This window comes from Crocodylus siamensis, chromosome 1 (assembly GCF_052110815.1).
Source record: "Crocodylus siamensis isolate JL-2025a chromosome 1, ASM5211081v1, whole genome shotgun sequence".
NCBI lineage: Eukaryota > Metazoa > Chordata > Crocodylia > Crocodylidae > Crocodylus > Crocodylus siamensis.
In genome coordinates, this window is record NC_143395.1 from 338,446,907 (window position 1) to 338,591,085 (window position 144,179).

The following is a 144,179-nucleotide window of genomic DNA, read 5'->3' on the forward strand; positions in this document are numbered from 1 at the left end:
ACTACAGAGAAACATAAAATGAAAGAGGATTTAACCTACCGGGCTCACGGCAGGGAACAGGTGTGGACAAAGGTCATCTAGCATGTCATATGCATTGTGCTCCAAGGTATCCAAAGCATTTTATCATGGGCTTACTACTTACTCCAAATATGGGGCCAGTAAGGGGGATAAAAATGTCACAAGCGGTGAGAAATACATGTTTAGCATTGCCTAGGAAAGTATACTACAGCCCTCCCTAACTTATCTCTGAGCGAGACATATAAAAAAAAGACACCTGTAACTGGAATGGAGTCAGGATTTCACCATTAAATCCAAGTGAGGGAAACAGATAAAGGTTTTCAGCACCTATCCACATGACAGACCTCTGCTCTGATGCATGCTAAGTAGGAGCCACCTGTATCTGTGTTAGAGCAGACTCGATTAATCAAGTCTCCTGTGAGTCTGCTGGAACATGCAAATTAGCGCATTCCAGCAGCCTCCATGTCATGTGTATTCAGCATCCCTGCATTTCAAAATGGCAGTGGGGGCACTTTAAAGCTCATCAAATGAGCTTTAGTTAAAGCACCTCTGCCACCATTTTGAAGTGCAGGACACTGAATACACATGACGCTGCAGGTGCTTTAATTAGAGTGGCTCTCTCATTAAAGTGCCGCCCTCCCTCCCACCCCAGAGCATGTGTATAGGCGCCCTTTGTTACCATGATCAGGGTTTTCTGTATGCATGATAATGTGGAGGTAGTAAGCCTCAGCATTTTTTAACTCTGAAGAATTACAGGCTAACTATTTATTGAGTAAGATTACCACATTTATTTAAATCCAAGATGACTTTCATAGTAGGTAGGGTCGGAAGGGACCTGAGCAGATTATCAAGTCCAACCCCCTGCCATGGGCAGGAAAGAAAGCTGGGGTCAAACGACCCTGGATTAGTGATTATCTAGCCTCCTTCTGAAGACCCTGAGGGTAGGAACGAGCACCACTTCACTTGGAAGTTGGTTCTAGATCCTAGCCGCCCTGACTATGAAGTAGTGCCTCCTGATATCTAGCTGAATCTACTCTCAGTCAACTTATGGCCATTATTCCTCATTACTCCCAGTACTGCTTGGGGACTCTCCCATAGCCTGCTGGTCCCCCTTGGCCAGTTTGTAGACAGCCACCAGATCCCCCCTCAGTCTTCTGTTGTGGATGCTGAACAGTTTCAGGTCCCATAGCCTTCGCTTGTAAAGCCTGACTTGCTGACCCCGATCATGTGAGTGGCCTTCCTCTGGACCCTCTCGATGCTGTCCACATCCCTCCTGAAGTACAGGACCCAAAACTGGATGCAATACTCCAACTGTGGCCTGACCAGTGTTGCATAGAGGGGGAGGATCACCTCCTTGGACCTGCTCGTGATGCATCCGCAAATGCATGACGAGGTGCAGTTAGCCTTCCACATTGGCAGCCCATGTTCATTTTTGAATCAATAATGACACCAAGATCCCTTTCTGCCTCTGTGCTAATGTGAAGGGAGCTCCCCAGCCTGTAGGTATGCTGTTGGTTCTTCCTCCCTAAGTGCAGTACCTTGCACTTGTTAGTATTGAATCCCATCCTGTTCTCATCTGCTCACCCCTGTAACCTGTCTAGATCTAGTTGCAGTCTGTTCCTCTCCTTCAGCCTGCCCACTTCTCCCCACATCTTAGTGTCATCCACAAATGTGAACAGATTCTTTTCACCCCCTTGCACAAGACACTGATGAAGATGTTGAACAGTGCGGGCCCGAGGACTGAGCCCTGGGGGAACCCACTGCCCACATCCCTCCAGGTCAAAAAAGACCCATCCACCACCGCTCTCTGGGTGTGGCCCTCCAGCCAATTTGTGACACATCTGACTGTGTAGGCATTGATGCCACAGTCGCCTAATTTCTTAATGAGAATGGGGTGAGAGACAGTGTCAAAGGCCTTCCTAAAGTCCAGAAAGACTGCATCTACCGCAACACCTACATCCAAGGATTTTGTGACCTGGTCGTAGAAGGCCACCAGGTTGGTCTGACAGGACCTGCCTCGAATGAACCCATGTTGGTTGCCCCTAAGCATGATTTCCCCTGCTGGTCCCTCACAGATGTGCGCCTGGATAATTTTCGCAAAGACCTTCCCCAGGACCGAGGTAAGACTAATGGGCCTGTAGTTTCCTCAGTTCTCCTTCCTCCCTTTTTTGAAAATGGAGACACATTGGCCCTTTTCCAGTCCTCCAGCACCTCACCAGAGCACCATGAGTGCTTGTAAAGCTGGGTTCTGCAATGACCTCTGCTAATTCCCTCAGCACTTTGGGGTGGAGATCGTCAGGACCTGCTGACTTGGACATGTTTAGTCCCACCAGAAGTTCCCTAAGTCCTCACTGACCCTGGGCCTGGCAGCACCTCCCCTGGGTACATCGGGGATCCCAGTGGGGGGGATGCCCTGGTTCCTGCTCAAAAGGATGGAGGCAAAGAAATTGTTAAAGAGATTAACTTTGTCATCTGGTGTGACCACCAGATTACCTAGCATATCCTGCAGTTACCCCATACCTTCTTTTTACCCACTATATATTTTAAAAAGGACTTCTTGTTATCCTTGATCCAGGACACTAGTCCCAGTTCCTTCTCTGCCTTAGCCTTCCTAATAGCCCCCCTACAGTCCTGAGCAATGGAGGTATAATTCTCCTTGGTGATGGCCCCTCCTTTCTATTGGGTATATGCCTCCTTTTTGGCTTTGAGACATATCTGGATGCTTCTGATGAACCATGGGGGCTTTTGAGCACTCTTGCCCCCTTTGATCCATGTTGGGATTGTCACCCTTTGAGCTTGGAGGATCGTCTCCTTAAGGAACGACCACTCTTTCTAGACTCCCAACTCCCCTCTGGGACCTCAGTGCCTCCTGACTATTCCCCATACTGCATTGAAATCCACCCTCCTGAAGCCTAGGGATGGTGAATTCCAGTAGGCAATGATCTCTATTGCCCAGGTGGTCGAGAACCCGCAGTCCACTCACCAGGTCATCACCCGTGGCCAGGAACGGGTCCAACAAGGCATTTCCCCTAGTGGGACTGTGCAGCTCCTGAGTTAGATGGAGGTCCTGTAACTCAGCTAGGAACCTCCATGAGCAGTCAGACCTGGCTGACTGCTCTTCCCAGCAGATGTCCAGATAGTTTAGGTTACCCGTGATGACCATGTCCCTTGACTTAACTGCCTCCACAAGCTGACCTCAGAATTTCCAGTCCAGCTCTTCCCCCTGGTTGGGTGGCCTGTAGTAAACCCCTACCATTAAGTCCCTTTCCCCCCTACCACCTTGTATACGGACCCAGAGCACCTTAATCTGCCCTTCCTCTGCCCCAGTGCTGTTTGTTGAGGATGTGTATTGCTCTTTGACATAGAGCGCCACACCTCCACCTTTCATACCTGTTCTATCCCTCCTGTACAGCCTATAGCCCCTGATGTTTACTGTTTCTATTTAAGACAACCCCCTAGAAATTAGATTCTATATTTGGGAAATGTATGAATTTGTTATAATTTTCCATGTACAGAATCAAATTATTGGAGGGATGTCTTAAATCCATCCCCCTCCAATAATTAGCTGCATCAAGGAAAGCAACAGCAGAAGGCATGCTGAGCAGTGTGGGAGTGGTGGCAGCTGGAAGGGTAGGCAGTCCCTCTGCCCCCAACCATTTGTCCCCCTGCAACCTGTCCCTGCTTCAGTGCCTGCCCCCAGCCTGTGTCTACAGCCTTTTGCCCTCTGTAGCCTCCCTCTAGCCTCTGCTGCCCCACAGTCTCTGCCTCCTTTCCCCATGCCGTTTACTGTCAGGCATAGCTCTGGCCCCATCTCCAGCTCCATTCCCTCCTGAGCATGGAGCACATGGAAGCTCTGGTCCCTGCCCAGCCATGCAGCAATGTCCTGGGGCTGGAGTTACCATAGCTGCTGCTGTATAGTAGGGCAGGGACCAGAGCTTCCATGTGCACCAAGGAGAATGGAGACACAGCCACACTTGAAAGTAAGCAGCAGGGAGGGAGCAAGGTGATGTTGGGGGAAGGCAAGCAGCAGAGGCTGCAGGGGGAGATGGGTGTGGGTCAGGCAGCTACTGAAGCTTGGACTCTGGTCCTGACCCAGGCTTAGGGCTGGAGTCAGATCCACAGCAGCTGCATGCCCTCCACTTCCATATTGTATTCAAATTCTAGATGAGGGGCTTTCTCCCCACCCCATGTTGAATGGATTTGATTAAATACAGTAAGTACTGGGGATTGATAGAACTTGCAGAATGAATTAGTTCAAAAGATTTTTCCTTCATTCCTGTTACTGCTTTAGTTCTACTCTTTCCTTGGAGACATGTTCCCATTGGACTTTTGATGAACAACCCCATGGCAATTTAGTAGAAAAGGACCCACTATTGTCACAAATGAATGTGCTTGACAGATAATGCTTTGTAATATGAACAAAGAAGTGCTTTCTGATTTTGTGTAATACATATCACAAAAGTAGATATAAGCAATTCATGTAAAGGGTCTTTGAGAGGGTATTTTTTGTGCAATAAACAGGAAAGATAAATCAAGTAACAGTTCTACCATTGGGAAACCAAAACACAGCACCATAAAAAAGGGAGAAGAATGCAATCAGGCTCAAATCAATTTCTTTTCATATGCCTTCAGCAACTGTTAATTCAACAGACAAGCTCTTCTAGATTAAAAGAAACATGCAGATCACCACAAAGAGTTTTTTCTTAAAAGCTCTGGTGATCTGTGATTTATTTGCTGTTCTCATGATGGTAGATGCCCCACCTTTTTACTTCTTTGAGGCTAGAGACCTGTATCGACTAGTTTTAAGAATAAAAAATCATAGAAACTGCCATTTGTGGCAGCCTCATAAGAAGGAAGAAGTAACTGTAGCCATCCTAGTAGAAGCCACTTATGTATAAGATCTAGCAGTCACCAGAAGTCCAAAGTTACCAGCTCTGGTAAAGTACAAAAACCTTTCTCTCTCATTACGGACATAGCTCTATATAAATTCACAAAATTCTTTTGACCCTCAGCTGTCAAACATCTAGATGTTTAAAACTCAGCTTCCCAGTGAAAGAGATACTAAAACTGCAGAGTTTCAGTATATTCTTTTTTGAAAATTGCTTTTTTTACACATTTACATGACTCTGATATGACAGAATTAAGCAACATGCAGGCAACCCTCCTCTTGGAAATATCAACACAATATCACAGACCAAGTTGCAGGTAGCAACTACCTTAAGGTGTTACTCTAAGCAGAGCTTATAAACCAGCAAACAGACTAATGCTGCATGTAGAGCTCCCATTCTTCCAAAGCTGCCTCTGTAAAAACATCCTTGTGTAATCAACCATTACACCACCACAGTATATCTTCTCAAGACTCAGAATTTACTCATGCAATAAATCCTGCACATTGTTTCATAGTGGCTGCATCTACACATGCTCTTTAATGTGCAGTTGACTGTTTTAATGTGCATTAAAGTGGTGCATAAAAACACATGCTATTATGCTAATGCGCAGTAAAATAGGTTACTGTGCATTGAGCAACACCTAAAAAGCATGCACTTGTGCTACTGTGCATTAGCACAGCCTAATGAACATTAATTTAGTACCTCAGGGCACCTATATATGAGCACCGAGGATGCTTCAATGCACTGGAATTCCAGCCCATCAGAGCAGATTCAATTAATCAATTAATTGTGGCAATTGCCATGCTCCAACAGCCTCCTGAATCTTATGTATCAAGGTCCCCATGCTTAAAAATGGCAGAGGGGGCTCTTGATCTAAAGCTTGTTGAACAAGGGTTCTTGGCTCGAGTCTTCTCAGGAGTCTTGGCTGCAGGTTTTTCTGGAGTCTTATCTGCTTTCTTAAAGGCACTGTCCAAGGAAGTTTGGACAGATGTTTTCCAGAGATGGGCAACACAGCAAACTTGTTCTCTGGCATGGCATGGTGTCAGATCAAGCGTTGTAAAGTCAAAACTGACATCAGAAAGTCGAAACAGAGTGTCATTTATAAACATTGTAAGTGTGAAATGTTGTAACTCAAAACATTGTAAGTGAAGGACTGCCTGTAGCTAGAAATATTTTGATTTTTTTAATGGACCATAGGGTCAGCACCCCAAAATTGTGCTCTGGACAATAAAATGAATTCTACTATAGATCTACAGAATCATAATGCTGCCAAAACTGTTTTTCTGTCTGTCTTACTGTAAAAAGGTAAAACTCAACCTGTAAACAACTGGGGCATAGGCAATCTGACCTAATGGTTAGACCACTGATGGAAAGCAAGGGCCTAGGGCTGGGGCAGAAGCCATATTACTGAAACTAGAGGGAAATCCAAGGATTAACTCTGCAACACAGTCCATGGTCAGGATCCAGGGATCAGATTCTGAGTACCAATCCAAGGGATAATCCATAGGGAGAAGTCAAGAGCAGAGCCAAACTGGGGTCAGGAGCCAGGGAGCAGATTATTGAGAAAATCCAAAGCTGAAGCCCAGAAACAAGCCAAAACCAGAGTGCAGGAACCAGGCCTGCAGACCCAGGGCTCCAGATGGTGTTAAATGGATGGGGAGCACTCCCAGCAGCAATTGGCTGACCTGCTCCACCAGGCTTTAAACTAAGCCCTCTGGGGGATGGGGGGACTACCACCACTGCTGGCCTGCTGAGCAATCCTTGCAAAGCAAGCAGGCCAAGGCACTTAAGAGAACCGACCTCTGTCCCAGCCCTGGAGCAACCTGTGGGCAAGGCAAGGGGCCCCAAGGGGACACTTACATGCCTGTACACCAACCAGGAGCTTGGGGAATAGACAGGAGGAACGTGTCCTCCTGCTCAACACAAATAGTTATGGTGTCATAGGGATAACAAAGACCTGGTGGGACTCTATCCATGACTGGACCATGGGTATAAATGGCTATACCCTGTACAGGAGGGATCGAGTGGACAGAAGGGGCGGAGGTGTCAATCTCTATGTCAAGGAGAATTATGCATCCCTACAAGCTGACATCGGCACCCAGGGTGGACAACTAGAGACCCTCTGGGTTAAAATCCGTGGGGAACATGGCACAGGAGATACAATGATGGGAGTCTACTACAGACCTCCCACCCAGAATCAAGAGATTGACCAGGAGTTTGCCAGGGAATTGGCTGAGGCTGCACGCTCCCGGGCCATGGTTGTCATGGGGCACTTCAGCTACCCAAACATCTCATGGGAAGAGCGCTCAGCCAAATCTGAATGGTTGCAAAGCTTCTTCACATGCGTGGATGAGCTCTATCTGACTCAAGAAGTCTATGGGCCAACAAGAAGCAAAGCGCTGCTTGACCTGGTGCTGGCAACTGGGGAGGACTTAATCAGTGACTTAATGATTGAAGGGAAGCTGGGTGACAGCGACTATGAGCTGATCACCTTCACTGAAAAGCTGTCAAGTCAGTCAGCAATACAGAGGTCCTCGACTTCAGGAGGGCTGACTTTGACAAGCTCAGAAGACTTGTCAGTGAGGCCCTAAGGGACCATGACCCCAAAGGGAGGGGAGTCCAGTAAAAGTGGTCACTCCTCAAGGGAGCGATCCTAAGTGCACAAGCTAAGGCTATTCCATCTTGAAGGAAAGGCAGCAAGAGGGCACAGCAGCCTCCTTGGCTCTCCAAGGAATTGGCAGTCCTCCTGCACCTAAAAAGACAGACCTACAAAGGATGGAGGACAGGATCCACCTCTAAGGAGGAGTACTCTGCACTGGTTCAGACCTGCTGGGAGCAAACCTGGAAAGCCAAGGCTGCCATGGAACTCCAATGGGCCACAAGTATCAAGGACAATAAAAAGTCCTTTTTTAGATATGTGGGGAGCTGGAGAAAAAGAAGGGCAACATTGGACCCCTGCTAAACCAAAAGGGAGAACTGACGACCAATGTCCAGAAAAAAGCCAACTTGCTAAATGGGTACTTTATGTCAGTCTTTCACAAGTCCCATGGGACACCCCTACGCATTATGGGACAGGGGCACCTAAATGAGGGTGGTTTCTTGCCCTCCATCAATGCTGACCTTATGAAGAAACAGCTTGAGAGGCTGGACACCTTCAAATCAGCCAGCCCTGACAATTTACACCCCAGAGTACTCAAGAAGCTGGCTAGCATTGTACCTCAGCCCCTGGCATGGATCTTCAAGAGATCCTGGCACTCTGGTGAAGTGCCCAATGATTGGAAGAAGGCCAATATGGTGCCTATCTTCAAGAAAGGGAGAAAAGTGGATCCAGCAAACTATAGGCCCATCAGCCTGACCTCTATTCTGTGGAAGGTCTTAGAAAAAATCATCAAGGAGGCCATCCTTAATGGACTGGCCGATGGCAACACCCTGAGGGACAGCCAGCACGTGTTTGTTGTAGATAGGTCATGCTTGACCAATCTCATTTCCTTTTATGACCAGGTGACCTATCACCTGGACAAGGGAGAAGAGATTGATGTCATATATCTCAAATTTAAAAAAGCCTTCGATCTGGTATTCCATGATCACCTTTTGGCAAAACTGGCCAACTGTGGCCTCGGGTGTATCATTATCTGGTGGCTGGGGAATTGGCTCTGGGGTCGGACCCAGAGGGTGGTGGTTGACGGAAGTCAATCGTCATGGTGCGCTGTGACCAGTGGGGTCCCTCAAGGCTCTGTCCTTGGACCTATTTTGTTCAACGTCTTTATTAATGATGTGGATATTGGAGTCAGAAGCAGACTGGCCAAGTTCACTGATGATACCAAACTTTGGAGTAAAGCATCCACACCTGAGGACAGGGGGTAATCCAGGCTGACCTTGACAGGCTAAGTAAACTGGCGGATGAGAACCTGATGGTGTTTAACAGCAAAAAATGCAAGGTTCTCCACCTTGGGAGGAAAAACCTGCAACATCTTTATAGGCTCGGCAGTGCTACACTGGCTAGCACTACGGACGAGAGCGACTTAGGGGTCAAGATTGACCACAACATGAACATGAGCCTGCAATGTGATGCTGCAGCCAGTAAAGCGAGCAAAATGCTGGCTTGCATCTATAGATGCTTCTCAAGCAAATCCCAGGATGTCATTCTCCCCTTGTACTCAGCCTTGGTGAGGCCGCAGCTGGAGTACTGAGTCCAGTTCTGGGCTCCAAAATTCAAAAAGGATGTGGAGAAGCTTGAGATAGTCCAGAGGAGAGCCTCGCACATGATCAGAGGTCAGGAAAACAGACCTTATGATGAGAGGCTGAGAGCCATGGGACTTTTCAGCCTGGAAAAGCATGAGCTCGGGGCAACCTAATGGCCACCTATAGGTTTATAAGGGGTGTTCACCAGGACCTTGAGGAACATTTGTTCACAAGAGCGCCCCAAGGGATTACAAGGTGAAATGGTTATAAACTCCTGCAAGACCATTTCAGGCTAGACATAAGGAAGAATTTCTTTACTGTCCAAGCCTCCAAGGTCTGGAATGGCCAGTCGCCAGAGGTGGTTCAAGTACCTACCTTGAACACCTTCAAGAGAAACCTGGATGTTTTTCTTGCTGGGATCCTATGACCCCAGCTGACTTCCTGCCCCTGGGGTAGGGGGCTGGACTGGATAATTTTCCGAGGTCCCTTCCAGTCCTAATGTCTATGAAATCTATGAAATCTATGAACTGGGATGCTTGATACTCATAAAATGGGACAGAGTTCATTATCTGAGGCTTACTGCAGGTGTGGCTGTTGAGGTATTTGGCCCAGGTTTGTCTGCCTGGCCTGATCGTGGTCCTTGACACTACCCAAGTCTCATTGTACCCTACTAGTGTTTACATTTTCAATGTGCTTATTTCAGCTCATATTTTTGCTAATGTGTATTCCAAAGATTTTAACGGAAGACGATACCTCTAGTTTCTTTTCCTGTAAAAAACAAACTTGTTTCCTCCTTCCATTCCCCAAACCACAGTGTCTTGGATTTAGCTATGTTGATTTCCAAGCTATTTGAGGTGCACTGCTGCTGAAAAGCATATAATAACTATTAGAAGCCAATCTGGGATTGTGATATTAACAGTGTGTCATCTGCATAAAGCAAGAAAGGGACAGGCACATTCAATATTATAGGTATATGAAATTGATTCTCTGTTATAACCTGTTTTAGATCATTCAAGAATCAAAAGCTAGTGGAGCAATCAAAGATCTTTGTCATACCCCTATTTCAGTTGGGAAACAACTGGACACTGCATTGTCAATTCTGTAACACTCTGGATACTGTATCTGAATAATAAGTAATGTCTATTTGTAAGAGAACTTTCTCCACTAATGTTATTGCTACTTTCTTCCATAATTTTAATCTGTCTATGGAGTTTAAAGCTCCCTTTAGATCTAAGAAGGATACATACAAATGACTGTCTTTTTGCATATTTAGCTGCTTAATAGCGCAACATTAAGCACTGGTCCATAAAAGAAAAGCATTCTCTGATACCAGTCTGCTCTTCTTCCAAAACATTACCTGCAAACATTCATGTCTCAGGATGAAAAAAAGTAGATGTCTCCCAACTATTTTTACTGGAATACACATGAGACTAATAGAGCTATATGATGCAGGATCTCGCTTACTATTATTTTTATAAATTGGGATTCTTAGAGTTTCATTCCAATGCTTTTGGTAAGTGTTCTGTAAAACAATTCTATTAAAAACTTTGATAAAAATTGAACATTATGGGTCAATAAATTCTTTGAAGATGTCTTGGGGAAGAAAATCAAGGTAAGGATTTATCAGTAAAGATATATACAATCTAAACTGAGATTCAGAGATGAAATAATGATCTGCTTGTAGCAAGTAAGTTGGTACACTTACTTTTTTTAAAAAAAACAAGACCTATGCAGCTCTGGAAGTAATTCACACAGTGAAAGAGTCTGAGAGCTACTGCTCTAAACTGTACAGCCTATATTTTCACATTAATTGCACCGGAAACCTAAGTGAGTTTAAAAGGAAGAAAAAACTTTTGGAAGTTACATCATGAGGAAAAGACACTTAAGAAATTTGCATGGTATTAACTAGGCAATTTTCCAAAATGTTCATTCTGTTCTGATTATGCAATCAGACTGGGCCAAAATAGCAGACAGCAGCCAAGAGAAAAGATGCAGAATTTACTTCATGTGCTGCCTCCCTCACACCATCTGCAAGTAAGAAAAGAAAAGCCTCAGAGCTCAACCAGTGGGAAGCAAACTTGAGGAAGTGTCAAATCTACAGGACCATTAGGGATTCATTAGCTGTTAGTGAGAGAAAAGACTTTATTGAATAATGATGAGGCCATGAGACAAGGATACTTGAGTTAGGTCAGTTGAGCACTGAGGATGTTGGATCTTGGTTTCTTCAGCAATGCTGAGAAGACATTCCCAAAGCTGAGAGGCCTGGAAGATCTTTGTCAACATTAGCCAATATTAGTCCCAGGCTGGAATAAAAGTTTCCATATACTGGAAAATTTTCTAAAAGCTCAGAGAGAACTAACAGGAGGTGCAAAAGGGGAAGCAGTGGAAAGGAATTTTGTTTAGGAAAATGTTCAGATTGGGTATCCCTAGCCCCAGCAAATAGTTAATACACAACTGGAAACGCATTACATGACTGAGTTCTACCAGAAAAAGCTGTAGCTGCAGCCCAGAAGCATGGGCTAATCTACCATCAGTTCTTACCGTCTTGTCAGAGAACATGCATATACCCAGGAGCATGAAATGAAAGCCTACATACTACAACAGGAGTAGCATATCTCTGAACAAAGGGAGATATATGGAATCCTGTACTTCTCATTTTTTTAAGACAGAAGACCTATCATGAAGGGTGGCAATGCACTACTGGCTATATATATATGGGGAAAAAGATGTCCGGCCATGTACTATATCAGTCAGCTCTGAAATATTTCCTTTTTATAAAACTCTACAGAACAGTGGTTAGGCAGAAAAGAGTATGGATCTTTAACCTGCTCCTGTATTTCAACCTTGCATTTCAAGTATCAGCAAAATTCTCAATTATAAAGATTATCACAGTTTCCTGATCATTTCCTTCAGCTAACATTTTATTTACAACAAGACTACCTTATCAGGCGTCTGCTAGAGAAACCCTCTAATGTAAAAAAAAAAAAAATCTGTAACATTAGATAGTTAAATTAGATAGTTGATAAATATATCAGCAGGGCAGTAGAATTATACATGATGAAATCTTTTAAGGAATACAGGGCAAAGGAATAAAGTTATTAAAAATAAATGTACTTTACTACAATGGTGCATGATGGGGTCTCAACTGTATTAAAGCATATAAAAATAATGGAGAACAAAATTGAGTTGTGAGCACTGAGATTTTCTACTTTTGCTTATTTTTAACGTAGAATTCAGCCAGGTGTCCACAGTAGTATACTATGGTTTCATGTATAAATGAAGTAGCAAGATTCAGTAACTTTAAATTCATCTGGATTTAAAGTTTAGGTCCAAATGTAATTGGGTTGTGAAATAGTCTGTCAAAAATGTATGGAGATCTAAAGCTGAGATTATTGTTGGCTAAAGGAAGCACATTGTGTTGCTTAAAGCAGGAAGTCTAAAGCCTACACTTCATAAAATATGTGATCTAAAGCTTTAAAGAGAAATAACTGCTGGGAATTTGTCATCATTTTAACTTGTTAATTTATTAGTAATATTTACTTTGATATTTAGCTTTATATGAGAAAGCATTTAAAAAATAACACAAAAAATTATCTGATTTTTGTATTAATACTTTAAGAAAGAGCACCACAGATAAAATACCTACTTATTACTTGGGAAGGCTTGTAAGCCTTATTTGCGCTGTTTTTATTTTTAAAAAAACTCTCAGTTTCACCAGGATAGCATTCCTTACGTTGCTTGGCCATTGTATTAAAATATATGTTAATAGGAAATATTAAAAATCAGAAGTGACTTTATTCTGTAAGACGTATTGATAATAAAGTAACACAGATTTTCACCCTGTATGAAACAGCTGGACCATTACGGGATCACATTAGCACTAATTAAAATGATATTTTTTGTGCATTTTTTGTTAATCCAGTTTCATTGGACTCAAAAGGATTTTTGAAATCTATAATAAAAGCTATTATGTAATCTTACCCTTCTCTTGCATCAGGTTACTATGCAATTTTCCTATAAACAAACCATATTTTCTTAAAACACTCACTCAATAAAATCAATATTAAGTTTTTTACTATTATAGCTCTTTTTTCAATATATGATCTTCATTTAATTAAAAAAAATTAAAGCTCTAATTTATTTTTTGCTTGATGAACAAGAAAAATATAATATTAAAGGCAACATTTTGCAATGTTTCTCTTTCTCCCTCTCTTTACTGGGTCCCTGTTGTTCCCAATGTATAATTTGCAAAACATATTGCTTCAATACTTACAATGAGAGAGGCGGCCCAGCTGTGGGAGGGAAAGGACAGCAGTCTCCAATATTACCATAATAATCTGCCTAAGGTCCCATGAGCCCTCTGGAGTATACAATTCTCTATACTGCAGGCCCCAGCTGGAGAATGTTCTCTTGACATGTATGCCAACCTTTGCCTGCAGGCAAAATAAAAAAAGGCAGAGAAGTAATCATGAAAATAAAAAATCTTGTCAACTGTGGTAGGATGCAGTTTCCATGTTTTTTTGCTCACGTAGGCAGGCATTGTGCTAACAAAATGATAGGAGACTTAAAAAGACTGCAGCTGGTATGTGTTTAGCTGGAGAGGTGGGGAGAAACTACCATGTGCCATGTTAATTCTACAATTCTAACATTGGAAAAAAATGAGCAGTGATATTGTATTACTGTCAATATGCATGACAGCTTTATTTACCTCCTCTTCTGAGAGCTGCTCATTACAGGAGTTAAGCTGGAAAGTGAAACCTTTACAGTGTTGTGGCTAATTGCAAAGGGCCAGATTGTGAATCATTTATTCACAGCAATGAGCAGCTACTCACACAAGTCGTCACATTGGTTTCAGTGGGACTAATCACAGGAGTTAATGCACGCTTCCACGAAGGGTGCAAAATCCACCTGAAAAACTTTTAAATGAAAGAGCAAAACGCCAAATAAAACACAAAAAGAAGAAAAAAGGCATATCTATAATCTCACATGGCCAAATGATTGCTCTTCAATTTTAAAACTCAGTTCCTGTAAGAGGCCATGGGCCTTGTTCTTCTTTCTTGCCCTAAGTCCAGTGTGTTCATAAAGAAGTAAAGAGAGACTTTTCAAACAAGACTGCATAATTGTTGGTGAGGGCCACATTTTTAAAATCTGAGTGCTGGCGTTCTAAATGTGTAATTTCAATCTTACTTTAATTTTGTTGCCTACCATAAGCAGGGATCCTGGTTTTGGAAAAATGTGGATTTTAGGTTACTTTTTTGAAATTGAAAATTGGGGATTATTTTTTAATCAGAGAAAACCAGAATCCCTGATCAGGACACAGATGTCTGTTCAAATTGTAATGCCCTTACAGTAATTTGTGTTTTGCTTCAGAAGTAGCCTATGGCTTTCAATACACACATTCAAGGTGAAAAGTACTGTATAGTGCAAGTAAGAGCATCATAACCTGGCCCTTATTAGTGACTAAGTTATTCTTTTTTAATCCTGTTAATTCTTCTCTCTTTTTTTTTTTATAGATTTCATAGACATTAGGGCTGGAAGGGACCTTGGAAGATCATCAAGTCCAGCCCCCTGCCCTGTTTCTTGTTTTCACAAACCAAAAACAGGAAAAAAAATGTTCCTCAAGAAAAAAAATCTGATTTGAACTAGATTACAGAGATCTGCTCACTCAAAAGAGTTCAGGTTTTCCTAGACACAGGGCCTTGTTACACATTAATTTCAGGTCATTCCTGGAGCTCTTAACCCCTGGATTCTTCACACATTAACACCTGAAACTAGCTTTAAACACACTTTAGGCAATTTAAAGTTATGCTGTTCCAGGGCAAGTTTATCTCTGATCTGTGTTACCCAGTTACCCAGTTCCATTAATGTGTGGCCACCCCCCACAGCTGAGACACCCAAGCTGCAGTCCTCCAGCATCCCATGATTCAATGTCTCTCCCCCACACTCCTCTTCTGTGTGCACAAGCTTTCCACCCCCTGAACTCTACTGCCCAGGAGGCAGATCTGGCACCAAGCCAATTTCCCTTATTGCCCCTGGGGGTCTGACCTTCTTATCCCTAGGGGTGCAACTTGATGCAAACAGCCTGAAAAGTACATGCCAGCTGTCCAAGTTGCAGGACACAGACGGCTCCAGGAGTGGGGTCTAGGTAATATGTGGAGGGTGAATCCCAATTCATTGATCTTTATTTCTTTTTTAAATTCTTTTTTTAAACTTTTTATTTTATCATTCAGTGGCGGACTTTCTTCATTTCACCCACCATCCTCCACTCCTATTTCCTTTCCACCTCCCATTTCACTACCCATCCCCATGCTATAAACTCTTCACCTCCCAGCTTCATGTTCCACGCCCCCCCCAGCCCATCTCTCACCCCTCCCCAACCCCCACCTAGAGCAAGTAGAAGTCTATCCCAACTCAGAGACCCTGTAGTGGTAACTAACAGCTGTAGCACCTTGTCAGGTCCCTGCTCACCAGCACTCAAGCGGCAATTCATAGCAGTGCAGATGGGGGGCAGTCAGAGAAGTCCTAACTCAAGCTGGCACTAACACCAAGCAACATTTGAGCAAGTCAAAGTGCAGCATATAACAAGGCCCACCAACAACATTTCCTCACTGCTTGCCACTTGTACAGTCTTTTATAGCTGTGTGAATTGTCTGATGAGGGTAAAGAAAAAACTGAGTACATCAGAAAGGAGGCATTCTATGTTTCCTTTGCACTGTTTTGAAAAAGTTGCAGAATTTTGTTCTTTTCATACTACAGGCAATTGCTGGTATCAGTCTGATCTTTTCTGAAAGGGAAAAGCAAGGCCTTTTATGCAAGTGAAAGGAAATCTACTAATCTTGTTAAAGGTAAAGCTTTTCACATATTAGAAATTCCTTCTTTTTCATTTCCTTTATTTTCCATTTCTTTCCCCCATATTCACATTTGCCTTGCCCACCTTCTCTCAGGCTATCCAGAAAGAACAGTAATATATTTGGCTCAGTAATTGCTCTTGAACTAAGCACTCCTTTGTATCAGGGTTCCTGGTTTTCTCTGACAAAAAAATCCCCAATTCGCAGATTCAAAAAAGCAACCTAAAATCCACACTTTTCTGTGACCAAAGTGTAACACCACTACACACACATACACACACACACACGTGTATAAGTGCACGTAGTGGTGTTTCGTTTTGATGGATGTGTGTGTGTGTATGCGTGTATATATATATATATATATATACACGCATACACACACACACACACACATATAAGTACTGTTTCATTTTAATCATGAAAAAAATGTGGATTTTGGTTTACTTTTTAAATATAAAAGCTGGGTATCTTATTATTAGAGAAAACCAGGATCCCTGATCATTAGCAATCTAAATAACTTTTAAAATCTTTTAAAATTCCCAGATGCTTTCATTTATCCTCTCTCTGAAAGTGTTGTTTTAGACTCTCTAGTCTTCAGTGGCTCTGGCCAAAAGATCACATTTTGCATGCTATCCAAGCAGTCCCAGCTACAGAAGCTGCAGATGCCGGCTGAGAAGCTGGATGACCCATTCAGAAGAGAGCTCAGTAAGCCACATAAGGGCAATAGCAAAAGAAACCTGAAACATGCACACAGCCAGGAATTGCACAACAGGGCTGGGATGAAGGGAGTGCATTGCTCTGCAGTTATCTCTATGGCATCTGGTGGGAGATCATGCTGCCCACAGCTGTAGACGTGAAGAAACTCTTATGAGTAGCTGCTAAGTACCATAATGGTCGGCCAAACAAACCAAACAGAAAAGTATCTACCTGAAGAGCTGGCAGTAGAGCGCTGCTCTCCGGTCTCTGCAGTTGTTTTAGGGCATTAGTGCTCTACTCATATTGTAAAGGCCTTATCCAGTCAAAGCAGCCACGGAGTTCAACTGTCACTTAGTCCAACAGATTCAGTTGTTACACTAACCATGGGTGGAGTCTATGATCTTGCCCCTAAAAAGAGAGCAGGCCTGCACAGCTGAATCATAAACCCTTGGAAAAAAAAGCAGCCTCTATAATGACATGATTTAAGGGGCAAATTTGGATATGAAAGAGCGTTTGGCGTCTTGGCAGTTTTAAAAAAGCTACGGAGAGCACAGGATTAAGCCTCAGTTCCCATACTTTTAGCATGTTCCATTCTATTCTTTCTAACTCATGACTGATTTTGAAAACATTATAAGCCAGTGTTCTCATGCTTCACCTAGACCAGTGGTTTTCAACCTTTTTAGACTCAAGGTACCCCCTAGAAAATGCCAATGCTTAGCTTTTGCCTGTTTCTTGACTATAGAAAAATAATAGAGCAATTCTTTGGTTGCAAAGAACTCAAAGGGCACATCCAGGTGAGTGCACATGTGGTTTGCAGTGTCTCAAAGCTGTTTGAGGTGCTGCAAACCTCACGTGGTGCACATGAACCCATTAGCAGTGCCACACCAACATTTGATACTTGGCAATCCCACTGTCAAAAAAGAAAATGCTGCTAAAAAAAGCTGGTGAAGCACATGCAGCAGCAGTGTGTGCTGCCAGAAACAGAGCCAGGCTCAGTGCAAACAGATCAGTGACACTGCTGCCCTGGGAGGCCCCCCGGACCCCAGGTGCTGGCCCCAGCCTTCCTTATCCCACCCAGACCAATTTGCCATGCACTGGAGCACATGTGCAGGGGCATGCCCTGAGGCAAAAAGCAGTGGCACAAATATATGCCACTGCTATTTGTACCACGGGAAACATGCACTCCCTGCATACGTGCACTCATCTGGACACACCCAAAACAACCATAACAAGACTGAATGTTTTTAACATTATGTATATTTATTCAAAAGTGTATTGCACAGCACCCTTGAAAGGATCTCATAACACTAATAGCCATGGCACCCTGATTGAGAATCACTGATCTAGACTCTACAAGCAATGAGCTCATTTTCCATGGGAGTATGGAATATGTACTGAATGATCCAAACAATGATTAGCGAAAGGATTTGAAAATTACCTCAAAGAAATCATTGAAATCAACAATGGGAACAAGAAAAGAAGTGGATGCCATGAGGGAGCGTTTGTGTAGAGGCATTTGAGGCCTCCTGAAGATGTGTGCACTGGCTGTCTAATCTCAATACTGCCCTAGCCCCTGTTGCTTACCTGGGTATTTGTTCTGCTCGTCGTTGGTCTAGGCTGGGCTGTTCTTGTGAGTGCCGCTTGATTTAGTGGTCTAAGGCTTCCTCTGCCCTCATCTTCCCCTTCCCCCGATGAGCCTAGTTTAAAGCTTGCTGGAGGAGATCTGTCAACCTAGAAGAGAACACACGCTTACCTTTGGGGGAAAAGTGAAGCCCATCCCACCCAAACATGTCTCTCATCGTGATGCGTGGGTCGTTGTCTAGGAAGCGGAAGCCTGCCTCGATTCACCATTCCTGAAGTCACCAGTTGGACTCTCCGATGCAGGTCTCATGTCATCTTCCACATCCGCTCACTGGTAGGACAGAAGAGAATACCACCTGTGCCCCCATCTCCCTCAGCACACCCTCCAGAATGTAGTAGTCTGGCATCATTTGATCAGAGCTTCTCCTGGCCGCATCATTAGTAGCCACATGGATTAGGACCATGGGGTAGTAATTGGTGGGCTGGATCACGGCCTGAATCATCCCCGTCACGTCCTGAATCTTTGCTCCGGGCAGGCAGTAGACCTCACATGTCAAGGGGTCCTGGTGACAGATCATAGAATCATAGAAGAAGGGTTGGAAGGGACCTTGTAGATCTTCAAGTCCGACCCTCCCCCGCCCGGGCGGGAGAAAAGACTGGACTCAAATAAGTCCAGCCAGGTAGGCATCAAGCCTCTTCTTAAAGATCCCCAGGGTAGGAGCCAGCACCACTTCCCTAGGAAGTTGGTTCCAGCTCCTAGCCACCCTAAATGTGAAGTAGTTCTTGCGGATGTCCAATCTAAATCTACTCTCTAATAATTTGTGCCCATTGTTCCTTGTCATGCCAGGGGGTGCTAGGGGAAACAGTGTCTCCCCTAAACTCTTCTGGTCCCCCCTAGTGAGTTTATAGATAGTCACCAGGTCCCCCCTCAGCCTTCTCTTGTGAAGGCTGAACAGGTTTAAATCCTGCAGTCTTTCAATGTAGGATCTGCCCTGTAGTCCCCAGATCATGCGGGTGGTTGTCCTCTGGATCCTTTCAATGTTATCCACATCCCTCCTGAAATGGGGCGCACAGAACTGGACACAGTACTCCAGCTGTGGCCTGACCAGCATCACATAGAGGGGGAGGATCACCTCCCTGGCTCTACTTGAGATGCACCTGTGGATGCACGACAAGGTCTGGTTAGCCCTGCCAACTGTGACCTCGCATTGTCGGCCCATGTTCATTTTGGAGTCAATAATGACTCCAAAATCCCTTTCTGCCTCTGTGCTCTCAAGAAGGGAGTTTCCCATTCTGTAAGTGTGCTGCTGGTTTCTACTGCCTAAGTGCAGCACCCTGCACTTGTCAGTATTGAAACGCATCCTGTTTGTGTCAGCCCACTCCTGTAACCTATCCAGGTCTTGTTGCAGTCTTTCCCTCCCTACTAGCGTGCTCACCTCACCCCAGATTTTGGTATCATCAGTGAATTTAAACAGGTTGCATTTCACCCCATCGTCCAAATCGCTGATGAAGAAATTGAACAGTGCAGGCCCCAGGACCGAGCCCTGGGGGACTCCGCTGCCCACTTCTCCCCAGGTCGAATATGACCCATTCACCACGACCCTCTGAGTACAACCCTTCAGCCAATCTGCAATCCATCTGACTGTGTAGGCATCAATGCCACAGTTGCCTAGTTTTTTAATGAGGATGGGGTGGGAGACAGTGTCAAAGGCCTTGCTGAAGTCTAGAAAGACTACGTCCACGACAACACCTGCATCCATTGCCTTTGTGACCTGATCATAAAAGGCAATCAGGTTAGTCTGACATGACCTGCCCCTAATGAAACCATGCTGGTTGCCCTTGAGCATCATCCCTGAAGCCGGCCCATCACAGATGTGCTCAAAGAGTTTCCCAAGGATAGAGGTAAGACTGCCGGACCTATAGTTGCCCAGGTTCCCTCTCTTCCCTTTTTTGCAGATGGGGACCACATTAGCTATCTTCCAGTCATCTGGCACCTGACCCAAGCACCACAAGCGCTCGTAAAGCCATGCCAAGGGCCCTGCAATAACCCCAGCTAGCTGGGGTGGAGAGCATCTGGCCCCACTGACTTGAACACGTCCAGCCCCTCCAGAAGCTCTCTAATCCGGTCCTCCCCAACCTGAGGTCTAGAGGTGTTCCCCTCGAGTCCATCTGGCATCACAGTGGGGAAGTCCCTGTCCCTGCACAAGAAAATGGATCTGAAGAATTGGTTAAAGAGTACCGCTTTCTCCTCTGGCGCAACCACCAGATTGCCCAGTGTACTTTGCAGGGGCCCCACATTACCCGGTGCCTTCTTCATCCTCCCTATGTATTTGGAAAAGGACTTTTTATTATCCTTGATCTTGGACGCTAGTCCTAGCTTTATGTCTGCCTTAGCTTTCCTGAAAACCCCCCTACAGGCCCGAGCAGAGGAGGTATACTCCTCTTCGGAGATAGCACCCCCCCTTCCACTGGGTGTATGCTGCCTTTTTGGTAAGCAGGCATTCCCAGGCTCCCTTGGTGAGCCAGGGGAGCTTTCGGGCACTCTTGCCCCCCTTGCTTCTTGTTGGGATGGACTCCCCTTGGGCCCTGAGTATCGTTTCCTTAAGGAACGACCACTTGTCCTGGACACTGAGTTCCCCTGCCCTCAAGGACCCCAGCACCTCACCCACTAGTCTCCTCAACTTGTTGAAGTTGGCTTTCCTAAAGTCTAGGGCTACCGTCTTGCTGCAGGCCCTTGACACCCTGCGCTGGATGGTGAATTCCAGCAAGCAATGATCGCTATCGCCCAGGTGGTCAAGAACCTGGAGGCCCCTTACCAGGTCATTGCCTGTGGCCAGGACCAGGTCCAACAAGGCGTTTCCTCTGGTGGGACTTCAGGATTAAGTGGAGGTCCTGTATCTCAGCTAGGAACCTCCTGGAACGGTCCGTCCTGGCTGACTGTTCCTCCCAGCAGATGTCCGGGTAATTAAAATCACCCATGACAACTACATACCTTGCCTGAAGTGCCTCTGCAAGCTGGCCCAAAAATTCCCGGTCCAGCTCCTCCCCTTGGTTGGGGGGTCTGTAGTAGACCCCTACCATCAAATCACTCTCCACACGGTCCCCTTGAATCTTAACCCAGAGCACTTCAGCCTGCCCTTCCTCTGACCCCATTCTGCTGGCAGAGGATGTGTAGTGCTCCTTGACATAGAGTGCCACACCCCACCTTTCCTTCCTTCTCTATCCCACCTGTAAAGCCTATAGCCCCTAATGCTAACTGCCCAGTCATGGGACGAATCCCACCACGTTTCTGTTGGCCCTATGACATCTGGGTTTGAACTAGCTATTATGAGGGCAAGTTCCTCCTGTTTATTCCCCATACTGTGAGCATTGGTATATAGGCATTTAAGGCCTTGCAAGACTGTGTGTGCCACCCCTCATTTAGGGGGACTGTCTGGACCTCTGTTTCTTACCTTAGCACTCCTTGCCTTTGTCACCTGTCTTGCTCGGATGGCATCTCCTCGTCTTCCTGAGGCCCCCTCCCCCGTCGAGGCTAGTTTGAAGCTCGCCGTACGAGATCAGCCAACCTGGAAGAGATGGGACCCTCTGTACCTCTCAGGATGGAGTCGCCTATGATGATCACTTGACATTTCCTCCTCCGGGTCTGCTTAGCTCCTTCAGCCTGTTTGGAGCGTGGAGAACATGGAGCTGCCTCCTCTCTGGAGGTTTCCTCCTCTCCTTCCTTCTCCTGCAGTGTCACCAGGGCCTCGTACCTGTTCTCCAGCCGAACTGAAGGAACTGGTACTGCTTTGCTATGAGCAGCCCTGGTTCTGGATGTGACCATTGGCCACTCTGCAGTGGAGGGCACTTCCCAAGCTGCTTCTTCCTTGGGTGCATGGCCCTGCAGGGAAAGGAAATAACCATCCGGGGAGCCGAAGGAAAAGCAAGGGCAATGTTGGACCCCTGCTAAACCAGATGGGGCAACTGACAACTGACGTCCAGGAAAAAGCCAACCTATTAAATAAGTACTTTGCGGCAGGCTTTCATCAGTCCCATGGGATGCCCATGCCTGCTATGGGACAGGAAGATCCGGGTGATGGGGATCCCCTACCCTCCATAAATGCTGACCTCGTGAAAGAACACCTTGAGAAGCTGGATACCTTCAAGTCAGCCGGCACTGACAATCTGCACCCCAGGGTACTCAGGGAGCTGGCGAGCGTCATAGCCCAGCCCCTGGCACGGATCTTTGAAAACTCCTGGCGCACTGGTGTAGTGCCTGAGGACTGGAAGAAGGCCAACGTGGTGCCGATCTTCAAGAAAGGGAGGAGAATGGATCCGACTAACTACAGGCCCATTAGCCTGACTTCTATCCTGGGGAAGAACTTATCCAAAAGTTTATTAAGGAGGCCATCCTTGATGGACTGGCCCAGGCTAACATTCTAAGGGATAGCCAGCACGGGTTTGTTGCAGGTAGGTCTTGTTTGACCAATCTCATTTCCTTCTATGACCAGGTGACCTATCACCTGGACAAGGGAGAAGGGATTGATGTCATATATCTTGACTTCAAAAAAGCCTTTGATCTGGTATCCCATGATCACCTCTTGGCCAAACTGCCCAGTTGTGGCCTTGGCTCCACCACAATCCGCTGGCTGGGAAACTGGCTCCGTGGTTGGACCCAGAGGGTTGTAATAGATGGCAGTCACTCATCGTGGTGCCCTGTGACCAGTGGGATCCCTCAAGGCTCTGTCCTGGGACCCATCCTGTTCAACATCTTCATTAATGATGTGGACATTGGAGTCAGGGGTGGACTGGCCAAGTTCGCCGATGACACCAAACTTTGGGGCAAAGCATCCACGCCAGAAGATAGGCGGGTGATCCAGGCTGACCTGGACAAGCTCAACAAATGGGCAGACGAGAACCTGATGGTGTTTAACACCAAAAAATGCAAGGTTCTCCACCTTGGGAGGAAAAACCTGCAGCTTCCTTATAGGCTCGACAGTGCTACGTTGGATAGCACTACAGAAGAAAGAGACTTGGGAGTCATCATTGACCACAAGATGAACATGAGCCTGCAATGCGATGCTGCGGCTAGTAAAGTGACCAAAACGCTGGCTTGCATCCATAGATGCTTCTCGAGCAAATCCCGGGACGTCATTCTCCCCTTGTACTCGGCCTTGGTGAGGCCGCAGCTGGAGTACTGCGTCCAGTTTTGGGCTCCACAATTCAAAAAGGATGTGGAGAAGCTTGAGAGAGTCCAGAGGAGAGCCACGCGCATGATCAGAGGTCAGGAAAACAGATCTTACGATGACAGGCCATGGGACTCTTTAGCCTGGAAAAGCGCAGGCTCAGGGGTGATCTGATGGCCACCTATAAGTTTATCAGGGGTGACCACCAGGATCTGGGGGAACGTCTGTTCACCAGAGCGCCCCAAGGGATGACGAGGTCAAACGGTCACAAACTCCTGCAAGACTGTTTCAGGCTGGACATAAGGAAGAATTTCTTTACTGTCCGAGCCCCCAAGGTCTGGAACAGTCTGCCAGCGGAGGTGGTTCAAGCACCTACATTGAACACCTTCAAGAGTAAATTGGATGCTTATCTTGCTGGGATCCTATGGCCCCAGCTGACTTCCTGCCCTTTGGGCAGGGGGCTGGACTCGATGATCTCTCGAGGTCCCTTCCAGCCCTAATGTCTATGAAATCTATGAAATCTATGAAATCAATTTCATCTTCCACCTCCCTGATTCCCTTCAGCCTGCTGTCCTCCTCCTGGAGCTCCCTCATCTGCACCTCCAGGGCCCTAAGACGGGTGCCTCAGGACAGGTGTGGGGGCCGCCTGTTTGCGCGCTCTGTTTGCATGGCAGGGCTCAGGAGCACAGCTCCCTACCAGCTTGGCTAAAAGGGATCTGGGGGGCTTCCCCTCCGGATCCGGCTCAGCTGTGCCAGGTCCCTCTACCCCACTTACCTTTGGGGGATCAGCTGTTGCTGCCCCCACTGCTGGTTCTGCTGCTGCTGCATCTGCCTCAGGTCAGGTAAGAACCTTTGAATCAGGTTCTAAGAAAGGAGTCATGTGTAAGCAACAGATTTGGAAGTGAGTGTTACCATTCAAAACAGCCCGATGAAAAATACTGACATATTATGCAGAACTTTAAAAAATTATTTTGAAGATGGATGAATAATCTGACATTTTAAACAGTAAATGCAGTAAAAACAGATAGGGTACTAGAGGTAAATAGATCCTAAAGAACCATTTCACAAACAGAAAAATAAAACTCAAACTACTGGGGCTCCAGGGCGCAGTGAATAAACTCAGAAGACACATAAATGTGTTTCTGGAGGAGGAGACAGAGAATGAGGAGTATTGGGAAAAGCAGGATGGCAAGATTAATAGAAATATTAAAAGAAAGTTATATCAGGCCACAAAGCCTTTTTCTGTTTCTAAATTATCTAATAGCCTTTCATTTTACTCTCTCTCACCCTCAGCTTTCTGAGTGCTGTCACCATGCTGGGCTCAACCCACCTCAGGTTCAGGAAAGAGACCATACTGCTGTGACTGAGCTGGTTGCAAAAGGGTAACTGGCTGCAATCATTCAGATTGATACAGAGGGAGTCCATTCCCTTTGGCAAGCAGTTAACAGATGTGGAGCCATACAGGTTTTCAGCTTTGCTTCCTGCTGCTTAGGCCAATCCCTCAGCTACTTCTCAGTTTCCATGTGGGGTGAGGAGTAAGGGGAACTGTCCCAGGGCAAATCATTGTGCTCATTTGCCCTTTCTGTCTTCTGGAACAGGGGGTCTGTGGCTATGCCACACACACTCATTCTTCTTATATCTGTACTGAACTAGGATCTAAAGAAGTGGTTCTCAACCTTGTTGAACTCAGGGTCCCCTTCACTGGACTCAAAGCACCCCTCATAGGACTCAAGGCACTCTTCCATATTTTTTCTGAATTGAACGGCACCTAATTTAAAAAAACAAACAAACCAATGTATATATTAGATCTCCTTATCTCCTTGTATGGGGGCTGGGCAATAGAAGTGGAAGATCTTTTAGGTAGGAACAAGCCAGAGCCTGGTTTATCAACTTAGCTTATCTGCTTGTCTCCTTATATCTTATTTATCCCCTCACACCTTGCAGAATCCTTCAAAGGATGGCACTGCTTCATTGCATTGATAGTCATATCATCTTGGCTTCAATGGACTGAGTAATGTAACCAGTTGTATAAGATTTAAGAGTCACCATAGCTGCTGAAGTAGTATAAATGTTGGCCTTACACTTCATACTCAGAATTTAGGCTTACTGGTTGTATTTCTGCTACTAAGCAGCTAACAGTGCACAAGCTAAACCTTTAAAATGCAGCCAGTGAAGACTTCAGCATCCCACCTATTTAGCAGTATTCATGCTAACAGCACATGCCACCTATGCTCCTGTGCTCCATGATCTGCACTCCCCTGTGCTGCCAGTTGGTTTCCAGGTGAATTGTCAAGTTGTAGGCTTGACATATGCCATTGTAAATGGTCAGTGTTCTGCATTTCTGAGAAGTGGCCTCACACTGTGATGCACAATGATAGCAATCATCATCCAAGATGGCAAGGCTAATGCTGTATCATCCCACTAACCTTCCCTTTACAATCTGGGTGTAGATAGAAGGCTGTTGGGCCAGACATTCTTAGCAATGGTTGTTTCTTAAAGACGTGGTCACATGGGGCACTTAGCACATGTTTTATTTAGCTCACAGTAAGCATAATCGTGTCACATTAAAAGTTAGAATGTGTTCTGAGCAGTTGCATGGTAATGCTTACTATGATCTCTAACACCATCTCCACCTGGGAGCAACAAGCATTGCATTGGGTCTAGTTGAGACTCCAATGTGTTGAGTTTATGGTCCCTGGGGCTGGAACCATCAACTGACTGTTGATCCCAATCCTGGGACCACAAATTGCTCATATTATCTCTGTGAAACAGCTGGATGATAGCAGAACATGTGCTACTTAATACAATCTGGAGATATACGTCACACAAAAAGTACTAACTTTACTAGAATATGATCACACTTAGCATGTATTTTACTGCTTAAACACATGGATGCACAAGTTTTACATGCAGTTAACACATCCTAAGTGTAAAGTGGGGCAAGGCGCTAACACTCACAATCCTTCTTTTTCACCAGACTTGGCAAAGTTCAGGCCATACTTCCTGTTGCCCACCATGCCCTGTTACAAGTCATGGATGTGGGTACCATCCAGCACCATGCCCTGTTACAAGTCACCATGCTCAATGGGGAAGCAAGCAGTAGATGCCAGAGTAAATGTTAGATAGGATTTTTTTGTAGCTGAGCAAGTTTCCAGAAGATTACTTGCAGAATGCTGTAGGCATATTTATCTCTTTTAGTGAAGAACAAGGTTAAAACTGTTTTGTTTGGGGTTCAGAAGTTCCACTGAGGATAGTCCTTTTAATATCTTCATAATATATTTTGATTTAAGCAGATGTTTTGTAAGTGCCTGGACTTACTGCTAGGTGCAATAAATCTAAAGAAATTAATAAATAAAAATTAAAAGTTTTATTGGTTAGAGACTGATGCAAGCAGCTGTGATACAAGGGTGACTGCACTTCAGTGATCGCACATTAGCTCAGTGTAAAGCAGTTTTGAGACTCCAGGACAAGAAAGCCCTAACATGACCACATTATTTATTCAATATAGTGTATACCACATGCTGCATATGTATATAAAGAATACCTTATAGTAAAACACAGCATCATAGAAGGAAGAGCTAGAAAAGATTTATTAGGTCATAGACTCCATCTCCTAGCCAACACAGTATTGTTCCCAACTGGATATTTTTAGTGCTTAGTCCAGTCTAGTTTTAAATGGCTTACAGGTTTCCATCATTTCCTTTGAGAGAATATTCTATAGACTAAGAGATCTCACAGTCAGGAAGCTCTTCTTAAATGTTCCTCTCTTTATTTCATTTGATTATTTTTAGTTCATATTTAGATTGTCCTATATCTCCCAAAACCATTTTCTCTCCCTCAGTTTTTGCAACCTGCAAACTCTGTAGAATGTCATGCACCCTCTTAATTTTTGCTTTGCTCAGTTTATCCCTTTTTATTTTTATGCAATAAAAATAAGTGGAAGAGAAGGATCATTGTATCAAAGTGTGCAAACTAAAGAAGGAAGGAAGGGGAAAAGAAAAGAAAAGTAAGAAAAGAAGCTGGGCTCAAGAATAAAAAGAGCACAATAAGGGGGGAAGAAGAAAGGAAATAGATGGATAACAATTAGTTTTTCAGAGAAACCTAACAACATGCTATGTACATGCTCAGTTGCTACATAAACATATGCATGTCCACACTGCACACAGAGTAGAACTGCAAACTGTGCTTAAGCACTAAAAATGCTGCTGACTAACTGCTATTTGGGAGCATAAAGTGAAATAGGATTAACCCCAATAAGCTTACTATAGATATGAGCAAGGTTATACAAATCAGCTTCTATAAAAATCTATTAATATATTGGACTGGCCAACATAGTCGCTGCTTGAGGAAATTTGTTTGTGTTTAATCCACCAGGGACAAAAAATAGTTCTAGGCTGCCATTAGGGCTTCACAATTTGTTGATAGTGTGCCCACACTAATCATATCAGGATAAACTTTTTGGTTGCATCATCATGTACTGTTTATCAGGCCTAGGACAATCATCATTGCAACCCTTCTTTTAGCAACAGAAACAACACAGTATCAGCTAATTTAGCTGGAATCAAATCCACATCTTTTTACAGTCCACCAGCAGAAAGTTGTGCTTTTCCTGATCTGCCTAGCATCACCCATAATAGACCATGGGTGCCCATTGTGACTTGAGCTGCCACAGCATTCTGTGGGGGAACAGAAAAACCAATTGTAAGGCGCTTGTACATGTGACACCCAGATGATGACACCCAGACAATGAATTGCCATGTACACATGATGAAAGTTTCCCTTTGTGTGGCTTAATGGCATCACATTTTACATGTATGCAAGTTTTGGGGATTTGAAATGAGTTTGCATCATTACAAACTAAACCACACCCTGATGCAGTTTAGTCTGCAATGTTGCAAGGTTGCAGTCATTAATCTGTCAGGTGTACATGGCAATTTACTCAATGGCATGTAATGAACCCCTTTGACCATCGGGTGTTGCTACAATTTTTGTTTAGTGAGCCCCCTTCTTGCATGTATTTGTGTGTAATGAATGTTTTAGGACACCAGGTGTAGCTGCAGAGCCTGACATGAATCAAATATTCAAAGACACCTATTTATGGTTGTCACCTCCTAGTTCACTTGGTGTGGTGGGTGTCTAAAGGTCCCCAAGGTGTGTTGGGGGGTTGCAGTTTGGGATCAACCTGGGCTATTTTGGAGATCAATCAGTGTCTGCTGTATGTGCTCCCTTCTCAATTATCATCAGGGATCCTGGTTTTCTGTGATAAAAAATCACAAATTCTCTGATAAAAATCCTAAAATCCATGATTAAAATTAAATGTCCCCCACTGCCCCCCACAACCCCCCAGTCCTGCTTGTACCCCCACCCAAAGCCCCTGCCCCATATGGAGGACAAGTTACAGATCAGCAAAAGTCCATATTCAATGACCACCTCAGCAAATGCTATATGACTGTTGAATGCACCTTTGGTTGTCTGAAAGCACAATGGAAGTACAGGCATACCTCGTTTTATTGCGCTTCGCTTTATTGCGCTTCGCAGATATTGCGTTTTTTACAAATTGAAGGTTTATGGCAACCCTGTGTCGAGCAAGTCTATCAGCGCCATTTTTCCAACAGCATTTGCTCACTTCGTGTCTCTGTGTCACATTTTGGTAATGCTCGCAATATTTCAAACTTCAGCAACCACCACCCTGATCAGTCAGCAGCCATCAACATCGAGGCAAGACCCTCCACCCGCAAAAAGATTACAACTCGCTGAAGGCTCAGATGATGGTTAGCATTTTTTAGCAATAAAGTATTTTTTAATTAAGGTATGTACATTGTTTTTTTAGACATAATGCTATTGCACACTTAATAGACTACAGTATAGTGTAAACATAACTTTTACATGCACTGGGAAACCAAAAAATTTGTGCGACTCACTTTATTGAGATGGTCTGGAACCAAACCCGCAATATCTCCGAGGTATGCCTGTAAATGAACTTCAGTCTCAAGGTAGAGCCAGAGCCTGCATGTGCCACTATATTTGTGAGACCAGGAGGGAGGTTTTCAGTGACTCCTGGTCTGAGGAAGTGAAGGAAGTGAGGGATGCAGCAGCCAGACAGAGACTTAGGAAGGCAGGACATGGTGCCCCCTTAGAACAACAAGCAAATGCTGGTCAGGGAGCTATCGTGAAGGATTGCCTGGCCACACATTCTGGCTGCTGCAGATGGAGAGGGTGCTCTGTAGACTATTGATTGATCAGTGCTGAATGCTAAAATGTTCAGCAGTTAGCAGTTACTTTTAAGTGTTTCTATAAATAAAATTTAAAATCTTGTTGCATATAGTCCTGCTTTCTGTCTCATAAGTACATTCTCGCTATTGGGGGGGTCAGTCTGCAGTGACAGTGGTGGGGGGAGCCAGAGAGGGATAAATTCTTTGCTTTGTGGTGGAGGGAGGGAAGGAGCTGGCCCTCAGGTCTGCGGTGATGGGGCAGGAGGGAAGGGAAGCCAGAGAGGGCTAAATTCTAAAGGTTTTCCTTTGCTTTATGGAGCAGGGGTAGAGGAGAAGCCATCCATCTGAGCACTTCTGAGGTTGTCCCCTCTGCTCATAGCCCTGCTCCTTTAGGCCCATGATTGGGTTCACAGAACTCCGCTTGCCGGGTTCATGTAAAAGCAGCAAGCAAATTAATGGCAATGGATTCATAGATTCATAGGGACCTTGCATGATCATTAGGGTCCAGCTCCCCTGCACTAGGCGAGAAAGACAATCGGGGTCAAGTGACCCCAGCGAGGTGACCATTCAGTCTCCTCTTGAAGATTTCCGGAGTAGGTGAGTGCAGTTTATTCCACAGTCTGGACACCCTAACTGTGAAGTTTTTCTTAGTGTTAAGCCTGAAATAGTCTTCCAGGAGTTTGTGCCATTACTCCTGGTTTTCTCCAAGGATGCCCTTGTGAACAGTTGTTCACCGAGCCCTTGATGTATTCCTCTGATATAGTGGTAAGCTGCTACTAAGTCCCCTCTCAGCCTTCCCTTTTTTAACCAGAAGAAACTAAAGTCCCTCAGCCTGTCCTTGTATAACTTGCCTTATAAGTCTCTGATCATACGGATGGCTCTTCTCTGGACCTTCTCGAGCTTTTCCACGTCCTTGTTGAAGTGTGGCATCCAGAACTGGACACAGTACTCCAGCTGTGGTCTCACCAATGCTGAGCACAGCGGAAGAATCACTTCCTTGGTTTTGCTTGAGATGCATCAGTTGATACATGCCAAAGTATTGTTTGCCCGGCTGGCTACACTATTGCACTGATGGTTCACGTTCATACTATGGTCTATTATTACCCCTAGATCCCTTCACTCATGGTGCTAGTCACTGAGCCTGTAAGTACATTGGGGATTGTTTCTCCCCAGATGGGGCACTTTACATGTCTCCATATTAAACTTCATCTTGTTCTGATCCATCCAACTTGCTAGTCTGTCTAGGTCTGCCTGTATCTGCAGCCTATTTTCAAGTGTGACCGCACTCCCTTGTAACTTGGTGGCATCTGCAAACCTGGCCAGTGAGCTCTTCACCCCCACATCCAAATCATTGATAAAGATGTTGAATTGGTTAGGGGGACAATTATGCTGCAGTCAGGCAACAAGGCATGTTTTAGAGGTGCAGAGTGGGGTGGGAGGGGCAAAGGGTTTTCTCACAGTTGGCAGGAAAAGCCTGCGGATTTTTGCTGTGAGAGCAAGACGTAGTCTCTGCATAAGCTGCAGGGTTTTTTGCTCCTTTCTGTGACAGCTCCCCTCCTGCTGGGGGGCCTTCCCACCCTATGTTAAGGTACTGGGCATTTGTTTGCTGTAGACCCCCCACCCAGCTACCACCTTCCTGCACTATGGGCTATCCTGCACCCTCTGCCCCTCTCTCCCGCCAGCCATCCCAAGTGCAGCCTGGCACTGTTGTGTGGCTTTTGCACACAGGAGCTGTCCCAACTTGAACCCCCCTGCACCCTAAAACACAGGATACTTAGAGGATCTCTTACACTCAGCCTAAAATGGGTGCCACTATCTCATTAATGATTGCCTTTTCTAGTTGCACATATAGTGAAATTCTGGAGCACAATGCTAATCTTCCTCCAGCAGTGAATCAAAGATGATGATAATGATAATAAAGACAGGAACATTATATTATAGCAATTCTAACCCATGCATTTTAAACAATCCTTAATTTTCAAAAGGGTTCGCTGTGTCCATGTTTATCAATTGAACATCATTCCTAAGTTGCAGTGTTTAGCTCCTCCTCTCTGACTCTCCCCCTCCCCTGCCCCGCTCCTGCTGGCCATGCTGCATGTAGCCTGACACTGCTGTGTGGCTGCTGCACACAGAGGCTGTGTGGGCTTGGACCCCCCTGCATCCCGCTGCTGAATGTCAACACCCTGAGTAAAATAAAATTTAAAAAAAAGCAGATTTACATACAAAATAAAGTTTACTTGTTACCATAATAAAATGAAAAATAAGGTGACAATAAAAATAAAGATAGGAATGAGAAGGATAAAATAAAAATAAAATAAGCATTTTTTTTTAATTATTGGTAAAAAAAAAAGAAAGAATTTTTTAAAAATAAAAAATGCATACAAATATGTGTAAAAACTTAATGGCATTAATGAAAGTAATGAAATGACACTTAATTAAATTATCTAAATTAATGAAACTGCACCACTTTCAGCCATTTATACGTAAGAGCATTATGTAAGCTACAGATGCCCCTTGTTCTAACTTAGGACAAACAGATCAGCAGGGTGGATTATGTGGCGCCCCCTGCAGCAATTTACTGTGAATAGTGCACTGAGCATTTTATGAGATTTATGAGCTATAAGAGCAGTCATGTGAACACAGTGACGGAAAAAAATAAAACCCACTGTTTCAATTTAGGGGGCATAGAATGAAACCCTGAGGAATAAACCCCTGTCATGTGTATAAGCACCCACAGAAACCAAGTAGAAACCAGGTTAGGTACTCAGTGCCTCAGCCCAATACACGATTCAAAACTACCTACTCTTTTGACAGAGGATGGTGGAAGTGACAATACCTCCCAAACCTCACATTCATGAGCAGCTAATTGGTGGATTCTGTAGCAAAACTATTCTGGAACCAATCCCATACTCTCACCATTGGCCATTTTGCATCCAGATCAAAGCAGCAATAACCCAATAACTGTGCCATTTCACTGCTGTTTCAATGTTAAAAAGACTGAGTGGAGTGGGGGAGGGGGAGAGGGGAGTTTGCAGAGGATCATGATGCTATAATCAAGCAAATGGAAGCTCTGCCTGAAAATTACAACCAGTTCATGAATGCTGTATGAACATCTACATGAAAAACCATCCCTTGAGGCTATAGAACAAACTATATACCAGCCTTGTGTCATATTTGTGCCCTGTGGTGGACGTTTCAAATTTTAAACTTAGAATTTTTCTCTGTTACTTACCAGTTACCTGGAAGAGCTGTAACACATTTCAAGATGTTAGCTCTCTGGAAAAAAAGTAATTGTAATTGTAATTATCAAGCACCTACATATATTGATTTTATAAAAATGCATGCTTAAAAATATAGTGAAAACCAGAGCAATTGATCATTCACAGTAAGTAAGCACTGTATATACATTAGTACTTTTATAAAGTAAATCACATCGCATGTGGCTAGACACAAAGAAAGATATGTCTCTCAACATATTTGGAAGCGGTAGCGATCATTTTTTGCAACCCACTGTAGGTGGTGTAATTTATGTTTTAACTTTTGGAAAGAGCACCTACTGGCTATGGTTATTGGCTCCCCATTAATCATTAAATACTTATATACAACAGCTTTGGTGAATATCCTTACCCTTCTTGTCAATATATATACATCACCTTCATGCAGAAAACATGACAGCTTCCCTGTTTAATTCATATATTTAATTATTTGTCAAAACTCAGGCCAGTAAAGATAAAATGCAACCACGATAGGGGGTATCCATTGTTTCAATAATAGATAAGAGACCTCTGATTAGACAAACAATATTTGGCTATAGTTTGCAAACTATATTCATGACTAAAACACTCAACTCAATCAGTATTGCATTTTGTAAGACTTTATGACTTCAGTGACAGTCCCTTCTCCAAATGTCTACAGTCAAAGAACTTGTTCCTGAAGAAGTTTATGCTCTTATTTCACTTTAAGTCTATGTTTTGTTCTATTGAATACAATGGAATTACCTTTTTGCTTCGGCATCTAAATTAAAGCAGCTACATTAAAATGTCCATGGCTGACTGGTGCCTCCCAAGTCTGGGTGGGCACCTACAGTCACCGCCACTGGCATTGGCAGTGGGGCCAGAGCTGATGGACTCCTCCAGGCACCGCTGGTGGTGGTGGCAGCAGGAGTGGAGCTGGCTAGCTCCTGCAGGCACTGCTGGTGGTGGCAGGGCCAAAGCTGGCAAGCTCCCACAGGCACTACTGTCGGTGTTGGCAGCAGGGGCGGATCTGGTGAGCTCCCGCAGGCACTGCCACCAGTGGTGGTGGTGGCCCTGTTAGAGGAGACACATGCCCCCTCCTTATTCCCTCCCTACACAGCTCCTATGAAAATGGCTATTTTTTTATGTACTGTATCAATTTCAAAATACATAATTTTAAAAAAAAGTATATGTCCATGGTTTTAAACATGGAGTGTCAAACTTGTTTGGCCCCATGGCCTGAATCCAGAGTGCAGGATTTCCCATGGGCCAGATCCAGGCCATAAGGATTCCTGTGGGCTGGATGATCTGTGAGCAGTGGTAGCAATCTTAATCCCCGCAACTGCTGGAGCTGCTGTTCAGAACCAGGGAGTTAACACCACTTCCAATCTTTCCCACTAATTTTAGTTGCTCATGAAGAACCCTATGAGCCAGATGACCCATTTCCATAGGCCAGATTTGGCCTGAGCGCAGTATGTTTACACCCCCAACCAAAACAGTTCACAATATTACTAACAGAATAACAGTATGACATTATTTTTATCCTTTATTCTCAGTAGCATGAGTCAATGAGAGGAAAAGATGATAGTCTATCTATATTTAATTATAAGAAAGGTTTCTCTCTGATTAATTCAACCATTAAACATGCACAGATACATTTCATTTTATTAAATATTAGTTACCTTCTCATATATTAAGAAGTAAAAATCAGAGTGGATTAAATATAAAAAAATCCTTCTTTGCACATTTCCTCCACTGTAGAGAACCACTCACTTGTTCCCCAGGAAACAAAAGAAAGAATTGCAGACAGTCAAGACAGAGCATAGATCTATACATAGTCTGCAAACAACTCACAAGATTTTGATCTATATTAATTTATTTATGGATTAGCTGTTTATTCCTCAATTTACAAAAAAAAACCCTTGTTTTAATTCATCAGCCATTACTATGTTGAAAACTGGTGTTTCTATTAAAAATCAAATCAATAGTGCTTAAGACATTGAGAGCCCCAGATAAAAAATGTCGACCAAAATATCTACAAATTATTTTTATAATTGGGGACAAATTGAGAGGAAAACATCCACACCAACAAATGCTATGTATATGTGCTCAAAATGGAGCATTATTTTTTCCGGCATTGTAAAAACTTTATTAAAAGGAGAAAAAAAAAAGTTGAAAATGAGTCAGATGTCACTCAAGAAATTACAGTTCTATGGAGGATAGTTTAGAAGAGAGGCTTCAAGTTGCCATGCTGTGCCTTTCACAGCTGCCTACAGTTTGTGTCATTAATAATCAGTAAATAAGATCTGCAGGTGGGCATATAAGGCACCCTGAGCCAAAAAGCTGTAGCTAGAGCTTCTGTCTGTAAGATGGGTGGCCAGGCTCATTTGCACAACCCTGTGTATGTTTCCATACAAAAGTGCAACCCTACTTAGCATAGCTTCAGGGAAGCTGACACAATACAGAGAATGCTAATTACTGTAACCAAATGGCAATGATGCATCCAAAATTAAATGGCCTGTGACTGAGCAGATGAACAATTTTTATAGCCTTAAGTTCAAGGAACATGGATATTCTGTCAAATTAACAGACATTTGGTCAAAATCGGTGGGTTGAAGTCTTTTAAAAGGCATTTTATACGTAGTTAAGTTACCAGTGTAGGTATAATTCCCCTTGCTGTTATAAGAAAGAGTCAGGCTGCATTTAATTTCAAAACTAATTCAAAATCCATCCAATTCAAAAACAAAATGTCCATGTTCTATTATGGAAAGATAATTGTGTCCTTTTCTGATTTTCAGGAGAATCCCCAATGCTTCTCAATCCCTAATTCATGGCCCTATTCTACCCTGCATATTTAGGCAAAACTCCCATTGAAACCAGCAGAGGTTTTGAGTGGGCTGGTCTGAGTAAGTCACATGGGGCACTTCCTATGAAGTGAGTGTTCAGTTCCTGCTGAAATATTTAGATTTCTCAGGAGAACCTTTTCTGATCAATGTCCTTAGTTAGCTCCATACAGACAGGATTTAACAACATAATGCAGACACAAACCAAACATAATTGACAAAGACCCTACTTTTGCCAATCACTAAACTGATCTCATTTGCAATGATCAATTATCCATGCATTCGATTGCATAAGGCACCCATTTTCCCGCTTCCTGACACCATTATTACCCACACATATGTTGTTTTTTTATTCTCCATTTTCCTGCTATAGAAATTGCTGTCTTTAATAAAAAAATCCCTCCCAACAGGGGGGGCGGGGGGAAGATCAACTGATTCAAATAATACAACTGAAAAATACTTACTTTTGCAAACTACTTAGTACCTTTAAATAGGTTCATAAACCAACCATGGAAGACAATCATCCTCAACTGCATGGGATTAAAATACCTTTAAGTAGAAAAAAGATTCCACAAAGACAGTTTATCTTCTAATGTTTCTTTCAAAAGGTGTATTGGGTTAAGTGAAGTTTATGGGTGTTAGAAACAAACTATTTTGTCAGTAGATCTTATTTCTGGAATTTGATCTGTGAAGAATCATGTCTAACCATGAATCTGGCCATGTTTAGAAAGATCTGCAATATATTTAACTGTCCTAGTCTCCCCTAAAGGGTAAAGGCCTGATACAGATTCCACTGAAATCACTGGAAAGATTTCTGCTGATCTGACTGAGCTTTTGATTGGGGTATATGTAGATAATCATGATAAGGAAGAATAGTTTAGAAGACAGGATGCTAAAACTGGACTCAAATAGTAAATCAAATACTCCCTTTCTGTGTGGTTTTAGTCACTGTTTCTGGTTCCTAGCTGAAAAACGAGCATACTATTCCACAATACAAAGAGTCACTGAAAGAATAAAATCCATTACTAAGTTTAAGATCTGGAATACAATAGTGTTGAGGGCCGTGTAGGTAATTAGCAGGGATCCTGGTTTTCTCTGATAAAAATAATCCCCAATTTTGGGGGGATTAAAATGAAACACTGCTAATACATAGATTTAAATATAGTGGTGTTTCATTTTAATCATGGAAAAATTTTGGGTTACTCTTTTAAATCTGAAAATTGGGTATCTTCTTTTTAATCAGAGAAAACCAAGATCCTTGGTAATTAGATATACAGAAAAAAAAATCTGTATAATTTAGTTACTTCTGCAAAACCAGTACTTAGGGCCTTGTTACATGCTGAACTTTGAGCTGCTCAAATATTAAGTTCAAGCTTGGAGCAATCGAGCTTGGCTCAGTACAAACAGTCAAAAAGCCCAAGCCTAAACTGATTCAATCTTTGCATGTTAATCTAAACTGTATAGGTTGAACCAATAAGCAAGTGAGCGGACATTCACTTTTGATTCCACAAATGCAGCCACATGCCTGCAGTGGCCCAGGCCAGAAGCCGGAGAGCACTAGAGCATGCCTCCCTGCTTGGCTGGAGCAGATAGTTTTGACTGAAGCTAACTTGCTCATAATGCGAGGGGCAGTTTGCAAGGGAGGTGCAGAGGAGGTGCAAAGCATTTTGGGATGCAGGGAGACTGTGGGTTAACTTGAATCTAAAGGGGACTTGGAACAGACATTCAAGAAAACAATTTAAATGAAATCAGTTATGTTTGATACTACCCAAGTTTATCATAAGTCAGTTTTAGTCATTTTGAAAGTAGTTTATTTTAACTGAGCTTCTGTCATGTTATAGATTTGAACTGGTTTCCAACCACTTATATTGCTTTTTGTGTAATTTCTGTCTCTAAACCCTAAAACCAAACCTTCTCTGGCTGTCCCCTATCTGCACAGCTGTGACTTGCCACTAGAGGGCCAGTGAGCAGGGGCCTGACTAGGAGCTACAGTTGTGAGTTGCCACTACAGGGCTGCTGAACTGGGACAGGCTTCTATTCCTGCCCTAGCTGGGGGGATACGAGAGACAGGCTGTGGGATGTTAGTGGGGGACAGAAACAAAACTAGAAGGTGGAGGGCTAATGGGATGGGGGTGGATAATGAAATGGGAGGTGGAAAGGAAATGAGGGAGGAAGGCTGGTGAAATGAAGGAAGTCAGTCACTGAAGGATAAAATAAAAAGTAAAAACATAATAATAATTTTAAAAGAAATAAAGAGGAAGTAAATTAAAGAAAGTCTCATATTGTAATAAATTGGGATTTTGGATTGGAGTGTGCTGGTGCTGATTGTGCTTCCTGGGGTGAATCAGAGGTGGGAATGGTGAGGGTGGTTTTTTGAGGGAGCTACTGTCCCTGCCCTCAGAAGACTATGTACTGCCAGATTTCCAAAAGAGCTCAATTCCATTTTGGTTTTTAAATAAGGAAGTCAGAATAAGAAAAAACACTCAATGTCTAGTAGCTCCAAGTTAGATCAATTTCCATGTGAACTGGATATCTTATGCTCTTCTGTAACTCTTAGCCATAGTGATGAGTCAACCTCAAAATATTTGAAATCTGAGTTGTTTCAGTCTGCAAAATAATATTGCAGGTCTTGTGTCAGCTGGCTTTCTTGTAAAATGTCCACTTCTTCCTGTAATACTCTAGGAAGTGTAGAGGTCTATAAAATTGAAAATCAATGAGGAGAGCACTTATCTGAACCTCTTTGATTCTTTAAAATGTTTGGCTGAGATTTGTTTCAGGTTTTTAGAGATTTAAAGTCAGAATTTTATCCCAACTGATTCAGCCCTCTACAAAAACAATAGCCATCTTTGCAAGGGGTGATTTAGCACTGTTCCAGGTATATACTCTCAGTATTACATAATTAATAATTATTAGTAGTATAATCAAAATAACACAGCAATAATAATAATGCTGACATCCACATGGAAGGTACAAGAAAAATCTGTAAAGGGTAAGTAAGGAGGAGCTTAAATGAGGTGATATTGAATAGAAAAGCTCCAATTTCCTATAAACCTGAGATCTATAAGGTTACATAGAATCAATGTGTGGTCCAGATCTGACTCATACTTCAATTAACAAGTTGTGGAGAAACCAAATCATTCAACAGCAAGACATCTCCCACAGCCACTTCTACAGATACAAAGCCTTTTTTTTTGGTATTGAGACTTTTTTGGATGCCTTCTATGCTTTAGAAATGACAAAAAAACCCAAGAAAAATGCTCCATTTCAAGCTTGTTCTTCCATGACACGATCCTTGGGCTATATGAGCCCCTAGCTGTTGAATTACTCAACTACTTGGACTTCTTCAAAGCTGACTTTTCATCTCAGCCATTTTTGCTGATATTTCCAAAGGCTTCAGTATAAAGGCCACCATAGTAATGGCCACTGCTGAAGACTTTGTTTTAATCAGTTTTAAGAACAAAGTCAAATTACCAGATTAGACTTGAAAGGCAATCTGTGGACCTTCACACAGCCTTTAAAGAAAATATCATAGTCAACAGGCCCTTGATGCAAAGGGCCCTTGATGCAAAGTAGGTAGGATTCCAGTAGGTAGGAAGTCACCACGATCATTGAAGACACAATTCCAGATACATCTAAAGGCAGTACTGGCAGATTTTATCTGCTGTTGAATATCATCATCTTTGCTTACTTTTTGTAAAAGTAATTTCCCCAGCTAGGGGAAACACTGAACATTCTCCAAGAACTGCTCTCTAATTGTAATGTGCGGGGAGCCGTTGAAGGAAATATATTGGTCTAGAGAGAGCTTTACTCCATAAGTCTCATTCAGAGTTCTCTTGACTGTCAGTCATGTGGGCTTGGGAAAACTATAACTGCAGGGGAGAGCCAGTCAGATGCTGAACATGGCACAGAAACAGGAGTGATGGACACAGATGAGATCGTCAGCCTCCATCCCCAGTTTTCAGTCTGAATATTCTCTCCTTTGTGCTGGTTGACTTCGCCAAAATTTTCCACCTATCTAGCTAGTACTCTCCTAATATAATCCTGCCAAGTCAATTTAATTAACAGACCAAACCAAAATGCAGGAGATTGGCAGGCCACTATTCTTGTCATATATGATATCCATTTTTTTACTATCTTGTCCATTTGGAACAGGCAGATTAAACACATGGCCCATGGGCCAAACCCGGCCCACAGAAATGCTCTGTCTGGCCTACTAGGTTACCAGTGGGCTGGGGAATTTTGAGGCACGGCTAGCACTGAGCATGTTTTGTTGCAGAATCTGAGGGCCTGGGACCCTGGTAGTCACGGACATTAGTGGCAGGGGGAATAAGCGAGGACTGTACAATACAGCCCTTGGTCACCCTGTGACCACCTGGCTGCCATCTCTTACACACTCCACCATTGTGAGCACCCACCTGGCATACAGCCCAAGCCCACTACTGCTCCCACACCATGTCCCAAAATGGATGCATTGATTTCATAAGGAACATGCCTCTAGAAGCCCAGTCCGTTCAATCTGTCATCAACCTGAAACAAGATACATATGCATCTATAAACAGACAGTGAGAGAACCTGCTAATAATATATACTAATCAACATATGAACTGGGTGATATATGTCTGTTTAATTCAGGATATGAATGAAAACAAAATACTATTTTACTACAGAACCCTATGCCAATATTACAAAGGAAGGAGCAAGAACTTGAGAATGGGGGTGCAGTGTTTCACTAAATGGAAAAGAACTGGGATTGGTTTAGATCCACAGCTCCTCAAGGGGTTTCTGGCTTAGAGCCAAGAATGGGGATCCACATATACAATACTAAAAAAAACCCCAATTTTTACAGATTTTTTAATAGCAAGTTAACTTGAAAATCTTTAAAAAATCAGCACAAATCTTTATAATGTGCAGCACAGCATGGTATAACAGACATAGAAACATTTATTTTATAAATTATACAGGTAGAAATTGTAAGTGAATACAGGTTTTGTATTTTAAAATTATTCTAATACAATCTATAGCTTAGCATATAAAGTGAATTAAAATAAATGCAGGCCTTCAAAAGTTTAAGATGTCCTCAAATAAAAAAGATGAATTTCTCTAGACCAGCTCATTATTCAGCTAAAGAATTAATTCTCAAAGCTCCAGAAGGTTGTCGGGCAGCTTCTACAAATGGTTGAGTTATTGACACAATACTTCAGTGGGAAAATTCTAGTTCACAGGTGCCTGCAACAGAAAGCCAAGCAGAGTTGGAGGCATCATTGAATAAGTCTTTCCATTGCTGCACAGCTTTTCTGTTTAATTTTGTCTGCCAAAAAAAGATGTACAGACATCCCAGTTTTACTCAGTTAGGAGTAAACATTAATACACCTCTCATTTTTTGGATTAATGCCCACCAAAGCCCAGGATAGACAGACAGCTGGTTCATTTTACTCAGTCCCACATACTGACCTCTGAATAAACAAACAGAATACAATGCATTTATCTCATTAGAGCTCATTAGTATCCTCATTATTTGAGGATGAAGTTTGCTTTGACTTGATTACTTGGATCCAGAAGCACATTCTGATTACCAGGGATCTCCTGGTTTTCTCTGATAAAAAACAAAACTAATTATAACCAATAAAACCAATTATATATATAGAGAGAGTGGTGTATTTTAATCACAGAAAAATGTGGATTTGGAGTTACTTTTTTTAAAACAAAAATTGTTTTGTTTTTTTAAATCAGAGAAAACCAGGATGCCTGCTGATCACACATATGCAGAATAACATGGTATACTGAGACCCAGTAAGCTTTACTCTCTTTGGACATAATCATTATGGGACAGACATTTTTTTGCAAGGCCATTGGTACAGCTTAATATTTAAGTTCTATTCAAGGTAGGGTTTTAAAAATAGGGATTGGTAGGGATATGATGTTGTTGCTGAGGAAGAGTACCGTGATAATTGAAAGACTTTCCCTAGATCTATACCAACCATACAGTTGGTCCAGTAAAAGACAGCAACCACGAGGGTTCTTGCCTCTCATAAAAATATGAGTTAGAACTCCACTATGAACCCCTCCACCCATCTCCATTTTACAGTTATGCCAAAACGAGAAAGTTCGATAGGGGCATTTCAGAAAAATAAATGGTAAGTGAATTGTATATGTTGTTTGGAGAATAGGATTCTGAAAACTAATTTGGATCCAAGGACCTGGAACAGTGTTTTTTCAGTCTTCAGCACATGAATATTCACAAAAGTGATTCATCCCATATCTTAAATCCCAGCAAAAATATACAATGTAGTTATGGTTAACAGGACTCCACTAAAACAGTCCGCATAGGGCACACAAGAACAAAACGCTGTGGAGGATTTTAGCCTGAATCTCAGTTTTTCTGGACAGAGGTTTGTGTCAGAATAAATGTGTTTTTTTAATGAAAGCTGGATCTTTGATCTTTATTTCAGATAACGTAAGTAAACATAGGAGGGTTTCAGAGATACATAAGAGATGGGTGCTGCATGCTCATGCCAGTCTTCAAAATCAGATTTCATGGAATCGTGATTGGTCTCTATCAAATGCTTTAACTAGAAAGGAAGAAAGAGTAAGGGTCTTAGCTGTATCACCATACTACTCTGGCTGTGACAGAAGATGTGTCTTCAGTGGCTTCACAATCAAGTAAGCAGTCTGCAGTGGAAGGGATGGGATGAGTCTATGCAGGTCAATGAAGAATTCAGATCAGCTTCCGAGTATGTTATCCACGTAATTTCTATCCCACCTCTATACACATTTTTTTTTTATTTTGCAATTAAATGAAAACTTAAAAAACAGCAAAAAAGGTTAAAACAACAGTACAGAAAGTGATTTAAATATAACTATCTACATTGCACAATCACTATGGGCTATCAGTGGGAAGCTTCACATTTAGATACTAAAAATGTACCTTTCTCCTTATCTAACTACAAGACAACCAAGTAGCTCAACCAATAGCTATTAAGTCAGTGCCAAGGCTACAAGTCACTTACTCAAAGGAATACTCCTTACAAATACCTGTAGTGCAGATTCAGGTGATGGAGCCTTCATAAGGACTACAAAATCAGACCCTTAATGTGTTCTCTAACAACTTATTTTGCCTGGGATGAGACTGGCCTGTAGGTTTTCCATGAAACAGGCTCATACAGGTTAGATGTACCAATTAGCAAACCTGATCAATGGGAGCTGTGGGTGGTCAGCATGTCTCAGGATGGGGGCATAAATCTGCCAAAAGGTGGCAGAATGCAGTGACTGCATCACCCGCTAGCTACTCAAATGAATTTTTAATAGAACTTTTAAAAATAATTTCAGTATAAACCACAATGTATGTGAGTGAGCGTAAATTAATAAAAAATACCTTTCAAGAATGAAAAATAAATGTAATCTGAAATCAATATTTATGAAGCTGTGATTAATTGACTGATGACCAAATGATTACAAACCTCTGAGACAGCTATTCAAATGTATTAGCTTTGATGAAAAAAATTAAAAAAATACAAACTGTGTCAATGAAAGAATGCATTCCTAATCAATTTTTAATAGCACTTAAGATTTTATGATTTTTTAAACTTTCCTTTTAATAATTAATCAGAAAAATGAATCTAATTTAAACAAGGTGCTATAAGGTGTTCTGTATCTTTTTGATGGTGTTCTTAATGAAGAAATTCAATTAGGGTTGACTTTTCATTATAAATCTCTTTGGCTGGGAAGAGCATTCTGATTGGCTGATAAACATTTGAGACTGAGAGAATAACTGAGGTGAATTACACAGCTCAGCACAATCTACTTGCTAAGATTTTATAAAAATAATTTCATTTCTATGTAGCTTAGGAAAAATGTACAGGTTCTCCATAACTTTTGTAAAAGTTTTTAGTGTGTTATATTGCTTTCTTTGGTTCCATTAAACCCAGGCATCAGATCCTCAGCTACTATAAATTATCAGATCTCCATATCGTGATGCCAACGAGTCAAACAACACTTTACACCAACTGGGTATTTGCTAGTGTATGATTATTTCATGATAATCTTAAATTTTCTTGGCCAGATGGTGAAAGCCAGAGGGCATGTCTACATGAGATGCTTTACTGCTTTACACGAGACTAATCTACTGTGCAGTAAAGCTTCACCATCTACATGTGCACAGTGTTTATTGTACAGTAAATCAGCTTACTGCATGGTTGGCCACTACTTGTAAATACAGCATTAATATTATCATAAATATGCAATAGTTACTGTGCAGTAGTGCATGTGTAGACATCTGACTGGGAGCAAATTGCTTCTAGTCAACCCAGACAGCAGAGTGTGGACAGGCACCTCCACCCCATGGAGCCTAGGCCTGACCCCAGTGCCCCCTGGCAGCCTGGGGCTGGCACCAGGGGAAGCCCCAGCATGCTGTAGGCAGGAAGAGCAGGATAGGAATAATCTTGTACTGAACTGTTCCTGTTGGAAGCAAATATGCTCCCAACAGGCACACATGTAGGCACACTCCCAGGGAAAAATTACCGTGCAGTATTTTACTGCACCTTAAGTGCATTAATAGCATATGTAGACATGCCCAGAGTGAACCAAATCTTATTCTAAAAACAGTCTAGTGGCTGCTAGAAGTGACTTAAAAACTAAGGCCCCAATCATGAAAGATTTATGTATAAGCTTAATTGTACCATTCAATGGTACCCCAGTGTCTGAAACCACATTGGGACTCAGAAGAATCTCCTCAGTGAGAAAGATGAGTCTATTGATGATAATGCAGGCAAGGCTCTTCCCAGCTATGAACAGTCATGCAATACCATTGATAATTGCTGTAATCTGTTTTATTTCCTTGAATATGGTAACCATTTTGGTATCCTGTCTGGTCACTAGGAATCTGTTCATGTTTTCAGATTTTCAAAGAACTTTCTCCACATTGTTTATAAATTTCAGCTGTTATTCCATCAGGATTCCGTGTTTATCTGCTTACCAGCTTTCAAAGCCTCTAGATAAGTGGATGAATTTGTGATGTAAAACTTAATAGGGTGTTATGGAATATCTTTGACATTACAATCTCAGTTCAGAAGCTCTTGAATTTGCTTGTTTCACTGTGTGCTGATGCAACTGTCTTTAAAGAGTGTTATTCCATCCTTGGACCTCAAAGGGTTGACTCCTTGATGGCTGCAGAAGTGCCACAACTAACACCAATATATTTACATGGTTTTCATTGATTTGACTAAGGCTTTTGATTCAATCAAAAGAGAGGCCCTATGGAAGATTCGGATGAGATATGGATGCTTGTTAAAATGTGTTACCATCATCAGATTCCTTCATGATGACATAACAGCAACCATCTAAACAATGGCTTGGAAACAACACCTTTCATTATTAGAACTGTAGTCAAGCAAGAGCTAGTGACTGCACCAACATCCTTTTCCATCTATATCACAGCTCTTCCTTATCTCACTGCCAATAGGCTTCCTTGCTGAGTCAGCATCTAGTATTGCATGGACAGGAATTTCCTTAACATCAACTGGTTATGTTCTAAATCCAAAATAACCAACAACTCCATTACTGGTCATCAGCAGGGATCCTGGTTTTCGCTGATAAAAAAAATATTTTTTTTAATCTGAAAATTGGGTAACCCAAAATCCACATTTTTCTGTGATCAAAATGAAACACCACTATAGATATAGATATTAGTGGCGTTTCATTTTAATCATGGAAAAAATGGGTTTTAAGTTACTTTTTTTAATCCAAAAATTGGAGATCATTTATCAGGAAAAAACTGGGATCCCTGGTCATCAGTACACTGATGATTGTGTCATTGTGACAGACAGCCTAGGACACTGTCACTTTAACAGAGCAGCAAACCAGAGACAGCACTGCAGAGCAGGATGGGCACAGCAGCAAATGGGTTGCCTTAGCAACCAACTAATGAAATTAATTAGCAGGCACCTGCAAGCAGCCCTGGAGAGTCACCTGGCCAGAACGGGGCAGGACCCCAGGAGAGATATAAGGCAGAGCCAGCGCAGGCAGTCTGGCCATGGAGGATGAGTGGGGAAGAGCTCTGTGGTGGTGCCTATGACTTAGAAGCAGACTGTGAGTGTTTGGCCTTACATTGGCCCAGACAGCTAGGACAATGGACTCACACTGATTAGACCCAGGTTGAGGTAACGATTCTGTTATAGCTAGAAGGGCTTGTGTTTGGTTTCAGTTTGGTCTGGTGACTGGGCAGACTAAGCGGATCCGGTTCCCAGGGGAGACTAGACACTGAAGAAACAGCCAGTGGTTTGGAGGGACTGTGAGGGGTGTTTGGAGTCCTACAACACCTTCAGGGGAGCACAGTAATCCCCAAATGCCCAAAAGGGTGGTCACATAGAGTCTGAGAAGGGCAATCTTCTGAGGGTGAATAGACAAAGGCCTTGGAACAAATAGGTCTAGGGCTTGAGGCCCAGACAGATGGAAAATCCAGAGAGGCTCAGCAGCCTGAGAGGGCAATTGAAGGGTGTAACAAGTGGGCATCCCAGGGCCAGCTGAGTCATTGGCCTGCCCACTTGTCTCTGGGCTAACCACCTGCCTACCTCACCTGCCATGCCTTTGTTACAATTTAAAGTTGATAACAAGGCAGGAGGCTGCCCACTTACTTTCCCTGATGCTAAGGGCCTATACACGGCTCTGAACCTTCTCTTGAGCTGTGTCCCATGCCTTGCAGATGGCATCCATGGCCTAACACTGGGCCTCAACTTACTTGGCCTATAATCCAGTGTCCTCATACCAGGACTCGCACTCCAGTGCCTTACATTGGGACTTACACTCCCTTGCCCTCACAGTGGGGCTTGCAATCTCTGTGTCCTCACACTGGGCTCTCACTCAATCAGTTGGGGCTCCCAGCCCAGCCCAGTACCCTCTTGGCTTAGGGCCCCACCCCACTGAAGCTGCATACCCAGCTCCTTTATACACCTCAGGACTCGCTGTGATCCTGGGCGTTGCCTCAGGTCCCTTCACATGCATAGCCTTGGGCCCCACTGTGAGCCTGGGCCCTTGGTTTGTCTTTGGGGTGTACTCCCCTAGCTTTTCCCCTCCAGAGGGTCACCTGCAAGGCAGCAGGGACTGAGGTTTTCTGGAGCCCTTCACTGGGGAGGCACAGGTGTGGCATTTCCTGAAGACTGCCCCACCACCAGCAGTCCCACCACACCATCCAGCAGGGTGTAGTTTTAGGTGATGCCCCAGGACCAGGAACCTCCAGCCATCCCCATAATTCCTGCCCTATACCTCCAACATATGAGCAGCAGCTCCAGCTAGCAAACTTCCGGCTTCACTGCTCAAGAGCCCTGTTCTTGTAACAGGCAGCTGGACCCTGTTCCCAATCAGGCAGTTATGACTGACTGGGAGTGCAGCCACCTGCAGGCTGCTCTGCTGCCTGCCAATGTTTCTGTAAGTAACAGAGGGCTAGACTGATCTGCCTTTACTCAAGCTGGTAAGCTCTGACACACACAAATAGTCCCATTAATTTTGGGTATGATCCTTCACCTTTTATTGTCTTGTTAAAATAAATCCTATTTATAGCAATACAAATAAAAATGTGTCACGAGGACATATCAAAGAAAAAATTTAAAGGATCATAAAATGGCAATTGCATTAGTTTCTTGTAACGCCTATTATTAGCAGGAGTAGGAGCAGAATGTGGTGAAGTGCATCAGCACTTACACAATATTGCCAAACCCCAACTAATACAAAATCATGAGTCAGACTTCCAAACTCATGAGATTTCCAAATGTGTACTTTTAAAGCAGGGCTAGCCTCAGATGATGATTGCTGGAGATGTGGAAACTAGTTTGGGTCTCTTAGTCGTATGATATTCCTATGTCCTAAAATTACTAGTTTTTGGCTTAGCAGATGTGTACCACATTCTAAGATATTTAAAGTTAACATGGTACCATTGCCAGACTTACAAATATTGGGGATTATGGATTCATAACCATTATCTGTGCCTATGAAAAAATGGCTAGCTATAATATTCTTGGTGGCTAACTGGATAAATTTAAGGAAATGGAAAACTCATAGTGTACCTGCATTCTCCAAATGGTTAAAAGAACTTATGCATGTTACGTAAATGGAAAAGATTACATATGCAAATAGACATAACTGGGCTCAGTATGAAGAAATATGGTGCAATATGAATTTTCTGTTTAAGTTTATAAATGTATTTGTTTGTGGCTTGGTATCCTTTAAATGTATATGAATATTTGTTAATTGGATGTATATAATGTCAAGCTCCCCCTTTCCCCTAATCTTTACTAAATTTATAGTATCTATGTTTAGTGATCTATTTTGTAATACCTTGGTTTTGTATTTTTATTTTATTTTACTTAGTTTATTTTTAATTATTGTTGGTTTTATTTTAGTGTTCTTTTGAGTGGGTTGGGCAATCTCAGGTATGTCTTCTCCCCTGTACTCTCTTGCCACATCTTGCATGAAGAAGAAAAGGAAGGGAATCAGTATTCCTTCGATGTTTGAGATTAATAATTGCCATCCGGATGTTATGTATTCAAAGGGTTTAGTTTATTCTCTTATACATTTACAAGCGTAATAGCACCCATCGCTTCACCAAGTACTTCACTGGTGAAGGGAGCCCTGGTTATAGATACAAAAGTTTCCCCTTTTGTCAATCAGTTACTTTAGCCGCTTGTTGCTGCTAATTACCTCATTAGTGGTATGTGCTCACTGCACCTCTATTCTTTGTAAGTGTCCTGTGCCGGGAGCTGCCCTGGCTGCTCCCTCACCGTCCGTGCCAATCCCTATGGTACTGGAACAGTCCCGGCCATTACAGGGGTTGGTGCTTGCTTCCCCTGTCTGTCTCACCCTGAGACACCTCATTCACTCCCGGGGTTCTCCCGCCCACCGCCAAGCCACGTCGTGGAGCCCTCGTTCTTCTTTGGACTCACCAGTATGACTGAACTCCCCAGGTAAGTGCCTTCTCTCGTGCCTGACCTGCTGCGCTCTAGAGTCCCTCAGTTTCGGTGTCCTCTGGGGTCACAGATTCGGTTACTGGCATCTTCTCTGGCACAATCTCGATCATTCCCCTTCCATCTTTTAGTGCCCGGAGGCAAAGAGTCTTTTCTGCCGCTAGCTTTTATGCTGTTTTTGGCAGGCTAATCGCCTGCTCCCCTTACTGGTGTGTAACTCCCTTCACCTGGCAGGGTTCATCCTCAGGTCAACCCTGCCCAATTTTATCCAAATAACAGGGCTCCTGCCCGAGCCCCTGTTGCAGTTATAATATGATTTAATAAAAATTATAATTACAAAAAAGGTATATGTTAGGGGGGTGCTTTTTATTTGGCTTCTATCGCACACAGATCCTACAGTTTCAAGCTCTTCTGCACAAGCAGAGATTTCCTTCCGTCTTAAAATGAAAGCTGAGATTCATGCATAATAATCTGATACCAAAGCTGAGGCTCTAAAAAAAAGAAACTTGAATAGTAAAAGTTAGTTCCTCTTATAAAAAGAAAGGGCCAGTGAAGACTCAGGGACACAACAGTTAAACACTATATTTTGAATACAGACCCTGATTGAGGTTCTAGGCCATTTTCCAATCATCTGAGACCTCTCCTGATAGCCACAAGTTTTCAAAGATAATGGCCATCAGCTGTGCAATTATATCTGCCAGTTCCCTCAGCACCCTTGGGTGCATCACATCCAGCCCCATGGACTGGTACATGTCCAGCTTTTCTTAATAGTCCCTGACTTGTTCTTTCACTAGTGTAAGCTGCTTACCTCTACTTCAAACTGTTCTGCCACGTGCAGTAGTTTGGGAGCTTACCTTGCCTGTAAAGACTGAGGTAAAAAAGGCATTGAGCACTTCAGCCTTTTCCACATCGTGTGTCACTAAAACATACTGTCTGAATCTGTGCATTGTTTGAGACGTAGTCCTTGGAATTCACACCCTCAGCACAAACCTAATCTATTCTATTTGCTTCTGGAATAACGGCTTCTGCTTTGTTCTTGGTCTTAAGTTTTAATTTTATGCATTGAAAGTACGTAGCTGCTACAGCAACTAGCAATAGAAAAATTATATAATTTTTTTTTTAAATCCCACTAAAAAAGCATGTCTGTTTAAGAGCTATAAGATATCTCCACTGAGCTCTTACAAATTCATTTCATTTCTCTGTTGCCACAGTATGAAGTTATTTAATCATCTAAATCCAGTGTTCTGATTATCTCGCCTTGTGCTACACTGGATTTTTTTTTAAATCTTCATCAAATAACATGTCATATTTTTTGTCATGCATCTAAAGGCTTCTAGGATTTCAGCAGCAATTAATAAATTAAATGCAAAATTAACAACTAAATCCACCAATCTAGCAAACTGATCTTTGCTTTTCCTTTTCTTTTCCCCCCCGTCATATCCCATGATCTCCATTTGTTTTCTGAGGGATTATTAACGCCAATAAATGTTCACAGTTCTGAGGATTTGGTATTTTTTTTATTGAAGTAAAGTCCTCGTGCTTCAGTATTTAAATGGCCATTCCAAACATTCCTAGAATTTTCTTCTTTCTTCCAGCCTGACACAATTCTCATTGAGTAAATGACAGTCCATTGTCCCATTTTACATTGACTCCAGTGTTAATTGGCCTTGTCCCTTTAAATTCTTGTTACCTCCTGCCATAATGCTATTTCTCAACTCCCATTTCCTGAGAAAGATTGCAACCCCTCCAGCTCCCTTCTCTTTCAATGGTCTCTCTGAGCACTACAAAATTAAATATTTTCCATGCCTCAGAAGAATTGGTAACATCATCCCATGCATTTCCACTAAACCTCAGGCACTATTAAATCACAAATAATTTTTGAAGTATTTGTTCTCTGTCTAACCCTCCAAGTTCAGCAGAACTCTGATAAACAAATAAGTTTAACCTCCTTGCACAGAAAGTGTATTCCATTTAGTAGCTATTCAGAAAGAATAACTCACTTTTTATATGCTATTTTTGATTTAAAGAAAATATATATTCATCTTAACCAATCTGTTCTTTTAACAGGTCACTTTCCCCTAACACATTTTTTTGAAGCAAGGAAGTTTTTTCCTTTGAAAGGTTTACTGATTTATCCCGTATTTGTTTAAAGGGGTTTCACATGTCAATTGTAAGACAGATTTCTTTGTATATGATTTCTCTTTCATGTTATTTGGGCCTTTTTACTCTTTGTATTCTCTGTTAACATTTTTTTTCCAATGAAAATCAATATAAAAATAAATATAAGAAAGAAAAAAGGGTTTCACTTCTTTTCTGTGCTTTTTGTTTGGTGCATGGTAAATACGTTCATTTATTTCTTATCATCATCTCTTATTTCAACCGGTACATTCTAAAGGTGGCTTAAATATAACAAAAATCTTCTGGTTTCAATAATCTACATTGTGAAGATTATAACAGTCATTTCCAGTAGCAGGACTGGGGTCTTTATTAGGGTTACCATGCATCCAAGTTTTCCAAGACATGTCCTCTTTTGGGGTCCTCCTGAGTATTTTGGGTTTTTTTTTTTAAATATCAACAAATGTCCAGGATTTTGCTCTGCCTCTGCTCAGCATCCAAGTCTTTCCTGCCACTTCCTGGCTAGCCCAGGGGTGCTTGGGGCTGGGAAGGGGCATCACATGCATCTGCTCACAAGTCCCAGCACCTGCATGCAAGTAAGGCCGAGGCTTGGGGAGAGAAAGTGTCTCTGTGTGTCTGTGTAAAGGGGGCAAGTGTTGGCCAGCACCAGGGCTGCAGCAGGACAGGGAGGCAGGGGAGGTGCCTACCACTCCAGCAGGGAAGGAGGTAGGGGAGTTCTTCAGGGGCAGCAGGGAGCTGCATGGGCAGCAGGGCTGAGGGAAGCAGGGGTCTGCAGGTTGAGAGTGAGGGGCACCAGCAGGGCTGGAGGGGTCTGTGGCTTAGGAGTGAGGGGCACCAGGGGGGCAGAGGACTGTGGGTCAGAAGCAGGGGGCTGCAGGTCAGGAGTGAGAGGTGTCAGTAGGGATGGGGGAGTAGAGGCTGTAGGTTGGGAGTGAGGAGCACCAGCATGGTCTGGGGAATAGGCTGCTGTTGGTCAGGAGTGAGGCCGTGATTAATCAGTCCATCACACCTTAAGTTGTGCCCCAGCTACACATTCAACCAATTAATGGTGTGATAAAATGAGCAATAAGCTACAAAGTTATTCTACAAAAAAAGTGTAATACCTTTGTAGCTTGTTCTAATCACCCCACTAATTGAACATGTGACCAAGTGCTCCCCTGTGGCTGGGAGCCCCATCAACTGAGGGGCTCCCAGCCACAGTAGTGCGCCATCTGTTGCCAGCCCTGCAGCTAACAAAGTTCGCAATGGTGGCAGCATTCCCAGTGCTGCACCTGTTGCGTGCCCTGTACCTGATGAGACTCACAGTGGTGGCAGCATTCTCCCCGCTGTCCTCACTGTGAGCCCCATCAGCTGCAGGGTTCACAGCCGTGGCAGTCAGTGCAGGGATCCCAGGCTTCTCCTGCACTGACAGTTAATGTGCAACCCAACAATTGCACCTCCTGCCAAGCACATGTGGCATGGCAGGAGTGATTGTGTGGATCATGAATTACATCCCACTGCACCCTTACCTGCACGTGTCGGGGCCTTGAACCTCATGGCACAAGCCTATTCCTATTGTAGGCCCAAACCAGAATGCCAAAATCCAATAACACTGCTTCTGGAGGAATTGCTTATTTAGATCCGACCTCTCTGATTTGGAGGCATTTCTCTCTCTCTTAGTTTTTCTTCTTCTCCTATGCACCCTGAGAATCCATACTTTGGAGATCATTAGCCAAATCATTCATTCCAGATAAGGCACATGTGGTACAGAAGATGGCAGAGCAGGAATGTGGCAACTTCATTTATTCTTATTTAGAGGCTGTTTGGGGGCTGATTCAGCCCCCTTTGAGATTTAGAGCAGCCTAAAGATTTGGCTAAATTTAAAGCACGCTAAATCACACTGATTTTTAACAAGCCCATGTTTGTTCTCTGTAGGCCAGATATTACAAAGACTACTTACACTGTTTCATGTCTAGTGGTGGGTGCAGATATTCAAGACAGAAACAGGGTACATTAACCTGAGCAGAATGTGGCATTAACAAAGATTTTTTTTTTCTGGTACCCAAAGCAGCACCTTTAGAGCGAGGTCAAGCATGTACATGTGGCACTGCACTGTGTTCTAGTCATTTTCCTAGCCCACCCCAAAAATATGCCCACTACATTAGAAACTACAAATGCATGTAGAATCACAGAATCATAAAAAAAAAAAAAAAATAGCGTTGGAAGGGACCTCAAGAGGTCATCTAGTCCAACCCCCTGCTCAAAGCCGGATCATCCCCAACTAGATCATCCCAGTCCAGGCTTTGTCTAGCCGAGTCTTAAAAACCTCCAAGGATGGCTATTCCACCACCTCTCTGAGTAACCTGTTCCAGTGTTTTGCTACCTTTCGAGTGAGAATTCTTCCTAATATCTAACCTAAACTTCTCTTGCTGCAACTTGAGACCATAGTTCCTTGTTCTGTCATCTGCCACCACTGAGAGGAGTCTAGCTCCATCCTCTTTCAAACTTCTCCTTCAGGTAGTTGAAGGCTGCTATTAAATCCCCTTTCAGTCTTCTCTTCACTAGACAAAATAAGCCCAGTTCCCTCAGGCTCTCCTCATAAGCATGGAACCTTATCTATATGTAAGTGGTGTTTCATTTTAATCATGGAAAAAATGTGGATTTTGGGTTAGATTTTTTTAATCCAAAAATTAGGGATTTTTTTTTTTTTATGACAGAAAACCAGGATCCTTGCTCTAAGTCATGTGCCCCAGTCCCCTCACTTTTTGTTGCCCTCTGCTAGACTCTCTGCAATTTGTCTACATCCTTCCTGTAGTGAGGGGCCCAGAACTGAACACAGTACCCCAGTTGTGGTCCCACTATAGTGCTGAATAGAGAGGAAGAATCACTCCCCTTGACCTGCTGGCAACACACCTACCAATGCAGCCCAGTATGTCGTTAGCCTTCTTAGCAACAAGGGAACACTGTTAGCTCATGTTCAGCTTATTGTTCATTGTAACCCCCAGGTCATTTTCTGGAGAGCTGCTGCCCAGTCACTCAGCCCCCAGCCTGTACCAGTGCATGGGATTATTTGGTCCTAAGTGCAGAACTTTGCATTTATCCTTGTTAAACCTCATTAGATTTATTTTGGCCCAATTCTCCAATTTGTCTAGGTCACTGAATCCTAGCCCTACTCTCCAGCATATATACTACTCCCCACGGCTTGATATCACTGCAAACTTGCTGAGGGTGCGCTCTGTGCCATTGATGAAGACACTAAACAAAACTGGCCCCAGGTTTGAGCTCTGAGGCACGCCACTTGATACTGGCTGTCAACTAGACATCGAGCCATTGATTACCACCCTCTGAGTCAAATATTCCAGCCAGTTTTCTCTCCACTTTATAGTCCATTCATTCAGCCCATAATTCCTTAGCTTGCCTGCAAGAATGTTGTGGGAGACCATGTCAAAAGCCTTGCTAAAATCAAGGCATACCTCACATTCACTGTTCTTCCTGTAACCACAGAGTCAATCACCTCGCCATAGAATGCAGTAAGGTTGGTCAGGCATGACTTGCCCTTGGTGAATCCATGCTGACTGTTCCTAATCACCTTGTTCTCCTCCAAGTGCTTAAAAATGGATTCCTTGCTTTTTCCAGGGACTGAGGTGAAGCTGACTGGTGTGTAGTTCCCTAGATCCTCCTTTTTCCCTTTCTTAAATGTTTGCCCTTTTCCAGTCATCTGGGACCTTGCCTGATCACCATGAGTCTTCTAAGATGATGGCCAGTGGCTCTACAATCTTATTAGCAGGGATCCTGGTTTTCTCTGATTTCAAAAAAAAACAAAAAACCCAAATTTTCAGATTAAAAATAGTAACCCAAAATCCACATTTTTCTGTGATGAAAAATGACACACCACTATTATATAGATATATATTTATAGTGGAATTTCATTTTAATGACAGAAAAATGTGGATTTTGGGCTACTTTTTTAATCTGAAAATTGGGGATTTTTTTTTTTTTAATCCCTACTTATCAGCCAACTCCCTCAGCACCTTCGAGTGCATCCCAAGCAGCCCCATGGACTTGTAGATGTCCAGCTTTTCTAAGTAGTCCGAAACCATATTCCTTCCCCACTGCGGGCTTCTCACCTCCACCCCAAACTGTGCTGTCTGGTGCAGTAGTCTGGGAGCTGACCCTTGCCTGTGAAGAATGAGGCAAAAAAAGCATTGAGCACTTCAGCCTTTTTCTGCATCCTCTGTCATAAGGTTCCCCCATTCAGTAAGGGACCCACACTTTCCCTGATCCTCCTTTTGCTCCTGACATAGTTATAACCCTTCTTGTTACCCTTCATGTCTCTTGCTATCGGCAACTCCAACTATGCTTTGGTCTTCCTGACTTCATCCCTGCATGCCCAAGCAATGTTCTTGTACTCCTCCCTAGTAAGTTGTCCAAGTTTCCACTTCTTACAAGCTTCCTCTTTTCCCTGAAGAGTTCCCTGCTAAGTCAAGCTGGTCTTCTGCCACACTTGCTAGTCTTCCTATGCATTGGGATGGTTTGTTCCTGCACACAGTAGGTAGGGTTACCATATTTCCAGATCCAAAAAGAGAGGACAGCTGTTGGGGGTAGGGGGTGACGGGGCAGTGACATACCAGTGCCCTGCCCCTGTCCATTCTGTTGCCCCTCACTGACAAGTCCCATCCCCCTCCCCCAGCCCTGCTGCTGCCCCTCACTCCGGACCCTCTGACCCCAACCAGCCAGTGCCCCATATTCCCAAACAGCAGTATCCTGCCCCCCAGTACCCCTAGCTGGTGCCCCTCACTCCTGACCCACAGCCCCCTGGACCTGCCAGTGCCCTGCACACCCGACCCACAGTCGCCCATCCTGTCCCCCATGCCCCTCACTCATTATTCATAGTCCCCTGCCCCACCCCCCAGCCCTGGTGGTGCCTCTCAGTCCCTACCCGCAGCCCCCGCTCCCTGCCCAGCCCTGCCAGTGCCCCTTACTTCCTACCCACAGTCCCTGTCCCCCTGCCATCCCTGCTGGTGCCCCTCACTCCTGACCCACAGCCCCCTGCCCCCCAGCCCTGCTGGTGCCCCTCACTCCTGACTTGCAGCCCCCCACTCTCTCTCTTGCCAGAGCCCACACAGGGAGCACATAACCCCCGACAGCCAATCAACTTGCCTGCTGGTCCCACTGTGGAGCAGCCAGACCCAAAGAACAGAAAACTCTTATTTTAAAAACCCACCTGGATACAGCACAGGGGTCCAAAAAAGAAGATGTTTTGAAGAAGAAGAAGGGTTTTCTCAGACATATGGTAACCCTACAGTAAGACTTCTTTAAAGTGCAGCCAGCTCTCCTCAGACTGGCTTCCCAGGGAATCCTGCCCATGAGTTCCCTGAGTGAGTCTGTCTACTTTTCTGAAGTCCAGGGTCCTTACTCTGCTGCTCTCCATCCGTCCTTTCCTCAGGATCCTGAATTCAGTCACCCCATGGTCACTGCTGCCCAGCTTGCCATCCACAATGACATTGCCCACCAGTTCTTCCCTGTCTGTGAGCAGCAGGTCAAAAAAAGCATAGACCCTAGTTGGCTGCTCCAACACTTGCACCAGGAAGTTGTCCCCAGCACCCTCAGAAAACTTCCTGGATTGCCTGTGCACTGCTGTATTGCCCTCCCAGCAGATTTCAGGGTAACTGAAGTACCCCATGAGAACCAGGGCTTGTGATCGGAAATCATCCACTAGCTGGTTGAAGAAAGCCTCATCTACCACTTCTTCCTGGTCTGGTGGTCTATTAAGTGCAACTCCCCCTCCTCTTCTTCCCTGCCTGTCCTTCCTGAACAGTTTATACCCATCCACAACAGTGCTCCAGTCATGTGACCTCCCACCAAGTCTCTATTATTCCAATCACATCATAGTGCTGTGACTGTGGAAGGACTTCCAAATCTTCCTACTTGTTTCCCAGGCACTGTGAATTTGTGAACGGGCACCTGGGTAACTAGTCTATTGCTCTGATTTCCCAGAAAGTACAAGAACACCTCTCCTGTTACCCCCTCCTGCTTGCTCTTCCTTCAGGTCTTCCACTTTCCGATTTACCTCAGGGCTTTGGTCTCCATCCCTCAGTGAACCTAGTTTAAAGACCTCTTCACTAGGCTAGAGAGTCTTCTTGAGAAGATGCTCTTCCCTCTCTTCATCAGGTGGATCCCATCTCTTCCCAGCAATCCTTTTTCTTGAACAACATCCCATGGTCAAAGAAGCCAAAACCCTGCTGGCAATACCACCTGCACAGCTGGGTATTGCTATGCAGGATGCACCTGTTCCTGCGCAGGCCCTTTCCCATGACTGGAAGGATTGAAGAGAACATGACCTGAGGCCCAAACCCCTTCACCCTTGCACCCAGAGCCCTGTAGTCACTTTTGATCTGCTCAAGGTCTCCCCTGGTAGTATCATTGGTGCATGATTGAGCAGCATGGGGTAGTAGTCAGAGGGCCGGATAAATCTTGGTTATCTCTCTGTGACATCTTGGATCTAGGCTCCAGACAAGCAGCACACTTCCTGAGACAATAAGTCAGCAGATGGCTCCCTCTGTCCCCCACAGAAGGGAGTCTCCAGCCACCACCACCTTTTGCTGCTTCTTGGTGGCAGTTGTCTCAATTTTTCCCTCCTTGGTGAGGCCTGGCCTGTGTTCCTCCACCAATGGAATATGCTCTTCTTTCTCTGCTGATAGGGCTGCATGTCTGTTCTCCAGATGAACCACTGCAGATAGAGGTAAAGATGTTTGCTTGCTGCTAGAGGTCACAAGCTTCCAGCTTCCATCCTCCTGGGAGTACATGTCATCTCCCTTCTCTATCACTGCCTCTGACAGTTCTTCTCCACAGTCCCAGAGGTCTCCTGCAACATTGAAACAATGAACTTCTCACGGCAGAGGATGCTTTGGAGCCTCACCATCTCCTCCTCCTGTAGCTCTCTTTGTGGTATCCCTCAGGAAACAAGCAAGAAGCACTGCTTACACTGCAGGCACCCCCTGTCCTTGTCATTACTGGAAGGAACCTGCAAACCGCAGTCCACACTTCACCAAACCTGGACCTGGGCGGAAGACAGAAACCTCACAGGTGCAAGCAAAGGCACTGGCAGTGACTCTGGAATTGCGATGTCCTCCAGCCATTTCCCTAGTTCTCTTAATCTGACTTCTCTCTCTTACTGTCCTTCTTCCAAGCACACCTTCCCTAGCAAACTTGCCTGGAAGCTGGCCTGTTTACTACTCATTGGCCCCAAAAGGTTCCTTTTTTTCCTGCTTCCTCACACCAAGCTGAAAAGCCCTCCCCCCATCAAAACAGGGCCAGGGGCAAACTGACCTGTGAACTGCCTGCAAACTGCTTACTTTGTTTGCAGACCCTGTTTGCCGGCAAGGACTGATTGGTTTTAGACCTTTGTTGTCAGGAAAATTCCCAGGGTCCCAGTTAGCATAGCTTTCCAGCAGCTTTTGGTTAAGCAGCACAAAGCAATAAAAAATAGGGGATCAAGCATGTGTTCCTGTTCAGTTATGTAGGGTCTGGTCCAGCAGACCAGGATTACTACCCGTTCTTATTTGTTTACTGTGTTTACAGTTTTTGTACCAGTATACCTATTTTGATTTAAAATGCTTTTTTAAAAATGAATTGGTAATATCAGTCCAAATGCTAGTGCGGTTTATTAGGCTGTCCAGTCCCTCATGGTTTGGTGCATTATGGTGTCTTACCATTTGATGCTTCTGTCAGAGCTCCTTTGCTGTGACATAAACCTGGGACCAGCTTGGGAAGTGTCCTTCTTTTGATCTGATATTGTTTGTAACTATGTAACTTCTTTTGATCCAATATTGTTTGAAACTATTATCTTGTGCAGTCAGGTGACTCTTCTCCAGGTGGGACTGATCATTAAGCTCTCCAAAGAGAGCAATCAAGTCCATGACCTAAGAAGAAATCCCCAGGAAGGGTACTCGACAGTCTCTAATGGACAATATTTTCTACTACCTGATATCAAAAAAGGAACATTCCTGGATGCCTCCCAGTATATAAACAGTAGAATATCTGGTAAGAAGACTCCAGAGCATTGTAGGCCACACATACCGCGATCTAGCTATGAAACAGTATAGCGTGAAAGCAGCTGGAAGACTGTTGTAAGTGGAATTATAAGGAATGGGCCTGCAAGAACCTTAAAAAGAAAAATACTTGTTGCAAAATGGAGTTACACCTGTTCCAAGGAGGATTGCTTGCTACAGGCTGAATGACCAAAAATTTCACTTTAAAAATAGGTTGTGTGTGGACACAAGGAACTCTGATGCCCTACATGGACAAGCCCTTAGATAATAAAATATATGTAGTGGTTCGCAGCCTTCTTGCACTAAGAAAGCCCTCCAAACATTTTGTGAATTGAGCCGCACACCATTAAAAAAAAAAAACTAACTTATTTATTACAGTGCTTACTTCCTTAAGGAGAGACTGGGCAGTGGGGGCAGGGAAGTGATGCCTATTTGTTATGGCCAGAGAAATGTGGGCCTGGGCCCACCAAGGGAACCATAAGCCTCCTTAATCAGGGAGGCCTGTAGGGCCATAGTAATCGATTCCTTGGGACCACTAAAAAACAGGGGCTGGAGTGACGGGTCAGAGGTTAATCATGAGTGCATGCTCCAAGCTGGGGGGAAGGGAACAGTCAGGCAGTAACAACCAGAGCCCTTGCTTGTCTGCTCATCTCTTCACACCTGGCTTACCTCTTAACCTCTTGTGGCACCCTTCAAAGGATCTCGCAGCAATCCAGGGTGCCATGGCACCCTGGTTAAGAATCACTGAACTAACATGACCACAGAGTCCTGGGAATGGGTCATGAATTAAGCAATGTGGAAATTGCATAATGTGTTTTAGACCCTGAAACTCAGCTCCTGTTGCTGGGATTTGGAAGAGACCAAGTCTATAGCTGCTGACTAGTTCAACACTTCCAGTACTGTGGTTTTCTAAGCTTTGGCTAAGACTTACTGTCTGCAAAGGTGGGGAGGGGGGCAAAGTGCTGAGGTCCCCATTGTGTGAAACCATTATTTGAAACCATCTCAAGGAAGACTAGGTAGGGGAAACGGAGACAAGAAGGGAGACCGATTTCAGAACTCATGCCAGCCCAACCCCAACTGGACATAGCATGGGCAGTTTAGTGCGGCCACCTTAGTAAGGTGCTGCATGTACCCTGACAGGCTTTCCCTCTCAGCATTACTTCCTGGCATGCTTGCAGCCCCCTGCTAACCTATGCATCTCTGATTTGGTTAGTCTATAAGATGACAATAAGGAGCATAGGTCTCCAGTTGCAGTAAGGGGAATTTAGGTTGGAAAAATGTTCTCACCAGGAGGGAAAGCAAAGCATGGGCAGGGAGCATCCCCATGAGCATACATGTGCGTTCCCCACAGGACAAATAGCGGCACACATTTGTGCCGCTATTTGCCTGTGGCCATGCCCCTACACGTGCACTCTAGCACAGGACAAATGTCCCTGGATAAGCTAGGGGAGGCTGGGGTAGCACCTGTGCTGGCCTCACCAACCTCACTTGGGGGGCTGGAGGTCTCCTGGGGCAGCAGTGGCAGTGATCTGGGTGCTCAGAGCCTGGCCGGCAACCAGAGCATGGTTTTAAATAGCCAGATCTCTTGGAGGTAAGACCCTGCCTTTGCCCTAAACCAGCTACACTCCTGGTTTAGTGGGTAGCATGCCCTGAGTGGACACAGCCTGGCTTGTTACAGTGCTGCTAGCACTGTGGTGAAGGGGGAGCACATTTTCCCCCAAACAGGGATTTTAAAAGGGGGAGAAGGGGTAGATCCTAATCATAGAAAATAAGGGCTGGAAAGGACCGCAGGAGATCTAGTCCAACCTCCTGATCAAAGCAGGACTGTCCCTAACTATATCATCCCAGCCAAGGCTCTATCTAGCCAGGTCTTAAAAACCTCCAAGGATGGAGATTCAACCACCTCTCTAGGTAACCTGTGCGGGCGCATCCCCATGGGTGCGCATATGCCAACTGTGGCATCACAAACTGCATGTGGTGCATGTGCACACGTTCATCATGCTGCTGATTTGCAGTGCAGCAGGTTTTTTTGACACTGGGAGATCCCAGTGTCTAAAAAAACTGCCACTAAAAAATTTGTGGTGGGACGCATGCAGCAGCACTGTAAGTTACCAGAAAGGGATCTGACCATCTAAAACCATGCTCTGGTTGCCGGCCAGGCTCTGAGCACCCAGATCATTGCCACTGCTGCCCCAAGAGGCCCCCAGCCCCCCAAGTGAGGTTGCTGAGGCCAGACCAGGTGCTACCGCAGCCTCCCCTACCCACCCAGGGCAATTTGCCCCTGTGTTGGAGTGCACGTGTAGGGGCATGGCCACAGGCAAATAGCAGCACAAATGTGTGCTGCTATTTGTCCTGTGGGGAACGCACGTGTATGTTCATGGGGATGCTCCCTGCCCATGCTTTGCTTTCCTTCCTGGTGAGAAAATTTTTCCAACCTAAACTGCCCCTACTGCAACTGGAGACCTATGCTCCTCAATGTCATCTATCACATCATGCCAAGTCCATTAGGGCAGTGGTTCTCAACCTTTTTTGCATCAGGATTCACTGGGAAACACCAATGACCAGTCCCAATCCAGTGCCCCTCACTCCTAACCTGCTGCCACTTGCCCCCAGCCCCAAAGCAGCCCCCTTGCAGGCTGGAACTCTACCAGCCTGCAAGGGAAAAGCCACAGTTCCCCACATTTTTCTCCTTTAAAGGCGAATCCATTTTTTAAGTTTGTTCCTGACAGTTACATACGTTCTTTGCAACCCGCTTTTGGGCCGTGGCCCACAGGTTGAGAAAAGTGGCTTGAGGGTGGCATTGTTCCACCCAGAATTTCCTTGGTCAGCCAAGTATTCAGGTTGCAGCCATACTGGTCTAGAGCAGCGGTCCCCAAACTCTGACGGACTGCACACCAATTTAAAACGAAACAACCCTAAGTACCACCAGCAAATTTTTCAGTTCAACCTTAAATACCACCAGCAAATTTCTGCCATATAATTATAATAAATCTGTTAAAGCAAACCACTGACAGGTTGTTTGCGTCCCACTGGTGGTACCCAGACCACAGACTAGGAGCTGCTCATCTAGAGGCAAAAGGAATCAGAAGTTCTGGTATAGGTGATATCTTTTATTAGACCAAATAGATTGTTTTGCAAAATAATAATAATAATAATAGTAATAGTAATACTAATATTTCATATATATATGTATTTGCAAACTTTTCTATGCCTAAAGAAGTGTGATTGTGCCCAAAAGTTTGTAAATATACACACACACACATACACAGAGGTGATCTCTTATTGAACCAACTAGATTTTTTGCAAAATACTAATAATAAATTATATAGATAGATCTATCTATCTATATATAGATGTACATATATACACACACACATACATTTACAAGCTTTCAGGCACAAGCACCCTTTTCCAAGCATAGAAAAGCTTGCAAATAAAGATTTGTTTTTTTCAAAAATCTAGTTGGTCTTATAAAAGAAGTTAGTTAGTTGGTCCAATAAAAGACTCACCTCTACCACGAGTCCTGGTTCCTGGCCACCCAAGGCGTTTGTGTCTAGACAGAGGAGGAAAGAGCTGCATGCACCTTCCGAGCCCAGCAAGGGGGCAGGAGCATGCCAGGGCCCGCGGGAACCGGGCTCCCCTCCTTCCTCCTGGTCCCCTTTGCTCCTCCGGGGGAAACATTTCAAAAACGCGATTTCCGTTCCCTCACCCGTGCAGGGAATTGGCCTCGCTGGCTTGCCGTAGCCGGAGTTTGAGAGCGAGCTGCTTTTGCTGGCGCCGCCGCCCGTGGAACTTCCGTGCTCGCGGGATTCGAAACGCCACAATGGCTCAGAACGTCCAGAACGTCACGCTGGCGCTCACGCTGCCCATCACCTGCCACATCTGCCTGGGGAAGGTACGGATCGCGGGCCAGGGGACCGCCGCGCCGGGCAGGAGGGCAGGGAGAGGCCGGGCAGCCCTGCCCCATGCCTGGGAGGGGGAGATCGCCTCGGGAGGCTGCTGCTGCTTTCAGGAGCCTGGCAAGTGCAGCCATGATTTGGGCTGATGCATGTGCTTCGGGGGAAGCTGGCCCCTTGAAACGGGCTGCTGCTCCCCCAGGAGAAAGGGGGCAAGGAAGAGGAGACACGCGCTGGGTAGTGGTTGTCTCGATGAGTGGGGTTGTCTTTCCCAGCAAGTTGTATTGCCACCTTTCGGAGGGTGGGGAACATGCGCTCTTTAAAAGAAGCCAAGTACACACACACACCCCCACACACTCTCTCAATGTTCTTCCGCCTCCCCTTCACCTGTCTCCTACCTGTTGTCTCCCACGGCCTCTGATCCTCCTTGCCAAACGTTTGCATTTTCACAGCCCTGCATTTTGCATCTTGGCTGCTATTCCATCCAGGACAGCACAAAACACCAGCAGACTCTCCCTAATGCCAGAAGAAGGGTGTTTGTGCCCAAAAGCAATTTTTTCCAAGTATTTAGTTGCTCTAATAAAAGAGATCACATTTATCCAAGGAACCTCTTTAAAAGAGGCATTTCCAGCAGAGCCTGAGAGGAAGTGGCTTTTTGGAGGAGTGGCCTCCAGGCACTACTTAGCCCTTTCCCTGACTGTATAGGGGGTGAGGAGGCTTCAGGATAAGGTGATCCTGTCCCTCCTCCCCAGAGGGTTGTGGGGCTGAGATCCTTTTTCACTAGTAATATTTTTCTGAGGATGGGTAATGTAGGACAAAGGATTGTTGATACAAACCTGTTTCAGGGCATAAGAATGAACCAGGCAGATAAAGCCAAAATCTGTCTTTAGCAGTTAGTGAGGTAAAGGGATGTTTCATTTCTTACTCAAGGTTCTCCTGGGCTAGGCTCTTTTCTCTCTAAACTAGGGAGGGCTAATGCCAAAAGTCAGTATATTTACAGGTTTTGTGTTTGTTTTCAGGAACTTATTTCCATGACTAAATCATTTCTCTTCTATTTCTGTTGTCCTCCACTCCTTCCTTGTCTTTAAAAAAACCCAAGAGAGGCTCTTGGCAGAAAACAGTCTTTGTGCTCAGACTATTAAACTTTTGGCCACTGTAGTTTTCTGCCTCCTCTTCACCTGTTTTCATTTAAAATTGCACGGAGGAGGGATGAAGGTGCCCTGCCTACAAAGTGGGTGCAGTGTAACTGGTGTCATTATTCACAGCTTCTCACTTAAGAGCAGTGTCTCTTCTCTGATAGGCAGATTTTTGGTTTGTGGTTTTCATTTTGTGGCTTTTCTGCTAAGACCAAATAAAATTGCCAAATGAGGGTCTGGCTCCAGATTTTGTTTAAACCTGAACTGCAGAAGACCACCAAGATCCTTGTGGCTTTAATGTGAAAGTACCAGCAACAATTGGCAATCGCATGGATCTAGATAGGAGTTTCCTCCCCCTAGTAGCAGAGGTGTAAATACCTTTTAGTATCCATATACCTCCATGGTTTTCTGTTTAACAGTTAGCATATGTTTAGTGTCATGCTTTTTAAAATGGATAAGAAATTATACTGAATGCTCTTCAAGCTTTGTTTCTGGGCAAGGATTTTTCCACAGTACTCCTTTTCCCGGTACATCTTGTATTGAGATAAAGGTTGGCATTCTAAGGTAGCAAATCTTGCACATTAAGTTGTTAAGACTACTTAAGATGTCTGTCTATAAGATCCCACTTTCAATGTCTTAAACTTTGCCAGACTTCTCGGGCTGAAATTTTCAATGCAAGTATTTGTACTCAGCTGAAAGGTTTTTTGGAAGGTTTTAGGAAAACCAACTCAGCTTTTTCCAACAAACAAGACTGGAGGAGAGCAAGGGGAAAATGTGGCTTTACTAATACTTAGTTCAACACAATTCTTACAGCTTTTTTGGTTAGAGTTGGAATTTCTAATGGCTCTGTTCTTTGAAGTGTGGCCTTGAAATTGGGAAAGGGTTTACCCTGGATTCAGGTTACCTTTGCTGTCCTTGGGGAAAATAATGCAGGGTCTGTATGGTGTATGGTAGATAAGGTGTAGGGTCACTCATTGAATGGTGACCATAAAAAGAAATACTGAATTGCTATATATCCATCATCTGTGCTTAATGGGGACAGGGGGAACCTTGTAGGGGAGAAGAATAATATAACCATATTTATTTGTGTGATGGTAATGCTTATGACCAAAGAGGCTTATTTAAATTTATGCAGACAGCCGTAACTCTTGTATTTGATAAGTTATGAATGCTTGACTGCAATCTGAATGTCCGTTTAACAAACATATATTGCTGGTTCCAGGATGTGCTGCCAGCGTGAATGTAACTTATGAAAACTTTGTGTGGTGTTGTGAATTATCCTTGTTAAATGTTACATTGCATTGTGCCTTCAGTTTTAGTTCCCCCCATATTGATAATACATTTGGAACATGGTTTCAGTTTTTATAATTTGAAGTATTGACAGTTTCTTTGGGTGCAAAATCTTGCACCTGTTTAAGGTTCTTGGAATTTTGTCATTGACATATACCTGTGTTGCTCGTGGTATGCTTGTTAATCAGCTAACACTTACATTTTCAAAAGTGCTGTTGCTTTCAAAGTGCCAACATTGCCACAGGATTTGGAACTTCCATTTAGTTGTGCTGACAACCTTTCCGAAACAGTTATTTCTGCATATCTTCTCCATAGCAAGATCTAAGAGGTCACTTCAGGTCCCCTAGGTCATCTCAAACTACCCAGATAAGTTGCATTCTTTTGTAAGGTAATTTCATATATGTATATAATATATATTAAGGAAGTAGCAGCTTAAATTTTATTCAGAACAGTTCTAAGTGTTGTTTGAATGATCCATTTGAGTACCTAGTATTCTACTAAAATGTTTTGGATGACAGGTCCATCTATTTGAATAGTTCCAATGATGTTGTTGCTTTATGTTGGTACCCAACTACTTTTAAAAAATAAACCTGCAGTGAAATTCATACAGGTGCATAAATCAGGATCACTGTACCCTAGAGAGCATTAAATGTGATTTGCTATTTTGTTGAAGATGGTATGGTGCAATTATTCACTTGCAAGAAATGTGCTCCTGTTTCAGATTTTTGGTAGTTGAAGGCTTCTTGCTGTCTTGGGAAAGGCCTGAAGTTTTGAAATAGCTCTTTCTGTTTTGATTTTAATGGGGTTTTTTAATATATACTTATTATGCTAGACTGTACTTAGGTTTGAGCTGCTGGTGACTGTTAACCATTCTCAAGTTGCTTCTGGGTGAGAAGCAAAGGAAAGCAAAAACCAAAGCTGCTTTAGTGATTTATATAGGGGAGAACAGGTTGCAGCTATTTGCAGAGGGGGGTGCTAAGCTACAAGAATATTTTTAATATGTCTACTTTATTGACTTACTGTAGTATTAATATTGTGTATTAATGGGTCTGGTGTAAGTGAAACCAAAATAAGTGAGTTTAATTAACACCTCTTTTAGTTTAAGGCTGTGCATGGACACTTTTTTCAGCTGAAAAGTGATCTTTTTTGATCTTCAAATAATTTGGGTTTTATTACAAGTGTCTGCACATTTGACTCTCAGTTAAATGAGCAAAGATGTGAATTGGAAGAGATTTAATACTTTCAGTGCCAATTTGCATGTAGACGTAGCCTTAGGTTTTAGGACTGTAGTTTTGAAAGGTCTTAAATAGTGTTAATCCTGCAATGCTGCGGAAGTGAGAGATGAATTGGGGATAGATGACAAAACTAGGCCTTGATTCAGTTTCAGCTGTAGTGTTTTGCAAATGCCTATTGTTTTCAGTTTTGTAGTCTTTATTTTTTTTTAACTTACAATTTCTTCAGAACATATCAAGTCTGGCTTCCCAATTAGTTGTTAGCTGTCCTCTTCCTTTACCTTTTTCACATTTCCTTCTTTCCTTTTTGTTTCCCTTTTTTTTTTTGCTTCCTTAAGAAAGTGAAGGAGACTACCAAGGAATGTTCTTAAGTTACCATCTTTCTGTGTGAATCTTGTTTCTTTTGAACTTTGGTTTTATATATTTTCCAAAAGAGGTGCTTTAGACATTAAAATGATGTTTTTGTTTTTACACACATGGTCATTTCACTGGCTTTCAAAAGTAGATACTTTGAATGGAGATATGAGGAGATGTTGACCTGAGGTAAACATGCATGTGTATGCATTGTACTGTTTTTGTTTGATATAGATAAATACAAAATCTGATTGCAGTTATAAGGTGGCTTGAGATTTTGAGAGGATGAATTGCTCTTAAAAAATTGTGACTGTAGCAAAAGTTTTTAGTAATGTGAAATGCAGCATTATGCATCTTCTCTTTTTGATCCTTGAAAATGAATTTGTTATTAATTAGCAGAAGTTGAGAGAGAGGGAGATAAAATGTGACTAATCGCTTTTTATTTTGTAAACTTATTTCTGTTACCTTGTGTCTTTGGATGAGAAGTATTGAATATTGTAGTTATTCAAGAATGTAGCAGAGTTTAATGTTTTTGTGATGTGTTGGCTTAAATTTTAGCTGCCTTGTGCTTTTCTGGAATGTGTCACTTAAAAGTAGTGCATGTTTAGTGAATGGGTTGGCTCAGGGATTAGTAGAACCACTGGTTAGAGTACCAGCCAGGTAAATTCAGCCTCCTTCCTGCCATGCAGTTTGCTCTTTGCAGATGTGACTTCTCCCAGAAATCCTGTCTGCTCCACTGACACTTTGTGCAAGGAGAGTAGTCTGATCTGTGCCATAAACCTTCCTCCTTGTTCCCTTCTTGTTTTAAATCAGTTTTTGGATGCTTTTTGGTTGCTGTCCACCCAGGGGAGTCTGTGTCCAGGTATAGGCTGTGGAGAGCTCTTGGGAATCACTTGCAATGAAAACAGCTGTATAGTTAATGTATATAAATATGCCTTTTCATCGGGTTTTTGTTTGAGTCCAAAGCTTTGCTAAATACTGTAGAAGGAGAAATAGATGATGATGATAGAATAAAAGCAAGCAAACCAAAACCACTGTGAAGATATTTTTATATCTCTTTTTGGGAAAAGGTACGTCATCCAGTCATCTGTGTCAACCACCACGTATTCTGTTCCATTTGTATTGATGTGTGGCTGAAGAACAACAGTCAGTGTCCAGCTTGTAGGATTCCTATCACCCCTGACAATCCCTGCAAGGAGATTATCGGTAAGGGCCATTTAACCACCAAAATAACTTTCCAATAATTGCAGTAATTCTTCCTAGTGAAACCATTGGGTTGGGGTTTTTTTAGTGGAAATGAATAGTTTTCTTCTCTTATGGGAAATAATAACTTAGATCTTTAAGAGGTCAGATGCCTCCATGGTTGACCTGGTTCACACACCCCTCCCTCCCCAGTGGGCTGCACACCTAATAGGTCCCCCTGGTTTTGGTACCTACCTTTGAAATGTTTTTGTTGGACATTAATTGCTGGAAGTGCACATAAATGTGAAGGAAGGAAAGTTTCTTTGGATAGATGTGATTATCTTTTATTAGACCAACTGAGTATTTGGAAAAATGTACTCGGTCTAATAAAAGATCGCATCCACCCAAATAATCTTGCCTTCCTATGTCCTTAGACCAACACAGCTACAACCAAACCCCCCATAAATCTGAATTTGTTTTTTCTGCCTCTACAGTGCAAACCTGGAACTCAGTGAGACTTCATTTCACTAGAATGCAGAAGTATTCAATACAAAGTCTGAATGAATGCTTTTAGGAAAAGTCTCCTGATAGGGAGATGAACCAGGGTTGCAAAGTTCAAATACTTATTTTAAAAAATATATAATTTTCCCAAACTTTGGGAATGTTGTGATTTTAGGATTTTTGGTGAAGACCAACTTTTGTGACCCGCAAGTCCTATATATGAAGTACATTTGATTTGGCTATATTTCTCAAAAAATAAGCTACTTCCTTCCTGGATGACTGTAGGGAGTAGGGGGAGAGAAGAAGGGGTCAGACAACACAATTAGTCAAACTGAGTTGCCCAGAAAAGAGGCAGTCCATTTTTGAGAAATATAGCTGATCAGGTTTACTCTGTATCGATTTACTAGTTGTAGAAGTTGGCCTTCACCAAAAATCCTAATCGCAGTCATGCCTATTTTGACTTTTAGTTTCTAAAACTGTAGGGCTGGAAAGGACTTGTAAGATGTCTTTTAATATATAACCTGACTCGGAGGCAGGATTAGTACACCGGTACTTAGACCAACCTTGAGACATTTGCCTAATCTGTTGTCAGAAACCACCAATGAAGAGAATTCCAGAGCATCCCTAGGTAACCTGTTCTGATGCTTGATAATCCTTAAAGGTTTTGCCTATAGGTTTTTTCCTAATTGAACTGAAAATAATAGTAGTGCTGTCTATATTGTGTTACTGTAGGAGGAACAAGTGAAAGTGAACCCATATTTAGTCCTACAGTCCGAAAGCATCTTCGCAAAACCAGACTTGAACTGCTCCACAAAGAATATGAGGTAACAGTGATGATGGCTTGTTGGAAGCTGTGTTTATATTCAACAAAATTACTCTTTGGTTTGCTAAATGAATTCACTTTGAAACCTTTCTGAGAAAAGCATTATAATGTGCCTGTGGTAAAATTCAGATTATTTCCTAAAATACAGAACGAGACTTTCAGAGGCAGCTGGAGTTGGCCTAAAAGCCAACTTCCTATGAAGTTGTTATTAGCAAAATACTTTTTCTTTAGTGGAAACAGGCTAGTGCTGAACTTTTTAAATCCCATTTTTCTGCCATATGAAAGGGTGTAGACTTTTTAGTGCATTATTGTTTACTTTGTCTTGTACTACTGCTGCACCAAGACAAGTTGGTATCCATAACTAAGAGCACTAAATTAAAATGAGAGGGCATCGTCCAAAGAAATTCTTCCTCCTGGAAAAACTGTCAACTTGAACATTGTCAGCTTGTCAAAAATTCAAGTCTACATTGTTGATTTGGGCTAATTTAAACAGATACCGAAATCTCTTAAATGACTCGATAATATTAGAATGTAACATTGTTCCCCTGCTGAAGTTAAGGACTCTTCTTATGAAAAGGGAAAAGCATGGAGATCTGTGAGGAACCATTTAAGCTTAAATCTAGGCTTTCTGCTCCCATCTCTGAAAGGAGGCAGCAGGCAATGGTGTCCCCAGACTTCATGTCCCTAATAATGGTAATGTGGAGACATGGTCTAAATTCTCCCTGAGATCCATATTGCCATCCTAGTGAAGGAGTGAGGAAAGGTGGAGGCAGATTCATCTCTTCCCTCATGTCTTTTGAAAGAACCCTGCAAGAGAGACATCTTGCATCCCAGGCGCTCCCATGACCTAGTTCCTTCACAGAGAGAGCAGGGATTCTCGCTGTGTCTGTCAAGTCTTCCCAGTGCTCTTTATGGATGGAAGGGCTTCAACCTCTTCAAAAAAAATCAATAACAAGGTGTTTGGTTTGGTTCTAGGACAGAAAATCAAATTGCATTGGTGCATATATGCAAAACTTAAGCTCTAGATACGAATACAAGTGTGTATCCTCTACAAAATTGCCTTCGATTGTGCTACCTTGCACCTGGTGTGCAGCACTGAGACCTCATTTACCGAATGGACTGTAATGGACAATGTATCAGACTCTGGCATAAACTGATAACAAAAAATTTTAGGGGGGCTGTGGAAATCAATGCTTCTGTGCTCATGTCTCCAAACATAGGGTACTGATGCAGTTTAAAGCCTTCAGTTTTAATCCAGGGTTGTCAGAGAAGCTCTGCCTGGGCTTTACTGCTCTGGCTGGAACAGCTTGGGGTCTGGTGATTTCGTACAGGCAGTGTCCTTTAGGTGATGGAGATGGAGCCTTTGATGGAGATGCTTGTATGAAAATCTGTGCGTTTTCTGCTTCTCTCTCATCAGATAATGTGGCGGGAAACAGACTGCCCGCAAGAGTGCACTGTGTAGGAGAAGCCCTCTCCGCAATGCACACTAAAAATAGATACTACTTCCTTTTTGCTAAATACCCATACAGTGTCTAATCCATAAACTGTCTTGTCCAGATTCCTATTATTCAAGTCAAAGAGAACTCATCTCCTATCTGAAAGTACACAACTGTGTACTACAGCACAGTTTAAAGTTTTACCTGGAAGGCAATATATAGGTACATTCTGCAACTTTCTTTTTAATATGTTCCTTGCAACCAGGACATCCACCCTGGTTTGCAAAGGATCTGCATGTATAACTTCAATTTTTCAGACTGCTTTATATTGAGAAAAGAATGAATGTTTGTTTTGCATTATGTTTGTGTCATTCCTGTTTTAATGGGTTTGCAACCCTTTCAGGATGAAATAGAATCCCTGCAGAAAGAAATGGAAGAGCTGAGAGGTAAATATCTCAGTTTAGAGTCACAGTTGAAAACAGTCCTGGATCCTGAGGCCTCTGGTTTATGTAACAAAAATGAAGAAAGCTCTCAGACCACAGAGGAGGCAAGTGGAGCTGTCCCAGAAACTCTGGAGGAGTTGACCAAAAAGCTTAAAGCTGCTAATGACCTATATGAAAAAATGAAAGATGAAGCAGAAAAGCTAAAGGAGGTAACATTTGCTTCTTTAATTGTGTACCAGTATAAATGTTTAATGTTGGATAAATAGAGGTAAGGGTTAGTATGACCTTTCAGGTTCTTCATGGAGCTGTAAGAAGGGGAGGGGGGGGAATTGAATTCCAGTTACTATTGGAGTATCAAAGTGTTTTCTTATAGACTTAGCAGGTGCCTGATGTTATTGCTTGTTCTAGTCCATCTGAGACTTGTTCAGCTTACCTGTCATTCCATTCCTTTGTAATTGGATTACATTAGCGCTTGTCTTCAGTATTGATGACCAGATTTTTTTTTCAGAGTTGTAATAATCTATATATTATATCTACCTTGTAACTTTTGATAGCCAATTTGACTGTTCTTGGCAGAGAAGGTTTTGCACTATTGCCCTCCTCGCTAGCCAATATTTTTGGTACAATTTGCTGATATGCAGTAACTTGACCCTTTGACCTAAAACAGATAAGCCTCAGCACATTTAGTGCCAAAAGACTTCTACTGGAAATTTCTTGACTTATTCTGCACTCCCTCCAGCACTTGGGAGAGATTTCTTTAGTGCTTCTCATGCTTCCAGACTACAATGCAAAATAAAACTTATTGCAGGTGTGAGACCAAAAACAATGTAAATGCACCTGAATAATGACATGTGTAGAATATACCTACGAATAGACCAGTTGGATGGTTTAAAATACTTTTGAAATGGAAGTGTACTTTCAGACTCAGTTGGAAGGACAGACTGAGAGTACTTAGCGTCTTGAACCAGTTCAAGACGTTTCATTACTACCACTGTTGGTAATTGTGGGTTGCATCCTGAAAGCTGAAGCTTTAGCATGTTTAGGATAAACCAGGTTTTTGGGTTTTTTTAATATTAATAATAATCCTGAATACCTTGAATGCTGCAAGGGACCAGATTCTCTTGGTAGTGTGGTGCATATCTAGGCCTGCTCTGTTGCCATTAAGGAGTTGTTCTGGATTTAGTATAATGTAACTGAAAGCAGTACTTGGTTCTGATTTGATCCTGTGATATGCATGTGAGGTAGAGAAGCGTTATTTCTGTTATAAATGAGGGAAGGATGAGGCAAAAATAAAATGAGCTGCTTTACATGCAAGTTACTGAGTCAGGCCGGTTTGAAACCTTGTGCAAATTGCCTACCCCACTTTAAAAAAAAAAAAAAAAAAGGAAACAGTGGAAAGTGGAAAAACTGACTCCCTTTATGTTAAAGGAGATTCTTGTATCCAGTTGAACCTCAGGAGTTCCTCATTTGCAGTATGTGCTTTGTATGTTAAGTGGTGTAAGTTGTAGCTGTGTTAACCTAAGGACATGGGTAGAAGGGTATTTGTACACAAAAGCTTGCAAAGAAGATTTTTTTTCCCAGCTATTTCAGTTGGTCTAATAAAATATATCAGATTTACCCAAAGAACCTTGTTGCCTCTTATGTTAAACTGTATTTCCTCTCTTGTCACTGCTGGAGTCTTACCCTTGTAAGGAAAATTTGTTGCCATATGAAGTAGAAAAACAAAAAACTGTATAATCAGGTTGGATTTAAAAAAAAAAAAATAGATAAAAAAAATTTTTTTTAAATCATTGCTTTTTAAGGATGTTATTTATTTATTTGCTTTTTTAAAAAAAATTACAACAACCTCTATAACGATGGTTTCAATTTAAGATACATTAAAGCTCAAAGATAACTTCATGGAATAGGGATTATAACTTCTGTTTATACACTATTTGAGACAATATATTCATGTAACCCTTTTAGAAAAGTTTTACAAATAGGTCACAATAGGCCATTGACTGTACTAGGGGTCCAATCTTATGGGGTTCCCAGGAGCTCCCAGTGGGACTCAGTGCTCCTATTAAACATCTCCGTGATGCTTAGTTTCACTTCTCAAACTGTGGATTTATGTCTCCAGAAATAACATCCTTGTTAACAGCAGTATATGGAGATGAGAGATAACAGACTTGTTTACATACCTATCAGCCCTGTTGTTTCTGCAAGTTTGTGTACCCAGAGTTGAGGCCTTGCCTTTCTCTAAAAGTGCAGAGTTTCAAAAAGTTAATTGAATAAAGCATGTCAAATAACGAGAATGCCCTTTTTTTAGAAAACAGTGATTAAATCAAGGCTTCCTGACCAGTGGTTTAAATCAAATCCACCCTGTGTATAATGAATCTGTATAATGCAAAATTTATTCTGCAGCAAAGCACAAGAAAGGAAGACTTGAATGTTGATGGAATATTTTAATTAATTTAGGGGTTAAGGGTTAACTTCAAATAAAAACTTAGGTTGACTTTTGGCCTCTGAATCCAATGCTGTTCTGCTTAGCAGCCCTTGAATCCTGAAGATACCTAAATCCAGCCTTCTTGTCTGACCTTAAAAGTTTTTCAAGCAGTTTAGACTGCTACTTCTGTGCATGCTGAGGACTGCCACAGTCTGTCATAAAAGATGTACCTTATCCCAGTTACAATCCAGAAGTTAGGCATTCCTCTAAGTGCAGGGGTTGTCAACTGAGGGTATGGGTACCCCTGGGGGTACTTGGGAAGACCCTAGGGGGTATGCATGGGCAGGTGGGGATGGAGTGGTGTCACCCACCACTCAGCGCCACCACCTCCCAGGAACAGGGCCTGTGGGGGGCAAGGGCATTGGCACCCTTCTGTAAGTCACACAGATGCCACCCTGCCGGCTGGCTGCTGGGTGGGGGAAGCCACTGCCACCTACCACACCATGCTGCTGCTGCTGCTGCTCTGCATCCAGCCACCAAGGGTACACTTAATAAAAAAAGGTTGAAAACCTCTGCGGTAAGTGTGCTGGAGAACCTAATTGAGTAGGTGTACTTACTATATGCTTCATACATGCTAGCAGAATAGGGTCCCTCACAAAATTCAGCTTTTGTTCTTTTAGGTTTAAATTGGGAGGTGGAGATGCTTGGATTATATGATGACCTAAACATCGAAGAGTTCACCTAGGAAAAGGGGGCCTGGTCCACATCTCCCGCCTCCCAAAAAGGTGCCCTAATCATGACACCTTAGAATAAACTGGAAGAGAGGACATTCTTAAATCTCTCCTGTTAAAAGCTAGGGCACAGGTTGCTAAAGAGTGCAAGATTTCGTGGGGTCAAAAGTTTAGCAAGCAAGAGGAAGTCTGACTGTTTTCTAAAGGTTAAGACAAAGTGGGGGAGGAATGGGAAAACCCAGCAATATTATAGTTCCTTTGTTCTAAACCGTTTTTTTTTCTTTTAAACAGCCATTATTTCTGTACTTTATCCAGTGATGGAAGCAGAGACTGTGCATGTCTACACATTCATTAATGAGCTTATGCTAATGCGCATTACATTTAGTACCTCCATTGTGAGGTACTACAAAAAAGGAGCATTAGCCTATTTGAATGTGCGTTAGTGAAAGCGCAGTTTTTTTTTTCCTGCTGCTTTAAAGTGCACTAAAATAAGCTAATGCACATTAAAAGTGTAGTGTAGACGCAGCCACTGGAACCCAAGTCCCCCTTTCTACCACTGTAGTGCCTTAAACGCTGGGCAACACCTGTTTGCGTTTGTTGCTTAATGAAGGTTCATTTTTTACCAGGAGCGAGGAGTGTTTCTCTTGGGCTAGTCTATGGCCAAATGGTAAGGGCAATCTCCTGGGAAGTGGGAGATATGGGTATGATTTGCGCAGGCTGAAGGGAGGAGCATAAACACGTGTGTTAATGTTAAACATAAGTGTTCCACTTCCTGGATAAGAAATTGAACTACTAGGTTCTTATACAAGACAGTTACCACCTGCTTTTGCTTTTCCAGCTGCCTTTTATAAATGAAAACCAAGACTCCTCTTCAATTTTTTGACTGAACAGTGCTAAGCGCCTACCTCTTAGGAAGTAGGCACTCAAGGTTCTTTGGGTAAATGTGGTGTCTTTTATTAGACCAACTCAGTAGTTGGAAAAACATTTGTTGCAAGTTTTCAAGTACAAACACCCTTCCTTGGGCTTTTAGGAGTGGATTCAAGGTCCTAGGCCATAAGAGGATGGAGGTGCCTGCCTGCAGCTCTGACTTGGGCACTTGAACTCTGCTGAGGGGCAGAGTTTCAGATATGCTTCTGTGCTCAGCATGTCTCACTGGTCATGCCCACAATGTCTCACTGCCTAATTCTAGGCATCTCCCTGATCAGTGTGAGCTTTTTCTAAGGCAACACACTCCATGTGTTGCCTGTGGAACCTAGCCACATAGGCTCCCAAGTGAAATCCAGAACCTTGTTCTAAGTGTCTTAAGCATATGGACAAATATAGACTTCAAGTGGCTTCAGAAGGGGTGGAAGGCAGGGGATCTTGCTCTGGACACGACAGCAACTCACCTGCTGTAACTATGCCCCTGTGCAGGGACCTTTAAAGATATAAATGTAGCAAAACTGCTCCATCTTGACCCTGGCTAACGCGAAGATAAAAGTTGGGATTTTCTTTTTTCTTGGGGGAAGGGGGGAAAACTCAGGAAAACCACAGCAAGTTGGAATCTGTTTTGACACTATGGATTCTAATTTGAAGTCTCTGGGGTTTATCTTGTGTACAAGTTTGCACACTTAACTGTCAATGTTGTACAACATCCTTTAAGGTTATAAATCTTAATGCTGTGTCATTTATGTTCTTTCCATTTATCAAGATTGAATTGTCCTCAGTCCTATTAAATGAAGTATGGAGAGTGCAAATGGAGTGCAAAGAGTATTTTTTTTCTCACTGTTTTGTTCAGGTGCAGCATTAGTTGAGAGTTGAAGGGGAAAAATATTTATAGTTCTAAAACGTCACAGCAGGAAAACTTTTTTCTTGACATGAAGTACCTTGTTAACAAGAGTATCTGCTGAACTGAGAAGACAAAATTGACCCCAGTTCAAAGAGTGAGGCTGTAAATCAAAAGTTTTAATTGTAACATCACTGAACCTATATTTAAGAAAGCCTGCAAATAGTTTGTCATAATGAATTACATCCAGAGGAAACTATGCTTTAAAAAAAAAAAATCAGAGTAATCTTACTCTACTTTGGGGAGGGGGTGGGAAGCTGTTCAACATTAGTTTTGCTGATACCTGCACATTGTAATGATAATGTACTTAAAGTATTTAGTCATGTGGAAAAAAAAAAGACATGGAATTGCCATTACTACATCCCCTTAATGACTCTCTCTCTTAACATAGATCTGTTTATTACCCTAGATAGGAGACTTGCAATGTATTTTGGGAATATAAATAAAAAATATCTGTTCTCTATTCAGTTTTTGCAAGCCATTTCCCATGGTAATTTTTAAGTGAGAGCTCTCCCTGTCTGAGAGCTGTTTCGTAGCTTCAGGTTTCTAATGCTATCCGTTTTATACAGCAAGCTGTTTGTGCTTTTTTAAATAATATAATTCAGTTCTGTTTTACTGCATTTATTTATTTATTTATTTATTTATTTATTTATTAATTACTTCAGACGAATAAGAAACTAAGCCTGGAAAACAGTGGCCTTTTGAGAGAGAACTTGCGACTGAAGGCTGAACTTGATAGTAGATCACCCCAAAAGTATGTAAATATTTTAAGTTACATTGCGTTATTCATAGACTATGTTTAACCATAGTAAGACCTTAGCTTAAAATTGTGGTGGTGTGTTTAGTGCTGTAGATGTCTCTTGAAGATGGATTTTGGATTTTTCATCTTCATAGGCTTGGGTGGAAAATACAGTTTACAAATGACTGGAAACTGTTACTTAAGTTAGTGTACACTTCCACTCTAGTGTTGGCATTGCATTACCTGGTCAATACTGAAGGTTTGCCTCTTGACAGGAGAGCTGTGTGCTTAAATTCATATTTTATTTCTGTTTAAATGTTGCTTGGGCTATTTTCGGTATATTGAGCAGGACTCTTACGAGCTGACCTGCAACAACAGTTATTATTCTAGGCTTTTGTACTATGAGTCTCTGGTCTTAATTCAGTGAAAACTCAACTCAAAATCACTAAAAGTCTTCTGAAAAAGTTCTATAGGATCAGGGCTCAAGTGCCAACAGTACAATACCATATTATATACCAGCTCATATTATCAGAACTAATTTTTATATTGAATTTGTTATCTTAATTAATGATTTGAGAACAGTGACCTGGCAGATGGCAAATTGACCCAGGTGGGGTAGGGGAACTTGGGGGGCACAAAGTCTGGCTGGCAGCTGGAACATGGATCTGGCTGGCCAGGTTCTGGTTTCAGGCAACGTACGCTGCTGCCGCATGTGACGCCACATGTGGCGCAGCATGCTGCACTGCATGTTTTTGTACTTCTTTAGAACCAGGAATTCCCAGTATTTTCTTTTGCCACCGCATTCCAAATGTGCAGTGTGGCAAACCAATTCACTTGCACTATGTGCATTTTTGCAGTGCCTCAAGCCTTCAAGATGCTGCAAAGTGCATGTTCCGGTTCACGAACACGGCTATCTGTGTTTTGGCTTTTTTGTGGGACATATGGTGTCTTCTGATGCAGGCTGTTTGGAGTTAGTATATGTTCAAATATACTAATATTATATGTAATAAATATTGTATACCAAATCCTCAGAAGGCATTAAGGACTATAAAAAAATCAACTTTGCTTTATTTTTTCCTATTTATTCTCCTGCTCCTCATTACTAATGATGATGCTATTGTTTAAATTGGACTGACACACCATTCATAAGCATCTTAACAAATCTATTAGTAATTTCCTGGCTTTAACTTTTTCTCTGTAGAGAGAAATAGAACTTGGTACCATCTTTATAATGATTAGCTTATGCTTTTGAGACCATTATCAATTAAAAATCCTTTTGTGGGTAATTTTGATGTTCACAGTTGCACTTCTCCCAAGTATAAGTCACTGTGCATATTTAAAACATTGTAAAGCACATTGTTCTTTCAGTGGAAAAATTCGGGCTCAACATTTTTAATTTGGGGGCGGGGTTTAGTGGGGAGAGGGCAAATAATCAAAATATCAAATACCTTGGTAGTCAGGGCACACACCTGAAGTGTGAGAAACAAGGAATCAATTCTCAGCTCTGGTTGATTCAGATAAGAGGCTTTTAATCTAGAACTTGTGCATCCCAGGTCAATGTCACAATTAACAGGTTACTGGTTATTCAGTAGATAGTGGTTCTTTCTTTCCCACCCATCTCATCTGATCTTTCACTAAAAAAAAGTCTTCCTGCCCCCCCTCCATCCTCCCTAGTTCAGGAGGTTTTTCTTTTCTGAAATACTAGTTTTGCTTAGTGGGGGAAAAACATTTCCTATCTACTTTAGAGGGCAAACTGTGAGTTCAGTTGCCAAAGCACAGAGGATCTAAAAATATTGTTGAAAGGAAAATATAACTTCTACATCACTGCCTGTGGATAAAAGGTATACTATCAAGTATCCACCAAGGGTATACTATATTTTTATGAATAGTTAACTTCCAATTAGTTTTAATCAGATCTCTTAGCTTACTAAATATCCTCAATCCTAAATATTTAATTTTTCTCCATAGCATCCAAATGGTATCATTAAATCCTGATTCTGCTCTTCCTCTCACCCCAAGTTTGTCTAATGACTATCTTGTCTTTTTATATACTGTATTTACTTGAATATAAGATGACCCCCCAATAAGTAGGATCTATATATGGACAATTTATGAATTTGTTATAATTTCCAGATATAGAATCTAAGTATTGGAGGTTTCCCTTGAATTTTTGTCCCCTTCCCACTGCTATAGCAGGGAAGAAAAAAAAAAGGGTGGGGGGAGGGTCAGGTAGCCCCATTGCCCTCTGCTCTCCCAACTTGTTTCCCCTGTAACTCCTTTTCCCTACACCCTTATTGTCAAACCCTGCCCTCCCTGAGCACACAGAAATGAGGACCAAATTTTAAAAGCACTGACCTTGAAATAGCTCTAGTACTTTGCATATAGTATCCTACATGGGAGAGTAGACTTACTGTGGGGACATGACTGACTTGCAATATCAGCTGCAGTTCACTTTCATTGAAGACTTCTTGACAGCCCTGAGGACAACTTGGTTAGAATAGTTGCCTCCTGACCATCTTTACTGTGGAAAATGTGGTTCTGGATCCCAGCTAAGTGTCTGGTGAAACTTCCAAACCTTGCTACCGATGTTGTGAAATGCTTCATGAAACCTCTTTGAGAGAGAGATTTGTTCGTGGTGGTTTGCTTTCACTTGTGCCTTTTGGCTAAAAGGAAAGTTTATTCTTCAAATGAAATCTAAGTAGTTCTGGGACTCCTTTGTGCTCCTTTCTGGACTCTTTAAATTGTCCTTGCCGATCAGAAATAGTCTAATTTCACTACACCAAAGTGAAGGGTTTCACCTTACCCCAACTGGTGTGAAAGAGATGGAAACATTTTGTGCTTGGGACTGATCGATGGGAAGGGTGGGGAGGGAGATGTCTGCAAACCGGTTGTTCTGCTCTGAGCCACATTTTGTGGTAAGGAAAGGAACTACTTCCTATTCATAGCATCTGGTGAAGTAAGCTGTTGCCTATGAAAGCTTGTACCTCTCTAAACTACCCTACCTTCTACCTGACTTGGACTAAAATGGCTAATCACCTCTCCCTTTCCAATGTCATGAAGTATTTGGCAACATTTATTATCTCTGCACAACTTCAGTGTATGACAACTGTAATTACTTCTGTCCCACAGTGGATGGACCAGAAGTCCTTAACAGGAGCTTTTCCAAACTTTTGCTTTGCCAACCATTAGAATCTGCAGCAGCCTGTTCCCAGCTAGGAAAGTGCTGGATACAAGTTAATTTAACTACTGTTAATTCAATTTTTTTTGTTTGGTCCTTCCTCTGTCCTAGGGTAGTTCACCAGGCTGATCAAAATAACTGTTACCTGTTTTTAGGAGGAGGATGTCTACATGTGTGTGGTGTGATGCAGCTATGCCGAGTGTTTCTGGTACAGCTGGTATTTTGGTATAGGACACTGATACTTTTTGGTATCAGCTGAGAAATATCAACCACTGAATGCAAAGCCTGGCAGCTGCTGAACCAGGAGCCTGAATTACTTGCATGTTAGAATGCCGTATGGTAGAAGTGAAGTCTTTGACTTTGGTAACTGCCATCCATAAGAGCCCTCTTGAAAGGACCTGTACCTAAATAATTGGTGTTTTACTTATTTATTGTCATTTCCCTCTTCCTAGCAGGGAAAGGCTGGAAGGGCTAATACTGTGAGGGACAGAATGTCATTCTAGGAAACTGTATGCGATACTGAGAGAAAAACATTCTCCCATGCAGTACTGGGGATCAGCCTAGCAACAGAATAGCCTGATATGAAGTCCTTGTGCATAACTAAACCAGACCGACTTCCCCCCCCAATATAGGTGTGTTATTACCATTGAATACTGCCAGGTTAAAAAAAAAAAGAAAGTAACCCAACATCCACTTTTTCCCGTGATTTAAAATTAAATGCCACTAATAGCTATAGTGATATAGATAGATATAGTGGTGTTTCATTTTGATCACAGAAAAATGTTATTGTTGGGTTACTTGTTTAAATCTGAAAATTGGGGATATTTTTTATCAGAGAAAACCAGGATCCCCAGTCATCATAACTGCCAGGAAACTATTGTTGCTCGCTTTCATATTCCCCCCAGTTTTATGCCTTTCTCCTGCTTTCTGATTACCAATAAACAATCATGTTGATAGACTGTTAATGGATAAAATGAAACCATATGGTTTATTATCTATAAACTGGCCTTTTGCCAAGCTATCAAATTTTCAGTTTCCCTTCTAAAAACACTCCTTGTTAAGGCAGGATCTTCTGTATATTACTCAGCTTTAAAACCCTGGAGTCACCTCTGGGAAAAGTAAGATCCTTTCTCCTAGTTGCCTAGTTTCCTTAAGGAGTTTGTTTTCGGCTCTAGAAACCGTCAGTCATAGTTAGCCTAGTTGTATCTTAATAGCTCAGGATTTAGTCTGTGACCATCCACTGAGCGAGTAAATAATTGAGCCCTTCAAAGAATAACATGCACATTTATTTTCCATGTTTATCTATCAATAGCCACATGCTGCTCAGACACTATTACTGTCTGGTCAGTGCAGAGCACTGATCTTGTTTTCTGTTGTAACTGCTGGTCCAGCTGGCTAAATCAGTAGCTGCACTCCCTCTCATTCTGTACCTTTTATGTTCAGCCAACTTTGTTCCCTGCATCTTTTGCTTGTTTGCTTGTTGTACCCTCTCATGTTGTATTTTGTTCCTTCTGCCTTTTTCCCTTGCATTTGAGTGTCTCCCTGCCCCTACCAAGCGACTGTTGCTCCTATCTGCCAGAGACTCGAGGGGAGCTGGAGTGCCAAGTAACAGGGATGTGGGGTTTCTTGATTCTTCTGCCATCTTTTATGTCCCAGCCTCAAGAGGAGCTGGTAAGATGAGAACGAAAATGCTCTTGCTCTTTGTGGCCTGAACCCAGGCCGCCTCCTTGCAGCAGAGCAGTTCTTCATTCCCACATGCCTTTTAGCTTCTTTCATTCCTTGGCGTCTTGGAACAGCAGAGACGTTCTGTGCCTGAAGAAGGGTGATTGCACCCCAAAAGCTTGCAAAAAAACTTTTTTCTAATACTTAATGGGTCTAATAAGATAGCACATCTACCCAAAGAACCTTGCCTACCTATGTCCTTAGACCAACACCGCTTCAACCAAAAACCCAGCAAAATTCTCAGCCCCTGGAATTTAGTGGACAGCTTGGAGGTGTTCTACCTGTATGCAGCCCGAGTAGGCTTATTTTGTTCCCCTCCCCCACTCTGTGATTTTTGAGCTCTTTAAACTCTGAAAGTCTTCAGGTCTCTGAATTAATTAGTGTTGTGTAATTGCTGCCATATCCATAATAGCAGCATTTTGCAGACCTCAGAAACCAGACATGAGCTGTGCAGTATATACACCAAATTCCTCATGCCATCATTTTTAGGATCTTCCTTACCTCATGAGATTCTTTTTATACTAGTGCGTTGTGGGGACTGTTTTTTGAACCTTGGGTGGCTCTTTTTGGATTTGAATTGCATAGAAAATCAGACCTGAAAAGAACCTCAGGGGGTCATCTAGCCCAACCCTCTGCTCTGAGCAGGATGATCCTTCTAAACTAGGGATGTGAACAGTTAATTGTTTAACTAATAAGCCCAGTGATAGCCAGCTATAGCTTACTGGTTGTCCTTTAGCATGGGGCAGTGCAGGATGTAGTCTGGCAGTGAAGCGGGAAGAAACGCTGCGCAGTGACCCAGCAGGAACCAGAAGTTGGCAGGGCAGGTGAGAGGGAGGCAGGAACAAGGGGCGGGGGGAGAGAGGACTCCATGGACCCTAGTACAGCCACTTGAAGCCTCCCCCTACCTGCAACGAGCAGCCTGGGCTCCAGGCAGGCACCTGCTGCCCACCGCAGAGCCCAGGCAGCTCACAGGAGACACCAGGGTCCGTAGAGCCTAGCTATTAGCAGGAGTCCTGGTTTTTTTTTTAAAAATCCCCTATTTTTTAATTAAAGTAATCCCAAATCTACATTTTTCCATGATTTTAAAATGAAACACCACTATATATCTGTATCTATATCTATAGTTATACCTATATCTTAGCAGTGTTTCATTTTGATCACAGAAAAATGTGGATTTTGTGTTACATTTTTAAATCTGAAAATTGGGGATTTTTTTTATCGGAGAAAACCAGGATCTCTGGCTATTGAATAATAGTCCCCACTCCCCCTTCTACTCTGCTGTCTACCAGGAAAGCAACTCGACTCCCTCTTTGGAGAGTCAGAGGCCACCTGCATCCCTGTCCCGATCTGACTTCAGAGAGCTGCAGGCCAGAGCCCAGCACCTATCCCCATCCCCATCCCTGCACCTGGCTGGATGCAGTGCCATCTGTTACTGCAGCTGTCACTGCAGCTACCACTGCTGGTGGTGCCCATGCATGCTCCCCAGTCAGACCCACAGTGGCTGCAGGGCCTGGAAGACGCAAGGTGGAGGTAAGTTGGCTCACCTGAACTTGCAGCTCAGCCCCACTGCACACCCAGCCTACCTTCCCAGCTCATCATGAGGTGCAGCCCTGGACAGCCAGTGCTTTGGAGAGCCACTGAATCCCTGCCACACACTGTGAGAGAAGATCCTTGCTGGTGCTGAGCCAAGCAGAGGCACCCTGCAAGGCAAGCCAGAGCAGCCCCAAGTGGGTCAGGCCAGAAGTTGCCATACCAATGAATCATTTAATCATTGTAATTACAACAGGGTAAATGGATATGTTTGTTTTTTAAAAAAAATCAATATTTACATCCCTAGTCTAAACCATGCTAGATGAGAGTTTTGTCTAACCTGCTCTTAAACATCTAAGGATGGAGATCCACAGCCTGTCTAGGTAGTCTGTTCCTATATTTGACCACATAGGCAGGGTGTGCAGTGGGGCTAACCACAACTCTCATAATTAGAAAGTTCTTCCAAATCTTCAACCTGTATTTCTCCTCATGCAATTTAAGACGATTGCTACTCTGTCCTGTCCCATGCAACCCCAGTAAATGTTCTGTCACCGTCCTCTGTCTAACTATCTTTAAGGTGTTTAAGCACTTTTATTAAATCTTTCTTCTATTCTTGAGACTAAATAATCCCAGTTCTTTCACTGTTTTCTCATAAATCATGATTCACAGGCCTCTGAAATGTTTGTTGCCTTCACGGTCTCTTGTTAACTTGTTCATGTCTTTCTTGAAGCATGGTGTCCAAAACTAACACAGTACTTTGAATAATAGACCAAAAGAAATACTTCTCTTGATCACCTCCTAAATCAAAACTTTTATCTTACTGTAGTGCAGTGTAATGCAGGTAAAATACAAAGAGTATGCCATTTAGGTAGAACATAACTCTTTGTAAATATGTACTTCATTTTAAAATTCAACATGTAAAGTTGAGAACGGAATTTATGCTACAGTCCAGCTTTGACTCTTGGGGATGTGTGAGAAGCTAATGATGCTCAAAGTATGACCCAACAAACCCAGCCTGGCCCATAGAGCTGTCATCTGGCCCATGGGCTTTACACAGGTCCAGAAATTTTGGCAGTGTCAATGGCCATAGTTCTGGAAGCCGTATAATAGTTAACGCTGCCACTGCTCCCTGCCACTCCCACAGGCCAGATGACATGGCCCCAGATTCTGGATTGAGCCAGAATGTGGTCCTGGTCCATAGCTGGACCCAGGGCATGGTCCCAGGTCATGGACCTAGCTCCACATGCTAGATTTGATCTAGCCCACCCATCTGGGCCTCACGCTTATGTAGTTGAGCACCAGTGGCCTAAGCCAGAGGTTCCCAACCAGTGGGCTGTGGCAGGTTGGCTGCTGGGTCATGGCACAAGCCCCCCACTCAGACCCCCGTTTCTCTATCTGAGTGAGCAGCTTTCAGGGTCACAGCTGAGTTTCTGGGGTTAAAGCAGGGGAGCCCCGGGAGGGAGGCAGGCAGCTGGCTCCCCACGTCCTGTCCCACTCCTGCCAGGCTGTGGTATAAAAAAGGTTGGGAACCACTAGACTAACCAATTTCCTGCAGGGTTGGTAGTTGGAAAAGAATGTTTTTTTCGCTTTAAAACAAATTTGATCTGGTGGCTCTGAGAGATGACAAGTATGGGACCCCAAAGTGTCGCTAGTTTTAAATTGTCAGTTTTCAGAGTAGAAATTGCCCTTTGATTTAAGTATGACTGGCAACATTGTTCAGTTTGGCATCAAGGGGATGTGTCATTTCTTTATTACTTGATAGAAATGCTTACAATTGGAGTGGTATTTCATTGCCGAGGTAAGAAAGAGCTGGCTGCAAACTTCTAGCTGGCAGGTTCAAATTGAAGTATTGTTTGTGAATAAAACAGTCTGAACTGAGAACCTATGGGATAATGACTATTATGTTTCGGAGATGTAGGTATGAATGTGTACATTAGCCTTCAGGGATTTTGACCTTCTATGCTCACTGGAGTTGAAGGATAAATTTGAACCACCATAATGGTGTGTTTCTACATTTTTTTTTTTTAAATATTATAATGCATTTTTTAAACATTGAAATAAATTTTACTGCCACAGCAAGCAGCATTATAAGAAGCTTGCTCTAAAATTCACATGTTTGCGTATATTCAGATCTCTGATGAACCCAGTATACCCTCAACCTTGAAACCAGTTCTCTTGGAAGCATCTGAGCTATCTTGAGATTTGGCAAGCTGATTTAGCTTTTCAAATGTCAGATTCTCTTTTTAGTTAGTTACTTCAGAACCCAACTTTTTGGTGAACTCTGTCCAATGTAAACTTTTTTTCTTATGGCTCCTTTTAACCAATATGTCAAATGATACATTAGAAAACATTTACATACAGGTCTAATTGCTTAAACAACACCAAGGTTTTCTTGGCCTGGAATAATTGGCGATCATATTACAATTTAAATATTTTAAGCCTAAAATTTGAAAATTGAAAATTGATTTTTTTTAAAGTATGCAAGTCTTGCAAAAGGATGCTTTAATGCTTCATTAGGGCCATAACCATTTCTAGGCTGTATGTAAGACTTTCCTCTAAAAACAAAATTCCCAGGCACATCCATTATGATAATTAACATATTAGTAATGCTGTGTGGTCTTGAATGACATATTTCAGTTTCCTTTTTTACCTGAGGACACTTTTTTTTTTTTTATAGAAGTTGCACTTGAGAATACAATGCTTCTTCTTGGTAAGCAAATCTGAGGCAATCACTAATGCTATTTGCATTAAATAAACATATTACACAGTTCTTCCATTAAAAAATTGCTAGGTATGCATATAAATGTAAAACATGTTTAATTTTTATGTCAAAGTGTCTGTTACAACAAGCTCTAGAAAATTTTGCTTACTTTGCATACACATTTTTCACTTCTCTAAAGCTGATTACACTTGGCTTTTAAGCTACTCAGGCCTCAGATCACTCTTCTCTTTCATTGTCTTTCTCTCTCTCGCGCACTCTTTTTGTTCATTCCCCTCTTAATATCTTATGTGGCAAATCTGACAGTGCTTAGCAAGTTAAGACTTGTCTGGTATAATACCTTTTTAAACAGTGACCTATACCTGATTCTTCAGAGGAAGGCAAAATAAAGCACATCACGGTCTACCTGCCTTAGGAACTGGGGGGAAAGGTTTCCCTGACTTCTGCGGTGTTGATTTAACTTGCTGTGGTTGTGTTTTAATATAACCCAATTTTGATCTTGAAATGATGAGGAAAGCATGCTAAAATGTGTTGGCATATTGTATTTGAAAGGTGTAGTAAATCAGAAATCTAATCAGATTTAAAAAAAAAAGTGGGAAAAGAGCTTCAGGTTCTTGGTCTGAGTGTCCTGGAAACGTGAAGGTTTCATAGTGCTTTTTTTCTTTTCTTTACTTTTCTTCCCCCTCCCTTCTCCCTCTTGCTTACTGCTATATGAAACCCCCATTCCAGTATCCACCAGATAAGCAAATGAAGAGAGGATTCATAAAACTTTCCCTTTTGCTAATCCAGAGTCTATTTGGCACAACAGCCTATTTAAAAATAGGCACTGATTCTGATTTCTAGGTTGTCTGTTTAACGCGAAAGCAAGGGTGTTGGTCCATAATCTCAAGGTAATGCGTAATTCAGTATGGGAAATTTACTAATTTGTTCTTTTGTGCTGAAGTTCGTTAGGTGGGCAAACCATTGCTTCCTGGCTCCTGTACAGCCTCCCATTCAAATGGAAGATTAAGCGAACCCAAGCACCCAACTCCTTCAGGGATGCTGATCGTCTCAGCTCCCATTTGGCCTCAGTTGCAGTTGTGCACATACAGCACCTACAGAAAAAAGATTGCCTAACACTCAGGGCTCAGCCCTCTGCTGAAAAAGCACATTTTGCTCAGTAGCAATCCCTCTGGCTGTTTCAGAAATATTTATTCACAGGCTGTAGGTTCAGCTACATTCAGACCTCATTGGCCTGAGGGTGGTGAAGGGAAGGTCTCAAGGTTGGGGGCTGAAAAGCAAAAAATTTGGGTTGGGGATATTTTTTGTGGCTGTGGAGAGCACCCCAGAAGAGAACCACTTTGATACTGTCTTTGGGCTTTTTAAAGTGACTCGGTGCAGACCTATACTGTCCATAGCATGAGAAAAGCCAGTAAGCCCAAAAAACAACTTGTTTCTCTCTAGGAGGATGACTTCCCATTGATGTCAGAGTGGGTGGAGGACCACCCCTCCCTCCTGCCTTAATACCAGAACTTAATTTTTTTTTTCTGTCTGTAAATTGAAAGTTGCAGATAGAATAGAAAATTCCCTGGTGCCTACCTGTCAGTGTCAAGTTAGAATTAGTTAGGGCATATAGCTGAAACCTTCACTTGCCCTCTGGGGAAGGTCAAGCTTGAAAAACAGTTGGATCGGGGGGAGATAGTGAGGGAGGGGGAAAGACTTTTTGTATTTCCTGTTAACTTTGCAGTTGAGCATTTTTTTTTTTCAAGCGGGGAGTCATGCAAACGTGTTACATGCAATTTTTCCAAACTGCAAGCAGCAATCTAATGTATTGGATTTCAGAAAGTAATTAGATTGTTAGAACAGTAAAACCTAGAAAACAAGTAGCTCTGAAATAAGTTAAAGCACAGCCCATGTGAAGGCCAAAGAAAAGCTGTATATCTAAGGTGAATATAATTGAAATGGTCCAAATAAGTATTTAAAACCACCTCTAAGGACTGTTACAATTTCTGAATTTCATATTGGCATTTTATATTTGACAAGGTGACATTGTATAGGAAATGTATTGTAAAACACTGCTGTACTGTAGGAAAATGATTGAATGTAAATATTTCAAGATGTGGACCACTGTTCAAATGTTATCATAAATCTTTGCCATTGTTTTAGGGGATAATTCTTCATGCATATTTGAGTTGAATTGATAGATCCAGCCCCTTGAAGGGTAATCTTCTACTTGTTATTGCCTCACTATTACTGATAGTTTAATTTTGAAGTCGTACGTGGCTTTTCATGTATTCACCTCCACGTATGTTGTTTTCCATAACTAGCAGATAACTACAATTCTGAAAAGGAATCTGCTTTTAATTTTCAAATTAACAAAGTGTTTGCTCAGTAATTTCCTAATCTAATCCCAGAAAGAAACAAAAGAATTGATGTTTTGTTTTGTTTTTCTCTCCATTTCTTGCAGATTTGGTCGGTTTACAGTAGCTGCACTTCAGTCCAGAGTAGAGCAGTGTGAACGTGAAATGAATCGTTTGAAAAAAGCACTGGAAAGGAGTGATAAATATATAGAAGAACTGGAGTGTCATCTTTCACAACTAAAAGGGCCAAGTGAGACTAACCTAAGTGAGAATATTATTAGTGAGGGAGTACTTTCCACAGATGATAAAGGAAGTGAAAGCAGTGAGGATGATGCTGCCTCATTAAAAAGCCAAGTAGAAAGCCTAGAGGAAAAGACTCTGACTACCAGTCAAAATCAGGACCAGCCTGAGCGACTGAGAGATTGTGGAGCATGCTCAGCCTCTGCTAGTCAAGACAGTTTGGATGAGTCAAACACTCAGTGTCCCACAAATAAAGAACTATTTTCAGGTTGTCAGGAAGTTCTCTTGGCTGTTGCTACTACAAATACAGATGCTGGCTTAGAGCAACAGTGGGAGAAAATTGAGGATCGTGAAGCTTATAAAGATGAAGAACTATATGAGCTTCCAGCACCTTGTACACCTTCTTTGTCTCTTAGTTGTCTCCATTTGAACACGCCTGATGTCAAAGAAAGTCCTGTTATAAAACAAGAGGACACAAGAAAGCCACCTGCCTTTCTAAGGAAATTGGAATTTGAGGATTTGTGTGATGCTCCAGAGGACTGCAACAAAGCTTCTCCAGAGGACAGCGTAAGCAGCTGTAACAATGAAAATAAGCTAACCTGTTTTACTTCGGCAAAACCAGTGTTTTGGGATAGCTGCCCAACAAACTACACTGAGAACTTAGATTTTGATGCCTCCCAGCAAAATATAATCAGTAGTCATTCAGGAAAGCTACCAGTAAAGTCCAGTGAGAAGACAAGTGCGTGCTTATCTAAAAGGTTACATACTATTTGCTCTTCTGAAATGAACCGCACAAGAACATCCAGTGAGGCATCCATGGATGCTGCCTACCTTGATAAAATCTCTGAGTTGGACTCTATGATGTCTGAATCTGACAACAGCAGGAGTCCCTGCTACAATTTTAAATCCTCTGATCTTGATAATCCATCAGAGTCAACAGAGAGTTCTGAACTTATGAATGAAACAGATATGAAGCTGGAAGAAAGGAATGAGCAAAAGAGTTCAAAATGCCTGGAGTCAAATGACCAGCCAGCAGACAGAAATGACTGGAAATCGGCTATGTTTTCTGTCCTTTCTCCATCTGGACTACATCTGAATGAGCGCTTCCGACTGTTTTCGAGCCAAAATTCTGAAACTGCTGAAATGAAATCTCAGAATTGTTTGTTTCAAAGAGAGTTTTCCCCAAGTATTCTGTTCAGTAACTCACAAAGGTTATTTGAAGAACAGAAGTTTGGTTCCTCTTTTTTTAAGGTGTCTCCTGATGTGCATAATCCACTTCAGTCTCCTTGGGCAGCTTCCTTCATTCCTGAAAAGAAAAATAAGAGTGTCAATCAGTCAACCAAAAGAAAAATTCAGAGCAGTCTTTCTAGTGCTAGTCCTTCAAAAACTACTAAAAACTGATGCTTGTAAGTTTTGAAGTTCTTATTCTTGGTGCCAAATTAAGAACAGTTCCCAGTGAACTTGATCTTCTTGTGAGTTCCATTGTGACCCTTTTGACCAAGTGAAAGTGAATATTCCTCCTTCAAATCTATTACCCCACTGTTTAATTTTAGAGAAGAACCCTTCAGTTTTCTTCTTTGATTAAGCATCTTTGTTCTGTACTCCTTGGATTTCTTGTTTAATTGCCAGGTTACATGATTTTTGTATTGGTGAAGAGCAGCTCTATCCTCCATGAATGACGGATTTTAAATTTAAGCCATCCTGTTAAAAGGAACGAACTTGTTTAAAATATTGCATTTCCTGTGCTAAAAGAAAACATTCTTTTATGCATGTAAACCTGTTACTGGTTATAGTATGGTTTCATTCATTTGCTATTAAACATTGGAAATTCTTGTCCTAAAACTTGTGACTTCCATGAATAACTGTTTCTGCTTAGATCTGCCTGCATAGCAGTATAGCAGTTTTCTGTGCTGGACCTGGAAGGCAGGTGAGAGGTGTGTGTGGGTGTGTGTGGGTGTGTGTGTGTGTGTGTGTGTGTGTGGAGTGGGAAGGAGAGGAACCTCTCCTTCTCCCCCTTCTTGTTCCTCTCTAGCATTTCCTTGGGACTGAAAAACTTTGCAAGTTAAGAACAAATTTTTAATTTAGTTTCCAAGAAGCATTGTTATTCAAAATACATTCAGTACGTCTATATAGACTGTATAATGGGTTTATATGCTAATGGCTTATTTACCTAATGTGCCCAGAACATTTTACATTAAAGCTGTACTGTTTTACATTAATACTGCATGCTTTACTATGTGAATTGAATAAAAGATGTCATGAGCACTGTAATTCTTGGTGTTGCCTCAGATGTGGAATTGGCACAGGAGGAATTGGGGAAACCTTCCCTTCTTTTTGATAACTGTATAAAAGTTTTATAAGATTTAAATGTGAATTTATTAAAACAAAGTCTGTCTTCCCCTCCCTGATAGGTTTATTATCATTCTGGTGTCGGCATCGACACAGTTGATGGAAAAGGCTTTCAGCCTCTCTCTGGAGGTGATTCTTCTATTCAGTATTGCATAGGTCAACATAATTTGATGGTCTGCTACAGACAGGAGACATAATTAAGCAACAAAGCAAGCTTGGTTTCTTTGCATTATAATGTCCTTAACTTTTTTAAAATTAAATATGCTGGTTTTATTATACCAGAATGAATGTTGTTGTTCTAAATGGACACCCAGTAGCATTTATTAAAATGGGCAAGTTGCATCTACTGATGGATCAAGAATAAGACATCTATAAAATTCCTTTTCGCTCACTGGATTAGACAGAAATAAAAATTTTATTAATGGAAAAAAAAAGTCAGTAAAAATTGTATTTCTGTGGACAACTTGGGCATCTCAGCATGCTTGTTGTTTTGTGTATATATGTAGTTGGTAATAGAGCTTGGTATACATGTGTGAACAAAAGTAATTGCTATTACCATAAACACAAGACCTCAGATGCTGCTAAAAAGAGTAGAATTAGAAATCTGCCTGTTTGATTGTGCTGTTTTCAAGGGAACAATATGTTATTTAATGCCCCAGGAAAACTTAGAACTGAATGCCAGAAACTTTTTTTTTTCAAAGGTTAAAGGGCCAACTTGTTTTTGGATATGAATTGCTTCTTTCTCTTACCAGTTATGTGTAATCTAAAGGATTAATTTAGTTAACCCATTGGGGGCGAGGGGAGGAAAGGGCAGGGGAGAAAGTTGGGTCAGGAATTGGCGGGGGGAATTGTGTCTCTTGTTTTTTCCGGTCTCTGCTCAGATTTTCAAAATGTTAATAATACAGGTACATATGCAATTGCTATGTCTTGGGACTATATTTTTATTTTTATTCTGCATGGTTGGATGTTGTAGTCCCTGAACCTTAGAAATACAAATTTTGAGATTTATGTTTCACAATAATTTGGGCTTTTTGACGGGGAGTAGATTTTTTACTTATTGTAACACAATGCCTTGTCTAAACCTAGCTGGACACAATCCTGTCTATGTTATATCAGTTTGTTTTTAACAGCACAGATTGTATGTTTTGGTTTTGGTTTTTTGTTTTTTGGGTTCTTTTCATGGATGTAAAAGTGTTTAATTTTAATGACTGAATTCAGCAAATGAACACAGCTTAGAGAGGCAAATGAAATAGGTGGGGCAGAATTCATGACAGAAGTGACATATGCTGTGGGTCCTTTAATCTTGCAGGTTCCCCCATGTGTGCCCCCGCTGCTGATTGGTAGAAGGGCCCCACTTGTAGCTCACTCCTGATTGGCAAGGAGGCGAAAACTGTGGTTTTAAATATGGTGCTGTCTTGGTGCTGATTAGCCGAAGGGCCCCAGCGGCCCTGCTGCTTGCTGCAGACTGGCAGGAAGGCAAGAACAACACCATGCCTAAAACCGTGTTTCTCATTTCCCTGCTTATTTGGGAGTAAGCTGTAAGTGGGGTCCCTCAGATATGGAATTAGCATATCTGAAGGTGGGGCAGGGCATGCAGGGTAACTTGCAAAGTTAAAGGAGCCGCAGCACACTCCACTTGGGCCATCAGTTTGGTAGGGACCTAGAAATAGAGTTTAGGTTGATGTTCCTTTTCATGCCCCTTTATTCCCACCTCACAAACTCATAAACAGGGATCCTGGTATAAGGATTTAAGAAAAAAATCCCAAATGTATATCCAAAAATTTACAATTTTTATTTATTTCATCTTTTAGTTGGAGAAAACCAGAATCCCTGCTCATAAGAACTGCCATTTACTGGGTCACATTGTAGGTCCCTGTTGCCTGATACCCTGTGAGGCACAGGATATGTGCAGCTGTTACACTTCAATTGCCCTGACTTGAGTTATGTTGGTCTAAGTGCCAAACTATGTATGTTCAAGGAGGCTAGATCAGGCAAAAGTGGCCAGCTGCATTTAGCTTAGTGCACCTCCTCATGAGTTAGCCCAGTCTACCAAACATGTACACCCCAGGGCTGGAAAAGTCCAGCTGTTGGTCCCATCCCCAAAGCTGCCCCTCTTCCTACTCCGGAGCTATTTTTAGCCCTCTGACAGCTCCTCCCCCGCCCCCCGCAATCCTGCCAAATCTCCCCTGTAGACACAGTAGCACCATTTCTGCCCCCCCTCCCACCCCAACCCTAACTTAAATTGTATTCCCAATGCAACTCTTGGAACTAGCAAATGGGTACAGGGACCCTATCTGATCGTGCTTAAGGTAAGCTGTGTGACTATAGAGCGGGTCCTGGGACCATCTATACATGCCCACAAAGATGGAATAGATACTAAAAGGGAGAGTGAACACGGTTGTTGGCCTTAAAAATTCTCCCCAGTTGCAGTCCCCAGCATTTAAGGTCTAGGAAGTTCTGATTCAAAGGCTGTACCTGAAACTCCCATTCTAAATAACTACTGAGGCACCTTTTCCTCCAAAGATCTGTCCAATTCCTTCTTGAATCTGGGTACACCAAGGGTGGGTGAGATCTGGCCCGCCAAGCCATTCTATCCGGCGTGTGAGGCCCCTAAAAAATTTAGAAAATTAGTATTAATCTGCCCTGGGCTGCCTGTCATGTGGCCCTTGATGGCTTGCCAAAACTCAGTAAGTGGCCCTTCACCCAAAATAATTGCTCGCCCCTGGGCTAAACCATCAGCTTCCCCAACAACATCTTGTGGCAATGAGTTCCACACTTCAACTATATGACATGTGTGGGGCATCATTTGGGGGCAGGAGGGAAGGGGTTCCAATGATACTCTGCAACTCTTCCACTTTCTGGTCCAAGAGTATCTCATATTTGAATTTGGACACTTCACCATGCAATAAAACAGGAACCAGTTTGTGCCGTACTAAATTATCAAGCCGGACACTCTGCAAGGTGGAAGATGGATAGCTGGTCCTACATATGTAACCTGATGAGGGATATGAAGGGGATGTTTCAATCTCTGTTGACAATGTTTTTTTGTTGCTAACGTTATTTCATGCTCAGCCCCTGGGAGGGCCATGCTGCTTTGAACTCTGAACTTTTGTTTTTAATTGTATAATAAAGTTGCACACACTCAATTTTTTAAGGGCACTGGGTTGCTACCAAAGTTCATCTACCTTATTACCAACTAGTCTCTTCCTCAACTCTATTTTTTTCTGGAGGTGCTGTGCTTGCCAAATAAGATGCTCTTACTAATCAAGTTAACTTTAAATTTTCATTCAAATGCAAAGCATGGGGCAGCTGTTGGAGGGAGTCCTTAAACCATGTCTTCTCAACAGGATTGGCAATGCAGCACACAATATCTTGTAAAAATACTAGTTCTTTTTGCAGTGTATTTAATAAGATCATGCAAGAGGTGGATGCAGAGTTTTGAGGCATACTACGAGTGACCTAAATGCACAGAACTGCAGGGTTTGGAGAGACCCTAAAAATGACATAATCCAACTCCTTGCACAGGGACTGAATCTGCTGTCCAGTTACAAGGTATAGGGCTGTGATTCTAATGCAAACAAGTGGTAAGGTTCCAGCTCTGGCCTACTCAGTAGTTGTGGGCATAGAGTTAACCTCTGTGGCCTGTAAAACGCGTGTACCGCAGTGGCTTAACCTGCCTCGACATTGCTTTACTGTTGTGGCCTTTGCATCAAGCCCTTCAGTTGAATATGATTTACATGCAGCTCTTCAAATAGCTTTATTGACCAAAGGGAAAGGAAAGGGGCAGCTGGTGGAATGGCGAGAGGCTGGAGATGGGGTGGCTGAGAACAGATTGGAAAGTTAATGAAGGTTAGGGTATCTGAAAATTTTCAGTGCTCCATCACAGATGGCTTTGCTCTCATGCTACATAGCTGTTATACTTGAGTATTTGCATGAGACCAGCAGCCTAAGCCACCTTGGCATATAGACACTACATTGCTGTACCCTGTTAAAAGCAGGGTGTGAGAGATACAGATGCCTTATAAATGTCAATTATAATTAACTTAATGCCCTAAGAAAGTCAGGATAGTCTGCTTGCTTTTTACGTGATGAGCAGCATCTATACTAAACTGAGAGGAGTTAATTCAGGTTGGGCTTTGACTATTTGTATAATCCTACCCAAAAAAAGGAAGGAAAGAAAGAAAATACCCTTAGTTTTGTAAGGAGGACAGCCTTGAAAATATTTTCTACTGACATCATTAAACCCTGTCTAATTATAACTTTACCAAGTTCCCTTTTAAAATGTGGATCCAGAATAACAGGAAGGAAGCTTTGGAGTTGGTTCACAGATGTTCAGTTTCTCTTTGCCTGCTGCTGGCTCTGAGGTTTAGCTCTCCCTTTCATTTGAAACTGCAACATTTGGGCTGAATCAAGAAGCAGCTTTTCATTTTGGTATGAGGTTGTACACCCCCCCCCCCACACACACACACACACCCCACTTATCTTAGCCCTGGACTATTCTGGAGTGGATTCTAGCTCTTGTCTGCACATCTGCATGAGAAAGGGTTCCTTTATTCTCTAGGACAAGGTCAGGAAATGAAGTTTAGATCAGAGGGTGGCTAGGTTTAGGTGGGAAGCTGGTACCTTTTCCCTTGTGTTTGCAATACACTCAGCTCTTCCTCCTCTGCTGTGCCTCTAATGACTTCCTCCTTGCCCTCTACCCACCCATTCCCAGCCTCCCGATCAGCAGAGTGTGCGTGTGTGTATGTGTGTAACCGTTCACCAAACCTGGTGATTAAGATACACAACTAACAAAGAGTTTTTCTTCCACCTTAACCTTGCACACAATCCTTTAACAAATTAATTAATCCTAATGAATTAACACTTCATTTATTTAAACGCGCTACAGTTCATGAATTAAATTTTCATGCAGTGATTAAAGGCTGTTAAAATATGCATGATTTCGTTAAAATTTTATAATAAATCAGGGCAATGTGTTACATGACAAGGCAACTATTTCCCAGCCCCTCGGAACGTGCTTTGATTTGTTCGAGGAAGGGGGGGGGGGGGAAGCAGGGCGCTGTGCTCTGGTTTTTTTGGCAACAGAGCAGATCTCAGAGTGAGCTTAGATTGAGCAAGGGATCAACCTCCTCCCCAGCCCCTGCGAGACCCCCCCCCCCTTACACACACACACCTCCTCCCCCCACCTTTACACAAGCTTCCTGTGCCAAAAAGGGGAGTGGGTTGCAGCTCACAGACCCAAGAGAGCAGTCTAAGTGAAGGCAGCTCCTGATCCTTTGCCTGTTTCACGCCCCCATTGGAAACCCTCAATACTTCTATCGATGGGGGTTAAATGGGTATTGAAATGAAACAGGAGCTGGGGGCTGTTGTGTTGGAGGCACCTCCGAATTCGCTTTTTTAGCAACTAGATGTCCCTTTACAGCCCAGAAAAATCAGAAGAAACTTCTTTTGAAAGCAGGAATAGCTAGACCCGCAGTCTGGTGCCCTGGCCCTGGAGCTAGCTGGCTCCTCCAGCCTCCTGGTTTCCCTGAGAGAGGGGACGTCCCAGCTCGCCTTGGGACCTCCACCGCAATCAAGGGCTTCAATTTTTAATATGACAACATTCTACACTTTGGCTGCAAAAGCAATTATTGCAGCGTGTCCATCCGTAATTAGCAGGGCTTTGCTGATGTAAGGAAAGTCCTCATTAGGACATGAAAATACTTTTTGTGCATTTACCCTAGGGCTTTTCTTTCTTTCTTTCTTTCTCTCTCTCTGAAAATACTTCTTGTGCATTCACCCTGGTGTGGGTTGGTTTTCTTTCTTTCTCTCACTCACTCTTTCACTCTTTCTTCCTGTGAAAATACTTTTTGTGCATTCACCCTGGGGCTTTTCTCTCTTTCTCTCAATTTACTTTTTGTGCATTCACGCAGGAGGGTAGTTTGCTTGCTTGCTTTCTTTGAAAATACTTTTTGTACATTCACCCTGGGGTGGGTTGGTTCTCTCTCTCTCTCTCTCTCTCTTCCTTTCTCACTCTCTTTCTTTCACTCTTTCATTCTTTCTTTCTATGAAAATACTTTTTGTGCATTCGCCCTGGGGATTTGTTTACTCTTTCTCGGAGGTAGGCTGGTTTTCTCATCTAAAGGGAGAATCGCTTTTCCACTAAATGGGATATTGACTTTCCCTGAACTTTACCAAAGAACATATAAACCGGAGGTTTTCTTCAAGTGCTACCACCACCACTTGGGGAAATTTTAGGGGAGGGCACAGGCAAGCGAATCAAGCATCCTCCTTGAAATCTAAATATATCTCAGGCTCGCGTGGGTTGTTCTATCAACCCCGGAGTGATTTTGTTGTTGTTGCTGTTGCTGAAAAGTCAGAATATATAGCAAAGTATGATCAGACATTAGTGCTTAATAGCCCGGGCTTGACTATATCCATCTTTTGGGAATGCTAAAGAAGGGAAATCAAATGCAGTGGGTTACAGTCATTAATTTATAAATCGTTTTACTCGGGGGAAAGGGGGGGGTGCTTTATGACTTTCTCCAGGTCCGCGATTCAGTCAGTTAAGGAAGTGTGCCTATTCCTTACATTTGCAAGAGCAGAAAACTGCTGGAGACAAGTACATGCATTTTATGGATGTGCCTCACTCGTTTTATTGAGCGTGTTGGCCCATAAAAGTAGAGCTACAGCATGGGATCGCCGGTGAAGTCGACCCTCCAAGCTTGCAAGTTTATTGCTATCAGTATTCATGACACTAGAAGTACCCACTAGGAAGAGGAATAACAGCAGGTATTAAAATGAAATAAAATGTATTACCAGGCCCGGGAGATATTCAGACTAGGACTGTGGCTAGGTGTGTGTATTCGCAGGCGTAGCCTGAGGCTGCACGGGTGTCTCTATCAGAGCAACTGGGAAAGGAAGGAGAAAAAGAGGCGCACTGTGGACTGATCAACCACTCCACGCCGGGGCTTTTTCTCACCAAAGCCATCGAAAGCGGGGTGATGGTATCTGAAGTGCAATGCTACACAGTCGCCTGGTTGCTGCTCCCATTGAAAGTACTGGTCTCTCCCCGCCCCCTCTACCATTGATTGTAATGGGGGCAGGATCAGAGCCATAATGGGCTTGCTTTGCTTTCCAAGGGGTCTGAGCCTCTTCGAGAGAGAAGAGAGTGCTGCAGACGAGGATCCCTCTGAAATGTCATCTCCTCCTCATCTCAGAAAAGTGTCCAAAGGGCTCCTTGGTTTAGCTTTTTCTATCCCCATTTGTTATATTACCATACCAGACATGGCAGGGAGACCCAAAATAGTTCTCCAGACTAAACCCCGTAGAAAAGAGCCTGTCTATCCTCTTCATTAGCATCTGTCAGAGAGACACTATCTATACTCTTCTCCCTACCCGCTTCTCTATTAGCATCTGTCAAAGAGACACCTGGAAGAGGCACACTTGACTCGAAGTTTTCAACCAAGCCCGGTGTGTCACAGCTCCAAGGCTATAATAACCCAGGAGGCAAGAGCAAGAAGCCGCAGGAAAGTGATCCCAACCCTTGTTTGCAGTGTGGACAGCAGCGGGCAGGGACATCCGTCTCCAGTGCGATGAGCTTTTCCAGTTCTGCATCAGTCAAACCTGAGGGAAGGGAGGAAGCAGGGGCGGCCGAGTGTCAGGAGGAGCTGGGGAACTGTCCAGCCCAACCGGTGCTGAAACACAGGAGAGAGAGCGTCTGCGCCCCGTTCTCATGGCACCCCCCAACCCCAACATGTGTGACCCCCAGCCCTCCCCAGTTGACACAACAAAACGTAATTGAGCTGTCCGCAGCCAGTAGTGCAGGCAGGTACAGCTACAGCTACAGCCAGGTGCGTTATTAGCTCAGCCCCTGGTGCTTCCCGGGCTGAGAAAACTAGCAGGGAGTGAGGCACCCTTTCGCCCCCCTTCTACTAGATTGCTAAGTTTCCAGAAGGAGCTGGTACAGAGGCAACAGACACCCAGCGGCTTAAAACAGATGTTTTGGGAGTGAGGGGGTGGAGGGAAGAGCGGTTGTGAAGGGCTGGGGGACGGCTGATAGTCCCAGGAGTGCTCTGAGTCTAATGGGGAGTGGGGAAGCATTTGGAGGGGGGAAGTGTCACGGGCTTAGAAGGAAGGGAAAGAAGCGAATAAGAAGATGTAGGGATAAAGGAACTAGCCCACGAGGGCACAACCATTTCTAAATCAGCACCTCTTGTCCGCCTTAGCGTGGCAGGCTGGGCTAAGGCTGTCTTCAGAGTGTGCAGGGGTTAAGAGACGTAACTGGTTCGTGCTGAGGCTGGGACACGCTTTGGCCTAAAGGACATGCAGGAACCCTCTGGAAGCGATGTAATTAGGACCGTATGGCTCTGCTCCCCAGGGTGGGCTGATTAATGGCAGCAAAGGCCTAATGTCCAGTGCTCCAAAGGTCAGTAGGGATGAAAAGTTAAAGCTCTCAGTTCAGGAGCCCAGCCGCCCGGGAGGACAAGGGCAGGCTCAGGGATGTGTAGCCAAAAAAGGCACAGTGGTGCCTGGGCTCTCTCTCTCTCTCTCTCACACACACACACACACACACACACCCCCCTCAGCCCCCATCCACTCCTTTCCTCCCTTGCCTCGCTCAGAGATGTCCACTGCAGTTGATCAGCCTCCTCTACCAGTTGTGATGGACGCCTGCGTGACTGATCCGCTTGTCATTAGCTGTCCAGCCCCCTGAGTGGCCTGGTAGGAAGGACCAAATCCAAGCCCGTGACATAACTCATTGTTACTGCGGTTGCTGGTCAGAGCCGAGAAATAAATGTTGCCAGGCTTTCTGCTGGTAGCAAGCCCGATTCCCCAGCGCGGAACCTGTCCCTCCGCAGCCCCGGGGAGGAATGCCCTCGTGTCTCTGATGGGATGACTCTTCGGTGCCTGCCGGGAGTCAGGCAAGTGCGCTGTTTTGCATCGCGCTGGAGCACCCCCTTTCCAGCAGCTGCTGATTTCAGAGCTCATCTTGCCAAACCATCACCTCCAAAGCATGGCACCTCCAAAAACTAGTGTCAAGGGCGCATGTTTAATGCAACTACATCCATCCCTGTGCTGTTGCTCTTAGCCAGCTGTTTCGATAAGCAGTGAGGTGCCCCCGCTTTCAAACCAGCATCTTTCAGACTACAGTTTATCCCTCCCGTGCCCTCCGAGATCAAGTTGCATTCAGCAATCCCAAGGGACACAATAATGGATGAAGACCCGGCTCCCTCTGGCACAAGTAATGAACGTCCTCCCTTCTTTCCTCCCCGGCTGGATGAGAAACTGGGGAAAGGCTTATGATGACAAATGGGGACTTTACCTGGAATTTTAGTATGCGGCTCTGCCTATGCCCGTGCTGATGTGCGTGGATAGAGGGATATGAATGCATCTCAGTTCAGGAGAAAGAGAAATGTCCCGAACCTCTTAAAGATGACCCAAGGCAGAGCGGTTTAACCCCCCTGCTGCTTTTTTCCTGGTGTTTTTCAGTAACACTGCTGCAGCAAATGTAGTAACATCTGGGCAATCACCTAGGGGTAGCAATGGAGTGTCTCCCGCACTGGGATTCACCTGCTCTGGTCCCTGGGAAATTCAGATTAACCACTACCCCCCCCCCCCCCCCCGCGCCTCCAGGCAAATTAGCAGGCTGATTAATTAAAAGGTTTTGCAGTCAGTAGTTTCAGCTACACCAACTGCACAGTGAGACTTGCACTCGAAAAGCGATCGGGCCACAGCCCCAAATTATTATCCAATAGAAGGGGTGTGACTCATTCTGTTTGCGTCTTCACGGCCTTTTCACTGAAATGCAGAAGTTAAAAAAGTCACAGAGGAAACCGTAGACAAGAAGAAAAGCAAAACAAATCTCAGCGACATTATTTTCCAGTCTCCTCTTCCTTGACTTTTCTTCTGAAACTGTACGAAAAGGGCATTCAAGTTAGTTTCATTGAGGTCTTACTACCCAAAAGTACCAAAAATACACACTTTAATACGTACACGTGTGTGTATGCATGTGTATATATATGCATATATACACACACATATAGAAGTATACACACTTATCTATATATATACACACACATACATACACACGCACATACATATAAATGTATACATGCATCTATATGTGTGTATATGTATATATGCACGTGCGTGTGTATATATATACACCAACAGCTAAGTGTGTATATATAGAGACAGATGGATACGTATATGTATATATGTATGTGTGCATATATATGCATACATGCATACATGCATATATACATGCATGTATACATCTATATGTATGTGTGTGTGTGTGTATGCATGTATGTATGCATGTCCGCATATACATACACATCCCTACATGCACACACACTTTCCGTGGCTATTTTGTGTTTCAAATCATGTCGGCGGGAAAAGCAGGATTAAAGAAGAATGTATATAGGAAGCACACCATTTCATTTCGACAGCGTTTTCCATGTAGAAAGCACATGCTCCTTGTAGGCTAAGTGGATGTCGCTCGTGGTGCCTGACACAATAATATCATCACCAAAACTAGACGTGGGGGGTGGCTGGGAATGAAATTATATGGAAATCAATAGACCCTGCCTGCTTTCAAGCAACGTCTGTCACAGTGATTATTCTCAAGGAGCCTATTTATAATTCTTGGAGGTAAGAGGCTCACGCTGAAATGTCACTTTCTGTGTGGAGAGTCCTCAGCACAGACAACCATCTTTCTCTCTGCCGGGATACTTAGAGGGGGTATACACGTTTGTCTCTCTGAGGAGCAGAGTGGGAAAGAAAGCTCCTTCTGCACAAGCCTGCTCTTTTAAATGCTGACGGGTGGATGTGCCCCGTCTTGTCCAAATATAAGACCTCACTTGTCCAGCACACCCCTATAGACACACTGTATACAGTTAATTTTTCACATACGAGGTTTTTTGGGTAAATGCCATCTCTTTCATTAGACCAACTAAAGAGTTGGGAACATTGTTCTTTGCAAGCCTGCGGGCACAAGCACCCTTCTTCAAGCACAGGGAGAGTCTGCGGGTGTTGTGTGTTCTCCTGGATGGAACAGAAGCCAAGATGCAGAATGCAGGGCTGTGGAAATGCAAATGCGTGGCAGTGAGGATCAGAGGCCGTGGGAGACAATAGGTGTGAATTCATTTTTCATTGTATTCTTCAACAATAATCGGGGGGTAGCCAAAAAGATGACCATGAATTTATTGTGCGGACAAATCTAGTGATCTCCAGGGAAAGAGTGAGAGAGAGAGAGAGAGAGAGAGAGACAGACAGACAGACAGATGGATGTATGCATGCATGCATGCATATATGTGTGTGTGTGCGTATTTATGTGTGTGAAATATGTGTGTACATACATATATATGTGTGCGTATGTACATATACACATAGATATACATATACACATATATACATACACACACACACACATATATGCATATATATATATACACACACACATATATATAGCGGTGTTTCATTTTAATCATGGGAAAAAGTGGGGTGTGGGTTCCTTTTTTCAAACAGAAAATGAGGGATTTTTTTTTTGTCAGAGAAATCCAGGATCCCTGGTGATCTCCACCTGCCACCAGCTCTGTGCACACGTGTGTCCACGGGCACACACTCTACACACCTATGGGGTGGGTGCCTGTGGGGGGGCTGGCAAAGCGTGCAGTGCGCATGTGTAGCAGCTACAGGTGTAGCACCTGCCTGGTGGGCATCAGAGAAGCCGCTCTCCAGCTCCCGGCCCCGGCTCGACGGGCGAGTGCTCCGGGAGATGCAACAAGGCGGAGAGGGGAGGGGGGGAGCGGGGGGGAGGAGGAGGAGGAAGGGGGGGGGACAGATGATGTCTATCAAAGCCGGAGCCCCAAGCTCTCGCGAGAGCCTGCCTGCCTGTAAGCCACGAGATGTGGGGCTCAGGTGTAAGCAGAGCGCATCTCAGCCCGGCGCTGGGGTAGAGCAGACAGAGGAGTGAGACCGGGAGGCTGGAGGGAGAGGCTGGTCCGAGGGAGCTCCCAGCCCCGCCGGCCGCATCCGCCGCTGCTCCTGCTCCCGCGGCTTCCCCCAGGCAGGAGGACAGCGCCCGGCCGGCACTTTTGCCCTCACTTTAGGAGTGTTTGTGGATTTACATGCCCAGCCTGCAAGATGATGTCCATGAACAGCAAACAGCCGCATTTTGCCATGCATCCCACCCTACCTGAGCACAAGTACCCCTCGCTGCACTCCAGCTCGGAAGCAATAAGGAGAGCATGCCTGCCAACTCCACCGGTAAGGCAAGGGCGGGTGCTGAGCGCTGCCCCCGGCCCCTCTGTGTGCGTGTGTGTCTGTGTGCGTCTCAGCCCCTCTCTCCCCGGCTCCCCCTCGCCCGGGCGCGGCGTGTCTGTGGAGGTGCCTTCCGGGGAGGAAAAAAAAGAAGCCGCTGCGAGGCACGTCCAGACAAGCGGCGCTTCATGTTTTTTTCATGTCCGCCTCGGTGATCATCTGAGCGCCTCTGATCTTCCCCGAGAGCCGCGCTCGCACGAGGCTCCCCCGCTCCTCTCCCGGCGCCGGCTCGGCCTCCGCCAGCCCGCCCGGGCCGCGGGTCCCGCCGCTCCCGGCCCAGAGTGACGGAGCCCTTTCTTCTTCTCCCTCCCCTTGCCTTCCTCTCTGCCCGATGCCGTCCTCCCGCCCCTTGATCCCCCTCTCTCGCCCCTGATCCCCCTCTCTCGCCTCTTGACCCCCCTCGTCCTCTTATACTCCCCTCTCACCCTTTGATCCCCCCTCTCTCGCCCCTCGACCCCCCTCTCTCAACCCCTGATCCCCCTCTTTCGCCCCCTGATGCCCCCTCTCGCTTCCCGGTGCCCCCTTTCTCTCCCCATGACCCCCCCCTGCCCCTCACCCCCCCCCACCCCCCGCAGTTGCAGAGCAACATCTTCGCCAGCCTGGACGAGACCCTGCTGGCGCGGGCCGAGGCTCTGGCGGCCGTGGACATCGCCGTGTCGCAGGGCAAGAGCCACCCCTTCAAGCCGGACGCCACGTACCACACGATGAACAGCGTGCCCTGCACGTCCAGCGCCACCGTGCCGCTGGCGCACCACCACCACCACCACCACCACCACCCGCAGGCGCTGGAGCCCGGCGACCTGCTGGACCACATCGCGTCGCCGCCGTCGCTGGCGCTGATGCCGGGCGGCGGCGCGGGCGGCGGCGGGGCGCACGACGGGGCGGGCAGCGGCGGGGCAGGCGGCGGCGGGGCAGGCGGCGGCGGCGGCGGGGGGCGGCGGCGGCGGCGGCGGGGGGGGCCTCATCTCCACCTCGGCCCACCCGCACGCGCACATGCACGGCCTGGGCCACCTCCCGCACCCGGGCGCCATGAACATGCCGTCGGGGCTGCCGCACCCCGGCCTGGTGGCCGCGCACCACGGCGCCGCGGGGCAGGTGGGCGCGGCCGCGGGGCTGGCCTCCATTTGCGACTCGGACACGGACCCGCGCGAGCTGGAGGCCTTCGCGGAGCGCTTCAAGCAGCGGCGCATCAAGCTGGGGGTGACCCAGGCCGACGTGGGCTCGGCGCTGGCCAACCTGAAGATCCCGGGCGTGGGCTCGCTGAGCCAGAGCACCATCTGCCGCTTCGAGTCGCTCACGCTGTCCCACAACAACATGATCGCGCTCAAGCCCATCCTGCAGGCCTGGCTGGAGGAGGCCGAGGGCGCCCAGCGGGAGAAAATGAACAAGCCCGAGCTCTTCAACGGCGGCGAGAAGAAGCGCAAGCGGACTTCCATCGCCGCGCCCGAGAAGCGCTCCCTGGAGGCCTACTTCGCCGTCCAGCCGCGGCCCTCCTCCGAGAAGATCGCCGCCATCGCCGAGAAATTGGACCTCAAAAAGAACGTGGTGCGGGTTTGGTTTTGCAACCAGAGACAGAAGCAGAAAAGGATGAAGTTCTCCGCCACCTACTAGCGCCCGGCCGGCGAGGGGAGGACTCCTGGGGGGCAGGGCGGGAGGGGGGCGGGAGGGGCTCCGGGCCCTGGACACAGGGGTGGCGGGGGGAGCAGGACGGGGGGCGGGGGGCGGCGTGCGGGACCAGGCGGAGGAGCTGGGCAGGGGGGTGGCGGGAGCCCAATGGACTTCTTGTTTGACCAGAGACGCTTCTCCCAAATCTCCCGGGGACCAAGGAAGCATGTGCAAGCGGCGGGACCTGGAGGAGCAGCGAGGGGGGAAGAAACGCCGAGGTAAATGCTCTGGAAAGCCATGGTGGTTTGCAGGGGGTGGGGTGGGGGGTGGTGAGGAGGGGGTGCGGGGGTGGGGGGTCGCTGCGCAGCCTGATCCTCCCCTTCCAGGGAAAGAGAGAGAAAGAGAAGGGACGACTGCAGCATAGACACACACACAAAGCTGCCGAGCGAGTCCATGCAAAGAGAACCAAGTCACTCCCAGCTGAACAGGGAACAAAACCAAACCGAGCAACAGCCAGGAGGTGAAACTCTTGGTGGTGATGCTAAAGGTGGTTGGTTGGTCTCTGGGTGTTTTGTTTTTTCTTTCGGATTTAGTTTTTTTGGGTTTTTGCTTTTAAAATATGTTTTTTTCTTGAGGCTTCCTAATGGTTCTTCTCTGGGTGGGGGTGGGGGTGGGCTCCGCCAAGACCTCCGGCCCACTTAGGTGTGGATGCCCCGGGAGAGATGAGACTCTGCTCCTTGTTCCCCTCCATCCCCACTCCCCACCCTCCAGCTAAAGGCAGGGCAGGACTTTCCGTGTCCAGCCACAGGCTTGCTACTCTGGGAAATCTTCCTACGCTTCATCAGCTGGGGAACAACCATTTGGGGAGCGAGCTATCCCTGTCGCAAAGTTACTTCATCGCCCCCTTTGTTTCTGTCCCTTCCTTCCTGCGTGTGGGTTGCGATTGTGTCTCTGCGGCTGGATGGAGAGCTCTTGTCTCTCCCTGTCTCTCTGCAGAGCTCCGGCTAGATAGATAGAGACGCGAGGCGCTGCTCCGCTCCCCTGTTAGCGACGGAAGAAAATAACGCTCTGATTCATGAAGTCTCAGGGTTAAGCGTGCCCTTCCCCTCTGCCATCCCTACCAGATCTGCCGGAGAGGTTCAGAGGATGGCGGTGCTCGAGGGTCCTGTTAGTAGCAGGGTTTGTTTCAGCGAGCAAGCCAACGCAGACCCCAGCGTGCAAGAGGCAGGGTTGGCAAAGGCCATTTCTTTCAGAGGGTCTGCATGCTGAAGAAAACAAAAAGGACCTTTGGGTTTCCAAATCGTTTATTGTAAATAATAAACGTTAGGTAGAGGAATTTTTTTTGGTGGGTTGGTTAAATTTGCACTATCACAGTCTCCCAAATTGGAAAACAAAGATGCTATTCCATCATCATCACCATCACCATCATCATCATTGTCATCAAGGTGCATTATGTCTAGCGGATCGGGGGGCGGGGGGGAGGATAAAACTAAAATAAAGAGTTGGTCTGAGATCGTTAGATAACACACTAGCGGTGTGCAAAAGACATTCACTGGGTCTGGGCTATGGAGTGATGGCAAGTGGTTTTCCTAACAAGGCGTTTGTGGGAAGGACGTACCCTGCTGTTAAAAAACAAAACAAAACAAACAAAAGACTGAAATTATGCCTGGCCTGAGTTGGGGGGGGGGGAAGAAGGCACAGAAAGATCCGTGATAAGGTCTCGATATTATTTATATATTTATTTGAGGATTGATTTATTTTCTGCATCATTGTTTGCAGCGCAAACATTCTATGCATTTGAAACTGAGCACTAAATAGACTAGCTTCTGGTAGAACCTTTTGTGGATGGTGTAATTTCACAGTTTACTGCCTGTTTTCACCGAAAACACACACATTTCTTGTCACGTTCTTGTACTTAGATTTAAAAGGAAAAAAAAAAAGGAAGAGGATTGTAAATATTTTCTTTAATGCACACACACACACACACACACACACAAAATGGTTACAAACTGCAACCACGTGTGGTTCCTGAAATGTCTCACTGAATTATCTACCTGTCCATGTATGTTTGCTGAGCTTTTCTCCTTGGTTGTGTCTTTCCTATATTACTTTTATTTCTATCAGAAATATTTCTGTACGCCAAAATACAACAGGGAGATGCGTCCCAGCACACTTACAAATAAAGCAAACGTGAGAACAGAATAGTTTATTATTATTATTATTATTTATTATTATTAGGTGCATTCTTTTAAAATTTATTTCTGGGGCACGGCTGACAAATTCCAGATATAGCCGTTAGACAAATGAGACTAATTCTACCAAAAAATAGTGAGAGATGTATTTTTCTGCTAAATTCAGAAATCATTACTTTGAGATAGCTCTTATGTGAAAAAATCGGTGCTCCGAATAAAATTAACTATATATTAGCTGCGTGTGTTTCTTGAAGTTTATTCTATAACTGCAGAAAATATAAGTCAAAGTAAAATTAAGGGAAAAAAGGACTTCTGAAGTATTTCTTTTCAGTTTGCTGGAAAGGATTATGCACCTACAAAATATGTATAAAGAAAAAAAAACTTGGGTGGTTTCAGGTTTATATGTTGTTCTGACTGGCCTAATTGCACTTACTTATGTAACGAAATACTTTATTTTTATTTTGGGTTAATAAATATAAAAATCATAAACTGATCTCTCCTTCTGTTGTAAATGCAATTGTTCATTAGGAACGTATAGGATGCCACCTACTGCTTCAAGTGTTCAAAGAACCTCCTTCTATTTTCTGATGACCTGTGATTAGATGGGATGCCAAATGTAAAAAGTTACTTCATAGCTGGGATTCTTTCTTTTGTAGACATATTTTAGCCAAATCTTTTTAATTTCGCCGGTAAATCTGTGAATCAAGACACTTACGTGATGTTCGGAAAAGAATAATACGTTAAAAAAGCTGTGATTTTAAACAACTGTTGATGTTAAAAAAAAGCACTAAAGGTATTTTTAAAAGAATAGATCTCGTCCACCGGAACTTAACTTGTTTCTGTTGTTGTTAACTTGAAATGTCATCAGAATTTTTAATAAATACATTTGTAAAAAATATTATTTTATAGAAAAGTATTACCGGATATCATTTTTGGAGAGCCAGGAATGAGCAAATAAAATAAATTACAAAGGTTGTTTTTCTTTTTAATCTGCCCCCCAAACTGAAAATGTTACAGGCGAGAATACACTTGTATTATACAATAACTGATGACCGATGTATGTACTGAAAAGTGAAGAAGTTTGTTTTGTGTTCAATCCAGCCCTTACCAAGTACAAAGAAAATACTACGTTAATAAAACAGCTCCTGAAAGAAAACTCAACGCTTTGCAGAGTTTCCTATTTTTGATGGTAGGAAACTGTGCAAAACCGGAAGGCTCTGCTTTCTGTTGGATGTATCGGAGCCTTTATAAACGGCTCATTGGCCAAACAAGAAAAAAGAAAAGAAAAGAAAAAGAAAAAAAACTCAGGAAAAGAAATGAGGGTGCAGAAGCAGGTCACACCAGAACGGCATAAACTTTTTCTTCATAAAAAGAGGGACAATTAATTCCTGTATATTGTAATGAAATAAGTAATTGCCTGAGCAAAGGAATATGAGTTCAATGCCAGCCGTTTAGTATGATTCTTCTTGTCCTATTAAAAATAGCCAGTGGTGGGTAAAGTTGCGGGTCCATGGCTGAATCTACGATCTACCGCCTTCTCAGCTTCCCTCCTGTTCGTCAGTTTCTCGTCAATTTCATTTTCGCCCTACATTTGATTCCTGTTTGTCCCTCCATTCCCTCTTCCTTGTCAATTTCTCGTCAATTTCACTTTCTCCCTACTACATTTGATGCATCTTGTCGAGGTTTTATTTATTACTGTATTTATTTTCCTGCCCTGATTTCCGAGCCAGGGTCCTTCAGACCTAGCCTGACTTGCGGAATTTCTGTTTAACACTTGTTCTCCAATTGCTTTCGACTTAGATTAGCCCATCATAAATGAATAATAGACACCCACTGCCACGATCGTATTGATTTTTACTCTCCTGTGATATTAAGACTAATTTGGTCCTGGTTCAACAAGTAAAAGGCTCCCAGGAAAGAGGCTGAAGTGTTCTAGAGCAGAGGTTTTATGGTTCATATTCCTCCCCGCATGGCCCCCCTCCCCCCTCCTCCAAACAGCGACACGTCTGTCCAAAGATCATTATTTTAATTCTGCCGGACTCGATCGCATCTAGGTGCTGCTGCCACTGCGCTGCGTTATCCCGGCTTTTCCCAAACGACTTGAAACCCCTCCAGTTATTTATGTCTTGCTTGTGCAGCCGATGTCTTTTTTATATATATGTAAAAGCTTGATTATATTTACCCGCTGCTTCAAAAAGGGGGGAGGGGGGGTGAAGAATAAGAAGAGAACAGCTTAATTGATTTTAAAATCTCAGCAGCAGAATTCCAATTCGCCTGGGACCCTATTTCCACCTGCGAGACAAGCACATCCTTATCAGTAATGATGTTATTTAACAGTTAATAAAATATTAGACCTCGCTGCTGCCTAGGCCGGTCCTTTTCCTCCTCACTACAAATGGGGCCTATGCCAGGGATCCCTGGTTCTGTAGAGCAGCTCTAGATCACGTGCGCTTCCGAAGGCTTGCTGCAAATACAATTACAGAGCCGGCCGTGAATAATTCATGGGCTGAGATTTGGAAAATTAATAAAATGAATTATAACAAGAGGCTAATTAAAAACTTTAGTAATTGTTGTCAAGACAGCTTGATGGGAGGCGTGCTGCACGGGAAGTTGCGGGGGAGGGGGAAGCCCCTTGCTTTTGGAAAATAGGTGTTTTTTTTCCTTTGGAAAACCCGACAAAGTGAACCGGGCCGGGTGTGCAGAAGGAGAGCGGGTGCGTGTTCGCGTGCGTGTGAGTGTGTGTGTGTGCGCGCGCAGGATGGGAGGGGATCTGCACCCGGGTTTGATCCGCTTTGGGAAGGCCAGCACTGGAGTTTCTGGAAGGCGACAAAAAATTTGGGAAGTCCAAGCGGTAGCGTGAATCCAAGTCCAGAGCTCGCTTTATTCACACTGGACGGAGCAAACCAGCAACGGGGATCCCCCAGTGCTCCTTCCAGGCGAGCGCACAATGCAGGGTGCGGACACAAAGGGCTGGCCGCGTCCGCGATCAGAGGGGGTGTCCCCAGCCAACCCTGTGGGGGCATCAGGCCGGTGTCCGCATAGAGATGTTACACATCCCAAGTCAGTGCCCCGCTCCATCCACCTCCCCTTGCCCTTTGTGCTCGGGCGCCGCGGGGGAGCTCCTGCCTTGCTCGCTCCAGCACCAAGGCAAAGAGGAGCGAAAGCCGATTGCGGGGTAACCCCGGCCAAGTGGGTGGAATTGCACCGGGGACGCATTTGGTCCTCGCAGGCCACTAAGTATGGCTGTCTTCCTGCCTTTAATTCAATCGCGTTGCTCGTGACGGTTTAAGTAAGTCTTTAGCCTTGCTTTACCACGACTTGGAGTTTTAGTTTCCTGCTTTCTTGCTTGCGGAAAGGCAGAAGAGAGAGACAAGGAACAACCCCTTTTCTCCCCCAACCCTGCACCCCTTAGAAGTGGACGGGAGTCACTCTTAGAGCGCTCAGCAGCTTGCCGGCAGGCTCAGGGGCCTGCCGCACCCTCTCCCGTCTATTGAGGCCAGGCAGTCTTTGGGAGAATCTTAATCCGTGGATTACTGACGCGCTGGACCTTCATGGTTTCCTGCAGCCTATTGTGTCCACGCGAACTTCTCGACATTTCAACTGCAGATCCCTGCAGAAGAGTTTGTAATGCCCGAGTCCTGTCAAGGGGTACTTGCCTATGCAAAAATAAAATGCTACGCTACGCCTATTGTCCAGTTCTCGGCATCCTTATGACACACTTTAGTCCCTTTGGAAACGTCGTTTTAAACATCCTTGTCCCGTCCCAGGACCCCCAAAAAATCACTAAGACGGATCAAGGAAATGCCCTGTTTCCAATCATTTTTTGTTCCAAGGTGACTTAAAAAACCCCTTTGTCATAAAATGTCTAGCATTTGCTTGCTTACATACACGTGTGGGCAACCTGGTCTAAACCAACTTGGTAAATAGCTTATCGACGGGCAGTAGATAAGTGGCAGGTCCGAAGTGATTTTTGCAGGCAAGTCAGAGTCATTTCAAAAACCAGTTTCTTACTGATGCTGAGCGACCCTCCTGCCCGAGCACTAAGCCGAAAATAAAGGTTCAGTAGTGGAAATGCTGACAAGCACTATACTTCAGACAGGAGAACACGGCTGCAGATGTCTACATAGAGGCAGAGAGGGGTAGACACACACACACACACACACACACACACACACACACACACAGAGCCCGCATGAAAGCAAGCCTGCTAAAAGGTCTGAGCTAGAGCTCAAATGATTTTAAAAAGCTGTTTCTTGACGAGGGGGTATCATGTCAACACGAACGCATCTTTGTACACGGCAGCTTAGAAGAAGACAAGGTGCCTATACACATAACTTGGTCCTTGATTACGGTCATTATGTAAACCGAATTACTAACCAAAGTTTGTTTGGTAACTAATTACAGCTCTCTAAATCTCTGCCTCTCTTCACTTCAGCATAATGTATACAAACTTTTGTACGCACGGATCAGAATAAAACAAAGTGTTGACAGCATCCAGCAGTGGAAATTCACTTACACAAGACTTTTTTTTCACTGAAGTGTTGACAATAAACATTTAATGAAGGCAGAGACTTGGATGTCTCCAGACAGTGTCAGAATACTTTAAACAGACCATTAGCATGGCTTCTTCTACTTCAAACAGAGCACACTATACCATAACATTATAAAAATACAAAGTATGAAACAAATAATCTGTTTATACAGATATTTTAAGCTGTTTTCACCAGTTCTGACATCCCCTGTATTTAGTAACAGAAACTTACTCATTTCAGATTACTCGCGCTTAAAAAATGTTAAATACAGTTAATGCAATATTAATCGCCCTTTGGTGATATAAAATGCAATATTTTCAGGCAGCTATCGAGCTTTTCTAGAGGAAGGGCTGATGAAAACAGTCACAGCTGAATAGTGGAGAGAAAAAAGCTCTGTATTTATTGCTTTTGTTTGGCTTTTGGCTACAGAGACAGGAACATTCTAATGGGGTAAGGACATTTATTTTATCTGCAATCTATTGCTGCTAGAGCAGGAGTGGCAGATGGGGTTTGGTGTTATATTCACAGAGTAATTTAGAGCAAATCCTAATAACTAATAATGATTTATGTTAATTTCAATCACTTGTGTGACTTTATTAAAGCAGTGCTGGGAAAGGAGAGGCAAGCTGCATCTCGCTGAAACCGAACCGCAGGTTGGAAAAGAAAAAAAGGCTGCTGTGGTGGTTCTGCAAATGCTAACCTGCTGCAAGGCAGGGGCTCTGACTAGCATTCAGATACGGTGCAGCTTTGGAGACTGCTTTCGAGGGTGGCCACCTCCAGCTTTAATTTCCTTAAAAAAAATTAGAGACTTCTATTATGCAGACTGCATAGATGGTGTGAAAGGGAACGGTTATACTGATGTGCTGGGAGACCACGAAGAGAAAGGGGCACGGATGTTGGCGGAATAGCTAGTTAACACCCCAAAATCATTGCATGTAAAACTTTTATTGCCGTCTACGTAAATGGATGGAGATCTCCCAATTCTTGGTCTATAGCCTTAAAGAATTTCAGAGGGTTTGCTCCTCACTGGAAATCTACAGAGTTTTGCTTCCCACTCCCCCAAAGTATTTTTATATACTTAAGGGGGAGGAGGAGGGGATAGTCTGTTTTAATGAATCATTTGCATTTTCCCTTCTAATCTTCAATCCTATTACCAACTGGTAATTCTGGCACCTCTACACATCATCTGAAGTGCCCTGAAAGGACACTATTTGTAAAGGAGAAGAAAGCTCAAACCTGACGAGTGCTGTTCTGCATAGGAGCAGTTTGATGTGCAGAAGTGGAGTACTTACAATATTTTGAAAGGGAGGGTGTTTTTCGCTTCTGGCAATTTGCTTTCCCAGCTACCTTTATGCGTTTTTCCGCCTTAAGGCATACAGTCTGAAAGTAAAACAACATCAAAGCTTCTTATTAACACTATTTTCCTGAAATCAGAAGATCGCTCTACCTGAAACGTTTAATCCAGCATTAGCGTTTGTTTTCCAACAAAACAGCCAGAACAAAGTTCAAAAGATATAGGGCAGTTATCTACAGGAGACTAAAGGGAACGGAAAAGTGCAGGGAGTGATTTATGTCTCTGTCAAAACTCTGAAATGGATTAAATACAATTCATGTGCGCTGCATCATTTGCTCCTATTGTGGACCAAAATAGTCTCCAAACAAGGGGTTGGATAAATATATCCCCCTCTCCCCACCGCAAAGCCATGTGCTTTGCACGGCTTTCTGTTGGAAGAGAGTTTTCCAACTTTGAGGGTATTTGCAGAAGGTTGTCTGTTCCTGTCTCCGAGCTGTTACTGCATTTTAAATGTGACAGTATTCCATAAAAAGCCATTTTTGTGTTGTTTCTAGGATAGGCTTTATTTATAGTACCTACCTTTTTTTCCTGTGGAAAAAAAAAGAAAGCAAGAAAGAAATCACATTTTTAAGGGGAGGACTGATTTTGATGTCTCTTGCAATATTTGAAAGCCAGCACAGCTCCCTGTTAAGGCTGCTAGCACAAAAGGGCTTTAAAACTTATATGTTTATCTGTTCTTTGAACTCTGGGATGGATGAGCTAGACGTTGTCAGGATTTAAGGGTGTGTGTGAGCGCGCCTCTGTGTGCACGCACAAACCTCTCCATCTATACAGAGACAGATTGTGCATGGCTGTGAATGTGTGCATGTGTAAGAGAGATTAACACACGTGGCGAAGGTAACAACGTGGTGAATCTTTGTTGCTGAAGTTTATTAGTGTTTTGCTTGCACTAGTGCTTCAGCACTAGGAACAGCTCCCTTAAAATTGAAGAGTGATGCATTATTGAAAGACTATATCAAACAGCTCTGGGGTGCAGCCTTTCTGTGCTGGGCTCTAGATGAAGTCTGACTGTCTGACTGCACAGAAGCCTCTAATATGTTAATGGCCGTAGGGGATGCCTAAGGTACCATCTCAAGCTGCTTCGCACACCATATGTCAGGCCGTTAGCCACATGGATCTATTAATCAAAGGGAGAGGGGAGAGAAAAGAAGGGGAGAGAGAAAGAGAGAGGGAGGGAGGGAGAGAGAAAGCTTTTAATACCCCACCCTATTTCGCTACAACCTTTCTCCTTTTATTTCTCTCAAATATAAAGAACAAAACTACTGCGACCACAAAGCTGTAATTCTCTTTTGATCCAACCCAAAACCTCTTTGTAACCAGATCAGACCCATTTAGTGGGAGACTATGGTCCGTTTGCCTCGGCGAGGGTTGGTGTAGAAGAAGTGCTGCTCAACTTTGCTAAAGAGGATCCAGAGCTGAAAGGGGAGGTTGTTTCCAGCAGCCCCTGTCCCTGAAGCAATGCCTTTAATTAGCAACCTATTACCACCTCCTAGCCACACGCATATACCTGCCCTTGACCATTTGTTCCTCAGATGAAGTTTGTTGTGCATTGGCTAAAAAGAGTGAATATTCAGTTTTGCCAAAAGAGAGAGAGAGAGAAAGAGAGAGAGAGAGATAGAGAGAGAGAGAAATAAGTGCTGTATCCTCCTGGGAACAGGCATATATCAGTCTTCCCAGCGTAGGGAGTTCAGGAGGGAAGAAAAAGGAAAATCTATTTGCCAACATGGTTAATACTGGGTAATAGTGTGTATGTTAATAGAGAGAATGTAGTGTGCTGGGTCCCCTGATAGTCCCAACCCAGGATGCTGGTCCTGAGCACACAGGAGTAGGAAAGATTTGCACACAGGGGTAGGAACGCGTGCCTGATCGGGAAGGGGGAAAGGATCCCCTCGCTTTATCTAGGTGCTTGGGTGCAGGGTCTGCCCCAGCGCGGTGGACACCTTATTTCCTCCCCTTCTCAGGGCCCCAGCCAGATAATTATCCCAGGACCCGCAGACTTTGGCTTTCCTTTGATGATGATGAATGAAAGGCCAAGTTCAACAGAACCACCTTCTTGCTCTTGTCTGCTCGGAATGAAGTTTGGGAGAGATGGGGCTAGAGAGCAGCGTGCCCTGGCAGGCAGTGCAGTTTTAAAGCTTGGGCTTCCCCCGTGTGAATGGGAATGCCCAGAGAGACCATGCCAAGCACCACCAGACCTTGGAGCTGGTATAAAGTAGCCAGAGAAAAACCTTATGTACGTGTCAGCCAAGGCACAAAGGGATAGCAACTGCGTTTATCTTGTGAGCACCTACAAAGCACATCACGATATCTCTTGATAGCTGATGGTACAATATTTTGCAATGAGTCCACTTGAAGGGGACAAACATCTGAGACCTTTTCTTGCGCTGGTCTGGAAGAGCCCGATTCTCTTGCCCCGCACTGCAGCTAGCTTGGATGGAAGTGCATCTCCTGAGCAAGGCTATCTTGCTCTATTTTTCCTCTTTAGTCTGAAAAATGATTAGTGCAGCTGAATTTAGACTTAAAGCCACTGAGTCTGTAGGAACCTGTCCTTTCATAAGGATTGTATTTAACCAGTAGTAGTGGTCTGCGAAAATAAAACATTTTCAAGCAATATATTACAGCAAGCTGGAAGTAAATATATGGGTTGTGTGTCAGTGATTCCCCGTTCCTATCTACCTTGCTGTGGAGAGGCACTTATTACCTTTAAATTTTGGTGCACACACCAACCATAATTTCCTTCCCTCTATTTAAAAGGTAGCCCATATATCTGTCGCTTTAGGTTTCCAAAGACTCGTAACTTAATTCCTTCAGGCTATTCATCAGCACAGTAATTAAACTAGCAAATGGATGTAAATAAAGTGAAATTGGTTTCATGACAGATGAGCCGAAGAGGCCTCTGACATGAAACAAGCCAGGACAATAATTATTACTGCACCGGGCTATATGAGGAACTCCATCTGGATTTATTAGGTGCTGCAAGTTATTTGCCAGGAGCAGGCAAGACAGGAGGACTGTCTTTAATCTGACAGCATTTTTTTTGCATCCTAAGTAGGTTACCGAAATATACACCCAGAATTAACTTTAGCTAAACTATAAGCAAATCTATCTCTAGTGCCCCTCACCATTAAAACAGCTGATTAATAAGAAAGAGGCTAATTACACCATTTGTTTTGCAAGCGTTCAGTGGGTGTCCTCACTCCAATCCAGGTGTCCAAATAATCCAGACCAAATTATAATCCGGATTGTTTAAATGAACAAATCGATGTTCCCTTTTCTGGGAATCAGGACTCATAGGTATCTTTATTAGAGTAACGAGATTTTTGCAAAAAAAAACAACTTTAATTGCAAGCTTTCGGGCACAAACACCCGTCATCGGGCATTGGAGGCATTTATGCATGTATGCCTGCCTGCATGCAAGCATGTGTGTGCGTGCAGGTTTGTATTTTCCACCAATAAAGCAGCAGCCATGAATTGCAAGAAAATTGGGATATTTGGGGAGTTCTTAAGAGCTCCCCTTGGAATAAAATAAAATAAAATCCCTGGCAATGACAGGCTGAGTTTAATAAAATCCTGGAGGCGTCATCTGCTGCCACACATCTGAGGGCAAGTATATTCCTCCCCCACTCCAGAAAATACGACAAACCGACAAACACATTTGGAGGAAATGGGAGGTTTTGGGCTCCACCAAGCTCAGGGATAATTGGAGCCATCAGGTCCAGCGTGGAGTGGAAGTAATATACAGAATAAATAAAAAAAGGGCTCTCACAGCAGGTGCAGATTAGTCCCTTTTCCCCTGAAAAGATTAGAAACTGACTGCTTTATGCTTAAACGTACTCTCAATTATTTAAGCGCCCCTTCGTGATTAGCAAGTAAAAGTAACGCTCTAGAGCGCTGAAGAAATGAAGCCAGGCGAGCGGCGCTTGCCCCCCCAGCACAGCCGGGCTTCCCAGCACTGGGCGAGCTCCCTGCCGGCGGACAGCACGCGTGCCCGGAGCCCTCTGCACACACACCTGCGGGGTGGGGGCTGATAGGGCGGGGGGGGGAGGGGAAGAAAAACTGGGGGTGGAGGAAAGGGTTTCCACTAGCACCCAGGCTAGAGAACAAGCATGATTTGCTTTTATGCAAAGACTTGCCCTCCAATCCACTGCCCTGCAACAGCTCTGGCATGGGGCGGTGGTGGGGAAGCTCCAGCTGCTGATTAGAGTCCAAGGCTTTTGCAAGATTGTCCCAATCAAATGACACCCCCCCCCTTTTTTTTTCTGGAAGGAGTGAGCAGCTCTTGCAAACCCAGCAGGGCTTCGGCAGGAGCTGCCTTCCCTTTCTAGCTGAATGCCTCTCCTCTAACACCCACCCCAGCCTAATTATTTAAAAGTTCTTGGCGATGGAGAAGGAATCGCCCAGTCCTTTAATTAAAATACAGTAGGAATAGGGATAGCATATGGAGGAGAATGTCAAGAAGAGGGTGCCAGGGGCAGATCCGAGGAAATCTGTATTCATTTCTGCCTCCTATTTGTTCAGTAATCTCTACCATCATAACTAAATCTTGGAGCACTGATGTAGTTCGAGTTGTTGTTGACTCAACGTCAAAATTCAATCACTGGGGGTTTTGCATCAGCCGGGCTACTTATTTGTCTAATAAATCCGTCATTTTGTAAGAAAAATATTTGAGCAGCCGTACTTGACCTCTTGGTATCCACAAGTCACATTTATTTCTACCAGTTTACAAATGCAAAATGGAGATGATCATCTAATGCCTCGAGGTGCTGTGTTGACTTCTGATTGGATTTTAGATGGAAATGTCTATTTTAAATACCCTGTGATTAAATTGTACATATACCAGAATTCATGCCTTTCACACGAATCCTGACTTGTAACTTAAAACCCTGCTGCCCCCCCATCTCGCATAATTATAGCGTATTGTTATCACCACCGACACTGTTATTATTATGATCATTATTATTATCATCATCATCACCACCATCATCATCACCACCACCAACACTAGTATTATCTTCATCATCACCACCAACACTATTCTTATTATTGTCATCTTCATCACCATCACCACCAACGCTACCATTATTACGATTAGTATTATTATCATTATTAGCATGATTATCATTATTATTATTATCATCATCAGCTTCATCACCATCATCATAGTTATTCCGGATTGTTTAGGAAGCCAGTTCTTTCCCCTTATAAAGCCTGTTTTACTCCTTGAAGATGCTACACTAACAATGAGATCGAATTGTTGGGCGATGTCCCCCCGGGGGTGGCATACTGCGTTCATTTTGACTTGCACGTGTTAGAAGAGGTGGTGTGCCTAGAAAAGTTTGGTTCGAGTGGAAGCCAAGTGCCGGGTGGGTGGTGGTAGGGATTTCATCCTTAGGAAGAGAGGGGAAACAACTAAGCTCGCTGCTAGAAAAAGACATCCGTCTGGATATGGATGAAGGAATGATCTCAGCAGGGACTGGTGGCCCCCCTCGGATGGCTCGGCTGGGCTCGCTGACAACCCATCTGGCACAGAGCCCACCGCACATATGGTTTCGGTCTGTATTTTTTAAGAAGTGCTAAGCTGTTTGGTTTACCTCGATGGGGCTAAATGCAAGTTGTGATCCGGAGGCAGTGAACCCTCGGCGGGCTGGGGGGCGGGGGGGGCGCACTTTATTTCAGGAGTCTCCTTGACCTCGAAACCTCCACCTGGGATGTAGCAGTGCCCAGTTACTAGCACGGGGCTGGGACCAAGCTGAAGCCAGCCGCTGCTCAGATCGGCCTCCTCCAAAGCCGAATTAGACACGACCCTTTCTCGACGGGGCTGAAGTGCTCGGTCCGCACTGAGGAGGCTTGCCCCACCTCAGCGTGGCGTGACCATGCCCTAGCAGGGGCAGGCAATGCTCGCCTGGAGACAGGGTTTGCTTAATAAGATCTCACTGAGAAATAGGATCAGAAGCTGCTTTGGAGTTGATCAGGGCTGGAAGGGTTTTCCTTTTTTGGACGTGTCAGGGTAGGCTGCCCACTACCTGGACTGGTGCAGAACAGCTCTGGCACAAGGTCCCGGGCTTAGACCCGTCGTTTCCCCGAGGAGCTGGCACTGGCTGCTGCTCCTCACAGATGCCTTTTCGAGTCAGGAGCACCAGTTATCCCCCCACTCCGAGCAGGTGCCCTGATCTTCCCATCCTGCCCGGAACTTTCCATCCAACGTGGGGGCCGGGATGCTTGCAAGGAAAGGGTCTGGCTAGTCACAGAGAAGCAGGGGTCGTGCCTCCAGAGGAATGCTTGCAGAGAAGGGACCTCCCCGCCCCCACCCCCGCCTGAGCCGGGAGCAGCCCTGCCTAAACCATCCCGGACAGACCACCATCTGCCCTGACCTAACACCCTGGCTCCCCCCGGCTCCTGGTGGGGCAGACCTCCCGGCTCAGACCCTGACTTGCAACGGGGAGTGGAGCTTTCCCAGGAGATCCCCACCTGCTGGGAGTGATGGCTCACCCCTGTCGCTTGTGTTTAAGGGTAGGAAGATGCAGAGCTCGGGTCTCCTTTGGGGTCTGGCCCCTTCCTGCTTGCCAGGTCTTACTCGCAAGGCCGGAGACGCACCCGGGAAGCGATCGCTGCACGTGAACCTCCTCGCCGGGTAGCGATCTGCGTTGGTTTTGTTTTGCTGCTTCTCCTAAACCCCTCCGTGGGGCGGCCGCGAGCTGGCAGCGCCGTCGCCCAGCGAGCTCCGCGGCCAGGCGGCCCGAGCGCAGCGGCGCGGGTGCGGGCGGTCCCGGGGCCAGCGGGGCGGAGCGCGGGGGCCGCGCGGAACGGGGCCGGCCGCTCAGCCCGCTTCTGCGGAGGGCGGGAAACACAGGGCGGGTCATTAACACCACCCGCCGCCAGGTTTCTGGCTCTGCTGAGGGTTTGCAATACCCCGGCTAATCTTCACAGTACCCCTACGCCTCCAGACCGGTGCCACTGAAGTCCCCGCTCTAAGGCCAGTGCCACTAGTCTTCTAAGCCTCTGGGCGGATGCCATTGAAGTCCTCTAACCTTCTGGACTGATTGATGCTACTGAAGTCCCCTAAGCCTCTAAGACCAGTGCTACTGAAGTCCCCTATGCCTCTAAGATCAGTGCCACTAAAGTCCCCTAAACCTCTGGACTGATGCCATTGAAGTCCCCTGAGCCTTGACCGATGCCACTGAAGTCCTTTAACCTTCTGGACTGATGCCACTGAAGTCCCCTAAGCCTCTAAGACCAGTGCTACTGAAGTCCCCTATGCCTCTAAGACCAGTGCCACTAAAGTCCCCTAAGCCTCTGGACTGATGCCACTGAAGTCCCTGAACCCCTGGGCAAGTGCCCCTGAATTTAGCTGCTTGCAGAGTCAGGAGGAGACTCGTGGGGGGTATTTCTCAGGATGGTTATAGGAGGGAGTTTCTTTCTTGTTGTTGTTGTTCACAGAAAGGGAAATAAGTGCTTGGCAATGAGCCTCAGGAGTCCTGGCTTCCCAGGAATGACAGCGATCGCTGCCAAATGAGGATCTATTGGTCAAGAAACTTTCACCTCTGTGGCACAGCAGGGTCTGGGTGGGACACGGCAGCCTAGACATCATAGAATCATAGAAAAGGAGGATTGGAAGGGACCTCAGGAGGTCATCTAGTCCAAAGCAGGACCATTGCTAACTAGATCATCCTCAATCATGTCTGGCTGGGTCCTAAAAGCCTCCAAGGATGGAGAGTCCATAACCTCTCTGGGCAGCCTGTTCCAAGGCTTTACTACCCTCCTAGTGAGAAATTAAGCAATCCCAATCCTCTCCCCCACACCTCTCTGGCATAATTCATAACTGTACACTCTGGATATGTTAGGTATGTGCAAAAAACCTACACACTTGCTGGGAGATGGAGCACAGTTCAGGCTGCAGGGATGGCTGTTGCAGTCTGATCCATGAGCTCTCTCTCCAGTTTTCAAATAGTTTTACCCTTGTTCTTGTAATACATGGATCTGGGAGTATCCAGGACCCCAAAGTGACAGGCCTGGAGTGGCATGCTGGATTGCTGTTGATTAAGTTGGTGTGTGGGGTAACTCTAGTGCTTAGGGAGGTGCAGGGATGAAAAAAGGTGCTACTGAAGGCATGAATTTAGAGAGCTGCACTGTTTGTTCTAAGGGGCCATGGTTGAAGGCTACACAGGCAGTCTTCACTTTTTGCTTTTCTATGAGAGCTTTAGATTACCAAAAATCCATTCATTCCCAGTTGGAGGGTTTTCTTTTCCCCTTTAGAGTCTGTTTTGACTCCCATCCCGCTCCCCCACCCTATGTTTTCTTGTGGGACAATGATCTAAAGGATCTTTCTGTCCCCATGGTAACTATGGACACTTGCAGTATGTTCATATTCAAATGAAAATTATTCATATTAAAATTAATTATTACCATAGAACTGAATAATATCAATATCCCCTTAACTGATGTCCTGCATAGAGCTAACAGCGAGGGGTAGGAACCACATTCCACCCTCTCAAACTGAACTTGGCATTCAGCTTCAAAGGACAGCTATCAGTTGTGAATTCTTTAATGAGACACCTGATACAATGAAGACAAAAAAAAGGTGAAATATTTCAGCATATTGAAAATATTAATGTTGGCTTGTAGAAATGAATGTAATAGGCTGTAGTTATTAACAACTTATAAAGTCTTAAATCAATATAAATTAATTTAATTATGATTTCTAATTGCATTATGCATGATCAATTTGAAACACTACATTAAAGATAATTAGAGCAGGGTGCCAGTCACTAATCACTCCCCCTAATAGCTTACTGAAAAGTAATGTCATGTATTACCTATGGGTTGGACCTGTAAAAGAATATAAGCACTTATTTTACAGCATAAAGCCTGGAGATGTAATGGCACCTTTTTATAGACCGGTTAATGACTGCATTGTAAATGTACAATGGAACTTTATTTTTATTTTTACATGGTCTTGCTTAAGTATTTATTAGTGTTGATTAAATGAGTGCTGCTGTATTATGAGACCTTATATTGAGACCTTGGTTGAAAACTAACTTCTATGTAAAAATATCATGCTGTCCTCAGAAGCTTGTGCCAAGAGGTCACGGTGGATGGAGTTCCTAACTTAGCATAATAGGTTTAACATTTCCATGACATCATCAGGGAATCTGAAAAGGAGTCTAGGGATAATCAGAGTGGTCATTCAGAAGAAGAGTAAATATTTTATGAGGATATATAGAAGACAGGAAAGAAGGTGGTCAGAAAGGTGAATCTCTACTGCTTAGTGCTCTGTGAAGAAGGTTTTTCACTTGGTACCAATTTTGATTGAAACTCTGCTATTGTTAATCCCAGTCTGACCCTCAGTGAACAAACTCCAATTTGTTTTTTGTTCCTATCTAAATATATTTGTATTCATGAAAGCCTTTAGAGTTTAAAAAATATCTTTCTCCATGTTTTTAGCTTCCTTTTTTAGCTACACCTATAAATGTACATAATTCTTCACACTTCACATTGCGCTGTCACTTATTTAATACATTACTAACTGCACAGCAAAATCCATTTAGCGTTAAATAGGTAGCAACTAAAATAAATGGAAATATTTTTGAAAAGTAATAGGATTATGTAAGGTTGATTAACTAAGCATACTTCCCCATTTGATAAGTTTTATTTTCACAATTCTAATTAAAACCTGAAGCAGTACTTGCAACATACATCTTGTTTGAAAACAACCTTTAAACTGGAGATTTCAATGAGTTGAACTGGGATAAGGGAAACCTCAGTTTGTTTTAAATAGAAATTAATAATAGTATTTCACATCAAACTTTGCTGGAACAAGGTTTTTTTAATTGGTTCAGGGCCTAGTTCATACCTAATGGGTGCTGAGTACACTCAGCTCCCATTGTCTTCAGCATGTTTGTGGCTGAAGCAGCTGTAAGGGTTGCAGGAGTGCACCTATTATTCTAACTTGCTGGCAAAGTGTATCTTCTTCAAATGTAATGTGACATAAAAATTGTAATCAAGGTTTTGAAACACAAAGTCAAGAAGGCAGACGCAGTGAATGATTGTAGAGTTATAGAGACAACAAAGGAGCTTCTATTAAGAAACTCCCATTAAAATGTCCAATCAATAGTCGTTTTCCATATTCTAAAGAAAAAGAGTGTACATAGAAATGGGATTACTTTATGTAATAACCCCAAAGATTCCAAATGAAAGTTGGACAAATTGTAATATCTTGGAGCTGTATTATTCATAACTTTAAGTAATATGTTATAATTTTATCTGTATAGCTAAAATTCAGTTTTTAGATATGAAACCAATCTATGATTTTTTTTTTACATATACAGGGACTGAACCTGAAGCCCTTGTTCAGAAAAAATCCAACTGTTCTTAGTCCTGTATATTTGAAGAAAGCTGCAGCAATGAGACTTGAACAGAGCATTTCTTCTGCAGCTGGGATAATTCTCTCTAGCCCATTGAATCAGGCATGGAGCACCAGTGCAGTTTAAACACAGAGGAAATAGTTGCCATATAAAAGTTTAAAGCAAGTAGGCAGCAATTGCATATCTAATACATAGACTGTAGTATCAGCCACAGCTGCTGCATCTCTTTTCTTTGTATGAATCTGGCCACTGTGTCTGCTAACATGCTCCCACATCTTCCCTAACCCTAACTACTCCCCACTAGAGACAGTATCTTCATGCTGTTTCTCCACAGCATGTGGCAAGTATGGAGTCCTCCTTTGTGACTTTTCCAAGGCCAAATGATGTGCAAAGGCAGGTTTTTAATTTATTGAACACAGGCAATTTTCCTGAATAAAAGCTGAAATCCTGAATACGTGTGCATGCACATGCGCACAAACATGCACACACATTTTTATGTGTTATATTTATTTGTGGAAGCTGAATATGAACAAAAAGTCTTGCTATTTATAGGGTCTGGCCCTGCCTTATAAGTTATGTGACTTTAGTGTCAGAAAATGATGCAAAATGAAATATTTTAAAAATATATTCACTTTCATTTCATTGAGTTATGAACTCAAGGTGAAATTTAGAGTTCACCTTTGGACCTCATCACCCTCACAAAAGTTTTGTTTTGAGTGGTTCAGATCAGAATACGTGGCATCTATCTCATGCTGCACAGGGCTGATCTTGTAATTATGACACCTAGGATACACACAGATGGCATTTTTGTCCTAGGATAAACCATTCTAGACATCCATGTTTGCTGTCCCAGGATAAACCCTAAAAAGGTTCACAGGATAAGAAGGATTAACAGTTTATCCCAAGACATTGCAAAATGTGTTTGAACAGTTATCCTTGGACTGCATCATTGAATCAATGGCAGAAAAGCAGCAGTGCATTCAGTCACTCACTAAACCCAGATTAGAAGGACCATGTGCGTACATACAAATTCTGGGATGTATCTGTCCTGGGAAAACCACAGACACAACTTATCCAGGGACTATCTATGTCTATGTCTATGTCTGTTCCTAGCTCTGGGCTCATAACCAGGTTTTTGCTGATTAAAAAAAAAATCCCAAATTTTTATTTAAAACAAAAATCCAAAATCCACATTTTTCATGATTGAAATGAAATCCTTAATTTTTCCATGATGAAAATGAATTCACATTTTCCCATGATTAAAAATATATATTAGTGTTGTTTCATTTTCATCATGGAAAAATGTGGATTTTGGATTATTTTTTTAAATCAGAAAATTTAGGATTTGGTTCCCTGCTCATAACTATGAAATCAAGGCAGCATTTGTAATGATTTTAATTTTGGTTAAACTAAGTCTTTAAAACTGTACTAGCAGCTACTGGGCATGTCTACACATTTGTTAATGCACCATAGCTACTATACATTAAGTTTAGTATCTCTATTAAGAGAAAGGATCCTGGTTTTCAATGATTTTTTTTTAAATCCCCAATTTTTAGTTAAAAAGGTGACCCCAAATCCACATGAAACACCACTAATATCTCTATATCTATCACTATCTCTATCTTCTAGTTTTCTTTGATTTAAACAAGATATACTAATATATATATACTAATATATAATCTCTCTATATATCTACATAGATATATAAGGATTATATATTTATATTTATTAGTATATATATTTTTTTAAGTATTTTTTAAGTCAGAGAAAACCAGGATCCCTGAGTATGAAGAGCTAAATCAATTTGCAGTAATTGGTGCTAGTGCTCAGTTGCACCAGTGCATGCCTTTTAAGAGATGCTAATGTGCAGTAGACTAATACTGTGCACATCAGCTGATTAGCATGGCTTTTGCCATGACATGATAATGCACAGTAGCATTAGTCTACTGTGCATTAAGCATCTCGTGTAGACCCGTCCACTGAGTATTTAGTACTTCTGACATTTTGACTTTGTATTTAGGAAGAAAAGTGGAGATGCACTTTAGTGACTAAGTAAATCAGAGATACATAAGCTTTCATGAACTGGAGCTCACTTCATTGGATGAGGATCTCATTTAGCATCTGATGAAGTGAGAGCAAGCTCACAAAAGTTTATGCATCTCTGATTTAGTTAGTCTATAAGGTGCATCTCTATCCTGCCTTCTGCTGTACTTCAGATGAATAGGGCTAACTACCTCTCTTTTATCCAGGAATCTAAACATCGATTTAAGAGCTTAACTTTTATTTGCTTCATCTATAAGAAAAAATTAAAACAGTTTTGTTTTCCAAAAGTTTTATAGTCACTGCTTCTTAAATTATGGCTTCTGCTGTTTCTGTTTTGAACTTGCACAGTCACTTAATATTGTAGGGTAATTATTTTAGGCAAGGATATTAGTAGAAAGTTTAATGCAGTCTTTGTTTTTTAAGCATAAAAATGAAAGTGGCAGTTCTGCTCCTTGGAAAAAGAGCTGGGTAAATTTTTATCAGTGGCACATTTTAGAACTATTCCAACTGGGTAATTGTGTCCGACCATCATGTCAAACCAATCCTGGTGGCAAGCTGCAGTGCTCTGTAAGAATGTGTTTGATGGCAGCCAAATGATTTTTGAAAATTAGGACTGCATGAAAGCCATAGCACAACATCAGCTAATTGGACATCTTGTCCCCTGATTTAATAAAAATGTAGAGGACTGTGTTAGAAAAGTTTTTACATAATATAAAACAGTGAGAATGGACTGAACTCTTCTATCAGAGAAAGTCTCTTTAGCAGCCATAGGAGACTAAAGAAGGTGATGCTCTTAGTATCCAATTAAATATTAATATGAGGGAGGGGCTGGACATATTTTTACTCTCTCAAACATTGTTAATAGGTCTCAGTCTGACACAAAAACATTAGGCACGTTGCTCTCTGCCTCACATATTTAACCCTGATTGCATATTTAAGTAAATACTTCTCTTCTTTGACATGCAAGGTTTGAGACAAAAGCATCCTATATGGTAAAGCAATCTAGGGCATGCATATTCACTCCACTGAAATCCATATAAAGAAATTATACCTACCAAATATTATGTCAGGTCTCACCACAGATTTGAATACTCCAGTCCTTATTTGGACTGTATGGGATGCAGGAGGCCAAACAAAGAAAGGGCAAGAATAGAGAGCTTATACATATCTACATGAAAATGTAGAAACATTAAAAAAATAAATTGGATTAGGAAATAGATGAATATAATGACCTTCCTTACTCTCAATCATATGCTGCCAGCTAAGTGTTTGAGTCTGAAAAATTGCACTAATGAAGCTATTTGAAGGCTTTTGTGGACAACTGCTTCCTCTTTGAAGATTAAATGAATGATGTTGATGTGATTAATCTTAGTACAGGGAGTGATGCAGCAGCCAGAAAATACCTTGGTGATTTTCATAATTAAACTGAATCAACATTTCAAAGAAATGCCAGTGTTATCACTTGTATATTAGAATTACATTCATTAGACAGAAGAAACAAATAATTTGAGCAAACAAGATTTTCCTTTTGGTGTGCTGAGACTTCTGTCATGTCTCTCAGAATCTTACTATAAATCATCATTACTGTTTAATTTTAGCCTTGCTTTTTCAGTTACTTGTTTTCTGTTTATTTTTCCTTAACAGTCCTAAAGATTCATAGTTACTTGCTTCCTGCTTGCTTATTTTCAGTTTTAAATAACTTTTCTCTCTCTTCAGGTTAAAGTTGCCTGTCCATTTAACTTTAGGTTAACTTTTTCAAATCATTGTCATTGAAAAATGATGCAAATGGTCATGGTTTATATTGCTAATGGAATGAGACATCCCAGTGAGAGCTCTGGCTTTATAAGGGTTCAGCTATAAAGGAGGGAACAAGCCACAGAATGCAAGAGACAGAAGTGACAATAGGCTCTGCACAGGACTGAGGATGCAAACAGTATATCACTGTAATCCAAGGAAATAACAACAGCTTGGGCCACATTCTGCCACCCTTAGTCCCTGCTGAGTTATTCCACAAAGAGCCCTGCTGGCTTCAGTTGGCCTGCTTGAGGAGAAAGGGACTAGACTGTGTAAATCAAGGAAGCAGAATCTGGTCTTTTGTAACGAATGTAAATGGACTAAATGACAGTGCTGTATGTTTGCAATATAAAGTCAAAAGCTTTGAAGATCGTAACACATTATGGAATATTTTATAACATAAGAAACATAACATGTCATATAAAACATCCTTCCCAAAATATGTGCGTGCACACACACACACGCATGCACACACACAACTTGCAAATCTGCTGAAATAGTTTCGGAGGACAGCAAAAATGTAGTCTTCCTCCTTGCTTAATTCCAGCAAAAGTGTAGCTGTGGGGTTAATGATTGCTGCATCAAGACAAATGCAGTGCATTACTCTTTCTATCACCACTTTAAATTATTTTAAAGGTTTCTCTGTGACTTCTGGTAACCCTGATATTTACAGTGTACTCCTAGTCATTGCACAGTCTTTCCCTTCACAGTTGTTTAATAGAAAAAAAGAAATGACTTCTTTAGTTTAGAGAGTAAAGAACTAGCCTTTCACCTTTAGGACCTCAATTTTAGTCTATCCCACACTTTTAAGTGAAATGAGTTTGGTTGTCTCCACACAGTCTCTGGTGGACAATAATCAACACCACAGAACTCTAGTTTTACTTTGAGGTCAACATAAACGTAGTTTTACAATAGTATCCTGGTGTGGTATAAAGAAAATGTTTATCTTGTTTTTTATTCTGACCACTTTGCTTTCCCTTGTCTTTTGCTTTAGTTCACTCCCAACTAAATCAACCCATTCACCACAAACTCAGGCTTTGCTGCCATCCCACTGATAACTGCTAGTGCATTCTATCCCTCGCCTATCTCCAGTTTTCCCTATTAAACTTTACACTCTTTGGGCAGTAACTGTCTACTGCTCTGAGTTTGTGAAATGCCTAACACAAAAGGCTCCATTCTCATTTGTTCTCTGGACAGAATTAGGATCAAGTGTAGTTCCTGTTCTATCAGTTTACTACTATAATAAACAAGATTATTACTACTGTCCTCTTATTATAAGACAGCTGCATATTTACTGTTTCAAGGTAGATCCTGTAAACTACCACCCCCAAATTGGAATCTGTTGGAATTCTTCAGGTGAATGAAGCTATTTGTATGTCTTTCAGGCCATTAACAGTCCTATCCAAAGCAGTTGCCTGTGAAATGATAGTAACAGCAGCAAGCTTTGAGGTCTATAATAGATAGTTAGTACACTGGAAAAAGTTCTCAGGGTAAGGTTGGAATCAGTTCAGTTACAAATATATATAGCCTGTAATTATAATTTGCCATTGTAATATAGGGCATTTACAATTTACTTTGGACATCCTGGCATGCACATATAGTTGCCTCTCAACACTTATCAGTTCTTCTAGTGGAAAAGAGATGCATGGCATCTAGTAACAGTAAGGAAAATGTATGGGCAATGAGGTGTTGGTCATCAGCAGCGATTCTGGTTGTCTCCAATAAAAAAAAATTCCCTGATTTTCAGGTTAAAAAGAGTAAACCAAAACCCACATTTTTCCATGATCAAAATGAAATATCACTTATATATATATATATATATATATCGTAGGGTTTTATTTTAATCATGTAGATTGTGAGTTACTTTTTTCAAACCGAAAATTGGGGATTTTTTTTTAATCAGAGAAAACCAGGATCCCTGGTCATCAGTCAAAGCAATGTAATGTAGAAATAGGATCAAACCAAAACACTGGCTCTAAGCATCCCATCATTTTGAAGCTAGAAGAGATTGAGATCCTCAGGAAAACCTGAATCAAATTCTATTGCTGTTTATGCAAAGAGAGTACATAAACATCTCTGTATCTAATCCTTTAAAGTTATGTGGTTAAATGGCAAATATTATCAGCCAAAACAGATATCAACTGACAGATTTTTGGGGCTAAAGTACTTATAATGTGTGTTTATTCAATATAATGTTGTATATGTAGTTCAAAAAGGAAAAATGTATAACATTGTTGATTTATGGTAAAATTATGCATGTATATGGTTTACACTAGAGACTGATCAATATAAATAATTAATGTATATACATAATTTTTGTTTCTTTTTAGTGTTTATATTTCAGTGTTGAAGAAGTAGCATTTCCTTTTTGTTAGACTTCAGAAATAGTAATGAAATGCACTTTTCTACATTTTTGTAAGAAACATTTTTTTCAAAAAGTTGAATATTGTTCCTCCATATGCAGTATCTAGACCTCAAAAATGCTTTTTCCAAGAGGCAATATGGAAATCTACCTCAGTTTCAAACTTGGTAAGTCACATAATTCTCTTGGATACTGATGGGCCAATAAAAGTTATCACCAAAAAATCCTTGCTCCTCATATATTTTCTGGACATTATCATGGCTACAAGGTCACTCCAACCTTAGTTAAATTCTGTTGATCAGAGCAAGGTTTATAAAGATATATTGGACTAGATTTACAAGGGAGTCCTTGTCAACAAGGACAAGTGTGAAGTCCTGCATTTAGGTCAGAACAATCCCATGCACTGTTACATGCTAAGGACCAAATAGCTAAGCAGTAGCTCTGCAGAAAAGGTCTTGGGGGTTACAGAAGACAATAAGCTGGATATGAGTCAACAGTGTGTACTTGTTACCAAGAAGGCTAACAGCATCCTGGGCGCTTGTACATGAGATGGGAGGCTGCTTCAGTGCACATTGGAGTAGGCTCAATTCATTGAGTCTGCTGGAGTGTGGTAATTACTGCACTCCAGCCAGCCTTCGTGGCTCATGTATCAGTGTCAGATCTCATGTATCAGTGTGGCAGGGACACTTTGACTAAAGCTCATTTGATGAGCTTTAAATAAAGTGTCCCCTACACCATTTTAAAGCGGGGTGATGCTGATTCATGAGATGCTCTGGGTGATTAATTATTCCCCTTTTTCTGCACTGCTGAGGCCACACCTGGAATATTGTGTCCAGTTTTGGTCCCCCCACCATAGAAAGGATGCAGACAAGTTGAAGAGAATCCAGGGGAGAGCAATAAAAATGGCTAGGGGCCTGGGACAGAGGACTTCTGAGGAGAGGCTGAGGGAACTGGGCTTATTTAGTTTGCCGAGGAGAAGACGGAAGGGGGAATTGATAGCAGCCTTTAACTACCTGATGGGTAGTTCTGAAGAGGATACAGCCAGACTGTTCTCAGTGGTGGCAGATGACAGAACAAGGAGCAATGCTCTCAAGTTGCAGCAAGGGAAGTTTAAGTCAGATATTAGGGGGAAAAATTCTCAGTAGGAGGATGGTGAAACATTGGAATGGGTTACCAAGAGAGGTGGTGGAAGCTCCGTTTTTGGAGGTTTTTAAGGCCTGGTTCAACAAAGTCCTGGCTGGGATGATCTAGTTGGGGATTGCCCTGCTTTCAGTGTGGGTTGGTAGATGACATCCTGAGGTCCCTTCCAACCCTAATTTTCTTTGATTCTATGATTCTGTAACTAACACATATTTGAAATGCCTGTGATCAGTGGGTGCACGCAACTGGCTGCTGCTGCTGGCGGTGTCAGCGGGTGGTCACCGACCGCTGGGTAGACCTTGCTGCCACCTCCCCCTACCTCCAACACCACCATGGCTGCCTGCTGGAGCTCCCTACTCGCTGCCACCATGCTGCCACCGCCTGTGGGTAGTTGCTGTGCCCCCCAGCCTCCACGGGCATGCGTTGTTCATGCGTGTGGTCAAACTTTAGATTCTCCAAATGCCTGTTCACCTGCTAGCTTTCACTGGAGGGCCTAAGTCTTTAGGCTCCTGATTTTTTTTTTAAATAGAACTTCCTAGGCAACTAAATATATGTTTTGGGACATGCCCAGAACTGCTTAAATGCTGACAATGCCGAGTAGCTAGGCACAGCTAAGCCATGTTAGGATTTATAAAGCAGACAGACCTCATCCCCTGGAATGTGGTGCATCAGAGTACAAAATATGTTGCAAAAAGAAGTCTTCTATGCAAAAGATCAGATCCAGAGGGATCTGAGGGAACTGAACCTGAGTTTCCCACATCCTAGGCAAGTGATGATACCCAGGGATGATCCTTATTGGCTCTTATCTAAAGTAACATCTTTAAGCTATTTTTAAACTGCAGCTTACTAACTAGAGCTAAGATACCTAAGACTTGATTCAAAGCTCACTGAAGTTAAGCATATGAAAACAAGAACTTAGAATGGAAAAACTTAGGGCAGAATCCTATTTCACTTTACACATCCAAATAACACTTTCCAGCTGCATTGTTGCCCTGGTGTATGGTGGTGTGACATGGCTATTGAGCATGTACAGTAGTCTGTGTACCAATTGAGTTGGTACACAGAGCCACAGGCACGTTTTCTGGGCAAGCACAAAATTCTACCCAGCCTGAACTCATGACTAGGAGGTATTAAACACATTTAGGATGCATCCCAACAAGCATGCGAGTGCAGTTTATGGTGCCTCAAAGCAGTTTCAGGTGCTGCAAACAGCACATAGCATACATGCACCCATTCACCAGAGATCCTAGCATCAAAAAAAGAAAACTACCACTGAAAAAAAAGGTGCAGTGCACATGGCAGCAGTGTGTGCCACCAGAAAGGGAGCATGGCTGGTCAGAGCTCCAAGCAGCCAGATCAGTGCTGCTGCTGCCCTGGGAGGCTCCCAGGACACCAGGTAAAACTGAAATTTCCTGTACCCTACCTGGTCACTTTGCCATGTGCCAGAGCACAGGTGCAGGGGTGTGCCTGCAGACAAGCAGCAACAGCGAATATATGCTACTGCTATATGTCTCATGGGAAATGTGTGCCCTGCTCATGCGCGCACATCAGGACATGTCCATCAGTAGCAGCACCAGCACAACCTTTCCAACCTTTAGCTCAGGATGCCAAGTCATTAGAGTTTTGGCTTAGGAAGCAGGAGAACCAGATTCTAACCCTTTTATCCCATCCAGAGGAGGCTTGATTCTACATTTGTCTAATATCCAGCACAGTGCTCTAGGCCACATATTATTTGGGCCTTTGCCACCCTTCCTTTGGAAGAAGTCAGAAAAGAGATGGAAATATGTGAGACCTGGAGAAAGCAAGAGAGCCAGAGGGAGGGTAACTCAGTGAGATGGATGCTGTTTCTGTGGAAGGGAGCAGGGTCTGCATCATAGGCACAGATTTTGTTTTTTGCCTGTGGGTGCTTTATTTTTTTTGTATTCCTGCATGCCCAGAAGAGGCAGTACATTACTTCAAACCAGCTTGTCTGCTGTGGTTCGTGGGTGCTGAGCATCTGATAATTTTTTTTGGTGGGTGCTTGAGTTCCAGTGCACCCATGGAGTCAGTACTTACATTTTCCATTCTAGCCTGAACCTTTATTCCTAATGGGGCAGAAACTTTTCCATTGTTTAGTAGCCATTTTAACTAATCAATATTAAATGCAAAGCACAGTGGTTTGGCTGTAAGAGGAGGATTGCTTATAGCTTGTCTTGCGGTGCAATGATTAAAGTTTCATGCGAACAAGTCAGGGTATAATAGATTGAACCCCTCTTTGAGTGAGGTGGGGCTTAAAACCTGAATGTCCCACTTCCTAAGCAAGTGCCCTAACCACTCAGCTACTGGGAAAAAAGGAGAGGAGGGTCTTTCTCCAGGTTCCTAGACCAGAATTGCAGGTCTTATGCTGAGGTATGTACATTCAGAGCTGCTTCCTGCCCAGCTTCCTGCAGCCTATTGGCCATATGTGAACGCTTTTGTGTCCACTCTTCATGGGGAGTAGAATCACACGTTCTGTATGAGTGACAAAAATGGTAGTTAGGTGCCTGGAAAACTGCCATTTGGGCATGTAAAGTGAAAGAGGATTGTATCATTATGCAATATTAAGTATAGCTGTCACTATCATGTGCTCCCCTATTTCTCAGAGAAGGACAGATAACTATTTAGATACTTACTAAGAGGAAAAAGAACTTCTGAAACTTCCCCTTCTGTGTCATTTACATATTTGCTGCTAATGATGGCCTTTCTTCTGCTCCAGCCTGGCAGCAGCTTTCAGTGCTGATACTGTGCAGTAGCTTGGTAGCTGAGTAAAAAAATACTGCTGAAGTGTTAAGTCATTCCTAATTCAGTTACTTTTAAAAGAGAGGCAGGAAGGAAGAAATGAGAAATCAGCAAGCAAGCCAGGTCATAGAGTCAGGTCAGGAGCACTGATGCATACAGCAGTGTTGTGTTTCTCTCTGAAGACATAGTTGGCATAGTTTTTTCTTGAGCACTTCAGTCCTGCCATAGAATCTCAGATACATTTTTTAATTAACCCCCAAACTGGGGGTTTCTGATATGTGGCTTTTAAATTAAAACTGAAACTAAGAAACAGTTTAGGCTGCATGGGGAACCTCTGAAACCTAAAGATGACTAGCAAATAGCAAGAAAGCAAGGGAAATGCTTTTGGGGAAGATATCTTCCCCTAACTTCAGCAGGACCAGGACTGGCCCACAAGTCAAGAAAGCAAAACCAGGTCACACATACAGGGCACATCTACATGAAATAGTTACTGCGGAGCTGACAAATTGGCTCCACAGTAAAATGTCACTGTCTACATGTGTGACCCTATTAGGTCACAGTAGACTAATAAACACCACCTTCACAGCACATGGAGCCCTGGGACTGCTCCAATGGGGCTTCTCATGTTGTGGAGTGGTTGGAAGAAGTATAAGTAGCCCCTGTGCTGAAGCACTCTCATGCCTTAGCCAGTCCCCATGCAGCACATGGGTAACTGGGCTAGCAGGTTGACCCCCCTGAAACCTCCTGCCAGCCTGGGCTGCTCTGACTGGGCTCCATATGCTGCCCATGAATAAACTCCAGAGCAATGTGCTCTAGAGTTTTTTATTCCTGGGTATGCATTCAAATGGCATGCCCAGAGCAAAATACTCTGGAGCAATAAGCTCTGGAGTTTATTCATGCTCATTAATTGCACATGTAGATGTGCCCACAGCAGTGCAAAGCCTTGCTACCAGGTCGTCAGTCTAACAATTCATTGCTGCTCCTTATAAGTGAGCATTTAATTCTTTATGAAATACAAATACATCAACACTTGAGGCCAAACCTATCATTCTTTCCTTATACTGAATCAGTACTTTACAGTAGTAAATATTGTATTGATTTCTATGAGTGTTTTGCCTGAGTAAGAATAATAAAAACAAAGTATTCAGAAAGTGGAAATACACCTTACTTGATGCCATAAGAAATGAATGGAAGGAACATTGTAAGATAGAACAGGAGGCCTGGAATATGGAAGCCTTCTTTAACACTACTTGCAGTTACATAAGCAGCTTCTAACAGCTTACAAATTTTAGGGCAATTTGAGCTGTTGCTTTTTGGGGACATGAAGGACAGCTGGCAATCACAATGCTCTGGGGTCCTCTCACTTTTTTCATATCCTGCTTTCTGTGCCTGTAGGGTAGAGAGCAGCCTAGAGGAAGCAACTGAGAAGCTGATGGCTGGTACAAACTGGGTGCCATCTACATGTGCTATTAGCATGGAGCAATAAACTCCGGCACATATTGCACCGGAATTTATTGCTCCTGGGCACCATGTCTGCATATGCACCCAGGACTGCAGCACATTGAGATGGGTTGGAGTAGCCATAGCTGGCAGGGAGTCCAGAGGGCTGGCAGGGAGTCTGCCCAGGGCTGCCCTGACCCAGCTCAATGTGCTGTGGAGAGGCTGGCTGGGGCATGAGAGTGGTCCAGTGTGGGGCTAGCCAACAGGCAGCTCCTGCACTGAAGCACCCTCATGCCCTAATTCGGCAGCTTTGCAGTAAATGTCTCATGCAAATGCACTCCCTGTCACCAATCGGCAGGAGAGTAAATAGGGCCAGCAGAGCAGGGAACCCACCCTGGGCACTGACTATAAGGGGGCAGCAGAATCCCATCCCTCTTCTAGAGTTTTCTCCACAGTGGTAGAAACCCTGAATTGTGCCTGCCCAGCTACAGGAGTCAGGCAGCATTGCACCAAAAAGTGTATCTCAGGGGCAGGGTGCGAGTGGGGTAAGCAGAATGGTGTTCTCCCCCACTCCACAAGAGCCTTTGCAGTGGCAATGGCAGCCCTGTGCTGTTGCTGCCTAGCCACAGGAGACAAGCAGTGTAGCACAACAAGAAGTGCATCTGGGAAGTGGGGGTGAGGGAGGGAAGCAGAGCAGTGATACCCTCTGTTTCCCCAGGGAGACTTTGCCAGAGCCCTCCTCCCAATATGTATGTATTGAGACAGGGGAGTGAATGGGGTACTAGGATCTGCTCCCTGGAAGCCTGACCACTGAAGCTGTTGCTGCTGCCACTGAATAGTCCAGGCAGGTAAGACTTCCCTTCACCCATGCCACCTCCTCCCCTCCCCTTCTACCATGGTCAGTGTACCCTTTCCAGCCCCCAACCCTCCCCACTCTGCTGTCCCAGGCACTCACTGAGCTTACTAGGTCTCTACCAATCACTGTAGATCCCACCCTCCATTTAGCACTGCAATAAAAGATGAAAGGGCAGTTAAGAAATACTGGAGCCCAAGGCTGTGTGTAGACAAAATGAGAGGCATGTGTGTATGACACTTTAAAGCAGGCTAACTATTTTTGCACCTCTTTAATGGTGTCGGTGGTGTATTGTGCAGTAATTCCAGCTGCTGTAGGAAATTTGGTGGCATAATGTGCCTTAAATGACTTGGGGCACAGCAAGGAGTTTTCAATTAGCAAATTAAAACTTCTTCACGGAGTTTTAGTTTGCTACCCTACAGCTATAGAACAAAGCACTGGGCTCTGTGCAGCTCTACAGCTCTGCAGGAAGCCCATGCAGGCAGCCTGGCAGCAGCCTGGGAAGGCAGGCTCTGCTCCGAAAAGTGGCAAACCTGACCTTCCTCACCACCCTCCTCCCCTCCCCTCCCCACCAGAGAGGCAGGTAAGGTGGGTGCATGACACAGGGGTTTAATCAGCCTTGAATTGAAGCAGTGTTTTTTAAAACCCGCCATTTCAATTTAGGGCCCCCATTTCATCACACGCCCCATGTTCTTAGGATTGTTGTCATTCAGGGAAATGGTGCCCTGCAGGCTTGGCCACCCCATTTTAGTTGCTTTCTGCTTGTGTCATAATACACTAAGTCTTTCTGTGTCTTTATTAGCTTTGCAGGTATACCAGCAGATATGGTCTAAGAAAAGAGACTGCTGAGTGCTGGAGACAGAGCAGGTGAATGGAGAAAGTGCAAATTACCAGAAGAGTGAGACAGATGGGAGGTTAAAGCTGATATGTCAGTGTCATGCCCTGCAGTCAGAAGAAAAGGTGTACTCACAAATAGAAAGGGGGCACTTCACTTTCTCCTAAAAGTCCAGGAGATGGATGAATAAGATGGACAAAAAATGCAGCTTATCTTCTGACCTCTCTCACTGGTCTCTCATGGTTATTATTATTTTTTTTAATTCTTGGGCTTGGCAACACTGGAAAATATTTAGTTGAAAACTGAGTGAATTCCAAATTTCTAGATTAAAAATGGTTGTTTGTCAACCTGTGTGGATACGTTAGATGGGTTTACAATATATAGCTGGTATTATGCTGTCTGAGATGTCCCTGGTGAAAAAAGAAGAGCCAATAAATTAAACAAAAGGGAAATCATCACTTCTGTAGTTGAAACTCACTATATTTTGGTATGTTGAGTGTCTGGGGCTAGATGGTTAGTGGATCTAAACAACACAGAAAACTGGAATAAACACTTTTTTAAATTGTTGCAGTTCGCTCTTTCTTGAAGCTCTAGTTGTTACACTGTTATTGGTTACTTAAAAGTGAGCTGCTCTAACTTGATACACTTAAACCAATGTGATTCAAAAAGAAGCTAGAGACAACAATGTAGGTGACAAAAAACAACTGCTGTTATACCAGGCTGTCTGTCCAGTAATATATCCTTTAATTGTTGTTGTGTCATTGAGTGGTCAGGGACTTTAGAAGATACTCAAGGGTCTTATGTCTGGTAATGTTAATGGACCATAGCTTCTTAGAAACAGTGACCAAGAATATTAAAAGTTCAGCTCAGCACATGGAATATGCTACAAAAGAGGTCCAGGGTTTTGGCATAGCATCTATGACATAATCGAGACACCTTCTATAAAACAGTTATACAAAAATAGCTAGGACAGAGGATGTATGTGTACTCTTATATAAAGGTTATGACGTTTTAAATGGCTACTAGATTCAGGATCTGAATTTTATGTTTACAAAAATATTACCCTCTCATAATACTATATCTTTCCTCCCCCTCCCCACCAACACTGTTCAGAGTCCCTGGCTTAGGAGAAAAAGTGCTATTTGCTCAGTCACCATAAGTAAAACTTGTAGCAACTCTCCATTGTCTCAGAACTTCCCCACCCATATATTAACCATGGCTAATGGCAAAAATAATTAATCATTTATGAAAAATGATGAAGACAGTCTTCACTGATGAAGCTAATGGTTTATTTCTTTAAAAAGTTAAAAACTGTTCTCATAATTCATGAGTGCTAGGGGGAATCAAGTAACAAATGGATGACAAATAGATAAAAAATAGTATTTAGAATGTACTGTGAACATTTTTAAAATGATGTACTATCATGATAATCATGAGTATTATTATCATGATAGTATATCATTTTTTATTTTTTGTAATTGAAAAGTGGATAAGAAGGCAGAAAGAAATGAGGTTTCTACCAAGGATTTTTACAGTATGGACTCATGGACTCTAGATACAAGGATAGGAAGGAGGAAGAGATCCCTTTTCCTAAGACAATTTTAAACTACTAAAGGTTTCACATTTTTGGGAGGAATGAAAGTGCTGAGTCAGGTCTTTAACTGTTGTAAACTGGTGTAAATACAGCCAACATTGCAGTGCCAAACTATACCAGGAAAAAGCTTAGCTCACTAGTTAATCTACCTCTGTCTTTTCTTTTGTGACCAAATTCAACTTCCCTATCTTCTCCTCTGGTGCTCTTAAAATTGGCTCCTGCCTATACCCATGCTCTTGTACACTATTCCTCTTACCTTATTCAGGACGCCAACAGCTTCAATTGTGGTTTTCTTTTGCTTGCTTAAGGACAGAGCTGGAGCTGATATAAATCTTCACAGTCCATTCAAGTCAACGGTGCTATGGTATCTTATACCAACTCAGGATCTGTACCTTACATTAGAGGCAGCTTGAGGCTATGGGACATCTTTGCTTGGCATAGTAGTTAGGACCATACTGGCATTCAATTGATAATAGACTCTCCAGTGCAGGGGCAGGAAATTATTTTGAGTTTTGGCAAGCCATCGAGGGCTACATGACAGGTAGCCAGAGGCAGATAAATATTTATTTTCTAAATTTTTTAGGGGCCCCGTGGGCCAGACAGAATGGTTTGGCGGACCACATCTGGCCTGTGGGCTGCATTTTGCCCACCCCTGCTCCAGAGTGATAGATTTTTTTTTAACATAAACTCAAGTTCTCACTAATTATAATTGTAGTTCAGAACTTCTACTTGTTTTCTTTCAGCAAACTACTCACATTTCATTCTAGATTTTATATCCTATTTCTGTTCCCGTGGTACTATAATATACAACCTCCTTTTCTGACCTAAATGCATTTGTGCTGGACTTCAAGATTCAGAACATCTGTCTACAGCCTTTTCAGTAGGACCCTTTGAGGCCTATTTTTTCTTTTTATCATATATTGTAAACCACAATGGAAGCTGCACACAAACTTGGTTCTCTTGCAGATTGCCTTACTGTCAACAACAGCTTTTTTGCACTTCATTACCACAATCTAACCAGCACATTCTGATATTATTTTCTCACCCACTGGATTCAACAAGAGAGAAATTGCCATCCTGACATAATTCAGTTGGATCAATATGACAGGTTTGTTTAACAAATAAATGTGTAAAACTGTTTTATAATTAAACTTCTGCACAAAGGACACACAACATTACTTTCTAGAATAGGCTCTGTTATTTACTTCATGATGACAATACTCAGAGATAATTGCACTGTTATATGTAACAGAATATCAGGTAGACCATTTTTAAGTAGTTCAAATAACTTTTCATAGGAGACATGAAAAGAACGCAAGATCTATATTTTTCACTATTTAAATGTAATCATTTAGGTCTCAGTTCAGGCACACCATTTGTATCACTTTAAACACATGCTTAAACTTTGACATGCTTTTAAGCGCTTTCCTGAGTAGAAGCCATTTACAGCAAACTTTACACTTTCAATGTTATGAATAACAAAACAGTTCTTTTGCTAAATTATCACCTTAGCTAAATGAGAAAAATAGGAAAACAAATAAATGATCTAGAAACTGTTTTTGAGGAGGAGGGCCAAAAGCTGGGAGCAAATAGCCATACTGGAAGTTGCGCTTGAGAAAATGAGAAACCTGGTTACTAGCAGATATTGGGCAAGCTGAAGCTGTGAAATATCTGGGTGCATCTCTGCCAATACATTACAGTCCTGAGTAAGAGAACTCTTGCTGGTCTAGTCCAAATGGGGACATTCTATGTGAACGTTCAAAATGAATAGAAGTTTATTTGACAAGTATTTAAATATATATTTTCAAACATGTTTTGTGAAGAGTGCCTTTTTGGAATAGTCTCTTGAAAACATTTTAATAGTTGTTTGTAACTATGTTCACTTAGAGACTGAAGAAGCACAAGATTTGAGACTTAACATCTTTTATTAAATCAAGTTGTATAATTTGGAAAAATGTCACAAGTTTTTGAGCTTCAGATACCCTTTATCAGACTGGGCAAAGAAGCTTCTTTCATTACTCTAAGCTAAGTACAAGTTTTAAAACAATGGCTTTAGTTTAATTGAATGCAAAGCACAAAATCACAAATTCTAACAAATAACAGGAAATTTTCTTAACGTTTTGTGCTGTTTTTGCTTTTTATATTTTTGACTATTTTAATTGGGTATCGCACTAAAATAGGACAATAGAAAATTCATTGTTTATGGAACAGTAATATCAACATGGACACAGGCTAGATCAATTCAGTCCGTTTCCTCAGGGCCATCATCATCCTGTTTTACCTTTAAGAACCTCAGAGTGATGGTTCATTTTTCAATAGGTACTCAGTTTTTTAAGGGAAGGAGTCTCCTTGTTCTACTGATTTTAGCTGACATTTCTTTTTTCATTGTTTTTATCTCATTATTTTGGGCTTGTCATGGGATGGGGTCCCCAGGGAGGGCTGTGACACCCGTAGGGCTCTGTGTCCGTGTCAGTCTTGCCCAACGGGCACCCTTTTCCTTACCTGCCATGTTTTGCTGGTAATTATAATAAATAGGGAGTCTGCCCTTGAGTTTGTGTTTGGATATGGACCTGATGAACCCCACTGAACCCTGTGGGTTCTTGGACCCCTTTTAGGTCCTGTTCAAAATGGATGCCTCACTGGACACCTTCAGCCTTATGGGCTAGATGTGTGGCTCCAAAACCTCCCCTTTACCATGCTCCAAGCCTTGCAGATGGTATTTAAGCATTATCCCTCTGAGGCCTTCATGTAGCTCAGCCTCTCCTTTGTCACTTGGCTCTCCACAGCCCTGTCTGTGCCCACCCTGGTGCTAGGCACTCCACAGCCCTTGCCTGGTGCTGGGCTTTCCACACCGTAGTATGCCCCCAGTGAGGCCTCCTCCTTCCCAAGAGCCTTGGTCCAGTCCACCAGTTTATAAACAGCAACCCAAAATATAAGCCTCTGGGCTATAACATAATACAAGCAGTTCAGGGTGTGCTCTGTCCCTTTAAAAGAGTTAAACTTCCCCCCAGCATTAAGTGCCTTATAGGCCAGGGTACCCTGTGAGTTCCTGGAGCCCCATTAGCCCCTATATGCAGCACATCAGGTGGCCATAGCGTCTCTGGACAATTCTTCTCTGCAGGCTCCTTCCTCTGATTGCTGCCAGAGAACCAACCCCTGCTAGCTTCAGCCCTGGGGTTTATATGTGCTCAGGGCCTGCCTTCTTCAGGTTAGCTGACCGGGTACAGGTGCAGGTAAAGGTGCAGGCTAATTCCCTTGTTAGCCTGCTGCTATAGTAACCTGCATCTGTGGACTTTCTCCCTGGCTCCTAGGGCCCTCTCCCTAAGCCATTTTCTGCTCTTAAAGGAGCAGGCACGTTAGTGCCCTGAGACAGGCCCTCTTACCTTTTAAAAAAAAAAAAATTATGTGATTAGCAGGAAATTAATCATTTTGTGGGTACAGTTTCTATGCGGTTTGTTTTTGTATAATCTTTGGATACTGGGTATGTTCAATAGATTGTGATCTGTTGCTTTTACTGAACAGTGATTTTATTCTTCTTACCACGCAAATTGTTTAAAATAAATAAAATGGCATTTTCCACAATAATGGGTATATCTACATATATCACTCACATATTAGTAACCTGTCTCTTGTTCACTTCCTCTCATTTTCTCCCTAAATGCACTCATTCTGGTAAGTTGATCTTTCTTGTTTCCCCAAAATTTTGAAGCATATTGGGCAATTACTGTAAATCTTAGCTGTTTTTCAGATAAGACACCAATATTTTGTTTGCTACTGTGAAGGGAAAAGAAAATTAATTCCCCCTGTCTTCATTGTGTTATCAAATGTTTCAATTTACTGTCTTTCTGCAGCATGTGATGCAATCAAGTATTGTCTTGTGGCCATCTACACATATTTTGAATAATATTATTGAGGGGAAAATTACTGAAGAAAGCTGAGAAAGATTCATTTTACTTCCTGAAGAGTTTCCTTATCCCACTTGGGGAGGAATCATATGTTGCTATGATTTGATTATTTCAAATTGAGGCAGCCTATCTGATTGGATAGAAAGGTTGTTGAGAGAATACACATGAATGCAGAAAGTGAGCAATTCCTCTGACTTACTTCACCACCAATAATCCTGAAGATGCCACACATCTTACTAAGGCTGTGAGGAAGATATCTTTGTAGTAGCAGCTACAGGAGTTACAGCATTGGGGTGACCAGTACTTGTTCCATGCAGAGGATGTTTCTTAGGTGACTAGTTAACCCATTTGAAGGTGGATTTTTTTTGCAGGCTACCAGCCTGTTTGATTATGATGACCAATCAAGTCCAATCTGGGTATGTATCTTGGTGGGCATCAGATAGAACTGCTATCCCCCTTGCTTATATCTGAACCACTTCTCTGAATCTGCAGAAGAGAAAGAGATGTGAAGTAATGGGCTTAGTCCAGTAGAGTAGGGAGCCTATTTTGACAGATTACAGATGAGGGGCACTATTTTCTTTCCCTTCCTTATATTTAACTCTTCAACCAACCCAGTATGCTATATCCCCTCCTGCTTCAGTTGGCCTTCTCTTTGTCCTTCCCCACAAAATCAGCCTTTTGGTGTGGGCTGCTATCCTTCAAAGATTTCTCTTTCTCAGTGTAATATAATCTTTTCCAGGTATGCCCCACCACACAAATAGTGTACAACAAACTTATATATGATGGAAGTAGATGTGGGGCACTCGTGTACACAAAAGGAAATAAACACATGTTGAGAATTATGTTTAATGAGTGTTTGGGAACTAGAGAGCACAGTTGTAGGGTTAATATTTCCCTCTTCATGGAATCACAGAAATTAAGAGCTGGAAGGGACTTCAAAAGATCCTTGAGTCCAACCTCCCTGCTCTGGGCGGGAATACTGCTGAGATCAAATGATCCCAGCAAGGTGTTTGTCCAGTCTTCTCTTGAAGACCTTCCAAGGTTGGGGATGGACTGTGCCCCCCTGGCTTGGCAATCAACCATGAGGAGACCTTGGGTGCGCCCCCCCACCCCGGAGCCAGAAGGCACAGTTGCCAAGCCAAAGCAGACCCAGAAGTGAACTAGAAATGCTTCCGGTCCACTTCTGGGTCTGCAACTGAGCATGCTGGGGAGCCCCCCGTGTTCTCGTGGGACACTCCATGCACCCCAAGCATCACAGCACTCATAAGCCCCTGTTACCTAGACATGTTATAGAAAAAATATTTAAAGCTATGTCTGTGTCCGAATTGCCAAATTTTTCTGAATCTATCTGGAGTGATTTGGAGGGTTCTGATTTGATTTGGAGAGGTTAAAGGGTCCTCTGATTCTATTTGGATTTGAAGATTCTCCACCTAAATGAATCAGGGACCAAAGTTTGCACAGCCCTACTGGTCACCCTTATCATAAAGAAGTTCTTCCTTACATCCAACCTGAAATCATCCTCTTAACAGTTTATGTCCATTGCTTCTTATCCCTACCTGAGGTGTCCTAGTGAATGATTTTTCTCCCAGCTCCTGACATTCAGCCCTTACATACTTATAGAAGGCCACCACGTCCCCCCTCAGTCTTTTCTTCCCCAGGCTGGACAGTCCCAGATCCCTTAGTCTTTCCTCATAAGGTTTGTCCTCCAGGCCCTTAATCATTCTTGTAGCCCTTTTCTGGAGCCTTTCAAGATTCTCCACATCTTTTTTGAAATGCAGTGACCAGAATTGGACACAGTACTCCAGCTGGGGTCTCACCAATGTTGAGTAGAAAGGGAAATATTGTTTCCTTAGCCCTCTTAAAATACAACATTTGCTGATGTCTTCAATAACAAAATCAGTCAGTTAACTGAAATGGAATTTCCTTCCCATGAAAATTTGCAACAACTCAGTATTTGTGTTTTGTCCTTTTTGGGGATGAAAATTGAAATCTTAGACTATACCTTGGAATAGAAATTCTAAAATGATTCAAATAATTATTTAAATATTTAAGCCATCTAAATATTATTGAAATGTAATTTTTGATAATGTCAGTATTTTATTCTGATTATGTGAAAATATCATAACAGTCTAAACAAAATGAAATACCCTCCATTTTGATTCTGAAGGGAATTTTCTTTTAAAAAATATCAAAGTAAACCAGGTCTCCCAAAACAATTTTGTTTAACAAAACA

The 144,179-nt window shown here is 43.3% G+C and overlaps 2 protein-coding genes and 2 long non-coding RNA genes across 4 annotated transcripts; 2 read left to right on the forward strand and 2 right to left on the reverse strand.

Annotated features, from left to right (window-relative positions):
• Positions 1 to 13,369: 13,369 nt before the first annotated feature.
• Positions 13,370 to 18,929, reverse strand: LOC149874880 (uncharacterized). Its single transcript, XR_016439976.1, has 3 exons — positions 18,218 to 18,929; positions 16,865 to 17,041; positions 13,370 to 13,522 (listed from the first exon to the last, which is right to left on the reverse strand). It is a non-coding gene; the product is annotated as an uncharacterized LOC149874880 (long non-coding RNA).
• Positions 18,930 to 21,420: 2,491 nt separating this feature from the next.
• On the reverse strand, positions 21,421 to 62,430 carry LOC149874881 (uncharacterized). The gene is made up of 4 exons (XR_016438679.1): positions 62,293 to 62,430; positions 32,824 to 32,867; positions 24,155 to 24,243; positions 21,421 to 21,780 (listed from the first exon to the last, which is right to left on the reverse strand). It is a non-coding gene; the product is annotated as an uncharacterized LOC149874881 (long non-coding RNA).
• A 79-nt stretch (positions 62,431 to 62,509) lies between these two features.
• OBI1 (ORC ubiquitin ligase 1) lies at positions 62,510 to 91,225 on the forward strand. Its single transcript, XM_090023805.1, has 6 exons — positions 62,510 to 62,678; positions 67,762 to 67,897; positions 69,107 to 69,198; positions 71,037 to 71,285; positions 76,723 to 76,811; positions 88,392 to 91,225. The coding sequence occupies exons 1-6, from the start codon at positions 62,607 to 62,609 to the stop codon at positions 89,923 to 89,925; spliced, it is 2,172 nt and encodes a 723-aa protein (XP_089879931.1). The 5' UTR covers positions 62,510 to 62,606; the 3' UTR covers positions 89,926 to 91,225.
• Positions 91,226 to 102,853: 11,628 nt separating this feature from the next.
• On the forward strand, positions 102,854 to 104,790 carry POU4F1 (POU class 4 homeobox 1). The gene is given in 3 exon segments (XM_090031705.1): positions 102,854 to 103,125; positions 103,755 to 104,108; positions 104,110 to 104,790. Coding segments are annotated over 3 exon segments (1,158 nt in total). The 5' UTR covers positions 102,854 to 103,002.
• The last annotated feature ends 39,389 nt before the right edge of the window (positions 104,791 to 144,179 follow it).

Excerpts from the sequence above, each read along its gene's own strand:
- OBI1 (XM_090023805.1), top strand. The coding sequence starts at position 62,607 with ATGGCTCAGAACGTCCAGAACGTCACGCTGGCGCTCACGCTGCCCATC. Across the intron at positions 62,679-67,761 it reads GCCACATCTGCCTGGGGAAG|GTACGTCATCCAGTCATCTG; the intron begins GTACGGATCGCG and ends TTTTGGGAAAAG. Across the intron at positions 69,199-71,036 it reads TGCTCCACAAAGAATATGAG|GATGAAATAGAATCCCTGCA; the intron begins GTAACAGTGATG and ends CAACCCTTTCAG.